The following is a 107500-nucleotide window of genomic DNA, read 5'->3' as shown; positions in this document are numbered from 1 at the left end:
AACAGTGAGAACAATAACAACAGTGACAACAATAACAACAGTGACAACAATAACAACAGTAACAACAGTAACAACAGTAACAACAATAACAACAGTGACAACAATAACAACAGCAACAACAATAACAACAGCTACAACAATAACAACAGTAACAACAACAACAACAATAACAACAGTGACAACAATAACAACAGTGACAACAGTAACAACAGTGACAACAATAACAACAATAACAACAGTGACAACAATAACAACAGTGACAACAATAACAACAGTAACAACAATAACAACAGTAACAACAATAACAACAGTGACAACAATAACAACAGTGACAACAATAACAACAGTGACAACAATAACAACAGTGACAACAGTAACAACAGTGACAACAATAACAACAATAACAACAGTGACAACAGTAACAACAGTGACAACAGTAACAACAATAACAACAGTAACAACAATAACAACAATAACAACAATAACAACAGTGACAACAATAACAACAGTGACAACAATAACAACAGTGACAACAGTAACAACAGTGACAACAATAACAACAATAACAACAGTGACAACAGTAACAACAGTGACAACAGTAACAACAATAACAACAGTAACAACAATAACAACAATAACAACAATAACAACAGTGACAACAATAACAACAGTGACAACAATAACAACAGTAACAACAATAACAACAGTGACAACAATAACAACAGTGACAACAATAACAACAGTGACAACAATAACAACAGTACAACAATAACAACAGTAACAACAATAAAAACAGTGACAACAATAACAACAGTAACAACAATAACAACAGTGACAACAATAACAACAGTGACAACAATAACAACAGTGACAACAATAACAACAGTAACAACAGTGACAACAATAACAACAGTGACAACAATAACAACAGTGACAACAATAACAACAATAACAACAGTGACAACAATAACCAGGGGTCAAAATAACCATACATTGAACAATAACAATAAGCATACAGTAGAGTACATGTGCAGGTTGATTGGTCTGTCAGACACGGTCCCTCATCTTATGGCAGGCAGCAATGTGGTGCGCTGCCAACCCACAGCTCTCTGCCTTGAATAAGGGTTTCAAATTTGGGGAAATGACACTCTCTGATTCTTTTATATGTTTTACATTTTACATTTGCAGCTCTGTCTCAGGTTCTGCTGTGGTGCAGTGGTTGCACAGCCTTTTCTCTACAGGGAGCCAGGTTTTCCTGTGTCTAGCCTTCTCAATGGCAAGGCTGTGATCCTTTGTCAAGGATTTTCAAAGGTTTTGATCAGTAACCATGGTCAAATATTTAGCCACAGTGTTGATTTAGGATCAGATAGCACTGCATTTTGCTTTGTGCTTTGTGCTTGTGTTTCCCAATAAGCAATATAGTTTTGTTTTGCCTGTGTTGTAATTTGGTTTATCCTGATTGATTGGATGTTCTGGTCCTGAGGCTTCAGGACCAGATCTTTTGTGTTATATTCTACTACATTCCTTTCACATTTCTATAAACTTCAAAGTGTTTCCTTTCTAATGGTACCAATAATATGTATATAATTGCTTCAGGGCCTGAGCTACAGGCAGTTAGATTTGGGTATGTCATTTTAGGAGAAAATTGAAATAAAAAGGGCTAGTCCCAAATTCTTCGGGATCGGTGTCCCTTCCACGGGATGGTTGAGCTAACATAGGCATATGCGATTAGCATGAGGTTGTAAGTAACAAGAACATTTCCCAGGATATAGACATATCTGATATTGTCAGAAAGCTTAAATTCTTGTTAATCTAACTGCACTGTCCAATTTACAGTAGCTGTTACAGTGAAATAATACCATGCTGTTGTTTGAGGAAAGTGCACAATTTTGAACATGAAAAGTTATTAATAAACAAATTAGGCACATTTGAGCAGTCTTGATACAACATTTCGGATCAGTCTAAAACTGTGCACATACAGTGCTGCCATCTAGTGGCCAATATCTAAATGACGCCTGATCTGGAAAAATACATTATGGCCTTTCTCTTGCATTTCAATGATGATGGCACAAAAAAAATACAAAATAATCAAATCAAATCAAATCAAATTTATTTATATAGCCCTTCGTACATCAGCTGATATCTCAAAGTGCTGTACAGAAACCCAGCCTAAAACCCCAAACAGCAAGCAATGCAGGTGTAGGTTTATTCTTTGTATGATCTTTTACCAGATCTAATGTCTTATATTCTCCTACCATCAGAGAAAATTGAAAAAAAGGGACTGATCTTTTTTAAACAAATATATTTTAGATTTAAGATTTTTCAAAGTAGCCACCCTTTGCCTTGATGACGCAGGCCTCCTTATTGTCCCTAGAACTTCAAAGCAAACAGCTGGAGGCAGGGCTTTCTCTATTAGAGCTCAATTTTTATGGAATGATCCGCCTATCCATGTGAGAGACGCAGACTGGGTCTCGAACTTTAAGTCTTTATTGAAGACTCATCTCTTCAGTAGGTCATATAATTGAGTGTGGGCTGGCCCATGGGTGTGAAGGTAAACAGAAAGGCACTGGAGCAACGAACCGCCCTTGCTGTCTCTGCCTGGCCGGTTCCCCTCTCTCAATTGGGATTCTCTGCCTCTGACCCTATTACAGGGGCTGAGTCACTGGCTTACTGGTGCTCTTCCATGCCGTCCGTAGGAGGAGTGAGTCACTTGAGTGGGCTGAGTCACTGACGTGATTTTCCTGTCTGTGTTGGAGCACCCCCTTGGGTTGTGCTGTGGCGGAGATCATTGTGGGCTATACTCAGCCTTGCCTCAGGATGGTAAGTTGGTGGTTGAAGATATCCCTCTAGTGGTGTGGGGTCTATACTCAGACTTGTCTCATGGTAGTAAGTTAGGGGTCTGTTGATATCCCTCTAGTGGTGTGGTGGCTGTGCTTTGGCAAAGTGTGTGGGGTTATAGCCTGCCTGGTTGGCCCTGTCCAGTATCGGCGGACAGGGCCCCCCCGTCTCAGTCTCCAGTACCTATCCTGCAATAGTTTGTGTCGGGGGGCTAGGGTCAGTCTGTTATATCTGGTGTAATTCTCCTGTCTTATCCGGTGTCCAGTATGAATTTAAATATGCTCCCTCTAATTCTCTCTCTTTCCCTCTCCCTCCCCTCCCGGAGGACCTGAGCCCTGGGAACATGCCTCAGGACTACCAGTCCTGATGACTCCTTGCTGTCCCAGTCCACCTGATTGTGCTGCTGCTCCAGTTTCAACTATTCTGCCTGCGACTATGGAACCCTGACCTGTTCACCGGACGTGCTACCTTGTCCCAGACCTGCTGTTTTCAACTCTCTCTCTCTACCGCACCTGCTGTCTCTAACTCTGAATGATCGGCTATGAAAAGCCAACTAACATTTACTCCGGATGTGCTGACCTGTTGCACCCTCTACAACCACTGTGATTATTATTATTTGACCCTGCTGGTCATCTATGAGCGTTTGAATATCTTGGCAATGTACTGGTATAATCTCCACCCAGCACAGCCAGAAGAGGACTGGCCACCCCTCATTGCCTGGTTCCTCTCTAGGTTTCTTCCTAGGTTCCTGCCTTCCTAGGGAGTTTTTCCTAGCCACCGTGTTTCCACATCTGCATGGCTTGCTGTTTGGGGTTTTATGGGTTTCTGTACAGCACTTTGTGACATCGGGTGATGTAAAAAGGGCTTCATAAATACATTTGATTGATTGATTGATTGATGACAGCTTTGCAGACTCTAAGCATTCTCGCAACCTTCTTCACCTTGAATGCTTTTCCAACAGTCTTGAAGGAGTTCCCACATATCCTGAGCACTTGTTGGCTGCTTTTCCTTCACTCTGCGGTCCTACTCATCCCAAACCATCTCAATTTGGTTGATGTCGGGGGATTGTGGAGGCCATGTCATCTGATGCAGCACTCCATCACTCTCCTTCTTGGTCAAATAGCCCTTACACATTCTGGAGGTGTGTTGAGTCATTGTCCTGTTGAAAAACAAATGATCGTCCCACTAGGCCCAAACCAGGTGGGATGGCTTATCACTGCAGAATACTGTGGTAGCCATGCTGGTTAAGTGTGCCTTTAATTTACCCACACCCTCACACCTCCTCCTCCATGCTTCATGGTGGGAACCACACATGCGGAGATCATCCATTCACCTACTCTGCGTCTCACAAAGACACAGTGGTTGGAATCAAAAATCTAAAATGTGGACTCATCAGACCAAGGGACAGATTTCCACCGGTCTAATGTCCATTGCTCATTTTTCTTGGTCCAAGTAAGTCTCTTCTTATTGGTGTCCTTTAGTAGTGGTTTCTTTGCAGCAATTTGACCATGAAGGCCTGATTCACACAGTCTCCTCTGAACAGTTCATGTTGAGATGTGTCTGTTACTTGAACTCTGTGAAGCATTTATTTGGGCTGCAATTTCTGAGGCTGGTAACTCTAATGAACTTATCCTCTGCTGCAGAGGTAACTCTGGGTCTTCCTTTCCTGTGACGTTCCTCATGAGAGCCAGTTTCATCATAGCGCTTGATGGTTTTTGCGACTGCACTTGAAGAAACTTTGAAACTTCTTGAAATTTTACAGATTGACTGACATTCATGTCTTAAAGTAATGATGGACTGTAGTTTCTCTTTACTTATTTGAGCTGTTTTTGCCATAATATGGACTTAGTATTTTTCCACCTCTACCTTGCCACAACACAATTGATTGGCTCAAACACATTAGGAAGGAAAGAATTCCACAAATTAACTTTTAACTAGGCGCACCTGTTATTTTAAATGCATTCCAGGTGACTACCTCATGATGCCGGTTGAGAGAACGCCAAACGTTTGAAGAATCTCAAATATAAAATATATTTTATTTTGTTTAACACTTTTTTGGTTACTACATGATTAAATATATGTCATTTAATGTTTTGGATTTCTTCACTATTATTCTACATTGTAGAAAATAGTAAAAAATAAATAAAAACCCTTGAATGAGTAGGTCTGTCCAGACCTTTGACTGGTACTGTACATAGTGGACGGTGATCATACAGTCATATTGTTATACAACAGTTCCAGAACAAGCAACAGTTCCAGAACTAGCAACAGTTCCAGAACAAGCAACAAGCAACAGTTCCAGAACAAGTAACAAGCAACAGTTCCAGAACAAGCAACAGTTCCAGAACAAGCAACCAGCAACAGTTCCAGAACAAGCAACAAGCAACAGTTGCAGAACAAGCAACAAGCAACAGTTCCAGAACAAGCAACAAGCAACAGTTCCAGAACAAGCAACAGTTCCAGAACAAGCAACAAACAACAGTTCCAGAACAAGCAACAGTTCCAGAACAAGCAACAAGCAACAGTTCCAGAACAAGCAACAGTTCCAGAACAAGCAACAAGCAACAGTACCAGAACAAACAACAGTTCCAGAACAAGCAACAAACAACAGTTCCAGAACAAACAACAGTTCCAGAACAAGCAACAAGCAACAGTTCCAGAACAAGCAACAAGCAACAGTTCCAGAACAAGCAACAAGCAACAAGCAACAGTTCCAGAACAAGCAACAAGCAACAGTTCCAGAACAAGCAACAAGCAACAGTTCCAGAACAAGCAACAAGCAACAGTTCCAGAACAAGCAACAAGCAACAGTTCCAGAACAAGCAACAAGCAACAGTTCCAGAACAAGCAACAAGCAACAGTTCCAGAACAAGCAACAAGCAACAGTTCCAGAACACAAACGGCCTTGTGTTAAGGTGCAGAAATACCAGGAGTCTATGAAAGGCATAACATCACAGTCCAACACATATCATATCCCGAAGTGACAACAGCTCACCACAATACAATAACAAGATGCTATCATTTGCCGTTAGTGAGAAGAGCGAAGATGTTTTAGTTTTTCTTTTGCATTTTAGAATAGTTATAAGTAGGCCTCGGTATCTATTTCCTTTCCATGATCATTACAGAATACGTACCTTTTCTGATTATGATGTTTTCATTCTTGGGAAGTAGCCTATAGGCTTATTACATCGTATCTGTCGTTTAATTGGACCAACTTAACAGTACTAAATAGATAAACTATTTTAAGTATTTTTCTCTATGCGAACCGGAACATAGTTTATAGTAGAACAGATGGTTTACCTTCTCCGTTTAGTTTATTTTAGGCTGAATAGACCACATCTGAATAGTCTACTGTAATTTCAAATGTCTCAAGTAAATTATATTTAAATTGATAAACATAATACATTATACATATTTTCATAACCATTGCAGAATACATTCCTCACCACCTTTTCTGATCATGATAGGTTCATATTCCTGAAGAGGTTTTATCCTACAACAAATGACCATGTCATCTCTCATTTGATTGGATTAGAGAGGTGAGAATTTGTCTATGATCTATGCATCCAAAAAGGGGCGTGGTTTATAATATACAGTAGAATTTAACAGATGAATAGACAGGTGATCTCTTGCTTTTTGCTACCACTGTTAGAAGGCATAGTTCTAAACAATTTCTTTCAGTAGACACACCAGACAATGTTTCAGTAGACATATGGACAATGATTCAGTCGACACACCAGACAATGTTTCAGTCGACACACCAGACACTGATTCAGTCGACACACCAGACAATGATTCAGTCGACACACCAGACAATGTTTCAGTAGACATATGGACAATGATTCAGTCGAGACACCAGACAATGATTCAGTCCACACACCAGACAATGTTTCAGTAGACATATGGACAATGATTCAGTCGACACACCAGACAATAATTCAGTAGACACACCAGACAATGATTCAGTAGACACACCAGACAATGATTCAGTAGACACACCAGACAATGATTCAGTAGACACACCAGACAATGTTTCAGTAGACATATGGACAATGATTCAGTAGACACACCAGACAATGATTCAGTCGACACACCAGACAATGATTCAGTCCACAAACCAGACAATGTTTCAGTAGACATATGGACAATGATTCAGTCGACACACCAGACAATGATTCAGTAGACACACCAGACAATGATTCAGTAGACACACCAGACAATGATTCAGTAGACACACCAGACAATGTTTCAGTAGACATATGGACAATGATTCAGTAGACACACCAGACAATGATTCAGTCGACACACCAGACAATGTTTCAGTAGACACACCAGACAATGTTTCAGTAGACACACCAGACAATGTTTCAGTAGAAAAACTAGGCAATGTTTCAGTAGACCTTTATTTAACCAGGTAGGCTAGTTGAGAACAAGTTCTCATTTACAACTGCGACCTGGCCAAGATAAAGCATAGCAGTCCGACACAAACAACAACACAGAGTTACACATGGAATAACACAACAGAAAAAAATCTATATACAGTGTGTACAAATGAGGTAAGATTAAGGAAATAAGGCAATAAATAGGCCATGGTGGTGAAGTAATTACAATATAGCAATTAAACCCTGGAGTGATAGATGTGCAGAAGATGGATGTGCAAGTAGAGATACTGGGGTGCAAAGGAGCAAAATAAATAAATAACAGTATGGGGATGAGGTAGTTGGATGGGCTATTTACAGATGGGCTGTGTACAGGTGCAGTGATCTGTAAACTGCTCTGACAGCTAATGCTTAAAGTTAGTGAGGGAGATATGAGTCTCCAGCTTCAGTGAATTTTGCAATTCGTTGCAGTCATTGGCAGCAGAAGACTGGAAGGAAAGGCGGCCAAATGAGGAGTTGGCTTTGGGGTGACTAGTGAAATATACCTGCTGGAGCGCGTGCTAAGGGTGGGTGCTGCTATGGTGACCAGTGAAATATACCTGCTGGAGCGCGTGCTACGGGTGGGTGCTGCTTTGGTGACAAGTGAGCTGAGATAAGGCGGGGCTTTACCTAGTAGAGACTTCTAAATGACCTGGAGCCAGTGGGTTTGGCGATGAATATGAAGCAAGGGCCAGTCAACGAGAGCATACATGTCGCAGTGGTGGCTAGTATATGGGGCTTTGGTGACAAAACGGATGGCACTGTGATAAACTGCATCCAATTTGCTGTTGGAGGCTGTTTTGTAAATGACATCGCCGAAGTCAAGGATTGGTAGGATAGTCTGTTTTACAAGGGTATGTTAGGCGACATGAGTGAAGGAGGCTGATTCTAGATTTAATTTTGGATTGGAGATGCTTAATGTGAGTCTGGAAGGAGAGTTTACAGTCTAACCAGACACCTAGGCATTTGTAGTTGTCCACATATTCTAAGACAGAACTTTCCAGAGTAGTGATGGCAGGTGCAGGCAGCGATTGGTTGAAGAGCATGCATTTAGTTTAACTTGCATTTAAGAGCAGTTGGAGACCACGGAAGGAGTGTTGTATGGCATTGAAGCTCGTCTGAAGGTTTGTTAACACAGTGTCCAAAGAAGGGCCAGAAGCATACAGAATGGTGTCGTCTGCGTAGAGGTGGATCAGAGAATCACCAGCAACAAGAGTGACATCATTGATGTATACAGAGAAAATTGTTGGCCCGAGAATTGAACCCTGTGGCACCCCCATAGAGACTGCCAGAGGACCGGACTACAGGCACTCCGATTTGACACACTGAACTCTGTCTGAGAAGAAGCTGATGAACCAGGCGAGGCAGTCATTTGAGAAGCCAAGTCTGTTGAGTCTGCCGATAAGAAATTGGTGATTGACAGAGTCGAAAGCCTTGGCCAGGTCGATGAAGACGGCTGCACAGTACTGTCTTTTATCGATGGCTATTATGATATCATTTAGGACCTTGGCTGAGGTGCACCCATGATTGCATAGCGGAGAAGGTACCGTGGGATTTGAAATGGTCGGTGATCTGGCCATGAAGTCATGGGTGAACAGGGAGTACAGGAGGGGACTGAGCATGCACCCCTGAGAGGCTCCATGTTGAGCATCAGCGTGACAGATGTGTTATTACCTACCCTCACCACCTGGGGGCGGCCCGTCAGGAAGTCCAGGATCCAGTTGCAGAGGGAGGTGTTTAGTCCCAGGGTTCTTAGCTTAGCAATGAGCTTTGAGGTGCACTATGGTGTTGAACGCTGAGCTGTAGTCAATGAACAGCATTCTCACATAGGTGTTCCTTTTGTCCAGGTGGGAAAGGGTAGTGTGGAGTGCAATAGATGTTGCATCATCTGTGGATCTGTTGGGGCGGTATGCAAATTGGAGTGGGTCTAGGGTTTCTGGGATAATGGTGTTGATGTGAGCCATGACCAACCTTTCAAAGCACTTCATGGCTACCGATGTGAGTTTTATGGGGCGGAAGTCATTTAGGCAGGTTACCTGGAGAACAAGTATTTGGTACACTGCTGATTTTGCAGGTTTCCCTACTTACAAAGCACGTAGAGGTCTGTAAGCCTTACTAGACAATGTTTAAAAATTTGCGGCCAGTGCAGCATACTTAGTTTTGGGAAAAGTTTACGCCAAACCTTATTGAATTCAAATGATCTATTTACAGGTCTACAACATTTTTCTTTCATAAAATGTTTAGGCTTAATTCCATTACTACAAAAAGTATACAGCAAATTATCCGTCATTATTGTCACCATAAAAGGTGAGTGATGGGCGTTTTCAGAGTCATAATGTACGCACAGTTTTACATCAGCTCTGACTAACTAACAGGAAAAGCGTATGTATGGCGTGAGCAATGTCTATAAATCTGAGTATTATTGTACACTGGTATAGACTGGTGTAAACGAGGTCCCAGGTCTCTCTATAGGATGACCTCACTGTGCTCCGTAGACTGGTATAAACGAGGTGCCAGGTCTCTCTATAGGATGACCTCACTGTGCTCCGTAGACTGGTGTAAACGAGGCCCCAGGTCTCTCTATAGGATGACCTCACTGTGCTCCGTAGACTGGTATAAATGAGGCCCCAGGTCTCTCTGTAGTTAGTATGACCTCACTGCGCTCCGTAGACTGGTATAAATGAGGCCCCAGGTCTCTCTGTAGTTAGTATGACCTCACTGTGCTCCGTAGACTGGTATAAATGAGGCCCCAGGTCTCTCTGTAGTTAGCATGACCTCACTGTGCTCCGTAGACTGGTATAAATGAGGCCTCAGGTCTCTCTGTAGTTAGTATGACCTCACTGTGCTCCGTAGACTGGTATAAATGAGGCCTCAGGTCTCTCTGTAGTTAGTATGACCTCACTGTGCTCTGTAGACTGTTATAAACGAGGCCTCAGGTCTCTCTGTAGTTAGTATGACCTCACTGTGCTCTGTAGACTGGTATAAATGAGGCCTCAGGTCTCTCTGTAGTTAGTATGATCTCACTGTGCTCCGTAGACTGGTATAAATGAGGCCTCAGGTCTCTCTGTAGTTAGTATGACCTCACTGTGCTCCGTAGACTGGTATAAATGAGGCCTCAGGTCTCTCTGTAGTTAGTATGACCTCACTGTGCTCCGTAGACTGGTATAAATGAGGCCTCAGGTCTCTCTGTAGTTAGTATGACCTCACTGTTCTCCGTAGACTGGTATAAACGAGGCCTCAGGTCTCTCTGTAGTTAGTATGACCTCACTGTGCTCCGTAGACTGGTATAAATGAGGCCCCAGGTCTCTCTGTAGTTAGTATGACCTCACTGTGCTCCGTAGACTGGTATAAATGAGGCCTCAGGTCTCTCTGTAGTTAGTATGACCTCACTGTGCTCCGTAGACTGGTATAAATGAGGCCTCAGGTCTCTCTGTAGTTAGTATAACCTCACTGTGCACCGTAGACTGGTATAAATGAGGCCTCAGGTCTCTCTGTAGTTAGTATGACCTCACTGTGCTCCGTAGACTGGTATAAACGAGGCCCCAGGTCTCTCTGTAGTTAGTATGACCTCACTGTGCTCCGTAGACTGGTATAAACGAGGCCTCAGGTCTCTCTGTAGTTAGTATGACCCTGTAACGATGTGTAACTGTGTAGGATAATGTATGTGTTACTTTCTGATGACCTTTACGGATCGATCACTGACTACGCTCTATGTAATCCCAACTGAAATCATGCAAATGACTTCAGTAAAAGTGAAACTCAAGATCATGGTCTTCATTATTACTTTATGAATGGGGAACTTAGAGTTTTACTGAAGATACATTTTACACGCTGACTGGTCTTACAGTAACACCATTGTATCTCGTAAGGTCACATAGATGAGAGAAAAAAGGGGATAGGTGTGAGCGAGTGAGTGAGTGAGTGAGTGAGTGAGTGAGTGAGTGAGCGAGTGAGCGAGCGAGTGAGTGAGTGAGTGAGTGAGTGAGTGAGTGAGTGACTGAATGAGTGACTGAGTGAGTGAGTGAGTGAGTGAGTGAGTGAGCGAGCGAGTGAGTGAGTGAGTGAGCGAGTGAGTGAGTGAGTGACTGAATGAGTGACTGAGTGACTGAGTGAGTGAGTGAGTGAGTGAGTGAGTGAGTGAGTGAGTGAGTGAGTGAGTGAGTGAGTGAGTGAGTGAGTGAGTGAGTGACTGAGTGAGTGAGTGAGTGAGTGAGTGAGCGAGTGAGCGAGTGAGTGACTGAGTGAGTGAGTGAGGACAAGGGAAGAGTGAATGAGAGGGGGTGACTGCAGGTTTTAATGAGGAGAGTCTAGGAGAGATGTTTTAATCTTAGTGAGGAGAGTCTAGGATAGAGGTTTTAATCTTAGTGAGGAGAGTCTAGGAGAGATGTTTTAATCTTAGTGAGGAGAGTCTAGGATAGAGGTTTTAATCTTAGTGAGTGAAAGAGAAGAGCGTAGGAGATTTTCCTCCTTCCCCTCTAATCAGGGACTGATTCTGACCATTAACTAATCAATGAACTGCCAGGCAAACAAGACAAACAGCAATACCCTGGCTCTACAGGGCCATTGAATAGACCTGAGGAACAGTGGAGCTCTCCAGGTGGGCGGGGAGAGAGAGGTGGGTAGGCACTAGGACCTGCAGGCAGCCTAACGGGAGGGTGGGACAAGCTTTGAGAATCCTTTAACTTTCAGAACAATTCTTTCCCAAAGAGAGTGGGAGACAGACCAACACACACAGTGGATGGATCAGGAGCTGCGTCTAAGGCTTTCAAAGAGGATGCCAGATTGGGTGTTTGGGATAATTCTGACAGGGAGCAGAGCAGAGCAATAGGTGGACTATATTTCCCCCTTTCACTGGGATCTGTCTCTCACTGGGGGGAGGAGAGAGGAAGAGAGGGACAGACGGAAAGCATAGACAGAGGTAGGAGCACATGCAAAGTTTTCAGTGCTGTTCACTCACGGTGTGTGTGTGTGTGTGTGTGTGTGTGTGTGTATACATGTTTAACCTAAGGTACCCACAAGAATAGTAAACTAAAACAAATTTGACAAACTGGGGACATTTTCTTGGTCTCCCCAAGGGAAACAACAGGATTTGGAGTGTTCCCCCACTAGGTTAGTTATACACGACTCTCTCTGTGTGTGTGTGTGTGTGTGTGTGTGTGTGTGTGTGTGTGTGTGTGTGTGTGTGTGTGTGTGTGTGTGTGTGTGTGTGTGTGTGTGTGTGTGTGTGTGTGTGTGTGTGTGTGTGTGTGTGTGTGTGTGTGTGTGTGTGTGTGTGCCTGTCATTAAGTGAAAGTAGATCCTCATTTGTAGCAAACCGTTGGATCAGTTGGATCAGAGGTCCCCACAGACAGTACATGGTATATAAACTACATGATGACCAGCATAGCAGTGACTGTTAAGTAACTAGGGTGTTTTCCTAGTATGCCTGTCTGTCTATAGAACAGAGTTTCAACAGTGAATTGTGACAGACAGGTTTTTGAGGTAAATGGTTGTACAGAGATGTTTAAATGTGATCCTGGTCTCTATGGTTTGATCCTGGTCTCTATGGTGTGATCCTGGTCTCTATGGTGTGATCCTGGTCTCTGTGGTGTGATCCTGGTCTCTATGGTGTGATCCTGGTCTCTGTGGTGTGATCCTGGTCTCTATGGTGTGATCCTGGTCTCTATGGTGTGATCCTGGTCTCTATGGTGTGATCCTGGTCTATGTGGTGTGATCCTGGTCTCTATGGTGTGATCCTGGTCTCTATGGTGTCATCCTGGTCTCTATGGTGTGATCCTGGTCTCTATGGTGTGATCCTGGTCTCTATGGTATGATCCTGCTCTCTATGGTGTGATCCTGGTCTCTATGGTGTGATCCTGGTCTCTATGGTGTGGTCCTGGTCTCTATGTTGTGATCCTGGTCTCTATGGTGTGATCCTGGTCTCTATGGTGTGATCCTGGTCTCTATGATATGAACCTGGTCTCTATGGTGTGATCATGGTCTCTATGGTGTGATCCTGGTCTCAATGGTGTGATCCTGATCTCTATGTTGTGATCCTGGTCTCTATGGTGTGATCCTGGTCTCTATGGTGTGATAGTGATCTCTATGGTGTGATCCTGGTATCCATGGTGTGATCCTGGTCTCTATGGTGTGGTCCTGGTCTCAAGGGTGTGATCCTGGTCTCTATGGTGTGATCCTGGTCTCTATGGTGTGATCCTGGTCTCTATGGTGTGATCCTGGTCTCTATGGTGTGATAATGGTCTCTATGGTTGGATCCTGGTCTCATGGTATGATCCTGGTCTCTATGGTGTGATACTGGTCTCTATGGTGTGATCCTGGTCTCTATGGTGTGATTCTGTTTTAGTTGTATTGATCCTGGTCTCTATGGTGTGATCTTGGTCTCTATGGTGTGATCCTGGTATCTATGGTGTGATCCTGGTCTCTATGGTGTGATCCTGATCTCTATGTTTTGATCCTGGTCTCTATGGTGTGATCCTGGTCTCTATGGTGTGATAGTGATCTCTATTGTGTGATCCTGGTCTCCATGGTGTGATCCTGGTCTCTATGGTGTGATCCTGGTCTCTATGGTGTGATCATGCTCTCAATGGTGTGATCCTGGTCTCTATGGTGTGATCCTGGTCTCTATGGTGTGATCCTGGTCTCTATCGTGTGATCCTGGTCTCTATGGTGTGATCCTGGTCTCTATGGTATGATCCTAGTCTCTATGGTGTGATCCTGGTCTCTATGGTGTGATCCTGATCTCTATGGTGTGATCCTGGTCTCTATGGTGTGATCCTGGTCTCCATGGTGTGATACTGTGTTAGTTGTATTGATCATGGTCTCTATGGTGTGATCCTGATCTCTATGGTGTGATCCTGGTATCTATGGTGTGATCCTGATCTCTATGGTTTGATCCTGGTCTCTATGGTGTGATCCTGGTATCTATGGTGTGATCCTGATCTCTATGGTTTGATCCTGGTCTCTATGGTGTGATCCTGGTCTCTATGATGTGATTCTGGTCTATATGGTGTGATACTGGTCTCTATGGTGTGATCCTGGTCTCTATGGTGGGATCCTGGTCTCCATGATGTGATCCTGGTCTATGTGGTGTGAGCCTGGTCTCTATGGTGTGATACTGGTCTCTATGGTGTGATCCTGGTCTCTATGGTATGATCCTAGTCTCTATGGTGTGATCCTGGTCTCTATGGTGTGATCCTGGTCTCTAAGGTGTGATCCTGGTCTCTATGGTATGATCCTGGTCTCTATGGTGTGATCCTGGTGTCTATTGTGTGATCCTGGTCTCTATGGTGTGATCCTGTGTTAGTTGTATTGATCCTGGTCTCTATGGTGTGATCCCGGTCTCTATGGTGTGATCCTGGTCTCTATGGTATGATCCTGGTCTCTATGGTGTGATCCTGGTCTCTATGATATGATCCTGGTCTCTATGGTATGATCCTGGTCTCTATGGTATGATCCTGGTCTCTATGATATGATCCTGGTCTCTATGGTATGATCCTGGTCTCTATGGTGTGATCCTGGTCTCTATGGTATGATCCTGGTATCTATGGTGTGATCCTGATCTCTATGGTTTGATCCTGGTCTCTATGGTGTGATCCTGGTATCTATGGTGTGATCCTGATCTCTATGGTTTGATCCTGGTCTCTATGGTGTGATCCTGGTCTCTATGATGTGATTCTGGTCTATATGGTGTGATACTGGTCTCTATGGTGTGATCCTGGTCTCTATGGTGTGATCCTGGTCTCCATGATGTGATCCTGGTCTATGTGGTGTGATCCTGGTCTCTATGGTGTGATCCTGGTCTCTATGGTGTGAACCTGGTCTCTATGGTATGATCCTAGTCTCTATGGTGTGATCCTGGTCTCTATGGTATGATCCTAGTCTCTATGGTGTGATCCTGGTCTCTATGGTGTGATCCTGGTCTCTAAGGTGTGATCCTGGTCTCTATGGTATGATCCTGGTCTCTATGGTGTGATCCTGGTGTCTATTGTGTGATCCTGGTCTCTATGGTGTGATCCTGTGTTAGTTGTATTGATCCTGGTCTCTATGGTGTGATCCCGGTCTCTATGATATGATCCTGGTCTCTATGGTGTGATCCTGGTCTCTATGGTGTGATCCTGGTCTCTATGGTATGATCCTGGTCTCTATGGTGTGATCCTGGTCTCTATGGTATGATCCTGGTCTCTATGATATGATCCTGGTCTCTATGGTATGATCCTGGTCTCTATGGTGTGATCCTGGTCTCTATGGTATGATCCTGGTCTCTATGGTATGATCCTGATCTCTATGGTGTGATCCTGATCTCTATGGTGTGATCCTGGTCTCTATGTTGTGATCCTGGTCTCTATGGTGTGATCCTGGTCTCTAGGGTGTGATCCTGGTCTCTATGGTATGATCCTGGTCTCTATGGTGAGATCCTGGTCTCTATGGTGCGATCCTGGTCTCTATGGTGTGATCCTGGTCTCTATGGTGTGATCCTGGTCTCTATGGTGTGATCCTGATCTCTATGGTGTGATCCTGGTCTCTATGGTGTGATCCTGGTCTCTATGGTGTGATCCTGGTCTCTATGGTGTGATCCTGATCTCTATGGTGTGATCCTGGTCTCTATGGTGTGATCCTGGTCTCTATGGTGTGATCCTGGTCTCTATGGTGTGATCCTGGTCTCTATGGTATGATCAAGGGAACAACATCCCCATCTTTCTCATTGTCGACGGAACAAAATTCCCACCTTTTTCAATGACAAAGAGGAATTTTCACTGGTTTATTTTTTATTTCTTTATCCCAAAATGTTGTCATATCCAATTGGTAGTTACAGTCTTGTCCCATTGCTGCAACTCCCGTACAGACTCAGGAGAGGTGAAGGTCGAGAGCCGCTCCTCTGAAACACAACCCAGCCAATCGGCACTGCTCCTTGACACACTGCCCGCTTAACCTGGAAGCCAGGTTGTGTCAGAGGAAACATCGTACCCCCATCGACCATGTCGGCGTGGACTGCGCCCGGCCCGCCACAGGAGTCGCTAGAGCGCGATGAGACAAGGACATCCCTGCCGGCCAAACCCTCCCCTAACCCGGGCGACGCTGGGCCAAACCCTCCCCTAACCCGGACGACACTGGGCCAAACCCTCCCCTAACCCAGACGACGCTGGGCCAAACCCTCCCCTAACCCGGACGACACTGGGCCAAACCCTCCACTAACCCAGACGACGCTGGGCCAAACCCTCCCCTAACCCGGACGACGCTGGGCCAAACCCTCCCCTAACCCGGATGACGCTGGGCCGGACGACACTGGGCCAAACCCTCCTCTAACACGGACAGTGCGGGACCAAACCCTCCCCTAACCCGGACGACGCTGGGCCAAACCCTCCCCTAACCTGGACGACGCTGGGACAAACCCTCCCCTAACCCGGACGACACTGGGCCAAACCCTCCCCTAACCCGGACGACGCTGGGCCGGACGACACTAGGCCAAACCCTCCCCTAACCCGGACAGCGCTGGGCCAAACCCTCCCCTAACCCGGACGATGCTGGGCCAAACCCTCCCCTAACCCGGACGACACTGGGCCAAACCCTCCCCTAACCTGGACGACGCTGGGCCAAACCCTCCCCTAACCCAGACGACGCTGGGCCGGACGATACTGGGCCAAACCCTCCCCTTACCCGGACAGCTCTGGGCCAAACCCTCCCCTTACCCGGACAGCTCTGGGCCAAACCCTCCCCTAACCCGGACGACGCTGGGCCAAACCATCCCCTAACCCGGACGACGCTGGGCCAAACCCTCCCCTAACCCAGACGACGCTGGGCCAAACCCTCCCCTAACCCGGACGACGCTGGGCCAAACCATCCTCTAGAGAAATCAGGTTACACTAGAGACATCAGGTTACATCAGGTTACTCTAGAGACATCATGTTACACTAGAGACATCAGGGTACATGAGAGACATCAGGTTACACTAGAGACATCAGGTTACACTAGAGACATCAGGTTACACTAGAGACATCAGGTTACACTAGAAACATCAGGTTACTCTAGAGACATCAGGTTACACTAGAAACATCAGGTTACTCTAGAGACATCAGGTTACACTAGAGACATCAGGTTACATCAGGGTACAATAAGAGACATCAGGTTACACTAGAAACATCAGGTTACTCTAGAGACATCAGGTTACACTAGAGACATCAGGTTAATCTAGAGACATCAGGTTACATCAGGTTACTCTAGAGACATCAGGCTACTCTAGAGACATCAGGTTACTCTAGAGACATCAGGCTACTCTAGAGACATCAGGCTACTCTAGAGACATCAGGTTACTCTAGAGACATCGGGTTACTCTAGAGACATCATGCTACTCTAGAGACATCAGGTTACTCTAGAGACATCAGGTTACACTAGAGACATCAGGTTACAGTAGAGACATCAGGTTACACTAGAGACATGAGATTACACTAGAAACATCAGGTTACTCTAGAGACATCAGGTTACACTAGAAACATCAGGTTACTCTAGAGACATCAGGTTACACTAGAGACATCAGGTTACTCTAGAGACATCATGCTACTCTAGAGACATCAGGTTACTCTAGAGACATCAGGTTACACTAGAGACATCAGGTTACACTAGAGACATCAGGCTACTCTAGAGACATCAGGTTACTCTACAGACATCAGGCTACTCTAGAGACATCAGGTTACTCTAGAGACATCAGGCTACTCTAGAGACATCAGGCTACTCTAGATACATCAGGTTACTGTAGAGACATCATGTTACTCTAGAGACATCAGGCTACTCTGGAGACATCAGGTTACACTAGAGACAACAGGTTACACTAGAGATATCAGGTTACACTGGAGACATCAGGTTACATCAGGTTAGAAAATACAGCATCATATGATTTAAGGCCTTTATGTCTGTGTTACGACTGATCAAAGGGGTCTGACTTTAAATAAAGTGCATCGTCCTATGATGTAGAGTCTTTATGGATGTGTTATGAATGACCGAAGGTGTCTCACTTCAAACTAAGTATTACAGGACACGACATAAAGTATCAATTAATAGGTTGTTAACGTTCTGATGATTCATGTTCTCTGAGGTATTTAAATAGGTTGATGGACCAGCAGTGTGTGTGTGTGCGTGTGTGTGTATCACTGTGTGTGTGTGTCTGTGTGTGTGTGTGTGTGTGTGTGTGTGTGTGTGTGTGTGTGTGTGTGTGTGTGTGTGTGTGTGTGTGTGTGTGTGTGTGTGTGTGTGTGTGTGTGTGTGTGTGTGTGTGTGTGTGTGTGTGTGTGTGTGTGTGTGTGTGTAAGAACCAAGATGATTTGAACTTGTCCAACCTGAGACAACTGCACCAGGAGACAACTGTTCCCATGGAGACCAGGGCTTGATTACAACCTGTTACAATGGTGCCAGGAAAATCTGTGTTGTGTTCCGATTCTCTCCCGTTCGCTCAGAAGTGTCCACTTGTTTACGTTATATCTCTTGAAATCTATGAGGGGCGGACCAGTATTCACACCAGTGAATAGATAGAGAATCAGACGGCAGCGTCAGGCACTTAGACAAAGGAGGAAAAAGAGAGACAGAAAAATAAACTGAGAAGTAAAGGAGAAACTGTCTAACTGTGTTTGACATCAGGACTTCCATGATGATATAAAGCAGTGCATTATTCTCCTTCTCAGGGTCTGCTCTACCTAAGCCTTGTCCAAACCAGAACAGCCCAAAGGACAGGAGCCCATCTCCTGTTTCTGTAGCGTGAGGCAGCTTGATGAACAGTACACCCCCTGGACAGGAAGGAACTCTATCTAGGTCCAACATAAATATTAAATGTGGGATTATTTAAGATATTCTTTGAAGAGGTAGGGTTTCAGATGTTTTCAGGAAGATGGGCAGGGACTCTGCTGTCCTAGCTTCAGGGGGAAGCGGGTTATACCATTGGGTTGTCAGGACAGAGAAGAGTTTGGACTGAGCTGAGAGAAAGCTGGGGTGGGGGGGGCCAAGAAACCAGTCGTGGCAGAACGGATTACTTGGGTTGAGGTGTAGGGTTTGAGCAGAGCCTGAAGGTAGGGATGGGCAGTTCCTCTTGCTGCTCCGTAGGTAAGCACCATCGTTTTGTAGAGGATTCAAGCTTTTGATTAGAAGCCAGTGGAGTGTGCGGAGGAGCAGGGTCACATGGGAGAACTTGGAAAGGTTAGACACCAGGCGGAATGCAGCGTTCTGGATATTTCGCAGGGGTTGGATGACACAATTGGAGGGAGCCCAACCAACATCGAATTGCAGTAGCCCAGACAGGAGATGACAAGTGCCTGGATTAGGATCTGTGCCACTTCCTGTGTGAGGTAGGGTCGTACTCTACGGATGTTCACTTCCTGTGTGAGGTAGGGTCGTACTCTATGGATGTACCACTTCCTGTGTGAGGTATGGTCGTTCTCTACGGATGTTCCACTTCCTGTGTGAGGTATGGTCGTACTCTACGGATGTGCCACTTCCTGTGTGAGGTAGGGTCGTACTCTACGGATGTTCACTTCCTGTGTGAGGTATGGTCGTACTCTATGGATGTTCCACTTCCTCTGTGAGGTATGGTCGTACTCTATGGATGTACCACTTCCTGTGTGAGGTACGGTCGTACTCTATGGATGTTCCACTTCCTGTGTGAGGTAGGGTCGTACTCTATGGATGTGTCACTTCCTGTGTGAGGTAGGGTCGTACTCTATGGATGTGTCACTTCCTGTGTGAGGTATGGTCATACTCTATGGATGTGTCACTTCCTGTGTGAGGTAGGGTCGTACTCTATGGATGTTCCACTTCCTGTGTGAGGTATGGTCGTACTCTATGGATGTGCCACTTCCTGTGTGAGGTAGGGTCATACTCTACAGATGTTATAGAGCATGAACCTGCAGGAGTGAGTCACTGCTTTGATGATTGCAGAGAATGACAGGGTGTGGTTCAGGGTCACACCAAGGTTCTTTGCACCCTGGGAGGGGAACACCGTGGAGTTGTAAACCGTGATGGAGAGGTCTTTGAGCGGGCATGTCTTTCCTGGGACGAAGAACAGCTCCATCTTGTCGAGGTTGAGCTTGAGGTGGAGGGCCGATATCCAAGCTGAGATATCTGCCAGAGGTGCTTACCGCCATCTGGGTGTCAGAAGGGGGGTGTCATAGTTGGGTGTCATCCTCATAACAATGTAACAATGTTAGAAGAGACCATGAGAAGATATGACGGAGCTGAGTGACTTGGTGTATAGACTTGGTGTATAGAGAGAAGAGGAGAGGGCCAAGAAGCGAGCCCTGGGGGACACCAGTAGTGAGAGTACATGGTGCAGACACAGTTCCTCTCCATGTCACCTGGTAGGAGAGAGCAAGAGTGTGCAGGGCCTGAGACACCCAGCCCTGAGAGGGTGGAGAGGAGGATCTGATGGTTCATGGTGTCGAAGGCAGCGGATAGATCTACGAGGATGAGAACAGAGGAGAGAGAGCCAACTTTGGCAGCGACACAGAGGAGCACAGTCTCGGTTAAGTGAGCCGTCTTGAAGTCCGACTGGTTAGGGTCCAGAAGATCATTCTGAGAGAGAGAGAGAGAGTTGATCAGAGATAGAACGCTCGAGAGAGAGAGAGAGAGAGAGAGCGAGAGAGAGAGGGGGGGGGGGGGGGGGAGAGAGAGAGAGGGAGAAAGAGAGAGAGAGAGAGAGGGAGAAAGAGAGAGAGAGAGAGAGTTGATCAGAGACAGCACGCTCAAGTATTTTGGAAAGAAAAGAAAGAAGGGATACTGATCTGTAGTTTTTGACATCAGAGGAGTCGAGTTTTGGTTTCTTGAGGAGGGGAGCAACTCGGCCATTTTGTATCAAATCAAATATATTTATAAAGCCTTTTTACATCAGCTGATATCTCAAAGTGCTGTACAGAAACCCAGCCTAAAACCCCAAACAGCAAGCAATGCAGATGTAGAAGCACAGTGGCTAGGAAAAACTCGCTAGAAAGGCAAGACTCTAGGAAGAAACCTAGAGAGGAACCAGGCTCTGAGGGGTGGCCAGTCCTCTTCTGTCTGTGCCAGGTGGAGATTATAACAGAACATGGCCAAGATGTTCAAATGTTCATAGATGATCAACATGGTCGTATAATAATCACAGGGGTTGTAGAGGGTGCAAGAAGTCAGCACCTCAGGAGTAAATGTCAGTTGGCTTTTCATAGACGAGCATTCAGAGGTCAAGACAGCAGGTGTGGGAGGGAGGGAGGTAGGGAGGCAGGGAGGGAAACAGCATGTCTGGGACATGTAGCGCATCTGGTGAACAGGTTGGAGGGAGGGAGGGAGGGAGGGAAACAGCATGCCTGGGACATGTAGCACATCTGGCGAACAGGTCAGAGTTCCACAGCCACAGGCAAAACAGCAGAAATTGGATCAGCAGCACGACCAGGTGGACTGGGGACAGCTCTGTGTCTGTCTTCCTCATCTCTGGCTCCAGTTCGGTGTCTGTCTTCCTCGTCTCTGGCTCCAGCTCTGTGTCTGTCTTCCTCGTCTCTGGCTCCAGCTCTGTGTCTGTCTTCCTCATCTCTGGCTCCAGCTCTGTGTCTGTCTTCCCTGTCTCTGGCTCCAGTTCTGTGTCTGTCTTCCTCATCTCTGGCTCCAGCTCTGTGTCTGTCTTCCCTGTCTCTGGCTCCAGTTCTGTGTCTGTCTTCCCTGTCTCTGGCTCCAGTTCTGTGTCTGTCTTCCCTGTCTCTGGCTCCAGTTCTGTGTCTGTCTTCCCTGTCTCTGGCTCCAACTCTGTGTCTGTCTTCCTCGTCTCTGGCTCCAGCTCTGTGTCTGTCTTCCATGTCTCTGGCTCCAGCTCTGTGTCGGTCTTCCCTGTCTCTGGCTCCAGTTCTGTGTCTGTCTTCCTCGTCTCCTGCTCCAGTTCTGTGTCTGTCTTCCTCGTCTCTGGCTCCAACTCTGTGTCTGTCTTCCTCGTCTCTGGCTCCAGCTCTGTGTCTGTCTTCCTCGTCTCTGGCTCCAGCTCTGTGTCGGTCTTCCCTGTCTCTGGCTCCAGTTCTGTGTCTGTCTTCCTCGTCTCCTGCTCCAGTTCTGTGTCTGTCTTCCTCGTCTCTGGCTCCAACTCTGTGTCTGTCTTCCTCGTCTCTGGCTCCAGCTCTGTGTCTGTCTTCCTCGTCTCTGGCTCCAGCTCTGTGTCGGTCTTCCCTGTCTCTGGCTCCAGTTCTGTGTCTGTCTTCCTCGTCTCCTGCTCCAGTTCTGTGTCTGTCTTCCTCGTCTCTGGCTCCAGCTCTGTGTCGGTCTTCTGAAAGAGAATGTGAGGGAGTTGGTCAGTACCAGCACACTCAAGTGTTTTGGAAAGAAACAAAGAACAACAAAAACTGTCTCTAACCAGAACAGAAAGAGGAGTGGGAGGCCCCGGTGCACAATTGAGCAAGAGGATAAGTACATTAGAGTGTCTATTTTGAGAAACAGATGCCTCACAATTCCTCAACTGGCAGCTTCATTAAATAGCACCGCAAACACTAGTCTCAACGTCAACAGTGAAGAGGCGACTCCGGGATCCTGGCCTTCTAAGCAGAGTTCCTCTGTCCAGTCTCAACTTCAACAGTGAAGAGGCGACTCCAGGATCCTGGCCGTCTAAGCAGAGTTCCTCTGTCCAGTCTCAACATCAACAGTGAAGAGGCGACTCCGGGATCCTGGCCTTCTAGGCAGAGTTCCTCTGTCCAGTCTCAACGTCAACAGTGAAGAGGCGACTCCGGGATGCTGGACTCTGTTTTCGTGCCTAGAAGGCCAGCATCCAGGAGTCGCCTCTTCACTGTTGATGTTGAGACTGGTGTTTTGCAGTGTAGTATAGTGGTGTGTTAGTATAGTGGTGTGTTAGTGTAGTATAGTGGTGTATTAGTGTAGTATAGTGGTGTGTTAGCGTAGTATAGTGGTGTATTAGTGTAGTATAGTGTTGTGTTAGTGTAGTATAGTGGTGTATTAGTGTAGTATAGTGGTGTTCGTGTAGTATAGTGGTGTGTTAGTGTAGTATTGTGGTGTTAGTGTAGTATAGTGGTGTGTTAGTGCAGTATAGTGTTGTGTTAGTGTAGTATAGTGGTGTATTAGTGTAGTATAGTGTTGTGTTAGTGTAGTATAGTGGTGTGTTAGTGTCGTATAGTGGCGTGTTAGTGTAGTATAGTGGTGTGTTAGTGTAGTATAGTGGTGTGTTAGTGTAGTATAGTGGTGTGTTAGTGTAGTATAGTGGTGTGCTAGTGTAGTATAGTGGTGTGTTAGTGTAGTATAGTGGTGTGTTAGTGTAGTATAGTGTTGTGTTAGTATAGTGGTGTGTTAGTGTGGTATAGTGGTGTGTTAGTGTAGTATAGTGTTGTGTTAGTATAGTGGTGTGTTATTGTAGTATAGTGGTGTGTTATTGTAGTATAGTGGTGTGTTAGTGTAGTATAGTGTTGTGTTAGTATAGTGGTGTGTTAGTGTGGTATAGTGTTGTGTTAGTATAGTGGTGTGTTAGTGTGGTATAGTGGTGTGTTAGTGTAGTATAGTGTTGTGTTAGTATAGTGGTGTGTTATTGTAGTATAGTGGTGTGTTAGTGTAGTATAGTGGTGTGTTAGTATAGTGGTGTGTTAGTGTAGTGTAGTGGTGTATTAGTGTAGTATAGTGGTGTGTTAGCGTAGTATAGTGGTGTATTAGTGTAGTATAGTGCTGTGTTAGTGTAGTATAGTGGTGTATTAGTGTAGTATAGTGGTGTTAGTGTAGTATAGTGGTGTGTTAGTGTAGTATAGTGGTGTTAGTGTAGTATAGTGGTGTGTTAGTGTAGTATAGTGTTGTGTTAGTGTAGTATAGTGGTGTATTAGTGTAGTATAGTGTTGTGTTAGTGTAGTATAGTGGTGTGTTAGTGTCGTACAGTGGCGTGTTAGTGTAGTATAGTGGTGTGTTAGTGTAGTATAGTGGTGTGTTAGTGTAGTATAGTGGTGTGTTAGTGTAGTATAGTGGTGTGCTAGTGTAGTATAGTGGTGTGTTAGTGTAGTATAGTGGTGTGTTAGCGTAGTATAGTGTTGTGTTAGTATAGTGGTGTGTTAGTGTGGTATAGTGGTGTGTTAGTGTAGTATAGTGTTGTGCTAGTATAGTGGTGTGTTATTGTAGTATAGTGGTGTGTTATTGTAGTATAGTGGTGTGTTATTGTAGTACAGTGGTGTGTTAGTGTAGTATAGTGTTGTGTTAGTATAGTGGTGTGTTAGTGTGGTATAGTGTTGTGTTAGTATAGTGGTGTGTTAGTGTGGTATAGTGGTGTGTTAGTGTAGTATAGTGTTGTGTTAGTATAGTGGTGTGTTATTGTAGTATAGTGGTGTGTTAGTATAGTATAGTGGTGTATTATGTGTAGTATAGTGGTGTGTTAGCGTAGTATAGCGGTGTGTTGGTGTAGTATAGTGTTGTGTTAGTATAGTGGTGTGTTAGTGTGGTATAGTGTTGTGTTAGTATAGTGGTGTGTAAGTGTAGTATAGTGTTGTGTTAGTATTGTGGTGTGTTAGTGTAGTATAGTGGTGTGTTAGTGTAGTATAGTGTTGTGTTAGCATAGTGGTGTGTTAGTGTGGTATAGTGTTGTGTTAGTATAGTGGTGTGTTAGTGTGGTATAGTGGTGTGTTAGTGTAGTATAGTGTTGTGTTAGTATAGTGGTGTGTTAGTGTAGTATAGTGGTGTGCTAGTGTAGTATAGTGGTGTGTTAGTGTAGTATAGTGGTGTGTTAGCGTAGTATAGTGTTGTGTTAGTATAGTGGTGTGTTATTGTAGTATAGTGGTGTGTTAGTGTAGTATAGTGTTGTGTTAGTATAGTGGTGTGTTAGTGTAGTATAGTGGTGTGTTAGTGTAGTATAGTGGTGTGTTAGTGTAGTATAGTGTTGTGTTAGTATAGTGGTGTGTTATTGTAGTATAGTGGTGTGTTAGTGTAGTATAGTGTTGTGTTAGTATAGTGGTGTGTTAGTGTGGTATAGTGGTGTGTTAGTGTGGTATAGTGTTGTGTTAGTATAGTGGTGTGCTAGTGTGGTATAGTGTTGTGTTAGTATAGTGGTGTGTTAGTGTGGTATAGTGGTGTGTTAGTGTAGTATAGTGGTGTGTTAGTATAGTGGTGTGCTAGTGTAGTATAGTGGTGTGTTAGTGTAGTATAGTGGTGTGTTAGTGTAGTATAGTGTTGTGTTAGTATAGTGGTGTGTAGGTGTAGTATAGTGTTGTGTTAGTATAGTGGTGTGTTAGTGTGGTATAGTGGTGTGTTAGTATAGTGGTGTGTTAGTATAGTGGTGTGTTAGTGTGGTATAGTGGTGTGTTAGTATAGTGGTGTGTTAGTGTGGTATAGTGGTGTGTTAGTGTGGTATAGTGGTGTGTTAGTATAGTATTGTGGTGTGTTAGTGTAGTATAGTGGTGTGTTAGTGTAGTATAGTGTTGTGTTAGCATAGTGGTGTGTTAGTGTGGTATAGTGTTGTGTTCGTATAGTGGTGTGTTAGTGTGGTATAGTGGTGTGTTAGTGTAGTATAGTGTTGTGTTAGTATAGTGGTGTGTTAGTGTAGTATAGTGGTGTGCTAGTGTAGTATAGTGGTGTGTTAGTGTAGTATAGTGGTGTGTTAGCGTAGTATAGTATTGTGTTAGTATAGTGGTGTGTTATTGTAGTATAGTGGTGTGTTAGTGTAGTATAGTGTTGTGTTAGTTTAGTGGTGTGTTAGTGTAGTATAGTGGTGTGTTAGTGTAGTATAGTGTTGTGTTAGTATAGTGGTGTGTTAGTGTGGTATAGTGGTGTGTTAGTGTGGTATAGTGTTGTGTTAGTATAGTGGTGTGTTAGTGTGGTATAGTGTTGTGTTAGTATAGTGGTGTGTTAGTGTGGTATAGTGGTGTGTTAGTGTAGTATAGTGGTGTGTTAGTATAGTGGTGTGCTAGTGTAATATAGTGGTGTGTTAGTGTAGTATAGTGGTGTGTTAGTGTAGTATATTGTTGTGTTAGTATAGTGGTGTGTTAGTGTGGTATAGTGGTGTGTTAGTATAGTGGTGTGTTAGTATAGTGGTGTGTTAGTGTGGTATAGTGGTGTGTTAGTATAGTGGTGTGTTAGTGTGGTATAGTGGTGTGTTAGTGTGGTATAGTGGTGTGTTAGTATAGTATAGTGGTGTGTTAGTGTGGTATAGTGGTGTGTTAGTGTAGTGGTGTGTTAGTGTAGTGGTGTGTTAGTATAGTATAGTGGTGTGTTAGTGTAGTATAGTGGTGTGTTAGTGTAGTGGTGTGTTAGTATAGTATAGTGTAGTATAGTGTTGTGTTAGCATAGTGGTGTGTTAGTGTAGTATAGTGGTGTGTTAGTATAGTGGTGTGTTAGTATAGTGGTGTGTTAGTGTAGTATAGTGGTGTGTTAGTGTAGTATAGTGGTGTGTTAGTGTGGTATAGTGGTGTGTTAGTATAGTGGTGTGTTAGTATAGTGGTCTGTTAGTGTGGTATAGTGGTGTGTTAGTGTAGTATAGTGGTATGTTAGTGTAGTATAGTGGTGTGTTAGTGTAGTGGTGTGTTAGTATAGTGGTGTGTTAGTGTAGTATAGTGGTGTGTTAGTGTAGTATAGTGGTGTGTTCGTGTGGTATAGTGGTGTGTTAGTATAGTGGTGTGTTAGTATAGTGGTGTGTTAGTGTGGTATAGTGGTGTGTTAGTGTAGTATAGTGGTGTGTTAGTGTAGTATAGTGGTGTGTTAGTGTAGTGGTGTGTTAGTATAGTGGTGTGTTAGTGTAGTATAGTGGTGTGTTAGTGTAGTATAGTGGTGTGTTAGTGTGGTATAGTGGTGTGTTAGTATAGTGGTGTGTTAGTGTGGTATAGTGGTGTGTTAGTATAGTGGTGTGTTAGTATAGTGGTGAAATCCACATGGATTTCTACCTTAAGTTATTATCCATTTAATAAACTCAATGGAACAGCAACATTGACAAATGGGTTGCTGGAACAGTGGCATCTTGTGGCCAAAACCTGGTACTGTCACACTATTTTATGGTAAATAATGAAAGCGAATTCAAGGACAAATTTCTCTGAACATTTGAAAAAAAAAAAAAAACACAGGAAATACATTAAAAAGGAAGAAGAAGCAATACTCAAAGCTGACCTCAATAGATGTTCGGTACTTGTATTTATTGAAGTTATCTTAATTTCTCAAAAATCTAATTATATCTCAACAAAATAACGCTTCATGAATGATGATCTTATCTGTTTCTAAGTACAGAAATTATTTCAGAAAATGTTTCGATATTAGGTGTCAAAATCCTCTTTCTTCAGCTTTTTTTTTCGTAGACTGACTCCGCTGCTTTGCGACCTTAATCCGCAGACAAGGCTTAGCAGCTTTCACAGGTCTAAACCAGGGCTGCAGTCCTAACAAGTTATTTTTCACCCCTCAGACCTCGCGTTAGACATTTTCCCTCAGGGGAATCCCTGTCGAGACCAGATGCAGTTTAATTGCCATTTTAAGATTGTCTCTGTTATTGTAGAGCACACCAGGGAGCTCCAGGCTGCACCTGTCGTGTACATCTGATAAGGAAAAAGCATATTCCGGTTGCCAGAAGGTTAAGTCTGATGTTTCTAAACATGCAGGTGAACACCTTCGTACAATTTATAATCCACAAAAGGAGGTAGAGTAATTGTGCAAGTACAGCATGTTCCCTGTCAACGCATCACTGTGCTCTCGCTGCCGGTGTCAGATACCTCAATGAATACAGAGAGAGCTGTCTGCTATGTGTCACTAAAACCTGGCTAAAAGACATTCATGATAGCAATGAACTGAAAATAGAAGGTTTGGGAACCCCAAGTAGAAGAGACAGAGATCCCGTAATCCCCAAAAAGTCACTAGAGGGAGGCAGTTTACATATTAATAATGGTGTAAGGATTTTACTGTAAGGCAATCATTTTGCAGTGTGGAAGTCGTGTCTTTACCTCATCAGATTTTCTACCTGCCGAGGGAGTTTGGACAAATATTTGTGACTCTGGTGTCGTGTCTTTGGCTATGCCGGATTACATGCTATTCTATAAAATCCTTTCTCTGTAATTAATATTACCTGATTGAGCTAATCATGTAAATGTAATTAGCTAGAAAGTCGGGGCACCACCAAATAATATTTATAGAGCTGTTATCTTCCGAATAAACTCTTAAAGACCTAGTAATATTTTACATCAATAGCAGTCAATATTAATCAGCATCTTATTTCAGTCTCATCTGAAAGTTATAAATTCTTGGTTATCTTCACGAACCCTGGCTAACAAGTTGAATCAGCAATACAAAATTGGGTTTAATTATTTATTTACTAAATACCTAACTAATCACACAGAATTACATGTACACAGAATGAATCATACCTTGATTACAAATTACGTCATAAATGAAAACGTCCCTGGCGGACGGAACAGATATGACAGCTGGTTACACAAAAGAAAAGGGGGCTAGGTTGGAGTGAAAGAGAAGGAAGACTGAGGAACAAAGGGAGAAGCAATCAGGCTGTAGGCAGCTACACTATTGTAAATACAGTATCTTATGCATTCTAAATTATTGCCCATTTGGAAAAGGAAAATGCAATAAATATTTACTCTGAGCTGCACTTCAGTGGGTTGGTGGTAGATGGAAGGCGGTGTTGCCAAACCGAGTCCTTTGAAGAATGTCTCTGCTGGTAAATTGGATACGTTGTAGTAACCTCATTGTGTGGTAGACGGGATATTCTGTCTGCTCTTTCCTAGCCCACGTTTGCAGCTGCTGTTGCTAACTCAACGGGCTAAGAGGTATCACTTCTGTAGTGAATAAGAGTTCAAAATTCATACCATTCGCAACCAAAGCTCACGCTAGGTTGGCTTCGTTCTGTAGTTATTATCTGAAGCATTCTGAAATCGGATCGTCCTCCTAATGTACCCGGAGAAGAGGAGGTTACATTTTCGTCAAGGGCTTATATAGTGGAGGTAGAGAAGGGTGTGTTTCATAGTTTATAACCCATGTCTCTTCACAGGGGCGGCCACTGATTGAGCAGAGCTCTAACCTTATGAAAACCCAAATCTCTCATCAAGGCAGAAAACTGTTCATTATCAGGAGGTCAATTACATGTAGAGAGAGACACCTTTGGTGTTGGTTGGATTTGATGCTCTCTCTGCTAATGTCAGCTAGCATTGTGCTGTAAGGAGAATGGTTGTGTAATATAGAGTATATGAACAGTGCTACACAGAAGTAAGCTACGTACAATATTTGAAAAAATCGGAGAAACCTTATATAAAAGTTGGCGAGGGAACAAATGTTGAAAGGCTGCTTTTGACCACATGGGAGAAATTCTGTGTCACGCCTTGTTGTCACGCCCTGGCCTTAGTTATCTTGTTGTCACGCCCTGGCCTTAGTTATCTTGTTGTCACGCCCTGGCCTTAGTTATCTTTGTTTTCTTTATTATCTTGGTTAGGTCAGGGTGTGACATGGGGGATTTATGTGTTTTCCTGTTATAGGGGTTTTGTATATTTATGGGGCTTGCACCTTTCTAGGTAGTTTTGTAGTTCTATGGTTGCCTAGATTGGTTCTCAATTAGAGGCAGCTGTCTGTCGTTGTCTCTGATTGGGAACCATATTTAGGCAGCCATATTCTTTGGGTATTTTGTGGGTGGTTGTTTCCTGTCTTTGTGTTCTCTGCACCAGATAGGACGGTTTTGTCATGTTTGTTATTTTGTATTTGTGTAGTGTTCACGTTATCGTCTTTTATTAATCACGTTGAACACGAACTGCGCTGCATTTTGGTCCTCCTCTCCTTCGATGGAAGCTGTTACATTCTGTGACAAAGGAAAACATGGAGGAACTAAACTATAAAGACTATACTAAACATTTTCCTAATGCAAAAACCCTGGATAACTAAGGAACTAAAACTGTTCTTTGACCAAAAGCAAAACAGCTGTGTTTGAAGGACACAATTCTGATGAGTTCCATACAAAGAGACATTAACCAACAGATCAACAAGAACAAGCTGGATTAATGACTCCGAATGGACCACATGCTTGAAAATAACAGTACAAGGGGAGGCATTGAAATGTATCAAGCAAAAGACTGTTCCTTCTTCATACGATCTACATGCACCTGGGGTTCGTGCTGTGGGGGAGATCTTTGTGGGCTATACTCGGCCTAAGTTAGGGGTCTGTTGATATCCCTCTGTTGATATCCCTCTAGTGGTGTGGGGGCTGTGCTTTGGCAAAGTGTGTGGGGTTATAGCCTGCCTGGTTGGCCCTGTCCTCGGGTATCATCGGACTGGGCCACAGTGTCTCCTGACCCCTCCTGTCTCAGCCTCCAGTATTTATGCTGCAGTAGTTTATGAGTCAGGGGCTAGGGTCAGTCTGTTATATCTGGAGTATTTCTCCTGTCCTGTGTGAATATGCCAGAATTATTTTTGTAGATTTTTTATCTGACTTTTGATTGACTTTTTCCAAAACATTTTAAGTTAGTCTTATTCTGAAAAAAAAAAAATTAATCCTCAGCTATCTACAAACCCCATTACAACAAAGTGAAAACAGGTTTTTAGAAAATAAAAAACAGAAAAACCTTATTTATATAAGTATTCCAACCTTTTGCTATGAAACTCGAAATTGAGCTCAGGTGCAACATGTTTCCATTGATCAACTTTGAGATGTTTCTACAACTTGATTGGAATTCACCTGTGGTAAATTCAATTGATTGGACATGATTTGGAAAGGCACACGCCTGTCTATATAAGCTCCCACAGTTGGACAGTGCATGTCAGAGCAAAAACCAAGCCATGAGTACGAAGTAATTGTCTGTAGAGCTCCGAGACAGGATTGTGTCGAGGCACAGATCTGGGGAAGGGCACCAAAACATGTCTGCAGCATTGAAGGTCCCCAAGAACACAATGGCCTCCATCGTTCTTAAATGGAAGAAGTTTGGAACCCCCGAGACTCTTCCTAGAGCTGGCCGCCCGGCCAAACTGAGCAATCGGGGGAGAATCGCCGTGGTCAGGGAGGTGACCAAGAACCCGATGGTCACTCTGACAGAGCTCCAGAGTTCCTCTGTGGAGATGGGAGAATCTTCCAGAAGGACAACCATCACTGCAGCACTCCATCAATCGGGCCTTTAATCACTACCAAAGGTTCTTCAACAAAGTACTGAGTAAAGGGTGTGAATACTCATCACATTTACATATTTTATATCTTTTAAAATTCATAAATTTGCAAAAAAAATTAAACACCTGTTTTTGCTTTTACATGATGGGGGTATTGTGTGTCGATTGATGAGGGAAACAAAATAATATAATACATTTTAGAAGTCTGTAACGTAACAAAATGTAAAGGGGTCTGAATACTTTCCCGAAGGCACTGTAGTGTGGTCGAATCATACAAACTTTGTTATGGCAGTCAAACAAATGTAAAATGACCAAAGTTGCGAAGCTTTCTTGAACCAAATGACAGATTATCTCCTATTATGCTAAATCTAGTTGATGATTATACAGGTAGCAGATCAGCTCATGAATAAAAAGAAAAAGGAGATGAAAAAGAGGAATAAATATGAATAAAATGAATAAAAAGAAAAAGGAGATGAAAAGAGGAAGTAGTTTAAATATGAAACGTGTAGATTTTATTTATTTTATTATTTATTATTTATTTTATTATTTATTTATTTTATTATTTATTTATTTATTTATTTATTTATTTATTTATTATTTATTTATTTTATTATTTATTTTATTATTTATTTATTTATTTATTTATTTTATTATTTATTATTTATTTATTTATTTATTTTATTATTTATTTATTATTTATTTATTTATTTATTTATTTATTTATTTATTTTATTATTTTATTATTTATTTATTTATTTATTTTATTATTTTATTATTTATTTTATTATTTATTTATTTATTTATTTATTTTATTATTTATTATTTATTTATTTATTTATTTTATTATTTATTTTATTATTTATTTATTTATTTATTTATTTTATTATTTTATTATTTTATTATTTATTTATTTTATTATTTATTTATTTATTTATTTTATTATTTATTTATTTTATTATTTATTTATTTATTTATTTATTTATTTATTTTATTATTTATTATTTATTTATTTATTTTATTTTTATTATTTATTTATTTTATTATTTATTTATTTTTTATTTATTTATTTTATTTGAATGTGTGTTGATCACACATTCTCTACCGAAGCTCTCGTCTGGGCAGCAATAGGAGACAGCGCAGAGAAGCAGGGGAAATGCTACAGTTGTATTTTGACATGCTTAGTCGAGACATGCTTTGATAATGCATCCTATATGGATTACAGAATAAAGCTCGGACTTTTCAAGCGAGACAGGAGTCAGGATTTTGGGTTTCCGTGGGATTGGGACGATAGGAAAATAGCCTAGGCTCTATATAAGGATATATAAAGCAACTATGTGACTCAATAGATACATAATACTCTTGATTTAAGCTACATTATTACATTAAACGAGGTAAACTATGAGAAGAGCAGCTAGAGAACATATGAATGTTTAGTTTAGTTTTTAGTTTAGGTTAGGTTTAGTTTTTAGTTTAGGACAGGTTTAGTTTTTAGTTTAGGTTGTTTTTAGTTTAGGACAGGTTTAGTTTTTAGTTTAGGTTAGGTTTAGTTTTTAGTTTAGGACAGGTTTAGTTTTTAGATTAGGTTGTTTTTAGTTTAGGACAGGTTTAGTTTTTAGTTTAGGACAGGTTTAGTTTTTAGTTTAGGTTAGGTTTAGTTTTTAGTTTAGGTTTAGTTTTTAGTTTAGGACAGGTTTGTTTTTAGTTTAGGACAAGTTTAGTTTTTAGTTTAGGACAGGTTTAGTTTTTAGGTTAGGTTTAGTTTTTAGTTTAGGTTAGGTTTAGTTTTTAGGTTAGGTTTAGTTTTTAGTTTAGGACAGGTTTAGTTTTTAGTTTAGGTTAGGATTCATTTTTAGGTTAGGTTTAGTTTTTAGTTTAGGTTAGGTAAGTGAAAGGGGATTCCAGCCACTCGCCAGTTCTGGTGAGTCAGATTGGGCCAAGGAAACACCACACAGGTGTAGGAAGGTGCCTCTTCTCATCCTGAAATTGAGGAGCCGTTCTCTGTCAGTCCAGACGTCAAATTATGGTTTCATTTTGTTTTTCGAATGGCATGAGACAAAAAATCTATAGCAAATTAGCCTATTATTATAACAGGCTGGGCTGCTGTGTGGTTATAACAGCCTGGGCTGCTGTGTGGTTATAACAGGCTGGGCTGCTGTGTGATTATAACAGGCTGGGCTGCTGTGTTATTAAACAGCCTGGGCTGCTGTGTGATTATAACAGGCTGGGCTGCTGTGTGGTTATAACAGGCTGGGCTGCTGTGTGATTATAACAGGCTGGGCTGCTGTGTGATTATAACAGGCTGGGCTGCTGTGTGGTTATAACAGGCTGGGCTGCTGTGTGGTTATAACAGGCTGGGCTGCTGTGTGATTATAACAGCCTGGGCTGCTGTGTTATTATAACAGCCTGGGCTGCTGTGTGATTATAACAGGCTGGGCTGCTGTGTGATCATAACAGCCTGGGCTGCTGTGTGATTATAACAGCCTGGGCTGCTGTGTGGTTATAACAGGCTGGGCTGCTGTGTGATTATAACAGGCTGGGCTGCTGTGTTATTAAACAGCCTGGGCTGCTGTGTGATTATAACAGGCTGGGCTGCTGTGTGATTATAACAGGCTGGGCTGCTGTGTGATTATAACAGGCTGGGCTGCTGTGTGATTATAACAGGCTGGGCTGCTGTGTGATTATAACAGGCTGGGCTGCTGTGTGATTATAACAGCCTGGGCTGCTGTGTGATTATAACAGCCTGGGCTGCTGTGTTATTATAACAGCCTGGGCTGCTGTGTGGTTATAACAGCCTGGGCTGCTGTGTGATTATAACAGGCTGGGCTGCTGTGTGATTATAACAGCCTGGGCTGCTGTGTGATTATAACAGGCTGGGCTGCTGTGTGGTTATAACAGCCTGGGCTGCTGTGTTATTAAACAGCCTGGGCTGCTGTGTGGTTATAACAGCCTGGGCTGCTGTGTGATTATAACAGCCTGGGCTGCTGTGTGATTATAACAGGCTGGGCTGCTGTGTGATTAAACAGCCTGGGCTGCTGTGTGATTATAACAGCCTGGGCTGCTGTGTGATTATAACAGCCTGGGCTGCTGTGTGATTATAACAGGCTGGGCTGCTGTGTGATTAAACAGCCTGGGCTGCTGTGTGATTATAACAGGCTGGGCTGCTGTGTGGTTATAACAGGCTGGGCTGCTGTGTGATTATAACAGGCTGGGCTGCTGTGTGATTATAACAGGCTGGGCTGCTGTGTGATTATAACAGGCTGGGCTGCTGTGTGATTATAACAGGCTGGGCTGCTGTGTGGTTATAACAGGCTGGGCTGCTGTGTGATTATAACAGCCTGGGCTGCTGTGTGATTATAACAGGCTGGGCTGCTGTGTGATTATAACAGGCTGGGCTGCTGTGTGATTATAACAGGCTGGGCTGCTGTGTGATTATAACAGGCTGGGCTGCTGTGTTATTAAACAGCCTGGGCTGCTGTGTGATTATAACAGCCTGGGCTGCTGTGTGATTATAACAGGCTGGGCTGCTGTGTGGTTATAACAGGCTGGGCTGCTGTGTGATTATAACAGGCTGGGCTGCTGTGTGGTTATAACAGCCTGGGCTGCTGTGTGGTTATAACAGGCTGGGCTGCTGTGTGATTATAACAGGCTGGGCTGCTGTGTGATTATAACAGCCTGGGCTGCTGTGTGGTTATAACAGCCTGGGCTGCTGTGTGGTTATAACAGGCTGGGCTGCTGTGTGGTTAAACAGCCTGTATGAAAACTACCAATAAACAGCGTGATGATGCAATCAAAACGGTGCTGGAATGATCATCTAGGTGACCACATGGCTTAATGCTTTACATCAGTACACCATTTAGACAACTACAACAGTTTGAATCATGCCTTCAACTGCATTAGCCTAATGTATTCTATTATGTTCCTGATTCAGTTGATCAAGGTGTCTTGACCTCGTCTCCCAACTCCGCTGCCCCCCAATGGCTGTTCCCTCGTCTCCCAACTCCGCTGCCCCCCAATGGCTGTTCCCTCGTCTCCCCACTCCGCTGCCCCCCAATGGCTGTTCCCTCGTCTCCCCACTCCGCTGCCTCCCAATGGCTGTTCCCTCGTCTCCCAACTCCACTGCCTCCCAATGGCTGTTCCCCCCCAATGGCTGTTCCCTCGTCTCCCAACTCCGCTGCCCCCCCCAATGGCTGTTCCCTCGTCTCCCAACTCCGCTGCCACCCAATGGCTGTTCCCTCGTCTCCCCACTCCGCTGCCCCCCAATGGCTGTTCCCTCGTCTCCCAACTCCGCTGCCCCCCAATGGCTGTTCCCTCGTCTACCCACTCCGCTGCCCCCCAATGGCTGTTCCCTCGTTTCCCAACTCCGCTGCCCCCCAATGGCTGTTTCCCCGCCTCCTCACTCCGCTGCCTCCCAATGGCTGTTTCCTCGCCTCCTCACTCCGCTGCATCCCAATGGCTGTTTCCTCGCCTCCTCACTCCGCTGCCTCCCAATGGCTGCCCCCCAATGGCTGTTTCCTCGCCTCCTCACTCCGCTGCCTCCCAATGGCTGCCCCCCAATGGCTGTTCCCTCGTCTCCTCACTCCGCTGCCCCCCAATGGCTGTTTCCTCGCCTCCTCACTCCGCTGCCTCCCAATGGCTGTTCCCTCGCCTCCCCACTCCGCTGCCTCCCAATGGCTGTTTCCTCGCCTCCTCACTCCGCTGCCTCCCAATGGCTGTTCCCTCCCAATGGCTGTGTGTGTCTGTGTGTAATAACTCCCCTTAAACCTGGATTCCTGCTCCAGATCCTCTTTTGCATTCTGACCGATGTGCCAGTTTACAGTCCATGGTGGCATCAACAGTCCTGAACCTAGCTTACAGTCCATGGTGGCATCAACAGTCCTGAACCTAGCTTACAGTCCATGGTGGCATTAACAGTCCTGAACCTAGCTTACAGTCCATGGTGGCATCAACAGTCCTGAACATAGTCTACAGTCCATGGTGGCAGTAACAGTCCTGAACATAGTTTCCAGTCCATGGTGGCATCAACAGTCCTGAACCTAGCTTACAGTCCATGGTGGCATCAACAGTCCTGAACATAGTTTACAGTCCATGGTGGCAGTAACAGTCCTGAACATAGTTTACAGTCCATGGTGGCAGTAACAGTCCTGAACATAGTTCTACAGTCCATGGTGGCAGTAACAGTCCTGAACATAGTTTACAGTCCATGGTGACATCAACAGTCCTGAACCTAGCTTACAGTCCATGGTGGCATCAACAGTCCTGAACCTAGCTTACAGTCCATGGTGGCAGTAACAGTCCTGAACATAGTTTACAGTCTGTGGTGGCAGTAACAGTCCTGAACATAGTTTACAGTCCATGGTGGCAGTAACAGTCCTGAACATAGTTCTACAGTCCATGGTGGCAGTAACAGTCCTGAACATAGTTTACAGTCCATGGTGGCAGTAACAGTCCTGAACATAGTTTACAGTCCATGGTGGCAGTAACAGTCCTGAACATAGTTTACAGTCTGTGGTGGCAGTAACAGTCCTGAACATAGTTTACAGTCCATGGTGGCAGTAACAGTCCTGAACATAGTTCTACAGTCCATGGTGGCAGTAACAGTCCTGAACATAGTTTACAGTCCATGGTGGCATCAACAGTCCTGAACCTAGCTTACAGTCCATGGTGGCATCAACAGTCCTGAACCTAGCTTACAGTCCATGGTGGCATCAACAGTCCTGAACATAGTTTACAGTCCATGGTGGCAGTAACAGTCCTGAACATAGTTCTACAGTCCATGGTGGCAGTAACAGTCCTGAACATAGTTTAGAGTCCATGGTGGCATCAACAGTCCTGAACCTAGCTTACAGTCCATGGTGGCATCAACAGTCCTGAACCTAGCTTACAGTCCATGGTGGCAGTAACAGTCCTGAACATAGTTCTACAGTCCATGGTGGCAGTAACAGTCCTGAACATAGTTCTACAGTCCATGGTGGCAGTAACAGTCCTGAACATAGTTTACAGTCCATGGTGGCATCAACAGTCCTGAACCTAGCTTACAGTCCATGGTGGCATCAACAGTCCTGAACCTAGCTTACAGTCCATGGTGGCATCAACAGTCCTGAACATAGTTTACAGTCTATGGTGGCAGTAACAGTCCTGAACATGGTTTACAGTCCATGGTGGCAGTAACAGTCCTGAACATAGTTCTACAGTCCATGGTGGCAGTAACAGTCCTGAACATAGTTTACAGTCCATGGTGGCATCAACAGTCCTGAACCTAGCTTACAGTCCATGGTGGCATCAACAGTCCTGAACCTAGCTTACAGTCCATGGTGGCAGTAACAGTCCTGAACATAGTTCTACAGTCCATGGTGGCAGTAGCAGTCCTGAACATAGTTTACAATCCACCATAGTCCTTATCTTCAATGTCCTTTTCCTCCTATTAAAGTAAATGTTCTATTCAGTTCAGTCCCACAATCCATTAAGAAATCTAATGAATCCAGCCTTATATGTGTATCTGTAGTCTTCGTACCACTTATAGAAACGAAAAATTGTCCACATAGAAAACGCCAAAATATTTTATCTGCGCCGGTCGGACTATAGTGTGCATTGTTTGAAACTCAGTGGTAAACTAAAATCTCCCTATCATCATATGTAGGCCAATATGACACCAATGTTGATTAAAAAAAATTGCAAATCAACAATGTTTCGGAGGACGCATGACTCGACCTTGGCCTCTCCCGCGTTTGTTGGGGAGTTACAGTGACGAGACGATCGTAATTGGATCGCAATGGGATTGGGGAGAAAAAAATGGGGTTAAAATGTATAAATAACTAAATGTATAAAATAAAATAATAAAAAAGGACAGGACCAAAAGAAGGACCAAAAGAAGACGTCCAAAAGACACGTCAACAACTAAACAACTGGATGGGGGTCTGGGGGAACTCTCCCGGATTTGGGGGGGGACTCCTTTCCGAATGCTCACTCAGCCAACTAATTCAGTACTTTCAGTCTCTTACAGGAACTGGTACATGCCTAATGTAAAGCAGCTGTTGATTTTAACCCCCTTCCCCTCTTTAAAAGGAGAAACCATATGTTTTACATAAATGTAATAGCCAGGAGGCGATCTCCCGATAGCGATGGAACTTAAGCTTACGGATGTCTTAACGATGCATAGTTTCTATAACAGCCAAAGAACACACACGCGTTTCCCAACACGTGCAGTGGTTAGAACATGTGTCTGATCGGATCGAAAGAAAGGCAGCCTTGCTCTCTCCATTCAAATCTTGCCTTAAGCTTAGATACCGAGGAAGGATCAGCTCCTAGAAATATATGATCACCCATTGCGGCAAATATTGAGTCGGCTTACAGTGCCTTGCGAAAGTATTCGGCCCCCTTGAACTTTGCGACCTTTTGCCACATTTCAGGCTTAAAACATAAAGATATAAAACTGTATTTTTTTGTGAAGAATCAACAACAAGTGGGACACAATCATGAAGCGCTACAAAGTATTAACTTAAGGGGGCTGAATAATTTTGCACGCCCAATTTTTCAGTTTTTGATTTGTTAAAAAAGTTTGAAATATCCAATAAATGTCATTCCACTTCATGATTGTGTCCCACTTGTTGTTGATTCTTCACAAAAAAATACAGTTTTATATCTTTATGTTTGAAGCCTGAAATGTGGCAAAAGGTCGCAAAGTTGAAGGGGGCCGAATACTTTCGCAAGGCACTGTATTCTAATGCTTAGGACACATGTTGTTAGACCTACACATCATGAAATTAGACAGTAGCCTACAATGAGCAAAATAGAACTAATTGATTGAACATGAAAATGATTTCAATATGATTTAAATACACTGCTCAAAAAAATAAAGGGAACACTTAAACAACACAATGTAACTCCAAGTCAATCACACTTCCGTGAAATCAAACTGTCCACTTAGGAAGCAACACTGATTGACAATACATTTCACATGCTGTTGTGCAAATGGAATAGACAACAGGTGGAAATTATAGGCAATTAGCAAGACACCCCCAATAAAGGAATGGTTCTGCAGGTGGGGAACCACAGATCACTTCTCAGTTCCTATGCTTCCTGGCTGATGTTTTGGTCACTTTTGAATGCTGGCAGTGCTTTCACTCTAGTGGTAGCATGAGACGGAGTCTACAACCCACACAAGTGGCTCAGGTAGTGCAGCTCATCCAGGATGGCACATCAATGCGAGCTGTGGCAAGAAGGTTTGCTGTGTCTGTCAGCGTAGTGTCCAGAGCATGGAGGCGCTACCAGGAGACAGGCCAGTACATCAGGAGACGTGGAGGAGGCCGTAGGAGGGCAACAACCCAGCAGCAGGACCGCTACCTCCGCCTTTGTGCAAGGAGGAGCAGGAGGAGCACTGCCAAAGCCCTGCAAAATGACCTCCAGCAGGCCACAAATGTGCATGTGTCTGCTCAAACGGTCAGAAACAGACTCCATGAGGGTGGTATGAGGGCCCGACGTCCACAGGTGGGGGTTGTGCTTACAGCCCAACACCGTGCAGGATGTTTTTCATTTGCCAGAGAACACCAAGATTGGCAAATTTCGCCACTGGCGCCCTATGCTCTTCACAGATAAAAGCAGGTTCACACTGAGCACATGTGACAGACGTGACAGTCTGGAGACGCCGTGGAGAACGTTCTGCTGCCTGCAACATCCTCCAGCATGACCGGTTTTGCGTTGGGTTAGTCATGGTGTGGGTGGCATTTCTTTGGGGGGCCGCACAGCCCTCCATGTGCTCGCCAGAGGTAGCCTGACTGCCATTAGGTACCGAGATGAGATCCTCAGACCCCTTGTGAGACCATATGCTGGTGCGGTTGGCCCTGGGTTCCTCCTAATGCAAGACAATGCTAGACCTCATGTGGCTGGAGTGTGTCAGCAGTTCCTGCAAGAGGAAGGCATTGATGCTATGGACTGGCCCGCCCGTTCCCCAGACCTGAATCCAATTGAGCACATCTGGGACATCATGTCTCGCTCCATCCACCACTGCCACGTTGCACCACAGACTGTCCAGGAGTTGGCGGATGCTTTAGTCCAGGTTTGGGAGGAGATCCCTCAGGAGACCATCCGCCACCTCATCAGGAGCATGCCCAGGCGTTGTAGGGAGGTCATACAGGCACGTGGAGGCCACACACACTACTGAACCTCATTTTGACTTGTTTTAAGGACATTACATCAAAGTTGGATCAGCCTGTAATGTGGTTTTCCACTTTAATTTTGAGTGTGACTCCAAATCCAGACCTCCATGGGTTGATAAATTTGATTTCCATTGATAAGTTTTGTGTGATTTTGTTGTCAGCACATTCAACTATGTAAAGAAAAAAGTATTTAATAAGAATATTTCATTCATTCAGATCTAGGATGTGTTATTTTAGTGTTCCCTTTATTTTTTTGAGCAGTGTATACACACACACACACACACAGTGTATATAGGCCTATGTAGCCAACCATATTTATCTTTTGATAAAGGAGCTTTTTACCCTTTGCTTGTTTATAAGACATTGGCAACTTTATATTGTAGTCAACTTCATTCTGAAGTAATCGGAGGTCACAGAGAGGCCGCTTGATTTTATGTTTAGCGGAGGTTTTCAGTGTATAAAGTGCTCAGGCAGAATTAGCGGTTCTACGAGTGGTTTGAGGAAGTCGCTAAATAACGATCGTTTTCAAGGGCAACTTTAGTAACTATGTTTTTTGGAAACAGCTCAGAGATTTAATGATGTGCCTACGGAGGTTCTAACAATGATCTTAACCTTTTGGATGTTTTGGGGAAACTGGGTTCTGGACAATACATTATGCGAGACAAACAAAAATATATAATATAATAATAATAAATATAAATATATAATATAATAATAATACATATAAATATATAATATAAATAAATATAAATATATAACATAAATAAATAAATATAAATATATAATATAATAATAATACATATAAATATATAACATAAATAAATAAATATAAATATATAATATAATAATAATACATATAAATATATAATATAATAATAATACATATAAATATATAATATAATAATAATACATATAAATATATAAATTAAATAAATAAATATAAATATATAATATAATAATAATAAATATAAATATATAATATAATAATAATACATATAAATATATAATATAAATAAATATAAATATATAATATAATAATAATACATATAAATATATAAATTAAATAAATAAATATAAATATATAATATAATAATAATACATATAAATATATAATATAATAATAATACATATAAATATATAATATAATAATAATACATATAAATATATTAATTTAAATAAATATAAATATATAATATAAATAAATATATAACTTAAATAAATAAAAATAAATATATAATATAAATAAATATAAATATATAACATAAATAAATAAATATAAATATATAATATAAATAAATTAATATAAATATATAATATAAATAAATATAGAACATAAATAAATAAATATAAATATATAACATAAATAAATAAATATAAATATATAACATAAATAAATAAATATAAATATATAACATAAATAAATAAATATAAATATATAACATAAATAAATAAATATAAATATAAAATATAAATAAATATAAATATATAATATAAATAAATAAATATAAATATATAATATAAATAAATATAAATATATAACATAAATAAATAAATATAAATATATAACATAAATAAATAAATATAAATATATAATATAAATAAATATAAATATATAACATAAATAAATAAATATAAATATATAACATAAATAAATAAATATAAATATATAACATAAATAAATAAATATAAATATATAATATAAATAAATATAAATATATAACATAAATAAATAAATATAAATATATTACATGAATAAATAAAAAATAAATATATAATATAAATAAATATAAATATATAACATAAATAAATAAGTATAAATATATAATATAAATAAATATAAATATATAACATAAATAAATAAATAAATACGTATAAATATATAATATAAATAAATATAAATATATAACATAAATATAAATATAAATATATAACATAAATATAAATATAAATATATAACATAAATATAAATATAAATATATAACATAAATAAATAAATAAATACGTATAAATATATAATATAAATAAATATAAATATATAACATAAATATAAATATAAATATATAACATAAATATAAATATAAATATATAACATAAATATAAATATAAATATATAACATAAATAAATAAGTATAAATATATAATATAAATAAATATAAATATATAACATAAATAAATAAATAAATACGTATAAATATATAATATAAATAAATATAAATATATAACATAAATATAAATATAAATATATAATATAAATAAATATATAACATAAATAAATAAATATAAATATATAATATAAATAAATATATAACATAAATAAATAAATAAAAATATATAATATAAATAAATAAATATAAATATATTACATAAATAAATATAAATATATTACATTTTCATCATTTGGTACAATCACCTTCCGGTGTAAAAACCTTGGAAATTAAAAACAAAAAAACCAATGTTTTAATTAAGAAGTGAGCGTTGGTCTTAAGCCGAAAAAGAAAGGAAATTCACATGAGTTTAAGGGTTGGAGGGTTGGAGGGTTAAGGGTTGAAGTGTTTAAAAAGGTTGGAGGGTTTAAGAATTGGAGGGTTTAATGGATGGATGGTTTGAGGGTTGGAGGGTTGGAAGGTTTAAGGGTTGGCGGGTTGGAGGGTTGGAGGGTTGGAAGGTTTAGGATTGGATGGTTTAAGGGTTGGAGGGTTTAAGGGTTGGAGGGTTTAAGGGTTGGAGGGTTGGAGGGTTTGAGGGTTGGATGGTTTAAGGGTTGGAGGGTTTAAGGGTTGGATGGTTTAAGGGTTGGAGGGTTTAAGGGTTTGAGGGTTGGGGGGTTTGAGGGTTGGAGGGATCGAGGGTTGGATGGTTTAAGGGTTGGATGGTTTAAGGGTTGGATGGTTTAAGGGTTGGATAGTTTAAGGGTTGGAGGGTTTAAGGGTTGGAGGGTTAAGGGTTGGAGTGTTTAAGGGTTGGAGGGTTGGAGGGTTTAAGGGTTGGATGGTTTAAGGGTTTGAGGGTTGGATGGATGGAGGGTTGGATGGTTTAAGGGTTGAAGGGTTGGATGGTTTAAGGGTTGGATGGTTGGAGGGTTGGAGGGTTGGAGGGTTGGAGGGTTAAGGGTTGGTGGGTTGGAGGGTTGGAGGGTTAAGGGTTGGTGGGTTAAGGGTTGGTGAGTTGGACGTTTAAGGGTTTTTACTTAGTGATGAGAATTGGTACACACACACACACAGGATGTTAAGCTTATCCCATAGACTTTGCTAGATGACACATTTTTGTATCTGTCCCATTATGATGCATGTGCAGCGCCATTAAGGCCATCTCCATTTTGAAGTAGGCAATTTTCTTCCACTACTTCTATGAGTAGGTTGCATACAGTCACCTGTAGGTTTTTTACTGGTGATTTACTGTTATGGAATTAATCTACAGCTATGGAATGTTTGCTCAGGAGTATAATTCATTGGCTGATTCTTCCTGATAACCTGGATGGAATTGTTTGATTCTTCTTTAACCCATAGGAAGTCCCACCCAGTTCCTAAGTCCTCAATGTCCATGCCAAAACAGGTCATCTTTATCTCTATAGGGTATCCATAATAACTGTCTGTGGTTCAGGGCGTGTGTCCATCAGGTCCATGTGGCTATGGCATGATGTTGTTGTTGGTGACATGCAATGTGTTGTTTTTGTTGACAGGATGTTGTGTTGTTGTTGTTAACAGGACGTGTGTTGTTGTTGTTGACAGGATGTGTGTTGATGTTGTTGTTGACAGAATGTGTGTTGATGCTGTTGTTGTTGACAGGACGTGTGTTGATGCTGTTGTTGTTGACAGGACGTGTGTTGATGTTGTTGTTGACAGGACGTGTGTTGATGCTGTTGTTGTTGACAGGACGTGTGTTGATGCTGTTGTTGTTGACAGGACGTGTGTTGATGTTGTTGTTGACAGGATGTGTGTTGATGTTGTTGTTGACAGAACGTGTGTTGTTTACAGGGCATGTGTTGTTGTTGTTGACAGGACGTGTTTTGATGTTGTTGTTGACAGGACGTGTGTTGTTTACAGGGCATGTGTTGTTGTTGTTGACAGGACGTGTGTTGATGTTGTTGTTGACAGGACGTGTGTTGTTGTTGACAATGAGTGTGTTGTTGTTGACAGGGCGTGTGTTGATGTTGTTGTTGTTGACTGGGCGTGTGTTGATGCTGTTGTTGTTGACAGGACGTGTGTTGATGCTGTTGTTGACCGGATGTGTGTTGATGCTGTTGTTGTTGACCGGACATGTGTTGTTGTTGACCGGACATGTGTTGTTATTGACGGGACATGTGTTGTTGTTGTTGACAGAACATGTGTTGTTGTTGACAGGATGTGTGTTGTTGTTGTTGACAGGATGTGTGTTGTTGTTGTTGTTAACAGGACATTTGTTGTTGTTGTTGTTGACAGGACATATATTGTTGTTGATGACAAGACGTGTGTTGTTGTTGTTGACAGAACATGTGTTGTTGTTGACAGGATGTGTGTTGTTGTAGTTGACAGGACGTGTGTTGTTGTTGTTGACAGAACAGGTGTTGTTGTTGTTGAGAGGACGTGTGTTGTTGTTGACAGGACGTGTGTTGTTGTTGTTGAGAGGACGTTTGTTGTTGTTGACAGGACGTGTGTTGTTGTTGACAGGACGTGTGTTGTTGTTGAGAGGACGTGTGTTGTTGTTGACAGGACATGTGTTGTTGTTGACAGAACAGGTGTTGTTGTTGTTGAGAGGACGTGTGTTGTTGTTGACAGGACGTGTGTTGTTGTTGACAGAACAGGTGTTGTTGTTGTTGAGAGGACGTGTGTTGTTGTTGACAGGACGTGTGTTGTTGTTGTTGTTGACAGGACATGTGTTGTTGTTGACAGGACATGTGTTGTTGTTGTTGACAGGACATGTGTTTATGTTGTTGTTGACAGGACGTGTGCCCATGAGGTCGTTGCTGTTGGTGCTTCTGCTGATTGGCGTCCAGGCTGTACTGAACATGGGAGGTGTCCTGGGCCCGGTGGCAGCCAACCACAACGCAGAACACCACACAGTAGCCAATGGCAGAGCAAAACAGCAGCGGGCGGCCCGCCTCTCAGTGTCACCTCAGCAGGAGCAGCAGACTCAGCAGAGACCCAGCCGGACCAGACAGGCCCACAGGGCAGCATCTCTACCCCAGGGCAAGATCTCTTCCCTGGGCCACTCTGAGACAGGCTCCCCCTCTACCTCCTCCATCCCGGAGGTGGACACCAAACTGTTTAGCAAGCGGCTCTACCACTCCTCACCCCGCGTCGTCTTCAGTGACGTACCCCCCTCTCACCACGGCCTGGGGGGGGAGACGGGGGAAGAGGAGGGAGAGGAGGAAGTGGGGAGGGTGATGGGTGGGGGAGTGAGGGTGAGGCGGAAGGCGGGGGGGCAGCCCATGCACAGGGGGGAGTACTCCGTGTGCGACAGCATCAGCGTGTGGTTGGGGAACCTGACCAAGGCCACAGACATCGCCGGCAACGAGGTGGAGGTTCTGCCAGAGGTGAAGATAGACAACGTCCGCAAGAGACAGTTCTTCTACGAGACCACCTGCCGTGTGGCCACACCCCCGGGGGGCGGGGCTGGGGCTGGGGGAGGAGTTATGGGAGGCGGGCCCAAGGCGGGGGCCAAATCAGGGTGCCGCGGCATCGACAGCCGTCACTGGAACTCGTACTGCACCAACACGCACACGTACGTGCTCGCGCTCACCAAGTCCAAGGAGCAGATGGCGTGGAGGCTGATACGCATCAACGCAGCGTGTGTGTGCGTCCTCAGCCGCAAGTCCTGGAGGCACTGACCTTTAACCCCTGGGAATATGGACCCTGAACCACACACCATCATCACTGACCTTTAACCCCTGGGAATATGGACCATGAACCCCGAACCACACACAGTACACACACCATCAATACTGACCTTTAACCCCTGGGAATATGGACCATGAACCCTGAACCGCATACAGTGCACACATCATCATCACTGACCTTTAACCCCTGGAAATATGGACCCTGAACCCCGAACCACACACAGAGCACACACCATCATCACTGACCTTTAACCCCTGGCACTATGGACCATGGACCCTGAACCACACACCATCATCACTGACCTTTAACCCCTGGGAATATGGACCATGAACCCTGAACCACATACAGTACACACATCATCAATACTGACCTTTAACCCCTGGGAATATGGACCATGAACCCTGAACCACACACAGTACACACACCATCAATACTGACCTTTAACCCCTGGGAATATGCACCATGAACCCTGAACCACATACAGTACACACATCATCAATACTGACCTTTAACCCCTGGGAATATGGACCATGAACCCTGAACCACACACAGTACACACACCATCAATACTGACCTTTAACCCCTGGGAATATGGACCCTGAACCACACACAGTACACACATCATCATCGGCCATCACTAGGGGTCGAGTATGATTGCCCTCCTGGTGGGTTCCACACACACTCTTGAATCCCCCCCCCCCCCTACCTCAGTCAGTGTCCTGGTTCTTCTAAGTTATGAGGACTGTAAGTCATATTTATATTTTAAACAGTCAAATATGAATATATATATATTATATAAGTGTGTATATACACACACATCATGAAATCAAGCTTTCATTGTTGTGTTGTTGTTGATGCTGTTATTTATTAAACTCTTCAGTATATGCCTGGTTCCTTTCTCTCTGACTCATTGGCTGTTGGAGGTTTTCAGAGATGCCTTCTCTATTTACACCATGCAGAGAGACATGGTGTGTGTGTGTGTCTGGTGATACTCTCCTTATGGGTACCAGAAGTCCTCACAAACAAGTGGGGACATTTCACCGGTCCCTACAAGGTTAAAAGGCTATTTTAGGCTTAGGGGTTAGGTTTAGGGTTCAAATGAGGGTTAGGGTTAAGGGTTAAGTTTAGGGTTTAACGGTTAGGGAAAATAGGATTTGAATGGGAATCAATTGTTTGGTCCCAACAAGGATAGTATAACAAATGTGTGTGTTTGTGTATGTGTTTGCGTGCATGTGTGAATGCCGGTGTGAGTTTGCATGGTGCCTGTGGACATGTCGGAGAATCTCACCCTGGCCGTGCTGGCCCTCACTGGTCGACCAGCCAGAGTACAAGTATACACACTCTGTCTGGGACCAACCTGATGCTGGAACTTCGGTATTCCTGTCACCTTGGAGTGCTGGTGTTAACAAAGCCGATGTTGTTGAGAACTATGTGATGTTAGAGCTATCACAGGAGGGACGGTCCCAACTAACATCTGGACACCGAAGGAGAGGTGGAGAGAGAAGGGAGAGGAGGGGGTGAGTGCAGGGGTAGGATAGAGTGGAGGAGTTATGGAAGGAGAGAGGAGGGGAGAGAGGGAGAAGAGGGGGAGAGTATGAGGAGGTATGGAGAGGGAGAGAGGATGGAGAGGGAGAGGAGGGGGTGAGTGCAGGGGTAGGATAGAGTGGAGGAGTTATGGAAGGAGAGAGGCGGTGAGGGAGGGAGGGGAGAGAGGGAGAAGAGGGGGAGAGTATGAGGAGGTATGGAGAGATGGAGGGAGAGAGAGAGGGTGGATGGAGAGAGGCTGGAGGGAGAGAGGAGGGAGGGATGGGGAGGATGGAGAGAGGAGGGAGGGATGGAGAGGATGATGGGAGGATGGAGAGAGGCTGTAGAGAAGATGGTGCGAGGATGAAGAGAGGATGGAGTGAGGGAGAGAAGGAGTGTAGATGGAGGGAGGATGGAGAGGGTGGAGCGAGGATGGAGCTAGGGAGAGAGAATGGAGAGATGGAGAGAGGATAGAGAGAGGATGGAGGGAGAGAGTATGGAGGGAGGGAGGATGGAGAGAGGCTGGAGGGAGAGAGAGAGGATGGAGGGAGAGAGGATGGAGAGAGGCTGGAGGGAGAGAGGATGGAGAGAGGCTGGAGGGAGAGAGGAGGGAGGGATGGGGAGGATGGAGAGAGGAGGGAGGGATGGAGAGGATGGTGGGAGGATGGAGAGAGGCTGTAGAGAAGATGGAGCGAGGATGAAGAGAGGATGGAGTGAGCGAGAGAAGGAGTGTGGATGGAGGGAGGATGGAGAGGGTGGAGCGAGGATGGAGCTAGGGAGAGAGAATGGAGAGATGGAGAGAGGATAGAGAGAGGATGGAGGGAGAGAGAATGGAGGGAGGATGGAGAGAGGCTGGAGGGAGAGAAGAGGGAGGATGGAGAGAGGCTGTAGAGAGGATGGAGGGATGGAGAGAGGATGGAGAGAAGGAGAGAGGATGGAGGGAGGATGGAGAGAGGCTGTAGAGAGGATGGAGGGATGGAGCGAGGATGGAGAGAGGATGGAGGGAGAGAGAGAGGCTGTAGAGAGGATGGAGGGAAGGGGAGGGGATGGAGAGAGGATGAAGGGGAGAGGATGGAGAGAGGGAGAGAGGATAGAGGGAAGGGGAGAGGATGGAGAGAGGATGGAGGGAAGGGGAGAGGATGGAGAGAGGGAAAGAGAATGGAGCGAGGATGGAGAGAGGATGAGCGAGGGAGAGCGAGAGGATGGAGAGAGGATGGAGCTACTTTCTTGCAATTCTATTTTGTAATGACTTATGCCATGTTAATATGATATCTGAGTGAGAATGACTACCAAAATCAATGTGGTATTCAGCCATGATTACTACAAGTTTAGATAGCTGGATAGACTAACTACAATCTAAAAATTGTTAGCTGACATGGCTAATTGAGTGACTGACAGTGACTGACATAACAATAATGATAATAATAGTGTCCCCCTCTGCTTCAACATGGGATTCGATGACTTCTAGCTTCTGTTGCTAGGGCTGTTGCTAGGGCTGTTGCTAGAAATTCTGACTGGATTACGTCATGAACCAAAGCGTCCGTTGCTATGCCGGTTGCTTTGGTTACCACGTAGCGATCGCGAAGGAAGGAGGACAGTTGGAGCTCCATTTCACCTCAGTTATTACCTCAGAATTGCTCTCCAAGGACGGTGACAATCTGCCGCTTCAGAGGACCGAAAAGACTGGAAAGAGATCACTCTTTCTTTACCATATATTTGTTTTTATATAAGAACATTTGTTAAATCGGAATAAATTATTTAAGCTGTTTTTAGATTTGACGTTTACTGTACTTATTTACCTCAGCCTGTCGAGTCAGCTAAAGCCGGCTACAATAGTTTTATTTAGCTAACGTTAGCTAGCTAGCTACTGTACTTATTTACCTCAGCCTGTCTGGTCATTTAGCCAGCCAGCCAGCCAGTTTTATTTAGCTAACGTCAGCTAGCTAGCTACTGTAACTGTTATTGCAGCTTTCTGTTTGTATGTAGCTTGCACTTCAATGGCATCCCTCGAGGAGATTTTATTTGATCTTTCCAACCAGGCGAGGTACTATAAAGACACCACTGATCTCGACAAGAGACACCACATTCAGAGAAATTCACAATTCAGGGTAACGTTAAGCAGTTCACTTCTATTAGATAACTGGTTGGATTTACCAATGAAAAAACATTTTTCAATGACCGAGATGCATGCTGGACATGTCAGAGTGAAGCACATGATTGCCAAAATCAACCTACTCTTCTTCTGATGGAGGTGGTGGACAGCTGGGTAAGTGAAAGAACCTTTTGTTTATCAATCACATTCTAGTATTTCTGAAATGATTAGGATTTCAATGAATGTCATATCAGAGAGAACACAATGTTTCAATGTGTCACTTTGTACTTAAAGGTCAGTACCCTGTTTAGCCAGCCAGAAGTCTGAGAGGGTGAAGACTGGCAGCAGAGTCCTGTCTAGCCAGCCAGAAGTCTGAGAGGGTGAGGACTGTGGCAGCAGAGTCCTGTCTAGCCAGCCAGAAGTCTGAGAGGGTGAAGACTGTGGTACCAGAGTCCTGTCTAGCCAGCCAGAAGTCTGAGAGGGTGAGGACTGTGGCAGCAGAGTCCTGTCTAGCCAGCCAGAAGTCTGAGAGGGTGAAGACTGTGGCACCAGAGTCCTGTCTAGCCAGCCAGAAGTCTGAGAGGGTGAAGACTGTGGTACCAGAGTCCTGTCTAGCCAGCCAGAAGTCTGAGAGGGTGAAGACTGTGGTACCAGAGTCCTGTCTAGCCAGCCAGAAGTCTGAGAGGGTGAAGACTGTGGCACCAGAGTCCAAAGGAGCCAGCCAGAAGTCTGAGAGGGTGAAGACTGTGGTACCAGAGTCCAAAAGAGCCAGCCAGAAGTCTGAGAGGGTGAAGACTGTGGTACCAGAGTCCAAAAGAGCCAGCCAGAAGTCTGAGAGGGTGAAGACTGTGGTACCAGAGTCCAAAAGAGCCAGCCAGAAGTCTGAGAGGGTGAAGACTGTGGCACCAGAGTCCAAAGGAGCCAGCCAGAAGTCTGAGAGGGTGAAGACTGTGGTACCAGAGTCCAAAAGAGCCAGCCAGAAGTCTGAGAGGGTGAAGACTGTGGTACCAGAGTCCTGTCTAGCCAGCCAGAAGTCTGAGAGGGTGAAGACTGTGGTACCAGAGACCAAGTCCATCAAAGTTGTTTTCACCAAAGCATATGATCTGTAAGTGTCCCAATGCAAATAATGCCCTGATAAGTTCTGTAATGGCTGCTGTATTTGACCACAGCAGAGTTCAACATTATAGAGTGTGTGTGTGTGTGTGTGTGTGTGTGTGTGTGTGTGTGTGTGTGTGTGTGTGTGTGTGTGTGTGTGTGTGTGTGTGTGTGTGTGTGTGTGTGTGTGTGTGTGTGTGTGTGTGTGTGTGTGTGTGTGTGTGTGTGTGTGTGCTTACAAATATGAACATCTGCATACTGTATGACACAGATACGGGTAAGAATGAAGTAATCTTGTAATCACAATTATCTCATATACTGTGGTCTTTCAAATGTGTGATTGACTTTTAGTGTTGTTGTTTGTCTATTGCTATTTTTGTATAATGTCCTTTCAGATCACTGAAACCCCACCTGGTGTGGTGGACGTTGTCGAACCAGATCAGAACTCCTTTCAGGACCACCTTCAGACCACCTTCCGACCACCTCCAGGACCACCTTCAGACCACCTTCTGACCACCTCCAGGACCACCTTCAGGACCACCTCCAGGACCACCTTCAGGACCACCTTCCGACCACCTCCTGGAGCACCTTCAGGACCACCTTCAGGACCACCTCCAGGACCACCTTCAGGACCACCTTCAGACCACCTTCAGACCACCTCCAGGACCACCTTCAGACCACCTTCAGGACCACCTTCAGGACCACCTCTGGGACCACCTTCAGGACCACCTTCAGGACCTCCTCCAGGACCACCTTCAGGATCACCTTCAGGCCACCTCAGACCATCTTCAGGCCACCTTCAGACCACCTTCAGGACCACCTTCAGACCACCTTCAGGACCACCTTCAGGACCACCTTCAGACCACCTTCAGGCCACCTTCAGACCACCTTCAGGACCACCTTCAGGCCACCTTCAGGCATGGACTGAGAAGGACGGGGAGGTTTCTGACCAGGTAAAAATTATGTGAGACTGAACATGGACGAGGTGCAGGAGAAACAGGAGAGCTACCTGAGGAGAATCAAGAAGGGAACCAAGTGCTACGACATCTGGGCCAATTACTTGGTTTGGAAGAAGGTCGAAAGGAAAGCGAGACCTGCGAAACCTCGCTGCTCTTTCGCTCCTAGCTGGGGTCACCATCTGTTAAGGTAAATATAAAACATCTCTGATAATAACTATTTGCAAAATGAGCTCACATCAACCACATCCATCATAACATCAACCTCGACCACAAAAACCAACCAGAGCCTCAACCACACATCAAACTTAAACTGAACCACAGCCATCAAACTCAAACAAAACCCCAATCTCCAACCTCAACCACACTGCCCTCTGGTGACTGTTACCATGTAACTATATCAGAGGTTGGCAACAGGCGTCCAAAACCGGCCCACAAGTGATTTATTTTGCCCCCCCCCCCAAAAAAAAAAGTTTTTAGTAAAATTATTTGACTTTTGTTTTTGGTAAAGAAAATAAGGAATTCTGCTAAAAAATGAAATTTGTTCCCATGAATAAAAATCAAAGTTTGGGATTGTGTCTCAATGTAATCAAGGTATGAAATCAGCATGTTATTTTAAAATGCAAGGTCTTCATGGACTTACTTGTGGTCAATTTGCTGGGTTCAAAATTATTATAACTATGTTCTGTCCTCACAACCATCCGCTCAGACAAAAAACCTTCCCGCTGCTGAGTTGCCTACCCGTGCACTAGATGGTGCTGTTTACCAATAACAGGGACTCTTATGACTTCTTCTTGAGAAATGAGTGAAACTGTTAGCAGCTGATGTTGTTCTTTAATAACACAGACCCCAAAGCAAATAACTAGCTTTAAGCACCAACTGTCAGAGCAGCTCACAGATTACTGCACCTGTACATAGCCCACCTATCCTTTTAGCCCAAACAACTACCTCTTTCCCTACTGTATTTATTTATTTATTTTGCTCCTTTGCACCCCATTATTTTTATCTCTACTTTGCACATTCTTCCACTGCAAATCTACCATTCCAGTGTTTTACTTGCTATATTGTATTTACTTTGCCACCATGGCCTTTTTTTGCCTTTACCTCCCTTATCTCACCTCATTTGCTCACATTGTATATAGACTTGTTTATACTGTATTATTGACTGTATGTTTGTTTTACTCCATGTGTAACTCTGGGTCGTTGTATCTGTCGAACTGCTTTGTTATATCTTGGCCAGGTCGCAGTTGTAAATGAGAACTTGTTCTCAACTTGCCTACCTGGTTAAATAAAGGTGTTCTCAACTAGCCTACCTGGTTAAATAAAGGTGTTCTCAACTTGCCTACCTGGTTAAATAAAGGTGTTCTCAACTTGCCTACCTGGTTAAATAAAGGTGAAATAAAATTTTAACAAATAAAGAATCAGGGGGAGGAAAATAGGTTTATTTGAAGAGGACAAATCATACAGGGAGGTAGATGGTCATTCTTCCCTGTCCTCAGTGGTTCTCTCCTCAGTGGTTCTCTCCTGTGATTCTCTCCTCAGTGATGCTCTCCTGTGATTCTCTCCACAGAACAAAGGGACAGGATGTAGTTTTATAACCCAGCCCTAGCCTGTGGTTGACCAATTAGAATTCCTTGCAGTGAAACTGGGCCAATGGCCAAATAACAAGTAACCTATTTCAGGCTCACTGTATAGACAAATTCCTCCCATGTCTCTGACCCATTGATCAATAATTCCCTATAACAGAAAAAACACTATTTACATTGATCGTTAGTCCTATCGACTTCTCGTATTCTGTCTCTGTGTTGTGTATTTATGTTCCAAATATTCTTCAGAAACCAAAACATGATTTAAAATGTCTCTTGTATTGTGCCGTTCCACATGACTCTCTCTATTTAAAATGTCTCTTGTATTGTACCGTTCCACATGACTCTCTCTATTTAAAATGTCTCTTGTGTTGTACTGTTCCATATGACTCTCTCTATTTCAAATGTCTCTTGTGTTGTACTGTTCCATATGACTCTCTCTATTTAAAATGTCTCTTGTGTTGTACCGTTCCACATGACTCTCTCTATTTAAAATGTCTCTTGTGTTGTACTGTTCCATATGACTCTCTCTATTTAAAATGTCTCTTGTATTGTGCCGTTCCACATGACTCTCTCTATTTAAAATGTATCTTGTATTGTACCGTTCCACATGACTCGCTCTATTTAAAATGTCTCTTGTGTTGTACTGTTCCATATGACTCTCTCTATTTAAAATGTCTCTTGTATTGTGCCGTTCCACATGACTCTCTCTATTTAAAATGTCTCTTGTATTGTGCCGTTCCACATGACTCTCTCTATTTAAAATGTCTCTTGTGTTGTACTGTTCCACATGACTCTCTCTATTTAAAATGTCTCTTGTGTTGTACTGTTCCATATGACTCTCTCTATTTAAAATGTCTCTTGTGTTGTACTGTTCCATATGACTCTCTCTATTTAAAATGTCTCTTGTTTAATAAAGCACTAATTCACCTTCGCTTTGTGCAGCTTAATGTTCCAGGAAAACCTCTGGGCCCTAGTCATAAAGGCTCCAGGAAAACCTCTGGGCCCTAGTCATAAAGGTTAAAGGAAAACCTCAGGGCCCTAGTCATAAAGGTTCCAGGAAAACCTCAGGGCCCTAGTCATAAAGGCTCCAGGAAAACCTCTGGGCCCTAGTCATAAAGGTTAAAGGAAAACCTCAGGGCCCTAGTCATAAAGGTTCAAGGAAAACCTCAGGGCCCTAGTCATAAAGGTTCAAGGAAAACCTCAGGGCCCTAGTCATAAAGGTTCAAGGAAAACCTCAGGGCCCTAGTCATAAAGGTTCCAGGAAAACCTCTGGGCCCTAGTCATAAAGGTTAAAGGAAAACCTCTGGGCCCTAGTCATAAAGGTTTAAGGAAAACCTCTGGGCCCTAGTCATAAGGGTTTAAGGAAAACCTCTGGGCCCTAGTCATAAGGGTAAGTGGTAGGGGCACTTTCTCGGGTAGCCTATCCTCACCAGAGAGGTCTTTGAATAAACCTTGAATAAGGGTTTCAAATTTGGAGAAATGACACTAATTGTTTTATATTTTTGACATTTTGTCAGGAAATGCAGCTCTGTCTCAGGTTCTGCTGTTGTGCAGTGGTTGCACAGCCTTTCCTCTACAGGAAGACAGGTTTTCCTGTGTCTACCCTTCTCAATGGCAAGGCTGTGATCACTCAGCCTGTACTTTGTCAAGGTTTTTGATAAACTGTGGTCAAATAGTTTGCCATGGTATACTGTCGATTAGGGCCAGATAGCTCAGCATTTTGCTTTGTGCTTCCCAATAGGTAATCAGTGGTCGACCCGTCATTCAGTGCAGGTGGCAGAGCTTGTTTTGAGCCCCACCTGTTTTGCATGTTATTTTGGCAATAATACGTGTCACATATCAGTTTGCAAACAATGTAAAAAAAGAAAGAAAAAAACAGATAATTGAGTTAATGAAGCCGCATACAAACATGGTCTCTTTTTTGTTTTCTTGAGTAAAGCAGCTCCAAAGTGCAGGTGTTTCAGTCTAGCTCAGTGCTTTCTATGGTGGTGGGGCAGTCAGTGGGAAATACAGAGCGTAGGGGTTGGTAATGTTCTCTAGTTGCGCCGTGATTGGCTCAGTGTTCTGTCACTCATGGGGACACTACATCACTGCAGGGAGAGCACAAAAATTCAAGCCCCTTCTTTGGTGCTGCCATAGAGTTACATTAGAGGTGCCCATCCAAGAAGGCTCAAGGTCATTGGCCACAGATAAAATTGTTAAATCACATGATATCTATCGTAGCTTTGATTGGACAGATCATGTCAACATTATACTTTCAAAATCTTAGCTAGCAAGTTAGCGGTTATCATCATGAATCAAGTCGACAATCTACTGGCAAATCCTTTTTAATCCTTGTCATGTGAAGAGAAATTATAAAGAGAAATTATAGATAAAACATATCGGTGCGCATCGGCCATAAACATTACACAACAAGTTGAAAATTGCAAATTCAACAATGAGTAGTTTGGAAGGAATCAGTGGCTAACTGCAAGTGTTGCAAAGCAATCATTAGCCTGCTATTCAGTGGAGTGGGTGTGTTGTCCAAGTCTGGGTTTAAGGGTCTCTCTTCCAAGCATAAAACATGAGTGTCGTTAATGTCTCTAGGACGGTCTCTGCTGCCCTACGGTGACAGGTGGAACCATGACACTCTATGGCATCACCCGAGGGGCTAGATAAGAATTTACCCTTAGACTTGGTGGTGACGTAGTATCCCCATGAGTGACAGAACACTGAGCCAATCATGGTGCAACGCATTTTCTGCTAGCTTGCCCCACCACCACAGAAAGCACTGAGATAGGCTGAAACACCTGCATTTTGGAGCTGCCTTACTCAAGAAAACAAAAAAAGACCATGTTTGTATGTGGCTTCATTAACTCAATGATATATATGTATTTTGTACATTGTTTGCAAACTGATATGTGACACATATTAATGTCAAATAAAATGCAAAACAGGCAACAACAAAAAATGTATTCATTTATTTTTGCTAAAAATGTGGGTCTCAAAACAGTTGGGGTCTGCCCTGAATGACAGGTCGCCACTGCTTATATGGCCCCTTTAATTATCCTATGGTCCTGACTTGGTGTACAGGGAGAATTCTGCAAGAACGGCCCATGTTCTGAATTCTGTCGCTGTACATTTCAAAAGTACTGAACATGAACAACGTCCTTCCTAGCTCGCTCATTAATGTCTTAATCGAAATTACGGATTGCCTCTAATCCGCTCTCCATCCCCTTATGCCATGGTTTGTACACCTCGATTGTCAGTAGAAACCACATTTGTTCAAGCAAGTCAGCCATGTCAGCTGTTTTTTTTAAGGCAGTAAATTAGGTTGAATTAGTTGTTTCCCTGATAGCCAAGAAAGCGCTGCTGTTGGGACAGCTTTATGTATGCCGTAACAGTTTGTGTGCACCGTTTTTCACGTTATCGTGCAATTCATGTTGTGCTATGGTATGTGCTATGGTATGGATTTTAAAAAAATGGTTTGCCCCACCAAGTTTTACATTAAAAACTTTAAAATCGCCACTGATTCAGCTCTGTCTGAGGAAAAAAATAAGAGACGGCCTAACCACCATCAGACCAAATCATGCAGGAGAGGACACGGCCAGCAAGCTTCATATCCAATCAGAATCAACCATGCAGTCACTGGACTGGAATCAGCGAGTCTGTGTCGAGTTGGAACCGCCGGTCTGGAACCCCCCTCCACTCCCCCTCACATTGAAATGGGCGGTCTGGAAACACAGTGAGAGGAACCTCAGGTGCTTTACTCTGCTGACGATATTGACAGCAGCACGGTGCACCGATATATTGTTTACATTTTTTTTTTTAAGAGAAAGAATAGCGACAAACTCCGATTTACGTTTTGTGAATTAGCGGTGCATTTTTGAGCCAACAATGGGGAAAGTGGAAGGAGGAATGAAATGTGTCAAATATCTACTTTTCATCTTCAACTTCATATTCTGGGTAAGTCGTGATAGTTTTTTTTATTTATTTTGGGCGAAATATGTTTGAGTTTGTATGAAGCGGTCTGCTGTGGCGATGCTGCAGTTAACGTTCGCCTATCCAGCCTACAACAAATGCATGTTGCATCGCCATGCGGACATACCAAACCGCTGAATTATTTTAGCCTATTGTTTGTTTTTTGTAACATTGCTTCTCGAATAGCGACCTTGCAGCTCTAGTCATTTTGCCGGTTAATTTGAGTCTCCCCCCGTCCTCGGCTATTTTTGTCCTTTATCCATCGCGTATATTAAGTAAATCGCGTCGGCATGGAAAGGGTGACTGTTAGGAGGTTGAGTTTTGGCTCGTCGGACACTCGGACTCAAATCACATTTTCCACTGAAGGAAAATCCGCCCTTTCCCCTAGCCTTGGCGCGGTGTGTTTTTGATCGGAAGGGGAGACGGATAGTCAGGGAGTTATATTACGCTGGCCCGGGTTGAACCAGGCAATGGCCCGTCACATCATCGGTCGAAAGCAGGGAGGTAGTAGCGATCTTCCCAAATCAAACAGTAATTTGCACCACTCTAGGTGCATCGACCAGAAACATTTTTTTTTAACATAAAATACATGTTTTGAATATAAACATCGTTTTCATTGGGAAGGCAGATGAAGCGTTTATCAAAAGCAATCACCTTTGCATGTGAAAACACATGGGCCTAATCCTATTCGTCACTCCACGTGCTTATTTACGTTATGTTTGTTTTGAGCCGACTTCGAGAGGGGCATCTAGCTCATTCCCGGGAGGCAGCCAGGTTCCAAAACGAACGCTTATTGTTTTACACCAAGAAACTCCCCAAACTGTGTGACGCGGGCCAGATAAACTAATCCCCTCGGAGTGAGTTCGGGGCAGCATGGAACAACACCATCTCAGCAATTGGCGCTCTCTCTCTACGTCTGGGTCATTCATTATAAAACAGACATATGATTGATAAACACACAGTGGCGTGTATTCATGATGTCAGACTTCCTCAGAACTTATTGGTCAAATATATCTTTCGTCTCTCTGTGTGTTTCATAATTTTCCATCAATTCGCAAGTGTCTGAATCTCTCTGGATAAATAATCCAAGCGAGGGAAACAGCACCCGTCTGTCTCAGTATGTGTAGTCCATATATCTTATGCTGTCTGGACCATAATAGTATAACTTGTTTCTGCCGTAGCATTTGCTTGATTAATGCCAGCAAGCGTTTGGCCTCCCTTGATATAAACAATTATAAAAGAATGAGCCAATCAGCGTTGGTCTGGCGCAGCAAAACGTTCCCCAAGGGAGGTCAGTTTGGATTTGGCTTCAGACCAAATTACTTCCTTTGTAAAACATCAATTTCAGAAAAACGTGTCTGCTTCTGGTCTGTTTCTGTTTGATGTCCTGCATTAGCGAGCTTGCAGCGAGCTAACTCAGTCCTTTCCTAAGCCATGGATGGAGATGGGGATTTGGACTTGTGGCTTTGACTTAATTCTCTGTTCAGGTAATTCTGATGTAACCATACATGAATTAATATGTTGTGCCACTGGCCTGAGACAATTGGACTTCAATATGTAGCTTAGATGTAGGCTCACGTTAACTAGCTAGCTAACATAGCTGGTTCAATGTTGACCATGCTAGGAAGTCAGGTTAGCAAGCATTTTAGCTAGGTAGCTAAAATGCTGTATGACAGAGTGGTTTGCCAGCATGAAGGAGAGGAGTGTGACATTGGAGTTCAACTAGTCTACAAGTAGGATTAGTTAAAAAAAACCAAGTTTTACATCAGCGGGCACACAGAAATCAGTCCCATGGATAGCCACGTTATATTAAGGAACATTGATTGGACTAAATTGTTTTTGGTATCTTTTAAGTTTGTTTTCAGTGTATTAAAGTAAGTGTTTATAGCCTCGTTGATTTGATGTATTTAAATGTTGAAGTGTAAATGGTGCAGGAATAGCAGAGGCTCCTGTTGTCATTGTGCTGACTTGCAGTAACTCATTGGTTCTAAATCACTAGTTGTTTAGTGAACGGTTGAAAACATTAACTTGCTTGACCATGCTGCAGGTCCTATAACTGTTTGTCTGTGTAGCCGACGTGAACTTGCTAGCTAGTTAGCGGTGGTGCGCGCTAGTGGCGTTTCAATCGGTGACGTCACTTGCTCTGAGACCTTGAAGTAGTGGTTCCCCTTGCTCTGAGACCTTGAAGTAGTGGTTCCCCTTGCTCTGAGACCTTGAAGTAGTGGTTCCCCTTGCTCTGAGACCTTGAAGTAGTGGTTCCCCTTGCTCTGAGACCTTGAAGTAGTGGTTCCCCTTGCTCTGAGACCTTGAAGTAGTGGTTCCCCTTGCTCTGAGACCTTGAAGTAGTGGTTCCCCTTGCTCTGAGACCTTGAAGTAGTGGTTCCCCTTTGCTCTGCAAGGGCCGTGGCTTTTGTGGAGTGATGGGTAACGATGCTTCAAGGGTGACTGTTGTTGACGTGTGCAGAGCGTCCCTGGTTTGCGCCCAGGTCGGGGGGCGAGGGGACGGACGTTAAGTCTATACTGTTACATATGCAACATCTGTTTTGTGGACTTCACCGGACAGATTATGTTGCTCTCCAGTTTTGTGATGAAACAAACGTAGGCTAAATGTGCATTTAGAATATATTCTACCACTTTGTGACAGTTGTCTTTTTTGTTGTCACAGGCCTTATTGTATATCACTGTGACTTAGGGGTTATGGACAATAAGGCCCGTGATGAGGCTCTATCACTGTGGCGTAGGGGTTATAGAGCCTCATCGCTGGCCTTATTGTATATCACTGTGGCTTAGGGGTTATAGACAATAAGGCCCGTGATGAGGCTCTATCACTGTGGCGTAGGGGTTATAGAGCCTCATCGCTGGCCTTATTGTATATCACTGTGGCTTAGGGGTTATAGAGCCTCATCGCGGGCCTTATTGTATATCACTGTGGCTTAGGCGTTATAGAGCCTCATCGCGGGCCTTATTGTATATCACTGTGGCTTAGGCGTTATAGAGCCTCATCGCGGGCCTTATTGTATATCACTGGGGCTTAGGGGTTATAGAGCCTCATCGCTGGCCTTATTGTATATCACTGTGGCTTATTAACGAATGGGTTAGAGCAAACTACACAATTATCACAACATACAGTAGGTTGTAATATGGCTTTTATACTGGCCTGGCTTCCCCAGCGATTTTCCCCACGTACCTCTACTGTTGTGTACACAGCTAAGCAGATGTTATAGCGGGTGCAGTGAAATGCTTATGTTACTAGCTCCAAACAATGCAGTAAAATGTCACACAGGCAGTGCTTGGGACTGTTTACATGTAGGTGCAGGAGAGCTCCACAATGCTTCTGATATGGTGTTGTATAAAAGGAAGGGCTGCTCAAGCAGTAGACCATTTGAGGTGCCAGTGCTCGGCTCCTGTGAGCTCCTGCCCATTTCAAGCACTGCAAACTAGGGGTATAACACACATAATCAATTACAAAAAACCCAGAAAGAACAGGGGCGGGGCGTCAGGGTAGCCTAGTGGTTAGAGTGTAGGGGTGGCAGGTAGCCTAGTGGTTAGAGTGTAGAGGTGGCAGGTAGCCTAGTGGTTAGAGTGTAGAGGCGGCAGGGTAGCCTAGTGGTTAGAGTGTAGAGGTGGCAGGGTAGCCTAGTGGTTAGAGTGTAGAGGCGGCAGGGTAGCCTAGTGGTTAGAGTGTAGGGGCAGCAGGGTAGCCTAGTGGTTAAGAGTGTTGGACTAGTAACCGAAAGGTTGCAAGTTCAAATCCCCGAGCTGACAAGGTACAAATCTGTCGTTCTGCCCCTGAACAGGCACTGTTCCTAGGCTGTCATTGAAAATAAGAGTTTGTTCTTAACTGACTGAAGAAATGACGAAAATATTCCAATTACTCAGCGGTATTGAACAGGGGCAACACTGTTGGGATGTTCTAGGCCTGCCTACATTGTCTTTATTTAGAAGTTGCATGGCACAAATAGTAGTTTTTCATTCCTTAAAAGTCTCAACATGTCACGTTTTTTTGGGGCAAACTGACCAAATTCACACAGAAATGTAGTTGTAGATCTGTCATTCTACTTGACAGCAAGTCTAATAAGTGGTCGATCTGTTCTATGTGTGCTATTTCTATGCTTCCTGTTATTAAGTTTTGTACGTGCATCTTATACTGTGGGTTTTGTACACTAGCTGAAATGACCAGTATTTTTGGTTCTGGAAAATATACTTCATAGTGGTTTAGATGGTACAATGATTCTCTACACTATACTAGTTTATTTTTGCCACAAACTGAAATTAAGCAAACTAGTAGAATTTTCACAACTAGTAAATGGCGGAGGGATTTATGCGTAGTGCGACTTTAAAGTTCGCATCTCTGCTCAGACAGTCTAGCTGGCTGACTGCTACTATCTATTATCTCTACCATCTCTGTTCTCCCCGTACTGTACTGCCTCTAGTCATCCTATCGAACTAGCCTGACTAAGGATGCTGCAGAGCTGTCTGACTAAACTATGTATTATCTCTACCATCTCTGTTCTCCCCGTACTGTCTCTAGTCATCCTATTTAGCTAGCCTGACTAAGGATGCTGCAGAGCTGTCTGACTAAACTATGTATTATCTCTACCATCTCTGTTCTCCCCGTACTGTCTCTAGTCATCCTATCTAACTAGCCTGACTAAGGATGCTGCAGAGCTGTCTGACTAAACTATGTATTATCTCTACCATCTCTGTTCTCCCCGTACTGTCTCTAGTCATCCTATTTAGCTAGCCTGACTAAGGATGCTGCAGAGCTGTCTGACTAAACTATGTATTATCTCTACCATCTCTGTTCTCCCCGTACTGTCTCTAGTCATCCTATTTAGCTAGCCTGACTAAGGATGCTGCAGAGCTGTCTGACTAAACTATGTATTATCTCTACCATCTCTGTTCTCCCCGTACTGTCTCTAGTCATCCTATTTAGCTAGCCTGACTAAGGATGCTGCAGAGCTGTCTGACTAAACTATGTATTATCTCTACCATCTCTGTTCTCCCCGTACTGTCTCTAGTCATCCTATCTAACTAGCCTGACTAAGGATGCTGCAGAGCTGTCTGACTAAACTATGTATTATCTCTACCATCTCTGTTCTCCCCGTACTGTCTCTAGTCATCCTATCTAACTAGCCTGACTAAGGATGCTGCAGAGCTGTTTGGTGCAAAAAAATGTACTAGTTTTTCAAAGTAGATAAGGTGTACTTTCACAAACTCTCTATCCCACCTCTCTCTCTCGTTGTTGTGTACATTCGTCTCTCGCTGCGGTCTGTGTGTATCTAATCTAAGTAGCAAGCCTAATGGTGTATCCATTAGGGTGTACCCATTAGGGGCGGCAGGGTAGCCTAGTGGTTAGAGAGTTGGACTAGTAACCGGAAGGTTGCAAGTTCAAATCCCCGAGCTGACAAGGTAAAAAATCTGTCATTCTGCCCCTTAACAAGGCAGTTAACCCACTGTTCCTAGGCTGTCATTGAAAATAAGAATTTGTTCTTAACTGACTTGCCTGGTTAAATAAAGGTAAAATATAAACATCTGAAAGAACAAGTGCAAGGATTGTAGTTAATTACTGCGTTTTATGAACTGAACTAGGTTGAATATTTGCTTAATGAAAGCTACAACCCCCTGAAGCCCAGCATCCCACATAGTTCTTGACTTCATATTTCTCGTGAATGATTTGATTTCTTCAGAGAAATTGCGTGTTTGGCTCACACACACAAAAAAAACAGAACTAAATGGAATTGAAGAATTTGAACCGATGTGAGTCAATTAGTTCCGTTTTAAAGAAACTCACGAAAAATGGGTTAATCGCTGAGCACTAACAAGTTGCCTAGTTATGTTATGCACATGCAACTAATGTATTTATATCAATACAGGCTTTAGGCTGCCCTTGGGCTTGGTAGAATATCAGAAGCCAACCTCCAGGCTGTGAAGACCAAATCTAGGTTCATATGGTTGTCCCAAGCACCTGCTCTCTCTCGCTCTCTCTCGCTCTTATCTTACACACAACAGGAAGTGAAGAAAGTGTTGCCACTGTGACAGGATGTGAAGAAACTGTTGCCACTGTGACAGGATGTGTTTGAACTTAGCCTCTGATGAAATTAGTGACACACCTGCTGCCGTGACACTTTAGACTCATGAGCATGGTTTTCGTTAGCCGGTAATAGCTGATAAATGAAATTGGTTCCGGCCAATTGTCCAAGAGAAGAAGAAATAATGTTTTATAGCCTCGACACTGATGGAAATACCACTTGAATGGTCGGCTTTATAGCCTCGACACTGATGGAAATACCACTTGAATGGTCGGCTTTATAGCCTCGACACTGATGGAAATACCACTTGAATGGTCGGCTTTATAGCCTCGACACTGATGGAAATACCACTTGAATGGTCGGCTTTATAGCCTCGACACTGATGGAAATACCACTTGAATGGTCGGCTTTATAGCCTCGACACTGATGGAAATACCAGTTGACTGGTCGGCTTTATAGCCTCGACACTGATGGAAATACCAGTTGACTGGTCGGCTTTATAGCCTCGACACTGATGGAAATACCAGTTGACTGGTCGGCTTTATAGCCTCGACACTGATGGAAATACCACTTGAATGGTCGGCTTTATAGCCTCGACACTGATGGAAATACCAGTCAATAAATACATTTGACTGGTAATGCTCTTTGATCTATATTGGCATAATTTAGAGGAATTCAATTGGTGCTTGTTAACAATATATTAGTTATGTATTAGGGATGCACCGATGTCCAATATTTTCCTTGCCCAGAAAAACTATACCCGATAACCAATATTAAAAGTTTTAGCGGTCTTTTAAGCATTCTAGTACCGTTAAATAGTTGAAACACACCACACTCACCAAAAACGTTAATTTGTTGGCATTTACATATGTCCCCAATAACAGTAAAACATCTATTTATTTACTAAACCTATTTCTTTCACTTACAGCTGTTTCGTTGTTCATTTGTTTCAGTCTCAACCAGGATTTCATCAGACATGTCAAGCAGTGAAGTTTCAGCTCTGTCTGTCCGTGGCCTCTCTTCCTCTGCACTGTCACTGTGTCCGTTTCCATCTTGTCCAGCTGTGTCTAACATGTTACGTAAACCCTGTTTCTTGTCTGCATCGAAGTAGCGGTCCTTGTGCCTGGCATCGAGCATGGTGGCGACACAGTAGAGGTCCTTGTACCTGGCATCGAGCATGGTGGCGACACAGTAGAGGTCCTTGTACCTGGCATCGAGCATGGTGGTGACACAGTAGAGGTCCTTGTACCTGGCATCGAGCATGGTGGCGACACAGTAGAGGTCCTTGTACCTAGCATCGAGCATGGTGGCGACACAGTAGAGGTCCTTGTACCTGGCATCGAGCATGGTGGTGACACAGTAGAGGTCCTTGTACCTGGCATCGAGCATGGTGGCGACACAGTAGAGGTCCTTGTACCTGGCATCGAGCATGGTGGTGACACAGTAGATGTCCTTGTACCTGGCATCGAGCATGGTGGCGACACAGTAGAGGTCCTTGTACCTGGCATCGAGCATGGTGGTGACACAGTAGAGGTCCTTGTACCTGGCATCGAGCATGGTGGTGACACAGTAGAGGTCCTTGTACCTAGCATCGAGCATGGTGGTGACACAGTAGAGGTCCTTGTACCTAGCATCGAGCATGGTGGTGACACAGTAGAGGTCCTTGTACCTAGCATCGAGCATGGTGGTGACACAGTAGAGGTCCTTGTACCTGGCATCGAGCATGGTGGCGACACAGTAGAGGCTCATAGAGAATGCCACCGCTTGTTCACAGCCTCTACTAGAGTACTTTTCCCAAGTTAACCCGATGGTCTGTGTTGGCATTTCTGTTGAGCAGGCGTTTCAATTCCATGGCGGGGGTTTCAATTCCATGGCGGGGGTTTCTATTCCATGGCAGATGGGTTTCAATTCCATGACGGGGGTTTCAATTCCATGGCAGAGGGGTTTCACGTCTGCTGCAGACCCAGTTGAGCTTCTTTCTCCAGTCAGTTGTTCAAATGGAGCTAGCTAGTGTGTTCATGTTTCCACGTTGCAAACATGTTCTCAAATGCCGTTGAAATGGCAGCAGTGGTATGAGGACCAGCACATTCTTGATCATGCAATACGGCTTTCCTCAGTACGGAATCCTCGTCGACCCTCGTCGAACTCTGAGGGGTGGGGGGGGTTCAAATCATGAAATCAGTGATCTTCAGGTCACAAAGTCGTAGCTCTAGAAAGAGGCCAGAGTTCACCAGTTGGATGACCGTTCAAAGTTCTTTTTTCCCCAGTTGGAGCTCGTTTAATTTTTTTTTCTCCCAGTTCCCAGTTGTCTTGAACGCACTGAAGTTGGAAGTCAGGGATTTCCCAGTTCCCAGTTGTCGTGAATGCGGCATCAAACAGCAACGGAAGGCAGGCTTTATCAGAGCCTCTCACACCCCTTTTCAATGAGCTGGAGAAAGCATATACTTCATTGTTTGAAAGCTGAACGTTTTCATACATATGAGGCATGTCTTACCTTGCTTACAAGTAGCCTATCAGATCTCCTCTTTCTACATTACGAATGGGCTTTTTCATCTGTCACATGAAACAGCTCACATGTGCAGTGCCCTTTTGACAACGCTGTTCGGTTTTAGCCTTGTATAGCCTAGTGGAGTGGGTTCTAGTATAGCCGTTAGCTTAGTGGAGTGGGTTTTAGCATAGCCGTTAGCTTAGTGGAGTGGGTTTTAGCATAGCCTAGTGGAGTGGGTTTTAGCATAGCCTAGTGGAGTGGGTTTTAGCATAGCCTAGTGGAGTGGGTTTTAGCATAGCCTAGTGGAGTGGGTTTTAGCATAGCCTAGTGGAGTGGGTTTTAGCATAGCCTAGTGGAGTGGGTTTTAGCCTGGCCGTTAGCTTAGTGGAATTGGGTTTAGCATAGCCTAGTGGAGTGGGTTTTAGCCTGGCCGTTAGCTTAGTGGAATGGGGTTTAGCATAGCCTAGTGGAGTGGGTTTTAGCCTGGCCGTTAGCTTAGTGGAATGGGGTTTAGCATAGCCTAGTGGAGTGGGTTTTAGCCTGGCCGTTAGCTTAGTGGAATGGGGTTTAGCATAGCCTAGTGGAGTGGGTTTTAGCCTGGCCGTTAGCTTAGTGGAATGGGGTTTAGCATAGCCTAGTGGAGTGGGTTTTAGCCTGGCCGTTAGCTTAGTGGAATGGGGTTTAGCATAGCCTAGTGGAGTGGTTTTTAGCCTGGCCGTTAGCTTAGTGGAATGGGGTTTAGCATAGCCTAGTGGAGTGGGTTTTAGCCTGGCCGTTAGCTTAGTGGAATGGGGTTTAGCATACCCTAGTGGAGTGGGTTTTAGCCTGGCCGTTAGCTTAGTGGAGTGGGGTTTAGCATAGCCTAGTGGAGTGGGTTTTAGCATAGCCTAGTGGAGTGGGTTTTAGCATAGCCTAGTGGAGTGGGTTTTAGCATAGCCTAGTGGAGTGGGTTTTAGCCTGGCCGTTAGCTTAGTGGAGTGGGTTTTAGCCTAGCCGTTAGCTTAGTGGAATGGGGTTTAGCCTAGCATACCTTAGTAGAGTGGGTTTTAGCCTAGCCGTTAGCTTAGTGGAGTGGGTTTTAGCCTAGCATACCTTAGTGGAGTGGGTTTTGTTTTATCCATGTGAATTCAATTCGTTTTTGACAGCATCCCTTTTGATTTAAACACAACTTTCCATACATGTTTGGCCATGTTGCTCAGAAAGTGCCTTTCTGGACCTGAATGCCAACACGTTCATGAGATAAAGGTCCTTTCCATACATGTTTGGCCATGTTGCTCAGAAAGTGCCTTTCTGGACCTGAATGCCAACACGTTCATGAGATAAAGGTCCTTTCCATACATGTTTGGCCATGTTGCTCAGAAAGTGCCTTTCTGGACCTGAATGCCAACACGTTCATGAGATAAAGGTACTTTTGTATACTCCACCATTAACGTTTCAATTGACAGTTTAGTTGTATTTATTTTTCACAAGACTCAATCAAATCTAAATCAGATTCAATAGAAAACATTACATTCTTCAGTGTGAAGGTAATCAATATTTTTAATTACCTGACTGTGACCAGAACATGAGGTCCTTTTTTTTTAAACCATAAAGTGTATTTACCTAGTAGAGACCCGAGGAACTTCGAGTTAACAAACCTTGTGGATGGGTTTGGAATCTCTTGTAGTAGAGCTTTGTAATGAAGGGATCAATGGGACTTCATTTAGCAGACACTCTAATCCAGAGAAAATTACAGGAGCAATTAGGGTTGTGCCTTGCTTAACACATCGACAGATTTTTCAGCTAGTTGGCAAAGGGATTTGAACGAGCGACATGTTCAGGTCCTGGCTCAACGCTCTTAACTGCTAGGCTACCTGCCACCATGAGACATCCATTGCTTCATCACTGGAAAAGATACGGTTTACTTTTTATATCATGTAAAAGCTTCCAAACATTGTTGTCAAACTAATTTATTGTATATTTTTTTATCCTTTTAACGTAAATGATTAAATAATAACTTATTTCCCTCATTAAAATGCAAATCAATTTATAAAATTTTTGACATGCGTTTTTCTGGATGTTTTTGTTGTTATTCTGTCTCTCATTATTCAAATAAACCTACCATTAAAATTATAGACTGATCGCAGGCCTTTCTAATCGACCTGGCCGGGGTATCCTGGAAGGATATTGATCTCATCCCGTCAGTAGAGGATGCCTGGATATTTTTTTTAAATGCCTTCCTAACCATCCTAAATAAACATGCCCCATTCAAGAAATTTAGAACCAGGAACAGATATAGCCCTTGGTTCTCCCCAGACCTGACTGCCCTTAACCAACACAAAAACATCCTATGGCGTTCTGCATTAGCATCGAACAGCCCCCGTGATATGCAGCTGTTCAGGGAAGCTAGAAATCATTATACACAGGCAGTTAGAAAAGCCAAGGCTAGCTTTTTCAAGCAGAAATTTGCTTCCTGCAACACTAACTCAAAAAAGTTCTGGGACACTGTAAAGTCCATGGAGAATAAGAACACCTCCTCCCAGCTGCCCACTGCACTGAAGATAGGAAACACTGTCACCACTGATAAATCCACCATAATTGAGAATTTCAATAAGCATTTTTCTACGGCTGGCCATGCTTTCCACCTGGCTACTCCTACCCCGGACAACAGCACTGCACCCCCAACAGCAACTCGCCCAAGCCTTCCCCATTTCTCCTTCTCCCAAATCCATTCAGCTGATGTTCTGAAAGAGCTGCAAAATCTGGACCCCTACAAATCAGCCGGGCTAGACAATCTGGACCCTTTCTTTCTAAAATTATCTGCCGCAATTGTTGCCACCCCTATTACTAGCCTGTTCAACCTCTCTTTCGTGTCGTCTGAGATTCCCAAAGATTGGAAAGCAGCTGCGGTCATCCCCCTCTTCAAAGGGGGGGACACTCTTGACCCAAACTGCTACAGACCTATATCTATCCTACCATGCCTTTCTAAGGTCTTCGAAAGCCAAGTCAACAAACAGATTACCGACCATTTCGAATCTCACCATACCTTCTCTGCTATGCAATCTGGTTTCAGAGCTGGTCATGGGTGCACCTCAGCCACGCTCAAGGTCCTAAACGATATCTTAACCGCCATCGATAAGAAACATTACTGTGCAGCCGTATTCATTGATCTGGCCAAGGCTTTCGACTCTGTCAATCACCATATCCTCATCGGCAGACTCGACAGCCTTGGTTTCTCAAATGATTGCCTCGCCTGGTTCACCAACTACTTCTCTGATAGAGTTCAGTGTGTCAAATCGGAGGGTCTGCTGTCCGGACCTCTGGCAGTCTCTATGGGGGTGCCACAGGGTTCAATTCTTGGACCGACTCTCTTCTCTGTATACATCAATGAGGTCGCTCTTGCTGCTGGTGAGTCCCTGATCCACCTCTACGCAGACGACACCATTCTGTATACTTCCGGCCCTTCTCTGGACACTGTGTTAACAACCCTCCAGGCAAGCTTCAATGCCATACAACTCTCCTTCCGTGGCCTCCAATTGCTCTTGAATGCAAGTAAAACTAAATGCATGCTCTTCAACCGATCGCTGCCTGCACCTACCCGCCTGTCCAACATCACTACTCTGGACGGCTCTGACTTAGAATACGTGGACAACTACAAATACTTAGGTGTCTGGTTAGATTGTAAACTCTCCTTCCAGACCCATATCAAACATCTCCAATCCAAAGTTAAATCTAGAATTGGCTTCCTATTTCGCAACAAAGCATCCTTCACTCATGCTGCCAAACATACCCTTGTAAAACTGACCATCCTACCAATCCTCGACTTTGGCGATGTCATTTACAAAATAGCCTCCAATACCCTACTCAACAAATTGGATGCAGTCTATCACAGTGCAATCCGTTTTATCACCAAAGCCCCATATACTACCCACCATTGCGACCTGTACCCTCTCGTTGGCTGGCCCTCGCTTCATACTCGTCGCCAAACCCACTGGCTCCATGTCATCTACAAGACCCTGCTAGGTAAAGTCCCCCCTTATCTCAGCTCGCTGGTCACCATAGCATCTCCCACCTGTAGCACACGCTCCAGCAGGTATATCTCTCTAGTCACCCCCAAAACCAATTCTTTCTTTGGCCGCCTCTCCTTCCAGTTCTCTGCTGCCAATGACTGGAACGAACTACAAAAATCTCTGAAACTGGAAACACTTATCTCCCTCACTAGCTTTAAGCACCAACTGTCAGAGCAGCTCACAGATTACTGCACCTGTACATAGCCCACCTATAATTTAACCCAAACAACTACCTCTTTCCCAACTGTATTTAATTTTAATTTATTTATTTACTTTGCTCCTTTGCACCCCATTATTTTTTTATTTCTACTTTGCACATTCTTCCATTGCAAAACTACCATTCCAGTATTTTACTTGCTATATTGTATTTACTTTGCCACCATGGCCTTTTTTGCCTTTACCTCCCTTATCTCACCTCATTTGCTCACATTGTATATAGACTTGTTTATACTGCATTATTGACTGTATGTTTGTTTTTACTCCATGTGTAACTCTGTGTCGTTTTATCTGTCGAACTGCTTTGCTTTATCTTGGCCAGGTCGCAATTGTAAATGAGAACTTGTTCTCAACTTGCCTACCTGGTTAAATAAAGGTAAAATAAATAAATAAAATAAATAAATTGGTTTGTCAGTGGGCAAACATACAATATCAGCAGGGGATCAAATACTTTTTTCCCTCACTGTAGGTTTCCTCTGAAGGATTGACAGTATCATTTAAAACAACAGAGCGGAAGGTAGCCTAGTGGTTAGAGTTGGACTAGTAACCGGCAGGTAGCCTAGTGGTTAGAGCGTTGGGCCAGTAACCGGCAGGTAGCCTAGTGGTTAGAGCGTTGGGCCAGTAACCGGCAGGTAGCCTAGTGGTTAGAGCGTTGGGCCAGTAACCGGCAGGTAGCCTAGTGGTTAGAGCGTTGGGCCAGTAACCGGCAGGTAGCCTAGTGGTTAGAGCGTTGGGCCAGTAACCGGCAGGTAGCCTAGTGGTTAGAGCGTTGGGCCAGTAACCGGCAGGTAGCCTAGTGGTTAGAGCGTTGGGCCAGTAACCGGCAGGTAGCCTAGTGGTTAGAGCGTTGGGCCAGTAACCGGCAGGTAGCCTAGTGGTTAGAGCGTTGGGCCAGTAACCGGCAGGTAGCCTAGTGGTTAGAGCGTTGGGCCAGTAACCGGCAGGTAGCCTAGTGGTTAGAGCGTTGGGCCAGTAACCGGCAGGTAGCCTAGTGGTTAGAGCGTTGGGCCAGTAACCGGCAGGTAGCCTAGTGGTTAGAGCGTTGGGCCAGTAACCGGCAGGTAGCCTAGTGGTTAGAGCGTTGGGCCAGTAACCGGCAGGTAGCCTAGTGGTTAGAGAGTTAGTAACCGGAAGGTCGCTGGTTTGAAAGCTGACCCGACAATCTGAAAACTCCTCTGTCCATGTGCCCTTGAGAAAGGCACTGAACCCTAATATGCTACATGATGGCTACTGAACCCTAATATGATCCACCACGGTTACTGAACCCTAATATGATCCACCACGGTTACTGAACCCTCGTTTGATCCACCACGGTTACTGAACCCTCGTTTGATCCACCACGGTTACTGAACCCTCGTTTGATCCACCACGGTTACTGAACCCTCGTTTGATCCACAACAAGTACAACACAACCTCAGATTATGTAAATGGGGTCGAAGCCAATATCATAAAAGGTTCAATGTTAAATGTCTTTTTTTTAAATGGTTTTGACAACCCTATTTGTAAACTTTTTAAATGATATCAATTTCAACCGATGGTTCTCTTTTCCAGTGATGAAGACATGGATGTCTCATGGTATTGTGGGGTGTGCAAAATGGGTTCACGTTGAGCATCTTTATCTCTTGAATGTTGGTCCAAAAAGGTCCCTTTCTGAGCACGTCTACAATGGGAAACATGTCTGGAAGGTTTCATTCAAATCAAGAGGGGTGCTGTCAAAAAGTTACTTTATTCAATTGGATTGACCTAATAATTGTTTGTTCAACTATGTCTCTATCCATCAGAGAGAGAGAGAGAGAGAGAGACCCCAACTGTCTCTCTTTATGATCCTAACCTAGATAAAGAGAGGAGACACACCAGAGTGGATGTTGCTTTTATCTCTCCTTTCATAGTTTATCCTCCTCTCTTACCCAGTCCCCAGACCACCTCCACTGCAGACAGAGAGGGGGAGGGGCCTGGTAGTACTTTCAAATCCCTTGTTATGGAGAGATTGGAGAGGATAGAGAGACCAGACGGGAGACGGGAGGATAGAGAGACCAGACGGGAGGATAGAGAGACCAGACGGGAGAGGCTGGGGAGGATAGAGAGACCAGACGGGAGGATAGAGAGACCAGACGGGAGAGGCTGGGGAGGATAGAGAGACCAGACGGGAGAGGCTGGGGAGGATAAAGAGACCAGACGGGAGGATAGAGAGACCAGACGGGAGAGGCTGGGGAGGATAGAGAGACCAGACGGGAGAGGCTGGGGAGGATAGAGAGACCAGACGGGAGAGGCTGGAGAGGATAGAGAGACCAGATGGGAGAGGCTGGGGAGGATAGAGAGACCAGACGAGAGAGGCAGGGGAGGATAGAGAGACCAGACGGGAGAGGCTGGGGAGACCAGACGGGAGGATAGAGAGACCAGACGGGAGGATAGAGAGACCAGACGGGAGGATAGAGAGACCAGACGGGAGAGGCTGGGGAGGATAGAGAGACCAGACGGGAGAGGCTGGGGAGGATAGAGAGACCAGACGGGAGAGGCTGGGGAGGATAGAGAGACCAGACGGGAGAGGCTGGGGAGACCAGACGGGAGGATAGAGAGACCAGACGGGAGGATAGAGAGACCAGACGGGAGGATAGAGAGACCAGACGGGAGGATAGAGAGACCAGACGGGAGGATAGAGAGACCAGACGGGAGGATAGAGAGACCAGACGGGAGGATAGAGAGACCAGACGGGAGGATAGAGAGACCAGACGGGAGGATAGAGAGACCAGACGGGAGGATAGAGAGACCAGACGGGAGGATAGAGAGACCAGACGGGAGGATAGAGAGACCAGACGGGAGGATAGAGAGACCAGACGGGAGAGGCTGGGGAGGATAGAGAGACCAGACGGGAGGATAGAGAGACCAGACGGGAGGATAGAGAGACCAGACGGGAGAGGCTGGGGAGGATAGAGAGACCAGACGGGAGGATAGAGAGACCAGACGGGAGGATAGAGAGACCAGACGGGAGGATAGAGAGACCAGACGGGAGGATAGAGAGACCAGACGGGAGGATAGAGAGACCAGACGGGAGGATAGAGAGACCAGACGGGAGGATAGAGAGACCAGACGGGAGAGGCTGGGGAGGATAGAGAGGCCAGACGGGAGAGGCTGGGGAGGATAGAGAGACCAGACGGGAGAATAGAGAGACCAGACGGGAGGATAGAGAGACCAGACGGGAGGATAGAGAGACCAGACGGGAGAGGCTGGGGAGGATAGAGAGACCAGACGGGAGAGGCTGGGGAGGATAGAGATACCAGACGGGAGAGGCTGGGGAGGATAGAGAGACCAGACGGGAGGATAGAGAGACCAGACGGGAGGATAGAGAGACCAGACGGGAGAGGCTGGGGAGGATAGAGAGGCCAGACGGGAGAGGCTGGGGAGGATAGAGAGACCAGACGGGAGAATAGAGAGACCAGACGGGAGAGGCTGGGGAGGATAGAGAGACCAGACGGGAGAGGCTGGGGAGGATAGAGATACCAGACGGGAGAGGCTGGGGAGGATAGAGAGACCAGACGGGAGGATAGAGAGACCAGACGGGAGGATAGAGAGACCAGACTGGAGAGGCTGGAGAGGATAGAGAGACCAGACTGGAGAGGCTGGAGAGGATAGAGAGACCAGACTGGAGAGGCTGGAGAGGATAGAGAGACCAGATTAAAATGATGTAGTTTAGAGAAGCGCATATATTTTGTTTGCATTTTTAGCTCCAACTTAAGATCAGAAAGTGTCTTCTGCAGTACCAGAAAGTCAGATTTCGAAAATGCTTGGCCTATAGTAAGCGTGTAAATGAATTTGACAGTTTCTCGTGATATCATCGATGTTATTGATCTAGATAGTAAACAATAGCTAGTACCAATGACTAGCGGGCCACCTTTCTGAAGCTCTAGAACCTCCGATACTGCCATGATGGCTAGGGTTCTTTCACGGCGATAATGATTTAACCCTAAGCAAACGTCACGAGCCCAGTCCAATCGAAAGACGCTTTCGATAGGTCAGTAAACACGGCAGCACAACTTTTTCTATTATCCAAGGCGTTCGCAATATGATTCACAACAATGGTTGCTTAGCAACCGGATAACAATGTGTTCTGTGGAGAGAGAAAAAAAGTGATAGTTCCAATATTTGGATAATTGTTGTGATTGGAGGATAGATTGGGGGGGTTATCGAATCAGGATCAACTCCTGTCTTCGCCTCAAGCTCATTTAATAATAGAATGTTGATATTTGAAGATGGCAGAAAGGTCAGTCTCTTTGGCAGTGACCAGGAGTACAATAAGTGGATTAGCTAAAGACACTGGCACCCAGGCTAGAATGTCTCTGCTGCAACCAAGAAGATTGATCTTGACCTATAGCTACTTAGCGAGCAAGTTAGCAAACCAAATGCATAGCTGGATCCCTGAGCTGGATATCACTGACACATACCTAACATGTAGTTCTAAGCAGTGGCATAGCGCAGCTCCCAAGTACCTCCCATATTATCATCGATTCCTTTACACAGTATTAAAAATCATACCGTCTACCAACGTTGGTCAACGTTTTGACTAAAAGTGACCCGATCCAACTCGCCCAAAAATTTAGTCAGGCAGTCGGGAATTCAGTCAGTCAGTGAGTAATTCAGGCAGTCGGTATTTCAGCCAGCCAGGCAGTCGGTATTTCAGCCAGCCAGGCAGTCGGTATTTCAGCCAGCCAGGCAGTCGGTATTTCAGCCAGCCAGGCAGTCGGTATTTCAGCCAGCCAGGCAGTCAGTATTTCAGCCAGGCAGTCAGTATTTCAGTCAGCCAGCCAGGCAGTCAGTAATTCAGTCAGCCAGTTAGTCAGTCGGTCGGTCAGTCAGCCATAGATGGGCTGTAGCTCGTTTGGGCAGTAGATGAAAAGCATGTAGCTGTGCTGTCACTGTGACACTGGGAAACTGATGTATATCATGCAGGCAACTGGATTAACAGCAACCCTCAGTCACAGACAGACAGGCCTGATTAACAACAACCCTCAGTCATAGACAGACAGACAGGCCTGATTAACAACAACCCTCAGTCATAGACAGACAGACAGGCCTGATTAACAGCAACCCTCAGTCACAGACAGACAGGCCTGATTAACAACAACCCTCAGTCATAGACAGACAGACAGGCCTGATTAACAACAACCCTCTGTCATAGACAGACAGACAGGCCTGATTAACAACAACCATCAGTCACAGACAGACAGGCCTGATGGAGCTCTGACACACTGGTACAGAACAGCTGATGGAGCTCTGACACACTGGTACAGAACGGCTGATGGAGCTCTGACACACTGGTACAGAACAGCTGATGGAGCTCTGACACACTGGTACAGAACAGCTGATGCAGCTCTGACACACTGGTACAGAACGGCTGATGCAGCTCTGACACACTGGTACAGAACAGCTGATGGAGCTCTGACACACTGGTACAGAACAGCTGATGGAGCTCTGACACACTGGTACAGAACAGCTGATGCAGCTCTGACACACTGGTACAGAACGGCTGATGCAGCTCTGACACACTGGTACAGAACAGCTGATGGAGCTCTGACACACTGGTACAGAACAGCTGATGGAGCTCTGACACACTGGTACAGAACAGCTGATGCAGCTCTGACACACTGGTACAGAACGGCTGATGCAGCTCTGACACACTGGTACAGAACAGCTGATGGAGCTCTGACACACTGGTACAGAACAGCTGATGGAGCTCTGACACACTGGTACAGAACAGCTGATGGAGCTCTGACACACTGGTACAGAACAGCTGATGCAGCTCTGACACACTGGTACAGAACAACAGATGTACCAGTGTGTCAGATTTACTAGTGTCTCATCTTGTTATGGTGCTGACAGAGATGCTTTAGGTCCTCAGGAAACTGTGCAGTATTTCGTTTTTTAATGTGTTATTTCTTACATTGTTACCCCAGGAAATCTGAAGTCTTATTACATACAGCTGGGAGGAACTATTGGATATAAGAGCAACGTCAACTTACCATCATTATGACCAGGAATACGACTTTCCAGAAGCAGATCCTCTGTTTGGTCCACCACCCAGGACAATGGATCGGATCCCAGCCGGCGACCCAAAACAACGGCGCCGCAGGAGAGGCAGACGGAGCGGCCATCTGGTCGGGCTCCGTAGATGGGCTCACCGCTCCCGAGTATACTACTCGCCAATGTCCAGTCTCTTGACAACGAGGTAGACGAAATCCGAGCAAGGGTTGCCTTCCAGAGAGACATCAGAGATTGTAACGTTCTGTGTTTTACGGAAACATGGCTCACTCTGGATAGGTCATCAGTCAGTCTGTACAACCACTCGGTTTCTTCACGCATCGCGCCGACAGAAACAAGCATCTCTCTGGTAGGATGAAGGGGAGGGGTGTATGCCTTATGATTAACGAGTCGTGGTGTGATCATAACAACATACAGGAACTCAAGTCCCTTTGTTCACCTGACCTAGACTTCCTTACAATCAAATGCTGTCCGCATTATCTTCGATCATAATCACAATCGCCTCAGACAACAACATTGATGTATACGCTGAATCGGTGAGCAAGTTTATTAGCAAGTGCATGGTTTATGTTTTATCCACGGTGACTATTAAAACCTTTCCCAACCAGAAACTGTGAATTGATGGCAGCATTTGCGCAAAACTGGAAGCGCAAACCACTGCTTTTAATCATGGCAAGGCGGCCAGAAACATGATTGAATACAAACAGTGTAGCTATTCCCTCTGCAAGGCGATCAAACAAGCTAAGCGTCAGTATAGAAACAAAGTAGAGCTGCAATTCAACATATGTGGCAGGGTCTACAGTCAATCACGGAAGACAAAAAGAAAACCAGCCCCAACGCAGACATTGACGTCTTGCTCCCAGACAAATTAAACAACTTCTTTGCTCGCTTTAAGGACAATACAGTGCCACTGACATGGCCTGCTACCAAAACCTGCGGACTCTCCTTCACCGCGGCCAACGTGAGTAAAACATTTAAACGTGTTAACCCTTGCAAGGCTGCCGGCCCAGACGGCATCCCTAGCTGCGCCTCAACATGCGCAGACCAGCTGGCTGGTCTGTTTACGGACATATTCAATCATATTCAATCAATCCTTATCCCAGTCTGCTGTTCCCACATGCTTCAAGAGGGCCACCATTGTCAGGTAACTGAGCTAAATGACTATCGCCCCATTGCACTCACTCTCGTCATCACGAAGTGCTTTGAGAGACTAGTCAAGGATCATATCACCTCCACCCTACCTGACACCCTAGACCCACTCCAATTTGCTTACCGCCCAAATAGGTCCACAGACGATGCAATCTCAACCACACTGCACACTGCCCTAACCCATCTGGACAAGAGGAATACCTATGTGAGAACGCTGTTCATCGACTACAGCTCAGCATTTAACACCATAGTATCCTCCAAACTCTTCATTAAGCTCGTGACTCTGTGTCTCGACCCCGCCCTGTGCAACTGGGTTTTGGACTTTCTGACGGGCCGCCCTCAGGTGGTGAGGGTAGAAAACAACATCTCCACCCCGCTGATCCCCCAACACTGGGGCCCCACAAGGGTGCGCTCTCAGCCCCCTCCTGTACTCCCTGTTAACCCATGACTGCGTGGCCATTGCACGCCTCCAACTCAATCATCAAGTTTGCAGACGACACTACAGTGGTAGGCTTGATTACAACAATGACGAGACAGCCTACAGGGAGGAGGTGAGGGCCCTCGGAGTGTGGTGTCAGGAAAATAACCTCACTCAATGTCACCTCAACAAAGGAGATGATTGTGGACAGCAGAGGGAGCACCCCCCTATCCACATCGACAGGACAGTAGTGGAGAAGTTTTTTTAAAGTTCCTCGGTGTACACATCACGGACGCATCCACCCACACAGCCATTATGGTGAAGAAGGCGCAACAGTGCCTCTTTAACCTCAGTAGGCTGAAGAAATTTGACGCACTGGTAAAGATCAGCTGATGTTCAGTTGAAGTCGGAAGTTTACATACACCTTAGCCAAATACATTTTAAACTCAGTTTTTCACAATTCCTGACATTTAATCCAAGTCAAAATTCCCTGTCTTAGGTCAGTTGGGATCACCACTTTATTTTAAGAATGTAAAATGTCAGAATAATAGTAGAGAATTATTTCAACTTTTATTTCTTTCATCACATTCCTCGTGGGTCAGAAGTTTACATACACTCAATTAGTATTTGGTAGCATTGCCTTTAAATTGTTTAACTTGGGTAAAATGTTTTGGGTAGCCTTCCACAAGCTTTCCACAATAAGTTGGGTGAATTTTGGCCCATTCCTCCTGACAGAGCTGGTGTAACTGAGTCAGGTTTGTAGGCCTCCTCGCACACGCTTTTTCAGTTCTACCTTCAAATGTTCTATAGGATTGAAGTCATGACCACTCCAATACCTTGACTTTGTTGTCATTAAAGCCATTTTGCCACAACTTTAATAGTATGCTTGTGGTTATGTCCATTTGGAAGATCCATTTGCGACTAAGCTTAAACTTCCTGACTGATGTCTTGAGATGTTGCTTCAATATATCTACATAATTTTCCTGCTTCATGATGTGAAGTGCACCAGTCCCTCCTGCAGCAAAGCACCCCCACAACATGATGCTGCCACCCCCGTGCTTCACGGTTGGGATGGTGTTCTTCGGCTTGCAAGCATCCCCCTTTTTCCTCCAAACATAACAATGGTCATTATGGCCTAACAGTTCTATTTTTGTTTCATCAGACCTGAGGACATTTCTCAAAAAAGTATGATCTTTGTCCCCATGTGCAGTTGAAAACCGTAGTCTGGCTTTTTATGGCGGTTTTGGAGCAGTGGCTTCTTCCTTGCTGAGCGCCTTTCAGGTTATGTCAATATAGGACTCGTTTTACTGTGGATATAGATACTTTTGTACTTGTTTCCTCCAGCATCTTCACAAGGTCCTTTGCTGTTGTTCTGGGACTGATTTGCACTTTTCACACCAAAGTACGTTCATCTCTAGGAGACAGAACGCATCTCCTTCCTGAGCGGTATGATGGCTGTGTGGTCCCATGGTGTTTATACTTACGTACTATTGTTTGTACAGATGAACGTGGTACCTTCAGGCTTTTGAAAATTGCTCCCAAGGATGAACCAGACTTGTGGAGGTCTACAACTTTTTTTTTCTGAGGTCTTGGCTGATTTCTTTGGATTTTCCTGTGATGTCAAGCAAAGAGGCACTGAGTTTGAATTTGACTCAAATGATGTCAATTAGCCTACCTATCATTTTCTGGAATTTTCCAAGCTGTCTAAAGCCACAGTCAACTTAGTGAATGTAAACTTCTGACCCACTGGAATTGTGATACAGTGAAATAGTCTTTCTGTAAACAATTTTTGGACACATTTCTTGTGTCATGCACAAAGTAGATGTCCTAACCGACTTGCCAAATCTATAGTTTGTTAACAAGAAATGTGTGAATTGGTTGAAAAACGAGTTTAATGACTCCAACCTAAGTGTATGTAAACTTCCAACTTCAACTGTAGTTCTGACACTGGTAAAGGCTGCTGAATGAATGTGCCCATGTGCCTGCATGTCTCTCCAGCACAGAATGCAAAGCCATTTTAGGAGATGAAAAACACACTAGTGTTTCCCCTATGATTTATTTTTTCCCTCAGCGGTGGTGGCAAAGTTGTCGTGGGGGGAGGAGTGGGTGTGGTCACCCACGGTCAGACATAAGAGTAAAACCCTTTGGGCTGTGGTACCTAGCTGTATTTAGGCACACCATTGTCTGTAGCCAACCCCTCTGTAAAGGATGGTTATATATGTGGAGAGAGGGAGAGAATTGTTAAACAACATCGTACAACAGGGTTAAACCCCCCTTCCCTCCACTCTCTCATCAGATACAATGGGGTTTGCCCCTCCCCACCCGTCCTTCCTCTTTCACTCTCATACTTTCTTTTCATCTTCATTCTTTCTCTGTTTACCCCCCCCCCCTCTCTCTGCTGTTAACCCACTATAACCGACCTTAGAGCTACACCCCCCCTCCCCCCTCTCTCTGCTGTTAACCCACTATAACAGACCTTATAGCTACACCCCCCCTCCCCCCTCTCTCTCTGCTGATAACCCACAATAACAGACCTTAGAGCTACACCCCCCCTCCCCCCTCTCCCTCTCTCTCTGCTGATAACCCACTATAACAGACCTTAGAGCTACACCCCCCTCCCCCTCTCTCTCTCTGCTGTTAACCCACTATAACAGACCTTATAGCTACACCCCCCCTCCCCCCTCTCCCGCTCTGCTGTTAACCCACAATAACAGACCTTATAGCTACACCCCACCTCCCCCCTCTCCCGCTCTGCTGTTAACCCACTATAACAGACCTTAGAGCTACACCCCCCCTCCCCCCTCTCCCTTTATCTCTGCTGATAACCCACTATAACAGACCTTAGAGCTACACCCCCCTCCCCCTCTCTGCTGTTAACCCACAATAACAGACCTTAGAGCTACACCCCCCTCCCCCTCTCTGCTGTTAACCCACTATAACAGACCTTAGAGCTACACCCCCCTCCCCCTCTCTCTCTCTCTGCTGTTAACCCACTATAACAGACCTTAGAGCTACACCCCCCTCCCCCTCTCCCTCTCTCTGCTGTTAACCCACTATAACAGACCTTAGAGCTACACCCCCCCTCCCTCCTCTCCCTCTGCTGTTAACCCACTATAACAGACCTTAGAGCTACACCCCCCCTCCCCCTCTCTGCTGTTAACCCACTATAACAGACCTTAGAGCTACACCCCCCTCCCCCTCTCTCTCTCTGCTGATAACCCACTATAACAGACCTTAGAGCTACACCCCCCTCCCCCTCTCTCTCTCTGCTGATAACCCACAATAACAGACCTTAGAGCTACACCCCCCCTCTCTCTCTCTCTCTCTGCTGTTAACCCACTATAACAGACCTTAGAGCTACACCCCCCTCCCCCTCTCTGCTGTTAACCCACTATAACAGACCTTAGAGCTACACCCCCCTCCCCCTCTCTGCTATTAAGCCACTATAACAGACCTTAGAGCTACACCCCCTCCCCCCTCTCTCTCTCTCTGCTGTTAACCCACTATAACAGACCTTAGAGCTACACCCCCCTCCCCCTCTCTGCTGTTAACCCACAATAACAGACCTTAGAGCTACACCCTCCCTCCCCCCTCTCCCTCTCTCTCTGCTGATAACCCACTATAACAGACCTTAGAGCTACACCCCCCCCTCCCCCTCTCTCTCCCTCTGCTGATAACCCACTATAACAGACCTTAGAGCTACACCCCCTCCCCCTCTCTCTCTGCTGTTAACCCACTATAACAGACCCTAGAGCTACACCCCCCTCCCCCCCCTCTCTCTCTCTGCTGTTAACCCACTATAACAGACCTTAGAGCTACACCCCCCTCCCCCTCTCTCTCTCTGCTGTTAACCCACTATAACAGACCTTAGAGCTACACCCCCCCTCCCCCTCTCTGCTGTTAACCCACAATAACAGACCTTAGAGCTACACCCCCCTCCCCCTCTCTGCTGTTAACCCACTATAACAGACCTTAGAGCTACACCCCCCTCCCCCTCTCTGCTGTTAACCCACTATAACAGACCTTAGAGCTACACCCCCCTCCCCCCTCTCCCTCTCTCTCTGCTGATAACCCACTATAACAGACCTTAGAGCTACACCCCGACTCTCTCTCTCTCTCTCTGCTGTTAACCCACTATAACAGACCTTAGAGCTACACCCCCCTCCCCCTCTCCCCCTCTCTGCTGTTAACCCACTATAACAGACCTTAGAGCTACACCCCCCCTCCCCCTCTCTGCTGTTAACCCACTATAACAGACCTTAGAGCTACACCCCCCCTCCCCCCTCTCCCTCTGCTGTTAACCCACTATAACAGACCTTAGAGCTACACCCCCCTCCCCCTCTCTGCTATTAAGCCACTATAACAGACCTTAGAGCTACACCCCCCTCCCCCTCTCTGCTATTAAGCCACTATAACAGACCTTGGAGCTACACCCCCCCCCCCCTCCCCCCTTAGCGCTGATGGAAATTACCCTCACAAACAGACCATTAGACTACACCATTAAAGCCTACACTGAACTGACCATTAGACTACACTGAACTGACCATTAGACTACACTGAACTGACCATTAGACTACACTGAACTGACCATTAGACTACACTGAACTGACCATTAGACTACACTGAACTGACCATTAGACTACACTGAACTGACCATTAGACTACACTGAACTGACCATTAGACTACACTGAACTGACCATTAGACTACACTGAACTGACCATTAGACTACACTGAACTGACCATTAGACTACACTGAACTGACCATTAGACTACACTGAACTGACCATTAGACTACACTGAACTGACCATTAGACTACACTGAACTGACCATTAGACTACACCATTAAAACCTACACTGTAAAACTCCCTCAATAAAAAGGCCTTAACAGCCAGATATTTCCACTGTCCAAAAATACCTGGGTTAATAAACCTCACTGTAGACGAGCTAGGACACACACACACACACACACACACACACACACACTGCTCTCCTTAATCCCTCCCAAAAAAGTATATACTGTACTAAACTACTGTACTGTACTATTGTACTAAACTATTGTACTAAACTACTGTACTAAACTATTGTACTAAACTACTGTACTAAACTACTGTACTGTACTAAACTACTGTACTGTACTAAACTACTGTACTAAACTACTGTACTAAACTACTGTACTGTACTAAACTACTGTACTAAACTACTGTACTGTACTATTGTACTAAACTATTGTACTAAACTACTGTACTGTACTAAACTACTGTACTGTACTAAACTACTGTACTAAACTACTATATTGTACTAAACTACTGTACTGTACTAAACTACTGTACTAAACTACTGTACTGTACTAAACTACTGTACTAAACTACTGTACTGTACTAAACTACTGTACTGTACTATTGTACTAAACTATTGTACTAAACTACTGTACTGTACTAAACTACTGTACTGTACTAAACTACTGTACTAAACTACTGTATTGTACTAAACTACTGTACTGTACTAAACTACTGTACTGTACTAAACTACTGTACTGTACTAAACTACTGTACTAAACTACTGTACTGTACTAAACTACTGTACTGTACTAAACTACTGTACTAAACTACTGTACTGTACTAAACTACTGTACTAAACTACTGTACTGTACTAAACTACTGTACTAAACTACTGTACTGTACTAAACTACTGTACTAAACTACTGTACTGTACTAAACTACTGTACTAAACTATTGTACTGTACTAAACTACTGTACTGTACTAAACTACTGTACTGTACTAAACTACTGTACTGTACTAAACTACTGTACTAAACTACTGTACTAAACTACTGTACTCTACTATTGTACTAAACTACTGTACTAAACTACTGTACTAAACTACTGTACTGTACTAAACTACTGTACTAAACTACTGTACTAAACTACTGTACTATTGTACTAAACTACTGTACTGTACTGTACTAAACTACTGTACTCTACTATTGTACTAAACTACTGTACTGTACTATTGTACTAAACTACTGTACTGTACTATTGTACTAAACTACTGTACTGTACTATTGTACTAAACTACTGTACTGTACTATTGTACTAAACTACTGTACTGTACTATTGTACTAAACTACTGTACTCTATTGTACTAAACTACTGTACTGTACTAAACTACTGTACTCTACTATTGTACTAAACTACTCTACTATTGTACTAAACTACTGTACTGTACTATTGTACTAAAGTTCTGTACTAAACTACTGTACTGTATTGACTTCCTACGGTACTGGCTCAGATTGGTCTGGTTCGGACCAACCAAATGTGGTCTTGTTTATGGAAGGAGGTAATTACGACAATAGCTGGTGTGTAGACCCCAAATATGCAAAAATAAGTGTGTTCCTATTTAGCATAAATTACCATGAAGAGAAGGATATTCATGTCCATAATTATGCCTTTCTGTATAGTACAGATCAGTTCCGTTACCGGGTGTTGATCCAACTCCTGTAGTTCAGTAACCAAAGGAAAACCTGTCGAGGTGTGATGTCATAGCTGACGCATCATTCTCTCTGCAGACATCATGGAATGTAAATCCCAGATAGAAAACATTAAAAGTGCTTCTTTTTTTTTTAAACCCAGAGGGAGATTTTTTAGCGAAATTCTGTTCACCATACTTTGCATTGTCGCAGTTATTAAACTAAATTAGTTTTTGTGAAACGCACGTGTAAATTGATCAAAGTAAGCCCCTGTCCATAGAGTTGAATGGTTTGTTACACTTTTTGGAATCAGTTTTCTTGGCATACATTATGAAAGTGTACTTCCGTTACCGTGGAAATGCCGAGAGGAGAGGGAGTGTGATGTATGCTGATGGTCTGGTGTTGAGGGGAAATGTGAGTAAGACACAAATAGCCTTCTAACTATATCTCTCTTATCTTCTTTCCTCTCTGTCACTCTCACTCCCCCTCTCTCCTCTCTCTACTAGTTGATGGGCTCGTTGGTCCTTGCAGTCGGGCTGTGGTTGCGGTTCGATCCTGAGACTGTCGCTCTGCTGAACGGAGACGGAGCGCCAGACACCTTCTTTTATGGTGAGTACAGGGACAGGAATCAGCCAATCAGTAGGGAGGGGATGTGTGAGTTAGCCAATGGGACTGGAGGAGGCCTATAAATGAACCAATGAGCATGGAGGAGTGACATTAATGTCAGAGAGGGTCACTAAAATGTCTGCTTATAAACTGTATGAAAACAGCGATGTCCAATACTATACAACGTTGTCGCCCCTATACTGAACAGAAATTTAAACACAACGTGTACCTTGTGCTGGGGACAATAAAAGGCCACTGTAAAATAAAAAGTTTCGACGGTATGTGTAATTGGCATGCTGACTGCAGGAATGTCCACCAGAGCTGGTACCAGATAATTTAATGTTACATTTTCTACCATAAGCCGCCTCCAACCAGCATCGCAATCGTAGACCGCGTGTAACCAGCCTGATCAGCTCGATGCCAAGGAGATGTGTCTCGCAGCATGAGCCAAATGGTGATCACACCGGATACTGACTGGTTTCCTGATCCACGCCCCTCCCTTTTATTTTTAAAGGTATCTGTGCCCAACCGGTATCTGTGCCCAACCGGTATCTGTGCCCAACCGGTATCTGTGCCCAACCGGTATCTGTGCCCAACCGGTATCTGTGCCCAACCGGTATCTGTGCCCAACCGGTATCTGTGCCCAACCGGTATCTGTGCCCAACCGGTATCTGTGCCCAACCGGTATCTGTGCCCAACCGGTATCTGTGCCCAACCGGTATCTGTGCCCAACCGGTATCTGTGCCCAACCGGTATCTGTGCCCAACAGGTATCTGTGCCCAACAGGTATCTGTGCCCAACCGGTATCTGTGCCCAACCGGTATCTGTGCCCAACCGGTATCTGTGCCCAACCGGTATCTGTGCCCAACCGGTATCTGGGCCCAACCGGTATCTGGGCCCAACCGGTATCTGGGCCCAACCGGTATCGGGGCCCAACAGATGCATATCTGCATGTCCAGTCAGTGTACAAAACACCAGTCTGAGTGTGTCAAGAACATTCACGTTCAACAGTTTCCTGTGTGTATCAAGAATGGCCCAACATACAAAGGACATATGATTAGTCTATAGGCAGACACACTGTCAACTATGGTTAGTTAGTCTATAGACACATGCTGTCAACTATATGGTTAGTTAGTCTATAGACACTCTGTCTGCTGGTCACTGGTCCTGCAGGTCACTACATGATGTCTGTTTAGTCCACAGTTATAATACTGTCTCTCCTGCTGGTCACTACATGATGTCTGTTTAGTCCACAGTTATAATACTGACTCTCCTGCTGGTCACTACATGATGTCTGTTTAGTCCACAGTTATAATACTGTCTCTCCTGCTGGTCACTACATTATGTCTGTTTAGTCCACAGTTATAATACTGTCTCTCCTGCTGGTCACTACATTATGTCTGTTTAGTCCACAGTTATAATACTGTCTCTCCTGCTGGTCACTACATTATGTCTGTTTAGTCCACAGTTATAATACTGTCTCTCCTGCTGGTCACTACATGATGTCTGTTTAGTCCACAGTTATAATACTGTCTCTCCTGCTGGTCACTACATTATGTCTGTTTAGTCCACAGTTATAATACTGTCTCTCCTGCTGGTCACTACATTATGTCTGTTTAGTCCACAGTTATAATACTGTCTCTCCTGCTGGTCACTACATTATGTCTGTATAGTGCACATGATGTTCAGCTTGTAAAGCTCTCTCGCATATGATCTGGTTGATAATCGTGTTGTTTGTGGTCTAATGCTGCCCTCTGCTGGTGCTCCTGGGAACTGCAACAGTCTGGCTGAATATATAATACCCTGAATGGTCTTTCATCTGATTTGTTTTCCTCTCTCTCTCTCTCTCTCTGCCCCCCCCCCCCCCCCACCCAGGTGTGTATATCCTGATCATAGCGGGCAGTCTAGTGATGTTGGTGGGATTCTTTGGCTGCTGTGGAGCCATACGAGAGTCCCAGTGTCTGCTGGGGTCGGTGAGTTGACACACTTCCCCGAGGGGCAGAAAACACAATCAAGCTAGCTAGCTAGATAATTAGTCCGATCTTGACTGAACTCAGAATCGTCAGTAACGCTGTATTTTAGAAGTACACACATTAGCCACTAATTTGTAGTTCGTCAGTGGGCTTATAAGTCACTTATAGGCCTTTTTACTAGGTCTCAATCAGTGGTGGAAAAAGGACCCAATTCTCATACTGTAGTAAAAGTAAAGATGCCTTAATAGACAATGACTCAAGTAAAAGTGAAAGTCACTCAGTAAAAAACTACTTGAGTAAAAGTCTAAAAGTATTTGGTTTTAAATATACTGAAGTATCAACAGTAAATGTATAAGCCATTTCAACTTCCTTATATTAAGCAAAGCAGACAGCACAATGTTGTTATTATTATTGTTAGATAGCCAGGGGAACACTCCAACACTCAGACATCATTTACAGACAGCCAGGGGAACACTCCATCACTCAGACATCATTTACAGACAGCCAGGGGAACACTCCAACACTCAGACATCATTTACAGACAGCCAGGGGAACACTCCAACACTCAGACATCATTTACAGACAGCCAGGGGAACACTCCAACACTCAGACATCATTTACAGACAGCCAGGGGAACACTCCATCACTCAGACATCATTTACAGACAGCCAGGGGAACACTCCAACACTCAGACATCATTTACAGACAGCCAGGGGAACACTCCAACACTCAGACATCATTTACAGACAGCCAGGGGAACACTCCAACACTCAGACATCATTTACAGACAGCCAGGGGAACACTCCAACACTCACACATCATTTACAGACAGCCAGGGGAACACTCAATCACTCAGACATCATTTACAGACAGCCAGGGGAACACTCCAACACTCAGACATCATTTACAGACAGCCAGGGGAACACTCAATCACTCAGACATCATTTACAGACAGCCAGGGGAACACTCCAACACTCAGACATCATTTACAGACAGCCAGGGGAACACTCAATCACTCACACATCATTTACAGACAGCCAGGGGAACACTCAATCACTCAGACATCATTTACAGACAGCCAGGGGCCCACTCCAACACTCTAACCTGTCTTTGTGTTCCAGATCAGAAACCATGGAAACAGTCCTCTCTAACCTGTCTTTGTGTTCCAGATCAGAAACCATGGAAACAGTCCACTCTAACCTGTCTTTGTGTTCCAGATCAGAAACCATGGAAACAGTCCTCTCTAACCTGTCTTTGTGTTCCAGATCAGAAACCATGGAAACAGTCCACTCTAACCTGTCTTTGTGTTTCAGTTCTTTGCCTGCCTGCTGATAATCTTTGGCGCAGAGGTTGCTGCTGGTGTGTTTGGCTTCTTGAACAAAGACAAGGTACCCATAATACACCGCACCACTCCACCACGCTATTGTGGTTCCAACTGTCATTTATTGTCTTACTTCAGATAACCAATCAGACGGAGTTGTCGCGCTAAGGGACGAGCGTTTGCGTCGCAGTAACGCCACCTGTCAGAATATAATCATTATTTTAGTTTTTATGGTCTTGTCTGATTCTTTTCTCACAGATAATCGAAGATGTCCAGAACTATTACATCAAATCCTACAACGACAACAAAAACAACACAATGATACAAAACTCTTACCACAGAGTTGTAAGTACATTAACGCTTGACATTATTTCTGGTGAAAAAACGATGCTTGAAAACAATAGTCCATACGATAGATGCATATTGTTGATTTCAATGATACTCAACTCTAGTAGAACTACCGATTTACCCTCCATAATTATTGTGACATTTTCTTTTGTTATTTTGTCTCCAGCACTTTGTATTTTAAATTAAACAATGACTATGAGGTTGAAGTGCAGACTGGCAGCTTTAATTTGAGGGTGTTTGTGAGACAGCGTTTGGGACCATGTTTTGTGGAGGTTCTACTATAATTTGAGAGTATCTCCATATCTGATCAATCATTTAGAAATTACAGTATTTTGACCAAAAGTATTGAGACAAATTCACTTACGTGTATAAAAGTAGTCAGAAGTTTAGTATTTGGTCCCATATTCCTATCACACAATGAACTACATCAAACTTGTGACTCTATAAACCTGTTGGATGCATTTGCTGTTTGTTTTGGTTGTGTTTCAGATTATTTTGTGTCCAATAGAAATGAGATGATAAATAATGTATTGTGTCATTTTGGAGTCACTTTTGTTGTAAATAACAGAATATGTTTCTAAACACTTCTACATTAATGTGGATGTTACCATGGTTACGGATAATCCTGAATTAATCGTCAGCATGTCTTGGGGGTATGATATAAAATGCTAACCTCCCCTGTTATTATAATGGGGAGAGGTTAGCATGTCTTGGGGGTATGATATAAAATGCTAACCTCCCCTGTTATTGTAATGGTGAGAGGTTAGCATGTCTTGGGGGTATGATATAAAATGCTAACCTCCCCTGTTATTGTAATGGTGAGAGGTTAGCATGTCTTGGGGGTATGATATAAAATGCTAACCTCTCCTGTTATTGTAATGGGGAGAGGTTAGCATGTCTTGGGGGTATGATATAAAATGCTAACCTCTCCTGTTATTGTAATGGGGAGAGGTTAGCATGTCTTGGGGGTATGATATAAGATGCTAGCCTGTTATTGTAATGGTGAGAGGTTAGCATGTCTTGGGGGTATGATATAAAATGCTAACCTCCCCTGTTATTGTAATGGGGAGAGGTTAGCATGTCTTGGGGGTTTGATATTTGTGTATCTGTAACTTAGTCACTCATCATTATTCACGATTCATTCAGGACTATCCGTAACCATGGTAACATCCACACTCCCTCTCCCCCTGCAGCTCAACTGTTGTGGGACGTCCCAGAGCTTCTGCCCTGAGGCCCCAGCTGATACCAAGGTGGGACTAATAACAGTAGATAACTACCTCGATAGCCATCATCGCTAACTTGGGCAAAAGATTGGAACTTTAATTTAAATCTTTATGTTGTTTCTAACGTGTGTGTGTGTGTGTAGGACTGTGAGGTGGGCATCAAGGAGTTCTTCAACAGTAAACTCTACATCATCGGTTACGTGGGGATCGGCATCGCTGGAGTCATGGTGAGAACAGGACTGGGGAGTCTGTCTCTCTCCCACAGACAGACACATAAACACACTACTTTAAATTACTCTCCAACAATGTCTCCTTCCTTTCTCTCTGTCTCTCTCTCTCTTTCTCTCGCTCTCTCTCTCAAAATTCAATAGACTTTATTCACTTACATACTTTCCATTACAAAAATTGTGAGACTAACAGCAATAAGGCTTTCAATAATAGTAGTAGTGGACATGGGATTACCATTAACAACAACAACAACAACAATATTAATGAGAACAACAATACATTATAGCAGTGGTAGTGGACCAGTGTCAACATGACTGAGAAGACACATGACCTGGTAGTAGACCAGTGTCAACATGACTGAGAAGACACATGACCTGGTAGTAGACCAGTGTCAACATGACTGAGAAGACACATGACCTGGTAGTAGACCAGTGTCAACATGACTGAGAAGACGCATGACCTGGTAGTAGACCAGTGTCAACATGACTGAGAAGACACATGACCTGGTAGTAGACCAGTGTCAACATGACTGAGAAGACACATGACCTGGTAGTAGACCAGTGTCAACATGACTGAGAAGACACATGACCTGGTAGTAGACCAGTGTCAACATGACTGAGAAGACGCATGACCTGGTAGTAGACCAGTGTCAACATGACTGAGAAGACACATGACCTGGTAGTAGACCAGTGTCAACATGACTGAGAAGACACATGACCTGGTAGTAGACCAGTGTCAACATGACTGAGAAGACACATGACCTGGTAGTAGACCAGTGTCAACATGACTGAGAAGACACATGACCTGGTAGTAGACCAGTGTCAACATGACTGAGAAGACACATGACCTGGTAGTAGACCAGTGTCAACATGACTGAGAAGACACATGACCTGGTAGTAGACCAGTGTCAACATGACTGAGAAGACACATGACCTGGTAGTGGACCAGTGTCAACATGACTGAGAAGACACATGACCTGGTAGTGGACCAGTGTCAACATGACTGAGAAGACACATGACCTGGTAGTGGACCAGTGTCAACATGACTGAGAAGACACATGACCTGGTAGTGGACCAGTGTCAACATGACTGAGAAGACACGTGACCTGGTAGTAGACCAGTGTCAACATGACTGAGAAGACACGTGACCTGGTAGTAGACCAGTGTCAACATGACTGAGAAGACACGTGACCTGGTAGTGGACCAGTGTCAACATGACTGAGAAGACACATGACCTGGTAGTAGACCAGTGTCAGCATGACTGAGAAGACACATGACCTGGTAGTGGACCAGTGTCAACATGACTGAGAAGACACATGACCTGGTAGTGGACCAGTGTCAACATGACTGAGAAGACACATGACCTGGTAGTAGACCAGTGTCAACATGACTGAGAAGACACATGACCTGGTAGTAGACCAGTGTCAACATGACTGAGAAGACACATGACCTGGTAGTGGACCAGTGTCAACATGACTGAGAAGACACATGACCTGGTAGTGGACCAGTGTCAACATGACTGAGAAGACACATGACCTGGTAGTGGACCAGTGTCAACATGACTGAGAAGACACATGACCTGGTAGTGGACCAGTGTCAACATGACTGAGAAGACACATGACCTGGTAGTAGACCAGTGTCAACATGACTGAGAAGACACATGACCTGGTAGTGGACCAGTGTCAACATGACTGAGAAGACGCGTGACCTGGTAGTAGACCAGTGTCAACATGACTGAGAAGACACATGACCTGGTAGTGGACCAGTGTCAACATGACTGAGAAGACACATGACCTGGTAGTAGACCAGTGTCAACATGACTGAGAAGACACATGACCTGGTAGTAGACCAGTGTCAACATGACTGAGAAGACACATGACCTGGTAGTAGACCAGTGTCAACATGACTGAGAAGACACATGACCTGGTAGTGGACCAGTGTCAACATGACTGAGAAGACACATGACCTGGTAGTAGACCAGTGTCAACATGACTGAGAAGACACATGACCTGGTAGTGGACCAGTGTCAACATGACTGAGAAGACACGTGACCTGGTATGAAAGACAAAATATTATTGACATCTTTCCCTCTCTACCTCGATCTATCAATTCAAGGGGTTTTATTGTCATGGGAAACGTGTTAACATCGCCAAAGCAAGTGAGGTAGATAATATACAAAAGTGAAATAAACAATAAAAATTAACAGTAAATATTACACATACAGAAGTTTCAAAACAATAAAGAGGTTACAAATGTCATATTATGTCTATATACAGTGTTTTAACAATGTACAAATGGTTAAAGTACACAAGGGAAAATAAATAAGCATAAATATGGGTTGTATTTACAATGGTGTTTATTCTTCACTGGTTGCCCTTTTCTTGTGGCAACAGGTCACAAATCTTGCTGCTGTGATGCACACTGGAATTTCACCCAGTAGATATGAGAGTTTATCAAAATTGGATTTGTTTTTGAATTCTTTGGATCTGTGTAATCTCATCTCTCTTTCTCTCTCTTTCTTTCTTTTTCTCTTTCCATCTCTAGGTTATAGGGATGATCTTCAGTATGGTGTTGTGCTGTGCCATCCGCAACAGCAGGGAGATCATGTAACCAGGCAGAGCTTCCACTCCTCCAGTCCCCCCTCAACAGCCCAACTCCAGTCCCCCCTCAACAGCCCAACTCCTGTCCCCCTCAACAGCCCAACTCCACTCATCCAGTCCCCCTCAACAGCCCAACTCCAGTCCCCCACAACAGCCCAACTCCAGTCCCCCCACAACAGCCCAACTCCAGTCCCCCCACAACAGCCCAACTCCAGTCCCCCCACAACAGCCCAACTCCAGTCCCCCCACAACAGCCCAACTCCAGTCCCCCCACAACAGCCCAACTCCAGTCCCCCCACAACAGCCCAACTCCAGTCCCCCCACAACAGCCCAACTCCAGTCCCCCACAACAGCCCAACTCCAGTCCCCCTCAACAGCCCAACTCCAGTCCTCCAGTCCCCCCACAACAGCCCAACTCCAGTCCCCCTCAACAGCCCAACTCCAGTCCCCCAGTCCCCCCACAACAGCCCAACTCCAGTCCCCCTCAACAGCCCAACTCCAGTCCTCCAGTCCCCCCAACAGCCCAACTCCAGTCCTCCAGTCCCCCCAACAGCCCAACTCCAGTCCTCCAGTCCCCCCAACAGCCCAACTCCAGTCCTCCAGTCCCCCTCCAGTTCCCCTCAACAGCCCTCCTCCAGTTCCCCTCAACAGCCCTCCTCCAGTTCCCCTCAACAGCCCTCCTCCAGTTCCCCTCAACAGCCCTCCTCCAGTTCCCCTCAACAGCCCTCCTCCAGTTCCCCACCTCAACAGCCCTCCTCCAGTTCCCCACCTCAACAGCCCTCCTCCAGTTCCCCTCAACAGCCCTCCTCCAGTTCCCCTCAACAGCCCTCCTCCAGTACTCCAGTCCTCCCACCCCACTGACATCTCCACTTCTATGTACGTTCTGTAGTCATCATGACAAAGCTTTTCCACAGCCAGCACACTCTCTTCACGTGCCTTTTTTTTTAAAACACAAAACAAACATATTAAAAAATGAATCAGTTCAGTAGTTTGTAGTAATATCTAAACTGCCCGGCAACTAGATTCCAAGACATTACACTGTAAGGTTTTAAAAGACATCTGTAGGTGATATATATATATATATATTGGGTTTTTTTGGCCAACAAGTAGCACTAGTGACATGACTGTTGACACGATGGTCACCTTCCAGACCAACTACATTACAAACGTTGCATTGCATCAACCAATGGTTGTGTCCCACGTCATCGACTACACAGTCGGACATTAGATGGCTGTATCATGTGATGAGGCTTTAGCTGATGTGTCAAACACCATTCCGAGTGTTGTGAAATCTGGCAGGCGTATGGCAATGTAGTTAGCCTGGAGCGTGGCCATTGTGACAGCCAGCTCTGCGAGGCAGACGCCCCTGGTAACAGTGGTGGTGGTGGTGTAACCGTGGTAACAGTGGTGGTGGTGGTGTAACCGTGGTAACAGTGTAACCGTGGTAACCCTATTCCCTTGATATTGCACACTGTTTTAACAGGGCCCATACGGTCAGACGTAGTGCAATCTAAAAGGAATCAGATTTCATTTGATGTTTGTTGTTGTTGTTTTTTTGTTTTTTTTTTACGGTAAATTGACTGAACACGTTCTCATTTACAGCAACGACCTGGGGAATGGTTACAGGATTGGGGCGGATGGTCATACCGGTATTATACGGTATTACCAGAAGTGGACACAAGGGGCGCTATTTGAAATATATATATATATATTGGGGGGGGGGGTTGACACGCAAAACAAATTGGGCAATAGGGATTTAGATCCAGGAGAGGATTGGATGTCTCTAGTCTGGGTAACAGTCTCTTTAGCCAACGTTCCACTCCTTGCCACTCCATGTCATCGCCAAAGAGACTGGCCAATCAGCTATCTCAACGCTCAATATGCAGCTGGATCTATGGCGGAGTTGCTCATTGGTTGTTGGAAATAACATTATTAATATTTTCCATGACAAAATGTAATTATAATTAAGAACAAAGTCATATTCAAAACATTGAGCTGTTAGCTAGGTAAGTTCTTGTGTTTTTAGGTTTCAATTCAAAGTGTTATTTTGGTGTGAATTACAGTATTTATTTCGTTTTTACAAGTGAGCTAGCAACTTTTGACAGACTGGTTTCATTTGGACAAACAAAAAAATGGTTGCTTAGCAACTGGATACCAATGTGTTCTGTGGAGAGAGAAAAAAAGTGATAGTTCCAATATTTGGATAATTGTTGTGATTGGAGGATAAATTGGAGGGGTTATCGAATCAGGATCAACTCCTGTCTTCGCCTCAAGCTCATTTAATGATAGAATGTTGATATTTGAAGATGGCAGAAAGGTCAGTCTCTTTGGCAGTGACCAGGAGTACAATAAGTGGATTAGCTAAAGACACTGGCACCCAGGCTAGAATGTCTCTGCTGTAACCAAGAAGATTGATCTTGACCTATAGCTAACTTAGCAAACCAAATGCATAGCTGGAGATCACTGATTTGACACATCTTAGATTTATTTTAGTTACACTTAACTTGTTTCTTATTGTCATACTTAACGTGTAAGGGATAATCAACGAGATGATAATAATAATAATAAGCAATCAATGAATATCCCTTTCATACCACGGCTATAACTTAACACATTAGCCGCTAGTTTTAACATCCACTGAAGTAGCTAGCAAGTTTACTAGATAGCTACAGTAGTTGCCTTGGACACCAAACAAACAGACTTGCTAGTTTAACTAACCAAACCATCTGTCCTAGCTTTCCATTATGACAATCGAATTCAACAATGCTAGTAATGTTTTCAATTCGCCTTTTGCTTTTAAAAGCAGCTCAACTATTACAACATGTAAGAATGAACTGTAGCGTTTGAATTCTACCGTGCTGATATACCGTGCGTTATAGAGAAATAATGCACGTTCTAGAATGCACTTCAAGCCAATCAGAAAAGGAGTATTCAACAATGCCATGGTATAAATAGTTCTAGGCAGTTGTGTAGTACTCAGCCTCCCTGTGCCCCTAACCCACCCCAAAATAAATATTATATAAACGCTATTGAAAATAATAGTCTGCAGGCTTGTGTGGTATCCAGATTGTCACACTTTTTATACCGACCTTGTGCCATACCGGAATATTCGGGAATGCCGGCACTGAACACAAGGGCTGCTATTTTCAAACCCCACCTCCTGTAATCTAAAGGTTAGCAATGCTAACAGGTACATGTAAAATCCCATAGAGAATAGTAAATAAATGCTAACGAGCGCATTGCGAAAATTTTATAGTCTCTGACCTAAGCTATTGCAGGACAGACATCCCAGCTCAGGGGATTCTCTGCTGCTACCAAGTGAAGCTTGATTTTGGAAGAAGCTAAGCACTTAGCTAGATAGCTAACGAGCTAATAAATTAGCAAACCAATGCAAAACTCCAGAGCATTTTAGCACATTGTTGACAGTTAACTTTTAATAGTTAGAAGATATCTAGCTGGCTGACATTTAGTTGTGAATCCCCTACGGTAACTAGATCACCTGGTGTATAACAGTGAGTGACTTGCAAGGCTCCGGTCTCTAGTCATTGTGTGCTTCTAAACCACGTGACTGGGGACAACCGTGGAGATGTTTTTTGTGACCGCTGAAATTAGGAATGCGATCTTCTTTATCTCCTAACGCATTACACAAGCTAACTGCAGGTATTTACTTAAAATAGATACAAATATTCAAAATCAGATTTAAAAAATAGTTTCAAAGGTATAAAAAAAGCATCCAACGGCTATTTTCAAATACCCCGGTATACAGTATACTACCCAAGCCTAATGCCAAGGTCACTAATCTCCTCCTTGTGAAGGACAATACAGTTGTTTTGTACTGAATCTTATTCCCTAAAGACCTGTTGCAGTTCCGCTGTCTGTGATTGTGTGTTAATTTATTCTCTCATTTTAATGGCTGATGTAATTTGAGTTCAGATGGCTTTCCGAGCCGCTCAGGAAGATAGATGTTCTGTTCAACTAATACACTTTTAAACTGTTTTACCCACTTGTCTCTTTACTGCCGTTCTCCTCGTCTCTCTACTTTTTCATTCTTTTCTGTTTTATCAGAATGTGAATCCATCTTCAGAAGTCACACACAATCTCAATCATGATAGTCAGACATTACAGATGCTGTATCTTAATTTGACCGTGCTGTTGCTGCACAATTTTAAATGCAAACCTGTATTTGTATGTCGAATTTATTATTATGGATCCCCATCCTGGGTTCATGCAAAATTTAAGGTTTTAAAAACAATACAATTACATTCACAGATTTCACAACACAGTGTTTTCCCTCAGGCCCCTACTCCAACACTACCACATATCTACAATACACGTGTGTGTGTGTATGCATGTGTCTGTGACTGTGTGTGTATGCATGTGTCTGTGCCTGTGTGTGTGTGTCTCTTCACAGTCCCTACTGTTCCATAAGGTGTATTTTGATCTCTTATTAAATCTAATTTAAATCTCTTGTTTTACTTTCATCAGTGACTTGGTGTGGAATAGAGTTGCATGTACACTACCAGTCAACAGTTTGGACACACCTACTCATCAAGGGGTTTTTCCTTTATTTTCTACATTGTAGAATAATAGTGAAGACTTCAGAACTATAAAATAACACATATGGAATCACGTAGTAACCAAAAAAATGTTTAAACAAATACATTTTATATTTGAGTTTCTTCAAAGTAGCCACCCTTTGCCTTGACAGCACAGTCTTGACACTGGATATTTATTTAATATAATATATGACACTGGATCTTTCTGGAATAAGTTCCTCCATGTCTTTGTGTTTTTCCTCTAACTTATTCTGAGCCTCTATGGTACAGTTTATATTACTATCGATCTGTTCTGTTAGTCCTTTAATTTCCTTTGTTAATATGGACTCTTTTTTTATTTATTTTTTACCTACATTTATTTTATTTTAGTGATGAGTACTAAATTCCTCTAAAGGCAAATTTTTTAAAAGTGTCCCATACAATAAGGGGATCTGCTGTTATGTCTGAAAAAGTCAGTTATAAATTCTTCTGTCCTAGTTCTAAACAATGTATCATCTAGTAGGCTTTGATTAAATTTCCAATATCTTTCACGTGGAAATTCTGTAAGAATAATATACAGTTAGAGTCGGAAGTTTTACATCCACTTAGGTTGGAGTCATTAAAACTCCTTTTTCAACCACTCCACAAATTTCTTGTTAACAAACTATAGTTTTGGCAAGTCAGTTAGGACATCTACTTTGTGCATGACACAAGTCATTTTCCAACGATTGTTTACAGACAGATTATTTCACTTATAATTCACTGTATCACAATTCCAGTGGGTCAGAAGTTTACATACACTAAGTTGACTGTGGCTTTAGACAGCTTGGAACATTCCAGAAATTATGTTATGGCTTTAGAAGCTTCTGATAGACTAATTGACATCATTTGAGTCAATTGGAGGTGCACCTGTGGATGTATTTCAAGGCCTACCTTCAAACTCAGGGAGGCTTGCAAGCCGAAGAACACCATCCCAACCGTGAAGCACGGGGGTGGCAGCATCATGTTGTGGGGGTGCTTTGCTGCAGGAGGAACTGGTGCACTTCACAAAATAGATGGCATCATGAGGCTGGAAAATTATATGGATATATTGAAGCAACATCTCAAGACATCAGTCAGGAAGTTAAAGCTTAGTCGCAAATGGGTATCCAAATGGACAAAGACCTCCAGCATACTTCCAAAGTTGTGGCAAAATGGCTTAAGGACAAAGTCAAGGTATTGGAGTGGCCATCACAAAGCTCTGACCTCAATCCTGTAGAATATTTGTGGTCAGAACTGAAAAAGCGTGTGGAGCGACGCCTACAAACCTGACTCCGTTACACCAGCTCTGTCAGGAGGAATGGGCCAAAGTTCACCCAACTTATTGTGGGAAGCTTGTGAATGGCTACCCAAAACATATTGACCCAAGTTAAACAGTTTAAAGGCAATGCTACCAAATACTAATTGAGTGTATGTAAACTTCTGATCCACTGGGAATGTGTGATGAATGAAATGAAAGCTGAAATAAATAATTCTCTCTACTATTATTCTGACATTTCACATTCTTAAATTAAAATGGTGATCCTAACTGACCTAAGACAGGGAACTTTTACTTGGAATAAATGTCAGGAATTGTGGAAAAACTGAGTTGAAATGTACTTACCGGTAGCTAAGGTGTATATACATTTCCGACTTCAACTGTATATGCCAATGATGTGATGGTTCGACCGCATTCTGTCCCCTATCAACACTTTTTTAAACCTTTTGTTTGACAAGCAAGTAATCAAGACGATATTGATTGAGCCTCCGCCATGTACAGTACCAGTCAAAAGTTTGGACACACCTACTCATTCAGGTGCCATTTGTGTTGGCTCTGGCCACAGGTGTGTTTACAGTCTTTTAGTGGACTGGCTTGAGGCACTGGAGACGCCAGTCCTATTATGTGTTTGATATCTACTTCCCCAGGAATTCCTACAGGTGTATCAGCTGGAACAGAACCACAGTAAGACTTTTTCTTTTCTTCCACTGAACAATAGTGAGTAAGTACAGTATCTGAACAATAGTGAGTAAGTACAGTATCTGAACAATAGTGAGTAAGTACAGTATCTGAACAATAGTGGGTAAGTACAGTATCTGAACAATAGTGGGTAAGTACAGTATCTGAACAATAGTGGGTAAGTACAGTATCTGAACAATAGTGGGTAAGTACAGTATCTGAACAATAGTGGGTACGTACAGTATCTGAACAATAGTGGGTAAGTACAGTATCTGAACAATTAGTGGGTAAGTACAGTATCTGAACAATAGTGGGTACGTACAGTATCTGAACAATCGTGGGTAAGTACAGTATCTGCTCTTGTGTGTGAGAAGTGACAGGAGGAAGAACTGATGTGAATTATGGATAGATGAGTGAATGATGGATAGATGAGCCATGACTGACACTTGTTGGGTCGTAGAGCAAAAACAGAACACCATCATGGTCGTGAGAATCTACCCTTTCCGTAGTGTCCCATTGGTTCGTAGCCCAAACGGTTAGTGTCCCATTGGTTCGTAGCCCAAACGGTTAGTGCCCCATTGGTTCGTAGCCCAAACGGTTCGGACGCTCCTGACATTTACTTTAGAAGACCAATTTTCATCTCATGGACAAACATGGTCTCTCTCATCTTCCAGCACAGATGCAGAAGTGCAACAGACAGATGTGGTGGATTGAGACTCATCCAATACGAAGTGCAACAGACAGATGTGTTGGATTGAGACTCATCCAATGTAAAACAGATACACTGTACAGGACATTCGGAAAGCATTTAGACCCCTTGACTTTTTCCACATTTTGTTACGTTACAGCCTTATTCTGAACTGGATTAAATAATAATCCTCATCAATCTACACACAATACCCCATAATGACAAAGCAAAAACAGGTTTTTACACACCTGTCTATATAAGGTCCGACAGTTGACAGTGCATGTCAGGACAAAAACCAAGCCATGAGGTTGAAGGACTTGTCCGTTGAGCTCAGAGACAGGATTGTGTCGAGGCACAGATCTGGGGAAGGGGACCTTCAATGCTGCAGAAAAGTTTTGGTACTCAAGAACACAATGGCCTCCATCATTCTTAAATGAAAGAAGTTTGGAACCAACAAGACTCTTCCTAGAGCTGGCTGTCCGGCCAAACTGAGAAAACGGAGAAGGTCCTTGGTCAGGGAAGTGACCAAGAACCCGATGGTCCCTCTGACAGAGCTCCAGAGTTCCTCTGTAGAGATGGGAGAACCTTCCAGAAGGACAACCATCTCTGCAGCATTCCATCAATCAGGCCTTTATGGTAGAGTGGCCAGACGGAAGCCACTTCTCAGGAAAAAGGCACATGACAGCCCAAAAAACACACCTAAAGGACACTCAGGCCATGAGAAACAAGATTCTCTGGTCTGATGAAAGATTGAACTCCTTGACCTGAATGCCAAGCTTCACATCTGGAGGAAACCAGTCACCACTCATCACCCGGCAGCGACGCTCCCCATCCAACCTGACAGAGCGTGAGAGGATCTGCAGAAAACAATGGGAGAAACTCCCCAAATGTGACGGACCGGCTCTATTTGGTCTTATGTAGCAAATTTTGAAACTGTGTTTTTTACATAGGATACATAAAGAGACTCAGAGCTAGAAAATGGTATGTCATACATTGCAGTTGAGGAACAATGGGAAAGTAATTCTGCTAAGAAAGTTGATAAACCTGTAACCTCACTTTTGAGAAAATGTTCCTTGAATGTTTTTGTACATCTACTGGAGAGCTCTTCTTCGTTCACAACCATTCAGTATCATTCTCACCCTCTAAAGCCTTGGCCCCACCCACCTCAAGGAGTCACATGTGAGGCCGTGTACTAAACAACCAAAGATTTCAAGACTAAAGGCTAGTTTATGCTACGGGTATATTCGTAAATTCAGAGCGCATACTGGATGCTCTGGCCGAGGGTTGATCTGATCTGACCTAACTTGGGTGCTTGACTGCTGTTGTTAACTGGCTAACGTTGGCTAGCTTGCGAGGTACTTCCAGACACACATGGGACTATTTTACTCTCCCTAGCAGAGCTGCTCAGGCTGTTTGTATGTTATCCAGAGCATTGGTGACGGTAACTGCTGCTGGCAACAATTTATTGATGCTTTTTTTTGCCAACGTTTACTGACACCAGTATTATTCAACGGGTGTCAGTTATTCTGCACTCTGGAACACTCCGAATGAGAGTTCTCTGAAATCAGAGTAGAGGTAACAGAACACTCCGAATGAGAGTTCTCTGAAATCAGAGTAGAGGTAACAGAACACTCCGAATGAGAGTTCTCTGAAATCAGAGTAGAGGTAACAGAACACTCCGAATGAGAGTTCTCTGAAATCAGAGTAGAGGTAACAGAACACTCCGAATGAGAGTTCTCTGAAATCAGAGTAGAGGTAACAGAACACTCCGAATGAGAGTTCTCTGAAATCAGAGTAGAGTAGAACCATATTCCCATATAGAACCATATTCCCAATTCATAATGTTACTACCCTGCATGAATCTCACCTCATTGGCTCACATTGGACTTATTTTTCTACTGTATTATTGACTATGTATGTTTGTTTTACTCCATGTGTAACTCTGTGTCGAACTGCTTTGCTTTATCTTGGCCAGGTCACAGTTGTAAATGAGAACTTCTTCTCAACTTGCCAACCTGGTTAAATAAAGGGGAAATAAAACAAGATCTAACAAGTCATCTAACAATTCACAACAACTACCTTATACACACAAATGTAAAAAATAAATCAATAAAATAAAGGTAGATTGATTTTTAAATGTTTTATTCCTTCAGTAAAAAACATCAACAATATATTAATATTAAGGCAGAATCTGATTTTAAAAAATGCAAAAAGTAAAATTATCAGGAAAAACAGAGACCCAAATCATGTTGCATTAAACCTTCATTACTGTGAGACTTTAAAACTCCATAAACGTAAAACACTCAGAACCCCAAAACCACAGTACAACGTACACTCAGAACCCCAAAACCACAGTACAACGTACACTCAGAACCCCAAAACCACAGTACAACGTACACTCAGAACCCCAAAACCACAGTACAACGTACACTCAGAACCCCAAAACCACAGTACAACGTACACTCAGAACCCCAAAACCACAGTACAACGTACACTCAGAACCCCAAAACCACAGTACAACGTACACTCAGAACCCCAAAACCACAGTACAACGTACACTCAGAACCCCAAAACCACAGTACAACAGCAAGCAATTGATGTTCATTCAGAAGTCCATAAACACGTCTGTCAAACTTGGGGGAAAAAAACATATTAAAAATCTAATCTAGAGGCATTAGTGATGCAAAATGGTGTCTGTCTGTAGTCGTGTAACATTGTTTAAATGCAGAACAATGTATCAGTGTAACCTGATGTCTCTAGTGTAACCTGATGTCTCTAGTGTAACCTGATGTCTCTAGTGTAGCCTGATGTCTCTAGAGTAACATGATGTCTCTAGTGTAACCTGATGTCTCTAGAGTAACCTGATGTCTCTAGACTAACATGGTGTCTCTAGAGTAACATGATGTCTCTAGTGTAACCTGATGTCTCTAGAGTAACCTGATGTCTCTAGACTAACATGGTGTCTCTAGAGTAACATGATGTCTCTAGTGTAACCTGATGTCTCTAGAGTAACCTGATGTCTCTAGAGTAACATGGTGTCTCTAGTGTAACCTGATGTAACCTGATGTCTCTAGAGTAACCTGATGTCTCTAGTGTAACCTGATGTCTCTAGAGTAACCTGTTGTAACCTGATGTCTCTAGAGTAACCTGATGTCTCTAGAGTAACCTGATGTCTCTAGAATAACCTGATGTCTCTAGAGTAACCTGATATAACCTGATGTCTCTAGAGTAACCTGATGTCTCTAGAGTAACCTGATGTCTCTAGAGTAACCTGATGTCTCTAGAGTAACCTGATGTCTCTAGAGTAACCTGATGTCTCTAGTGTAGCCTGATGTCTCTAGAATAACCTGATGTCTCTAGAGTAACCTGATATAACCTGATGTCTCTAGAGTAACCTGATGTCTCTAGTGTAGCCTGATGTCTCTAGTGTAGCCTGATGTCTCTAGAGTAACCTGATGTCTCTAGAGTAACCTGATGTCTCTAGAGTAACCTGATGTCTCTAGTGTAACCTGATGTCTCTAGAGTAACCTGATGTCTCTAGAGTAACCTGATGTCTCTAGTGTAGCCTGATGTCTCTAGAGTAACCTGATGTCTCTAGAGTAACCTGATATAACCTGATGTCTCTAGAGTAACCTGATGTCTCTAGTGTAGCCTGATGTCTCTAGTGTAGCCTGATGTCTCTAGAGTAACCTGATGTCTCTAGAGTAACCTGATGTCTCTAGAGTAACCTGATGTCTCTAGAGTAACCTGATGTCTCTAGAGTAACCTGATGTCTCTAGAGTAACCTGATGTCTCTAGAGTAACCTGATGTCTCTAGAGTAACCTGATATAACCTGATGTCTCTAGAGTAACATGATGTCTCTAGTGTAACCTGATGTCTCTAGTGTAACCTGATGTCTCTAGAGTAACCTGATGTCTCTAGAGTAACCTGATGTCTCTAGAGTAACCTGATGTCTCTAGAGTAACCTGATGTCTCTAGTGTAACCTGATGTCTCTAGTGTAACCTCTGCAAAACAGACAGAACCTGAGACAGAGCTGCTTTTCCTGTACAAATCTACATGTACTGTACATATTACTTCAATCAGCCCAACTAACAGGTGCCTGTATATAGCCTCTCTAATGTTATTTTTCACTGTCTTTTTTACTGTCGTTTTATTTCTTTACTTACCTATTGTTCACCTAACACCTTTTTTCACTAATGGTTAGAACCTATAAGGAAGCATTTCACTGTAAGGTCTACACCTGACGAATTCAGCGCATGTGACAAATAAACTTTGATTTTATTAGAGACCAGGATACAACTAACACAGGATCACACACAGGATTAATATGATTTATAAGATCTTTATTAAATTCTTAGGGAAAGGGGACGGTATTTTGACCTCTGGATGAAAAGCGTGCCCAAAGTAAACTGCCTGGTACTCAGGCCTAGAAGCTAGGATATGCATATAATTGGTAGATGTGGATAGGAAACACTCTACAGTTTCGAAAACTGTTAAAATGATGTCTGTGAGTATAACAGAACTTATTTGGCAGGCGAAACCCAGAGGACAAACCATCCAGGATTTTTTGTTGTTGTTGAGTTCACCGTGTTTTCAATTGATTTTCTATGGGATACTAGATTTATGAGGCATTTGGTTACAGTTCCTATGGCTTCCACTGGATGTCAACAGTCTTTAGAAATTGGTTGATGTTCTTCTTTTGAGTAATGAAGAAGTAGCCCTTTCCTTTCTTGGTGTCGAGCCAAGTGGACTGTTTTTTGTTTGGGGTGAGTGACCTGGGGTGCGCTCCACTTTAATTTCATCCGCTATTGAACACAGTATATTCCGTCTTAAATTTGATTGATTATTTACGTTTTAAAATACCTAAAGTTGGATTTACTCAGTACTTTGTTGAAGCACCTTTGACAGCGATTACAGCCTCCAGTCTTCTTGGGTATGTTGCTGCAAGCTTGGCACACCTGTATTTGGGGAGTTTCTCCCATTCTTCACTGCAGATCCTCTCAAGCTCTGTCAGGTTGGATGTGGAGCGTTGCTGCTCAGCTATGTTCAGGTCTCTCCAGAGATGTTCGATTGGGTTCAAATCCAGGCTCTGGCTGGGCCTCTCAAGGACATTCAGAGACTTCGTTGTCCTGTTGGAAGATGAACCTTCACCCCAGTCTGAGGTCCTAAACGCTCTGGAGCAGGTTTTCATCAAGGATCTCTCTGTACTTTCCTTGATCCTAACTTGTCTCCCAGTCCCTGCCGCTGAAAAACATCCCCACAGCATGATGCTGCCACCACCATGCTTCACTTTGGGGATCGTGCCAGGTTTCCTCCAGACGTGACGTTTGGCTTTCAGGCCAAAGAGTTCAATCTTGGTTTCATCAGACGAGAGAATCTTGTTTCTCATGTTCCCGAGAGTCCTTTTGGTGCTTTTTGGCAAAATCCAAGCGGTCTGTTATGTGCCTTTTACTGAGGAGTGGCTTCCATTTGGCCCCTCTACCGTAAAAGCCTTATTGGTGAAGTGCTGCAGAGATGCTTGTCCTTCTGGAAGGTTCTCCCAATTCCTTCAAACCCATGGCTTGGTTTTTTGCTCTGACATGCACTGCCAACTGTGGGAGCTTATATAGACAGGTGTGTGCCTTTCCAAATCATGTCCAATCAATTGAATTTACCACAGGTGGACGACAATCAAGTTGTAGAAACATCTCAAGGATGATCAATGGAAACCAGATGTACCTGAGCTCAATGTTGATTCTCATAGTATAAAGTCGGATTATTGAAATAAGGTATTTGTTTTTTTTTTGTAATAAATTTGTAAAAACCTGTTTTCACTTTGTTATTATGGCGTATTGTGTGTAGATTGTAGGATATTTTAATTGAATTCATTTTAGAATACGTCTGTAAAGTAACAAAATGTGGAAAAAGTAAAGGGGTCTGAATCCTTTCCGAATGCCCTGTACATTTTCCATGTTGTTTAACACAGTAACCAAAAAAACGGATCTAATTTGCGTATTCATACTGTCTTTGCAGCAAACAGAATGTTTCCCAGAATCGTTTGCTGGAAGGTCACAATTTGCAGCAAATTTACCGCAACAGTTTGTCACTAAACAAATTTGCATGTATATAATATGAAAGTATGAAGTTGTCGCAAATTGGCCAAAGGTTTGCCACAACTGCTTTCCAGAAGCCAGTGTTTTTGGTAAAGGAAAATAAACCGTGGTAAGGGTTACTAAACAGTACATTCTAAATAGTGTGTAGTATGACCAGTACACAGTGTGTAGTATGACCAGTACACAGTGTGTAGTATGACCAGTACACAGTGTGTAGTATGACCAGTACACAGTGTGTAGTATGGCCAGTACACAGTGTGTAGTATGGCCAGTACACAGTGTGTAGTATGGCCAGTACACAGTGTGTAGTATGGCCAGTACACAGTGTGTAGTATGACCAGTACACAGTGTGTAGTATGACCAGTACACAGTGTGTAGTATGACCAGTACACAGTGTGTAATATGACCAGTACACAGTGTGTAGTATGACCAGTACACAGTGTGTAGTATGACCAGTACACAGTGTGTAGTATGACCAGTACACAGTGTGTAGTATGACCAGTACACAGTGTGTAGTATGACCAGTACACAGTGTGTAGTATGACCAGTACACAGTGTGTAGTATGACCAGTACACAGTGTGTAGTATGACCAGTACACAGTGTGTAGTATGACCAGTACACAGTGTGTAGTATGACCAGTACACAGTGTGTAGTATGACCAGTACACAGTGTGTAGTATGACCAGTACACAGTGTGTAGTATGGCCAGTACACAGTGTGTAATATGACCAGTACACAGTGTGTAGTATGGCCAGTACACAGTGTGTAGTATGGCCCGTACACAGTGTGTAGTATGACCCGTACACAGTGTGTAGTGTGACCAGTACACAGTGTGTAGTATGGCCAGTACAGTGTGTAGTGTGACCAGTACACAGTGTGTAATATTGACCAGTACACAGTGTGTAGTATTGACCAGTACACAGTGTGTAGTATTGACCAGTACACAGTGTGTAGTATTGACCAGTACACAGTGTGTAGTATTGACCAGTACACAGTGTGTAGTATTGGCCAGTACACAGTGTGTAGTATTGGCCAGTACACAGTGTGTAGTATTGGCCAGTACACAGTGTGTAGTATTGGCCAGTACACAGTGTGTAGTATTGGCCAGTACACAGTGTGTAGTATGGCCAGTACACAGTGTGTAGTATGGCCAGTACACAGTGTGTAGTATGGCCAGTACACAGTGTGTAGTATGGCCAGTACACAGTGTGTAGTATGGCCAGTACACAGTGTGTAGTATGACCAGTACACAGTGTGTAGTTTTAGTAAGTACACAGTGTGTAGTTTTAGTAAGTAGTCTAGTAGGCAAAACACGACCAGAGAGTCACGCCCTCTGCTGACTAAGTAGTGCTGGAGATGGTGACCAGCAACAGTTACACAACCAACATATTGTTACTACTGCAAAGGTTGACTCCGCAACTAATGGCTCGTGTGTGTGTGTGTGTGTGTGTGTGCGTGTGTGTGTGGACACAGAGTCAGAACAAGCTCCACAGTACATGGGTTGGACAGGTTCAGGCAGTCTGCTTCAGATCTATCTTATAAACACACCTAAAGACATGACGTGTGTGATCACTAAACAGAATATC

At 43.8% G+C, this 107500-nt stretch overlaps 3 protein-coding genes across 4 annotated transcripts; all 3 read left to right on the top strand.

Moving 5' to 3' along the window:
- The first annotated feature begins 11974 nt into the window (after positions 1–11974).
- ngfa (nerve growth factor a (beta polypeptide)) lies at positions 11975–47131 on the top strand. The gene is made up of 2 exons (XM_031794897.1): positions 11975–12174; positions 45358–47131. The coding sequence occupies exon 2, from the start codon at positions 45369–45371 to the stop codon at positions 46242–46244; it is 876 nt and encodes a 291-aa protein (XP_031650757.1). The 5' UTR covers positions 11975–12174; positions 45358–45368; the 3' UTR covers positions 46245–47131.
- A 717-nt stretch (positions 47132–47848) lies between these two features.
- LOC116354372 (uncharacterized) lies at positions 47849–52848 on the top strand. The gene is made up of 3 exons (XM_031793364.1): positions 47849–47895; positions 50208–50975; positions 51361–52848. The coding sequence occupies exons 1-3, from the start codon at positions 47849–47851 to the stop codon at positions 51476–51478; spliced, it is 933 nt and encodes a 310-aa protein (XP_031649224.1). The 3' UTR covers positions 51479–52848.
- Positions 52849–57177: 4329 nt separating this feature from the next.
- Positions 57178–97087, top strand: LOC109882836 (CD9 antigen). 2 transcript variants are annotated; one of them, XM_031794895.1, is made up of 8 exons: positions 57178–57455; positions 84831–84933; positions 86806–86903; positions 88217–88291; positions 88483–88569; positions 89766–89822; positions 89939–90022; positions 92567–97087. In XM_031794895.1, the coding sequence occupies exons 1-8, from the start codon at positions 57387–57389 to the stop codon at positions 92630–92632; spliced, it is 639 nt and encodes a 212-aa protein (XP_031650755.1). In that variant the 5' UTR covers positions 57178–57386; the 3' UTR covers positions 92633–97087. The 2 variants fall into 2 exon arrangements, with proteins under 2 accessions (XP_031650755.1, XP_031650756.1); XM_031794896.1 differs by lacking the exon at positions 57178–57455 and adding an exon at positions 58729–58957.
- The last annotated feature ends 10413 nt before the right edge of the window (positions 97088–107500 follow it).

The sequence above is a fragment of the Oncorhynchus kisutch genome, linkage group LG17 (assembly GCF_002021735.2).
Source record: "Oncorhynchus kisutch isolate 150728-3 linkage group LG17, Okis_V2, whole genome shotgun sequence".
NCBI lineage: Eukaryota > Metazoa > Chordata > Actinopteri > Salmoniformes > Salmonidae > Oncorhynchus > Oncorhynchus kisutch.
The sequence above is the reverse complement of the archived record's forward strand: the minus strand, read 5'-3'. Positions and strand labels throughout refer to the sequence as shown.

Bases quoted from the DNA above. Each gene is read 5' to 3' on its own strand.
- ngfa (XM_031794897.1), top strand. From the start codon at position 45,369: ATGAGGTCGTTGCTGTTGGTGCTTCTGCTGATTGGCGTCCAGGCTGTA.
- LOC116354372 (XM_031793364.1), top strand. From the start codon at position 47,849: ATGAGGAGGTATGGAGAGGGAGAGAGGATGGAGAGGGAGAGGAGGGG. The intron at 47,896-50,207 runs GTGAGTGCAGGG...GAGAGGGTGAAG, and splicing joins ATGGAGAGGGAGAGGAGGGG to ACTGGCAGCAGAGTCCTGTC. The intron at 50,976-51,360 runs GTAAGTGTCCCA...ATGTCCTTTCAG, and splicing joins TTCACCAAAGCATATGATCT to ATCACTGAAACCCCACCTGG.
- LOC109882836 (XM_031794895.1), top strand. From the start codon at position 57,387: ATGGGGAAAGTGGAAGGAGGAATGAAATGTGTCAAATATCTACTTTTC. The intron at 84,934-86,805 runs GTGAGTACAGGG...CCCCCCACCCAG, and splicing joins GCCAGACACCTTCTTTTATG to GTGTGTATATCCTGATCATA. The intron at 88,292-88,482 runs GTACCCATAATA...CTTTTCTCACAG, and splicing joins GCTTCTTGAACAAAGACAAG to ATAATCGAAGATGTCCAGAA.